Genomic DNA, 142,510 nt, shown 5'->3' on the forward strand with positions numbered 1-142,510 from the left:
GAGTTTTACGTCTTTAATATGAATTTAAATGTTAATTGATTATGTAATTAACAAACAAGTGTGAAAAGGAGAACCACCCCCAACATCACTGCAAACAACAACAAAGCAAATGTACACTATTAGCAGCAACACCAATCGCAACAATCGCCTGTCCGTCCTCCAGTAATGTCTTCATCTTTTATGATATTAGCATTATCATTGTCGATAGTCTTGCCTTTGACACCACCAGCTCTTGCTAATTATGAACAAGATATTTTTTAATCAAAAATAGTAAAAGTAATTATTTAGGAGGTCCATTAGATTAAGAGAACTAAAAATTTTGATGAAATTGAAAAGTCAAAATGTATTCAATAATAACTTTTGTAAGTCATGGGGTATTTAATTCTGATTTCTAAAGTTCTTAAAAAAGTCTATAAAAATCAGAGAGTATTCAATTGTAAAAACTAAATCAATATTCAAAAGTGATGGACTTTTATAGACATAAAACTTTTATATATTTTATATGACTTTTTATGTGGCGGTATAACTATAAAATCTCAAGAATTTTATTTCACTTCCCCTCAAGGTTTCAATAGATTTTATTTTTTAAAAAACTCATTTTTCTTCTTTTCGAATTTTCCTGCATTATCGTCGCCATTCTTCTTCATTATATTCTCCACCTTAAAAAAATAGAAATTGGTTGAAACTCAAAAGCTAGAATTATTCATTAATAATATTTTCTCAAACTCATAAATAAATAAAAATAATTAACCAAAATTTTTAATTTAATTTTAAGAGGGGCCTTAAAAAAATAAAATTCAATTGAAGAGTCTAGTGATTTTTGAAGGATTGTTTGAGCAAACAACCCCACTATAAGACTTCTATGTTTTATTAGAAAGATCATTTGAATAATTATTTTTATTGTTAAGAAATGATTGTTGTTGGTTTAAGTATCTATCGAACAGATAATGCACAAAAAAAAACAAGTATGATATGAATTTGATGGTCTAATTAGAAGTAAATCATACTATAACTATTTCTTTTTGAAAAAAAATTATTATTCTTGATAAAAGAAATAGTATTCGTATTGTGAGGTACAAATTTAAATAGATCTAAATTTGATACAACAATAAAATAAAATTTGTTACTTATGTATGGAATTGCAAATAACATTATGTGGAACAATATTTGAAGTAACCATAGAAAAGAAAAAAAAAATAGTAAGAACATAATAATTAACAGAGAAATAATAATCTATGAAAATAAATAAAAATTAATAAAACTCTATTAATATCTATGAAAATCATTTATAAATTCATGGACTCTATTAAGTCATTAAAGATTTATAAACAATTTAATCACTTAGAAAAAATATATAAATATCTTTAAATTTCTTAATTGAATACACTCTTCTTCTTTTTTTTTTTTTTTTTTGAATAAGTTTATTTGTTACAAAAAGGAATTACTTAACTAAGATAATTATCTTGATTTCTATTTTTACAGTCAATTCATACATTAGCTATTAAAATTGTTATAGGAGTGGGAGTGGGTTCACTTGAACCAAATTGACAAATTGTGTGCTAAATTGATCGACAAAGTGAAAGAAGTGGTCAAAGTGAGCCTCAGTGATCAAGTATAGGAGCCAAAATTGGGCATTCTTCTTCATATATATAAATACTCCCCTATTATTTTATATCTTTTGGATTACAGGGAAGATTCATTTAATTTTGTAAGAATTATAGTTGGATTAGGGAAAGAATATTATGATTCTGCCCCCATTGACAAATGATGTTCCATGTTTCACAATCATCTCCCCACTCTCTTTCGTTGTGCAAACCCCACATTTCTGAATTCTCCACTAAAATATATTCTTTGGTTTATTTTGTTACATTCTTTTTTATAAGGCTGACATTTGGCACCCACCCAAGTTTCTATTCTATTATTCCAGAATTAGTTGGGAAATAAGAAGAATAAAAGGACAGGAGAGGTATTTTCTTCAATTATTCGAACCGATCTAGAACATGAGTAAATCTTTATGTAACTATAATTGCATAAAAATTATTTAAAAAATAAATAAAAATTATTAACCAATTGCTGGTCCAGGTGCAATAATGTTTCTCCCAGAAAAATAATCAAACTGATCGGATTATATATTATTACTAATTGATACACATCGATTTATTTAGAGATTCTTAAAACTAGAAATAGCTAGTTCTTTACGAATCAAGAAATGACGCGAATTGAAAGCTTGGACTCAAGATTTCTATAAATTATTCTAAAATAAAAAATCATCAATATTACTCACTTGTACAATTAAATCCACACAAGAAAATAGGTCAACATGTTTCATTCCATCCAAATTGAAAAATACTCTCTATAACTGGCTTCATCTTCAAGCCAGTCCTACAAATACCTAATCAAATTTCATTTGCCAAGTAATGCGAATTTAACTATTTATACGCTTTATCTAAAGCCTCACTCAAAATACTAGCTTAAGTATCGAAGTGGTTCTTTAGATACTACATCTGGACATTCTAACTTATCAATCCATACAATTCCGATCCAATAATTATCCTTATATAGCCAAATATATAATTTCCATCAAACTAATGGATAAAAAAGAAATTCAGAAATCGTCATTTTTCAGAGTTTTAAAAAGGATTTGATACCACCAATAAAAGGATCTAATCGATAGTAAAAGAAAGTATTTAAGGGCGAGTAAAGTACTATAAAGAAAAAATAATATTCTTTGAAGACATTTTTGTGGTGGAGGAGCCACTCATAATGCATGAGTATAATTTACAAGTAAATATTTTATTTGTTCTTTTTGCATTACAAGTACATAATCTTAGAAATAACATTAATTGTACCCCCAAAAGAATATCCTTTTTAAAGGAAAATGCCAGTTCTAATAATTAGGTATGATGATGTCCTTGTATATTTAAGAAAGATTGGACTTATTCGAATTAAATTATAGTCATTCATTTTCTTGTTTAATCACTGTGACATTACTTGTGTCGGGGAGTACTGCTATGAAAATTTGCAGGCTGTCTTATTAATTGAATTTATTGCTTCATCATTGGACATTGAGTTATTACTCCCACAATATTGTAAGTACATAATCTCTTATTATTATTATTTATTTATTTGGTTACAGGGGTACATAATCTTTATGAGCAGTAACTATACCTCATTGTCATGTAACAACCAAACAAAATAAGTTTTTCTTTTTTATTTTATAAAATAGAAATTTGGCTACTTTTGATATAGTATAATCAGTCTGGATATGTAATACATTTTAAATAATTAAAAAATGGTAATATATGTATTATTTAGTTAATAACTAATTATAAATCATTCAAAATAATTAACAAAAAATAAACTGTTCAAAGGTGTTATTACAAAATAGTGCCATCACAAATACTCCGCGATGAGAAAGATAGGAGAAAAGTTTTTTTACATTGTACTTTATAATAATAAAATTATTTTTTAATTTATATTTCATAAATTTGATATAAATAAAGTTTATTTGGAATCTTGTTTTATTAAATTAGCTTTAACTAAATTAAATTCATTAAATTTGAAAAGTTTTTAAATGAATTCTGAATTTTATGAAATAATTTTAATCATTATGATGAACTATCTTTGAATCGAATACATTCTCTCCATTTCTTCACTTATTTCTTAGCTCTAAATTGATTTTTGAATGAATTGTATGTTTTTTTACATATCACACCAAATAACAGAATCTATTTGCAATCAATTCTATTAGTTATTTATAAATGGCCTAATTATTAACTAAATCCTGAATTTTATATTTTTTAATAATTTTATCTAATTATTTTAAAATTTAAAAATAAATACTCACATTTTTAATTTTATTTTCAAAATCACTTTTAGAAGATAGTTTTTACAATTGCATAATAAAAGAAATATTGTGGCAAGTCGAATATGCTTACTAGAAAAGAAAAATTTAGAAGTTAGCAACAAATTTATTCTAAATATAACAATGTAATCATTAAATATGTTAAATATGTGCATCCTTTCACATTCTTTTACATCTAATATATCAAACTTTTTGCTAATTCTTAATTTTTTCTTTTAATAAGAATAGTGAATTTACAATGTCATCTTCCTCATTGTAAAATTATAAAAATTATTATTAAAAAATATTTTTAAAAATAAAATGAAAGCATGAGTATTTATTTTTAAATTCTAAAAAATTGGATAAAGTTATTAAAAACTGTAAAGTTCAAGATTTAATTGATAATTAGATCAAAGTCTAAAAATAGAGAGATAAAGTTATAAAAAAAAAAAAGGGTTTAGTTTGGGGAGTATGCTGGCTTTTAGCCGACAAACAACCTCCTTTTCTTTTCCTTTGCCTTATTTTATTTAGGTCGAGGGATTTTAGAGTACGTGGATTTAATCAAAATTTATGGATTCAAAATCTATAGACTTTCAAGATTTTATTATTTAGATTAAACATAAAAATAATAAATTTTTGTTTAAAATTAATAATAACTTATCAAGATAATAATTTTATGTGCCAAAAATTAAGCATGTATATAAAAAAATTTAGGTTTCATAAATTTATATATATATATTACCTTGGCAATGAGAATTACCTATTCTTTCTCTCTATTAAAGAATAAAAAACTTATTCTTATATAAATCAAGTCAAATTAATTTTAAATAATTAAATAAATAAATAATAACTTATCATAAATATTATTTTTATATATTTGTTACATATAATAATTATAAATACACATTATTATTTTCTTAACTATATTACATATTATTATTAGTGTGAACGATAAATGAATTCAATCCCTTTTTCTTACTAAACTAAACAACATATAAAATATAATCATTCTCATTTTTATTTGTCTTCGTTCTCATTTCTATTCACATTATGATTTCAGACGTTAAACCAAAAATCTTCCTTGTTAAATATATATGGCCATACATAATAACCATCTAGATTTATTTAAGGAGCAAATTACTATTTGCCCCTTGTACTTTGCCATATTAAGCTGGCAATGTATCACATCATGACCGTATCTTATGTCGGGCGTGTGCGTCCGTATTAAGCTATTGATTCCTCCTCTTAAAGAAGAAGGAACAGGCTTAGCTGTAGGCTGTAGGCTGGTTGTACTTGAAGTTGAACCTTTGGTGTCTAAAACTAGTACAAGGTTAAGTTGTCTGGTCTCCACTACGTAATGTCTCAGCTGGCTGGTGATGACTTAGTAGTAATGTTAGAAAGAAAACAAGAGTGATTTTTAGGTACATGATGAGAGATTGTTGCTCACTCACTCCTCTTCGTTGTCTGAAATATTAGTCAGAAAACCATCGTGGCTGGTGGGTCATTCTTAAAGTTTCAGAATTCTGAATCAGGTGGGTGGGCTTCCTAAAGCTGCTTCTTCAGTTGACCCCTTTTCATGTGACTAGACGAGCATTTTCTGTTCCTCAAATACTTCATTCTATTAGGGTTAAATATTAATTACTTCCGCTGATTTTACCTAATATATAACTCAATTTTTATATTTTTTTATTATATTAAAATCATTTTAAATTTTAATAAAACTAACTACTACTCTTTTAGCGTTAGTTGAATGATCAAATTAATAATTTTAAATTACTAATTTGATCCTTAAATTTATTATTAAGTATCAAATCCGTTCAAAATTAATTTTATTATCAAATTAGAATAAAATTTTATTTTTAACACAAGTTAATTTTGGTGTTTAACTAAAATAATAAATTTTACTTATTTATATCTTTTATTCTTTTTAGTATAATTTAATTCTAAGGAAATTTAAACGTATTAAAAATATTTATTTTTTATTTAATATAATTAAATACTATGTAGTTTTAAAATAAAATAAATAGTTAAACTTATTATTTTTATTAGATACTAAAATTAAACTATATTAAAAATAAAATCTTACTCGCATTAATTTCATTTGAATGGTTGATAAAAATTTTACTTATAGTAATTTAATAATATTATTATAAATATAAGTAGTTTTAAAATATTTAAAATTTACTTGAATTAAATTGTACTAAAAATAAAAAAAATAGAGCAAAAAATTAAATTTATTATTTTAATTAGACGCTAAAACTAAATTATGTTAAAAATAAGATTTTATTCTAATTTGATAATGAAATTAATATTGAACGAGTTTGATATTTGATAATAAATTCAAGGATCATATTGTAATCTTAAGTTACCAGTTTATTCCTTCGACTAATATGGAAAGGGGTAGTAATTAGTTTTTATTAAGACTCAATGAGGTATTAATGTAATAGAAAAAATGCAAGGACTAACTCATGTATTAGGCCAAGCCATAGGATTCTTTATAATTTCAAAACACTAAGATTATTAAATAACTTAAATTAATTTTTATTTTTTATTAATTAGAAAATATTTATTTTTAAACAGATTCAGTTTACCACGTCATCCGTCATTCTTAGATAAAATCAATTGCATAATGAGAATTATCGTTAACTATTAATTGTTATATTTATATTGGTTGATTTTTTATCATGGTCGTTAATGGTAAAAAATAAAATATATAAATGTAAATACAAAATTCAATAAATAATATCGCATATTACTAAGCAATAGATTTTGTTTATGGATTACGTAGTAGACTGACTCTATTTAAAAAATTTCCTAAAAATAATTATTAGCACTTAACAATCCAATGTAATTTGTTTATACCACAATAAGTTTTTAGCCCATACCATCGGTTTGAAAAGCCCCCATTTACAAACTAAGCCAGAACTCATTAGGTAAATAATTTTATTTAATTAATTAATTTAATTAAAATTAATTATCCTTATTTAATTACTGGAGATTAAGAATAATTGGGATTTGAGTAAAAAAAAAAAAAGAAGTTATTAATATTGAGTTGAAAGGAAAAATTATAAAGAAAGATAGTGAGGAACAATTTCATGGAAGTGGAAGTTAAGCAACGGTTATTTGGAGAACTATATAATATATATGAAGGAAGGAAAGTCAGGCAAAGGAAATTGACACACATACAACCAGCAAAACTACAAATTATTACAAATTGCAAAATTGTCTTCAAGCATTTGATTTTAATTCATATGTTTATCTTTCAAACTCATAGCAATGTTTATTTTTTTTAACATTTTGACTTCCGATTTAATTTTAATAGATATTTGAAATTTAATTTTTTATAATATCTAAACACATTTGATTTTCAATTTAATCTAATATACATTTGGTTTTTTTTATAATATTTAAACACTTTTATACAATACATGTAAACATATTTGAATAAAGACACATTTTCGAAAAGTGTTAAAATATTATGAAAAAATAAATTTATATTATCTATTATATTAAATCAAAAGTTAGAATACTAAACTAACCAAAGTTCAGAGAAATAAAATATATAATTTACATTTAGCCGGTTGTACTACATTAACATCTAAAGCATGTGAAAAGTAATAAAATAATAAAATGATACTTCAATTTATTTTCTTATTTTAATTCTTTTCTCTTGTTTTCTCTCTCTCTTCAAATAATAGTAACAGATGATGGAACATAGGAGGACTCTGCAATTTATTATTGGATAAAATGTCAAATATCTCTCTGGAATTCTAGCTCAGAGCCAAATAAATTTAGTTTTAACTATTTTAATAAATAGATTCACATTTTATATTTAAGAGCTAAATAAATTCAAATCTTGAAAAGATTATGAACATGTCTATCATATTCATTATTTAGATTTTAATTAAATAAAATAAAAATTAAATTTTTAAATTTTATATATTAGACTTTTTTATGTTTTATCAAAAAAATCAAACTTAACAATTATTGGCTTTATTTTATTAATAACCGTTGATTTTATTAATCATCATTAATATTATTGCCATTAATTTCATTAGTTTTAATCAAAATTTAGATATGTTTGATTTTTAAATAGAAATTATGAGTCTATTTATTAAAATAATTAAAATTAGAATTATTTGATCTTTAACTACAAATTCACGAAGGTATTTGATCCTTTATTTATTTCGCAAACAAACATTAACCAATTTGAAAAGCGAAGCCAAAGTAGGATGAACGACTACAATAAAATAATTATCTCTAACGTGCAAATCAAAAGTATCATCACATTTCGAAAACCTAGAATCCGACCCGTAAGAGGTTCTCTTGTAACCAAATTCGAGACAAATGGGTCATTAGAGAAAGTACATCGGTAGTACTTTTAAAAATCCATTTACTGATTATCAACCCACCAAATTGTCAAACTCAACCTAAAATTTTAGGCAAAACCTATATTTGACCCGTATATTTTTATTATTTTTAGATTTTAGACCTTGCACGTTTATCTCGTAACATTGGATTTTTATATTTTTATTATTATAAAATTTAAATCTTTTTATAACGGTTGTTAAGAGCGTGTTTTACATGTGTTATTTGGGCGTGGAGAAATTTTTTTAAAACTATTGTATTTTTATTTTTTAAGATTGAGTCTCTTTACTTTTATTTTTATAACATTAAATCCCTATACTTTTATCTTTTTAAATTAAAATTCTAATTTGTTGCATTATAATAACATATGGTAGGAAAAGTGACATAAGTTATTATAAGAGATAATTACAAAAAAGAAGATTCTAATGTTAACAAATAATAAAAATTAAGAAACACGATATATATATATATATATATTAATAAAAACTTATTAATTATAGAGATATTCAATTAGGACATTGGTCAAATCACATATATATATATATATATATATATATATATAAAATTTATTTATATCTCACGAAATTTGAATATTTCTTATAAAATAAATTTTTAATATTTTTTTTTATTATATAACTCAAAAAAGAGCTTTATATTTTTATTTTTAGATAAAGTACATAATTTAGTCAAAACTCCTAAATTATTAAACTAATCTTTAAATAATTTAAAACAATTCTAGTGTGTTAAGTAAAATTTCTTAAAAAATAATTAAGGACTTAATTTGTTAAAATTAAAATCTAAGGACTTGATAATTAAGATTAAGAATACAAGGATCAAATAACATATTTTGCATACAAAATAACATTGTTTATACCTTCCATCAGAAAAGGACTTAGATTTAATAAAAATAAAAGTACGAGGACCTAATATCAAGAAATAAAAGTGCAAAGACTCAAATCTAAAAGTATAAAAGTACATATATAGGGCCAAATATGAGTTATTTCACGATTATATATATATATATATATATATATATATATTAGATTTTATGTATACAAAAAAGCTAGATCTTACTATTATACACCATAAATTTTAATAATTCTAAAAAACATAAGCTAAATTATAATAATTATAAATCTCAATATTATACATACATATCTCATATATACTAATCCATCTCCTTCACTGACCATGATCATCATTCATCTCCTCACACCACCATCACCATTCAACTTCACCAAACTCTCATATATTCAATCCCAAGCTAACAAAATAGATAATAATTTTAATCCATACGCTGTTTATGTTGATAGCGATGGTTGTTGATATTTGTAAACCCTTTGTAAATCATTAAATGGCATTGTAATTCGCCAGCATTTCACCTTGTAATGTGTTCTAAACTCACCACGAACCTCATTCTATCTCAAGTAGTTTGTTGATAGTGATGGTTGTGCAATAGCTATGGTTGTTGATAGTGATGGAGATGGATGTTGGCAACGGTAGCGTTGGCGAAAATGACAAAAATGATGGTTACTAGTAATGGTTGGGAGTTTACAGAAAATATTTTTGTTGGTGATTTTACAAAATTGGTGACTTTTGGTAATTTAAAGAAGGTTGAAATAGAAGAAATATTAGTTGAAAGTTAATGAAAGAAAGAAAAATCAGCTATGACTTCTTTTTATTTTTTTTATATTGCAATTTCTTTTATAATTTTTGTATTTCACTTGATTTTTTTATTTTTTCATGAGAGAGTGCCTTGTATTCCTGAGTTTAAGAGCTAATTAAGGGGTAAATTGGCCATTTTGCAAATGTATTAGATGAAATGACCAAGCAAATTAATTTAGAGTAATTTGGATCTCCCTTACAAGTTGAAGGGGCAAAGTGACACATATAGATCCAATAGGAAATCAAGCCATTGAACCAAAGGCACGATCAACAGTAGGTAATAAGGGGTTTAAGTAAATGGGATTAATATCTCATAAACCAAAAGGGATGGGCCTATAGCACTAAACAAACTCAGCTTAAAGGCCTATATATATAAGAGATATAAAATTACAATCATGCCTTTAAAATATCTCTTTGCTTCTGTATTTCTCTTCATTTGCCAGGGCCACCCGCACCGCCCTTTCCACCGCATGAGGTATGGTTATTGTCACCCCAGGAGATAGGGAATGAACATTATAACTCACTTGATACCAATTCTATTGTTGATCCAAGATCCATTTCAACTAAATTAAAACATAAATAGTAGCCTAAACAATAGCAGCTTAAGACTTCCTGCCAACACCTATAAACAGCAATCTGCCACCCATAAGTCATTAATCCTCCTTTTATGGTGTTAAGGATTAAAGTGGGTAAGTCAATAATATTTAAGCTACTTAGCCATCTTAATTCTATCACCCTTGCTTTGCTAGTAATCTTTCCTCCTCCTTACTGACGTCCGTTGATTGGCAGTGCCCTCCAAGGCGAAACCTTATAATAGAGTCGGGTTTTATTGTTCAAAAACATTACTTGATGTCAACAATCCCAGAAAAGTCACAATACAAACCTCAAATACCCTAACTTGAAACTCAATACTTTTACGTGTGGAATCAACTTCTTAGAAAGCTAAATGAGATTTAACCAACTCTGCTATCTAGATTCAACTTGTGAAAGAAAATTTTGGAATAAAATACTCTCAACGTAATTTACTTTGATTATATGAACCTTGATTCAAGCAAGAACCAAAAACAAGAGAAAGCACTCTTAATCTTCTTTTCAATTGGTGATCTGTCCCCCAAAAAAGACTATATATAGTCAAATATATAAAGGTTTATAAGGAATTATTAACCTAACTATAGTTTGGCCACAAAATTAAACTTATTTTAACTCAAGAAATTTTAATTTTGTTCTAATAAATGATATAATTCGGTCCAAACACATAACTAACTAAATAAAATGTATTCTTGCTAAAACTAAAATAGATAATGGGCTTAAGTGATAAAGTTAGCACGACGACAATGAAATTCGATTTTGCACCATAAAAATCCTTTAAAAGCTTCAAACTTTAAGTTTTGCCTTCTTATACTTGTAACAATATTAGTTAGCTTAAATTATAATCTTGAAGTCCAATTTTGACATTTGATTCTTCTTTGCACTCTTGAATTGTTGTAAGATCATTCCACAAGACTTGAATTATCCCATTAAATGCATCCTTGAATTTCTTCATTCTTGCTCTTATTAGGGGACCACTAGGCAGCTGAATTACATATTTTCTCTTGTGCTTCTTGTGCGCATCCTTATTTGCATCAAATCCTATAACTGACCAAACCCAATATAATAATAACATATAGAAACTACTCAACTACAAATAAGTGAAACCCAAATAATACAGAAGTTTCTATAATAAAAAAATGTGATCACCATATCAAAGGATCTTTGGGGCTTTTCCAGTGGCTAAATCACCCGTCATATAAAACTCAAATTTAAGATACTAAGAATATAAGGAGTAGTTTGAAGAAAAAGAAAAAAGAAAAAAGAAAAATTACATTGAGATCAACCAAATAGCGATGGATTTTAGCGATAAATTGCTTTAGTTTTTATTTAGCGACCGACGTGGAAAGTAATAGAGATAGAATAACCATTATGATTTTCTTGCTCTTTAGCAACAGATTCACAATGGAATAGCGAGGAAAAATTACATCGATTAAACTCAAAAGATATAGTAATAAATTTGAGATTTTATTTATAATTTAATATTAAACATGCAGTATCGTGTGGGTGATTTAACTAATATACATATAAATATCAATGACACTTAATTTATCAATTAAAATAATTAAAATTAAAATTAAACAAAAATTAAAAAACTAATTCAAATAATTTTTAATAAAAATAAAATGTCAGTGACAGATTAGCAATGGACTTTATATTCTTTCAAGAAAAGAATAAATAATTTACTGATAACTTTTTATCGTTGCTAATATTAGTTGCTAGGTCATCGCGAAAGAGTCAATTTGTTGTTAATGGAGCGATTCTTATCCATGCTAAATTAGCGACGGATAAAAGTCTACCACTAAAATTTTGTGACGAACAATTTTGCAATGAACATTTATCTGTGGCTACTAAACTTTGGCAACAAATTCGGTTCTGCTAAAAAACAATACCCTTTATAATTTAAATTAGTATGATATACACATATTTATAAACTTAACCTATTTACTAACTCATACAAAAGAAATATATTTACATTTTAAATATATATATGTGTTGCGAACATTTTTAAATTTATTTTTATAATATTAAATTAGTTCAATGGATGGTGAACTAAACTTAAATTTTAAATTCTTATTAATTTCAGCCTAATTAGTCATAAATTACATATTATGAAGTAGCTATTTTTTACTTACATTGTATAAGTGATAAATTTCTACTAATAAAACTACCGGAAGATCTAACTCGGAATAATTATAAAAATTATGTATAAACTTGTTAAGATTGGACAATCAACCGTTTAAACTTTTAAAAGTTATAATTCAGGGTATGAAACCAAAAATTATTAACATTTTAAGTGTGCGAAATCGGTAACTTGTGTAAAAGAAGCTGAGTAATTATAAAAATAGTATGTGAACTTATTAAAATTTGACCATCGAGTATTTAAATTTTTAAAATCTACAATTTGGTATGTGAATTTAATAAATACTTACAATTAAGTGTATATAGCAGGTGAATAACAATTACAGACTTGTAATCTTAAAATACATTATCAGCTTATTAGATTAAAAAGAATAAAATATCAAAAAAATCTTTAAAAAGTATCTACTTTTAATAGATTAATACGCCGTTCTTACTATTACCATCATTATAGTGGTCTCACTATATTTTCATCAATTCTTCTAAATAAATCTCTATCCAACTTTAAGCGATACTTTGTCTTCTTTAACCTATCACTATAAACATCTAAAAAAAAATCTATAATTATTGAGGATGATAATCTTAACTGTAATGTTAATTGCTAATATATTTTCTTATGACATGTATAGTATTTATTTATATATTTTTACCTATCTTTAAAACTTTTATTGTTTACATGCAAGATTTACCTTCTTTTGTAATATATATATATATATATATATATATATATATAATGACTGATTTCACACACTTAAATATTAATAATTTTTAATTTTACACACTAAATTATAATTTTTAAAAATTTAAACACTTCATTATTAAATTTTAATAAGTTAAAACATCATTTTATGATAAGTTGATATGAATAATCTGTAATTTATTGTTGACCTGCAATATACACTCAATCATAAATATTTACTAGATTCATACACTAAATCATAACTTTCAAAAGTTTAAACACTTAATTATCAAATTTTAATACCTTTAAATACTATTCTTGTAATTATTCCATTCTAACTCAAAACTTTCCTGATCTCATCAGTAAAATACTAACAAGCCACTTCTTGATTGCTAGATCTTATTTTATTTATTCAAATATATCATCTAGATATTTATTTCCAAACGACAACGTTCAAGTCCTTTGCTCTGGCACTCATTTTGACGACTGTTGTATGTGTTTGTGTACAAATTATAATGGCCAAACTCATAAATTGGGCCCCCGACTTTGTCATTTTGTGCTATCGAGCCCCTGAATGGACTTTGTGTTCTACTGAGCTCCTCAATTAATCAACTTTCTCTTAAGCCATTTTCTAATAGCAAAACTTACTCCAAGTTTGATCTATCTAATGGCACTCTATATCTGTAACAATCATTACACATCACAAAGATCAATTATATAATGAATATATATGGAAAATAAGAAGGAAAGAAGTGCTAAAACTTCAAATTCAGCTTATTGCCAAAAGAAAAAAAAAGAATAAGAGAAAGAAGAGATTTTACGATTCAAGTAACTAAATCCTTGTGTAAACTTTCATCAAGATTTGGAATGCAATTTGAAAAAGTTGTAATTAAAGAATATGAGTTGTCAAATTTTAATATGCAGTTTGATAAAAGATTTTCTTATTGTTATCATATTTCTAGGACTGTAAATGAACCAAACGTTTCGCGAGCTATTCGGAGCTCGAGTTGATAAAAAGCTTGTTTAAGATCGTTCATTAATTTAAACAAGCCGAGCTTAAGCTCAATTTCGAGCTCGATAATTTTGTCGAGCCGAGCTCGAACTTGACACAGTTTGATTCGTTAGCTCGCGAACCTATTCATTTACTAGCTCGCGAATAAGCTCGTGAGCTCGAGCTCTGTTCGCTTATAAAGCTCGCGAACATATTCGTAATCTTACTCGTTTGTAAAGTTCGTGAACATGCTCATTTATCAGTTCGACAAGTAATCTCGTGAGCAAGCTTGTTTATAGGCTCGAGTTCGAATTCAAAATAATAAAAAAATAATAATGATAATAATAATAATAATAATAATATAACTATAATATTTAAATGTAGCTATTATTATTAGTAAGAATTACAACAAAAATAATAAAATATAAATAAATACATTCTATAACAATTTAATAAAATTAGTATTTTTCAAATAAGATAAAATAAAGTTGACTCATTAATATAATTTTTATCTTACTTATGAATTATTGTGCATTATAAAATTTAATTATATTTTTATGATAATAAAAATATTCTAAATGCATGCTCTAATTACACTAATTTAATAAAAAATTATTTATTATTAAAACCTTAATTAGTAGATAATAGGTCATGACTAACCAACCACTAACTTAGAAAAGAAAAAATTAAACATTGTGTCTAGATGAATATAGTTAGAGGTATTGTCATTATTGCGAAACCTTATATATCTTAATCTTAATAAAAAATATTTTCTTTTCAATCTCATGCTCTTTACTTTTTAGATATTTCATATTTGTCTAACTCGAATCTTGGAGTCAATAATGTGGAGTGTAGGTGTTTGATCATACGGTTTCTTTAAAAAAATCTTAATTTAATTAAAACTTTAGATTGAGTTTACGTTTATATTTATAAATGGCAATCAAATTGAAAATAGAGCTAAAATAAATCAAGACTGTAATTTATATAAGTTAAGATATTATTATAAAAAACTTGTAGCTATTTTATTATATCACATTTCGACTATTTTATAATTTAAAATTTATTTAAAATTTTATAAATATTATTTATTAAAAAGTGAATGCTACTAGAAAATGAAATAGAGGAGTTGGTTTATATGTTTTTTTTTTAAGTTAATACAGACTTATAATATGTTTAGTACAAATTAAGACTGTAATTTATATAAGTTAATATATTATTATAAAAAACTTTTAGCTACTTTATTATATCACATTTCGACTATTGTATAATTTAAAATTTATTTAAAATTTTATAAATATTATTCATTAAAAAGTAAATGCTACTAGAAAATGAAATAGTGGAGTTGGTTTATATATTTTTTTAAGTTAATACAGACTTGTAATATGTGTAATATGCTTTTCTTGCAATTTTATGCACCAATGGTCTTTACTTTCATTATCCATATTATTTTAGTAATACGTTTTTTTTTTTTTTGCATATTTTGCTATATTTTTAGAAACTGATTTTGATTATTTTTATTGTAAATTTAATTTAATTTATTTTTTTTACTAAATCTGATACTTTCATCATTTTTTGCTATAATTTTAGATGTTGCAATTGATTAACTTAAACATGAGCTCGAGTTCGAATTATGTTTAACAAGCTCGAACTCGAGTTTTTCTCATTATGCAAACCACTTAATGAATCAAATTCGAACCGAGCTCGAGCTATTGTGAACCTAATTATTTTCAAATGAGCTGAGTTCGAGTTCCATTATAAAAGCTCGAACTGAGCTCGAGCCTCTGTTAAAATTAAACAAATCAAGCCTGAACTTGTTGATATTCAGCTCAGCTCGATTCGATTACAGCCTTACATATTCCAATCAATACTTAATAATATAAGTATAAACATCATATTGGTTTTTCAACTTAGAAAACCGATTTGAAAAGTAAATAATTTGTTTAGTTATTAAAAAATAACATAATTTAGGACATCATTATATAGAAAAGAAGAGACCTTTGAGTGTTACTAAAAGTTTCATATCAGCAAATAATCTCCATACCTTCCTACTAAATCTAAATCAGAAATTTTAACAATCCTTATAAAAATAGATAGCAAAACTACTACCATTGCTTCTAATTAAATAATTGGTTGCTTGTAATTTTTATAACTTGAACCTCCATGGAGGCTTTAAGCTTACGTTTTTTTCTCACTTTCCACTTCCACCATTTTCACATATTAAGGTGTATCACAATAAAACTCAAACTATTATTTTAACCCTCAAGCTCTTGTATTGATTTCCTTTTATATTATGCCTTACACTGTTTTGGTCTCTTTAGTTGCGGTGATTTGATTCGCTCTGATATTTTAATTGCTATTGAAATGACTATCGTCCTTTCTCCTATTTCATCTTAGTTTTCTTTTTCATTTGATACACAGTTAGATGAATGAGGTTCAAATTGTTATATGATTTCACATATTTTTGTATGTGAAATGTTACTTGAGTTCTAATTTGAAGGTTGTTAAGATATCGCACTTCTGTGCTTTTAATGGCATAAGAAAAAAACAAAAACAAAGTGATAGAGAAAGAAAGTAGAAAAAGATTCAAAATCATAATCCAGATTAGTTCGAGGATTCAATAGAACATGGATTCAGATAGAGGACTCCAAAATGGATATTGACAAAGTTCAGGGACCAAAACTGCTGGTATGTGCCAATTACAAAATTGATGCTTAGCCCACGCCACTCCCAGTCCACAACTGACACTCATCAATGGCAAATCCAGCATATCGCACAATTTTAAGCCGGAGAAAGTTTGCAAAGAAAGATTATGCGATTGGTGGTATAGGATTAACCGTCATCACATTCTGCGCTTTCGCTCTTCTTTCCACTTCAAACACCCCTCCCGATCTCCAGCTCACCGCCGCCGCCGCAGCCGACGATCTCGTTGACTTAACCTTACTTCATAATGCAAAAGATAAAGACGCATGTACTTCATCCTAACTTCAATCTGTACAATCTCACACCTTTTCTCTCTCCCATCTCTAACTTCTTCTCTTCTTTTTTTCTTTTAAATTGCAGTATGTTTAGATGGTAGCTTACCTGGTTACCATTTTCAAGAAGGATTTGGATCTGGCTCCAACCGTTGGCTTCTTCACATTGAGGTTCTCCCTCTCTCTTTTGCTCTCAATTTTAAGTCGATATTGTTTTGTGGTTGTGAGCTTTTTTTTCTTTTGGCACATTTTAAAGGGTGGAGGGTGGTGCGATTCAATAGAATCATGTTCGCTTCGCAAAACGACATCCTTGGGATCTTCAAAATATATGCAAAGTCCAGTTCCTTTTGCTGGAATACTTAGCAAGAATCCTTCTCAGAATCCTGGTAACTTTATTTTTGTTTTAATACTTGTATTACTGAATATTGCCTGCTTTAATTATAGTTTCTGATTCTTGTTATTTTAATTTGCTGTAGATTTCTATAACTGGAATAAAGTTAAGATACGATATTGTGATGGCGCGTCTTTTGCTGGCCATCCTGAAAATGAGTTCAAGGTTAGCTTTTTAAGCACTTGTTAGCATTTAAGAAAATAAATAAAGATTATGTTTTACTTTTTTATTGTTTGTAGAATGGCTCAAAGCTTTATTTCAGAGGGGAATTAATTTGGGAAGCACTTATGGATCAACTTTTATCAGCAGGGTTGTCTAATGCCAAACAGGTAACTGCTTCTTCTTTAAATTTTTCCATTAGTTTAAGTTTTAAACTCGCAATTTTTGATGCATGCTGTTCGACATTCTTGCTGATGTGTCTAAGAACCTTGCAGGCTCTGCTTACAGGATGTTCTGCAGGAGGGTTGGCAACACTTATTCATTGTGATAACTTTCAAGAGCGTTTGCCTAAGGACGCTACTGTCAAATGTCTTGCTGATGCAGGTTTTTTCCTTGATGAGTATGTTTAATATGCATACTGATACTTCCTGCCCTAGTTTCTTAAGGGAACATGTTCCGTGAGTTTGTGATACACATGTAATAGCCTTTTGTATTGCATGTTGCATTCAGTCATCTTCTTTATATACATTTATACATGGACAACTATTTCTAAACTTTTTGTCTTTGACTTTGCAAGTTTCAAGTCTCCTTTCATTATTGTTTTATCATAATCTACTTAATTACTTGAGGTTTGCAGCAAAATTCTTATATAGAACTGGATCCTCTCTCTCTCTCTCTCTCTCTCTCTCTCTCTCTCTCTCTCTCATACTGCATTAGAGAGACATTTTATGCATGTGTGAGTTTAAGTGCTATTGTAATGCTAGTTAGTGAATCTTTGCATGCTCAAATATTATTGAATACATTGAAATATATTCCATTATTCTTTCGTTTCAGGAAAGATGTTCTTGGAAATTACACAATGAGATCTTTCTATCATGATGTTGTTGACCTTCAGGTTTTGCTCTGTCTTCACCTGTTCTAACCTGTGCAAACCTATATAATTTCTACCTAGATGGTGCTAATCTTGACTTGTCCTCACTAATCTATCTCCAACTCGTATAAAGCATAAATAAAATGTTCATTTATCCCATTTGATAAATGAAACTTGAGATGATGACATATGGATCATCTTGAAGCAGCATAAGACATGGTATATTGTATTTCTCTTCTTCTTTTGGTACCTTACTCAGTCTATGTTTATTCTTATTGATAGTTATAAATTCTCATGTAAATAAAGGGAAAAAAGTCAAAGTAAGTTGACCAACAATCGCTGTTTTCTTATGCTTTCTTTGTTATGCTTTCAGGGTGTAGAGAAAAGTTTGCACAAGAACTGTATTGGAAGAATGGACTCAGTCAAGGCAGGATCTTTGCCCAAAATCCAGAAATTGACTTTCCTTGTTCTCTTTTGCCCCTTTATGTGTTCAAATATTTCAGAGATTCCTGGTTTGCTCCGCAATTAAATATAATAATGAGTAACTACTGTTATTTGTTGTCAATTGCTATTACAGTGTCTTTTCCCTCAAGAAATCATTAAGGATATAAGGACCCCAGTTTTCCTAGTTAATCCAGCTTATGATTTTTGGCAGGTAATTTGTCTAGAGAAGACATTCTACAGTTTCTCATGATCAAACTTGAAGGTTCATGCTTCATGTATATGATACTAATATCATAATCTTCAGATACAACACATCTTGGTACCAGATGGATCAGATACTCGTGGCTATTGGCGAAAATGCAGAATGAATCTTCGTTATTGTAATCCTCATCAGCTTGAAATATTACAAGGTAATTCTTGTGACTTTAGAACCCAAAATCGTCCTGTTACATTTTGAAAGTAACGTTGTTATATAAAGAACTTGAAAAAAAGAATCTAAAATAATAAGGATTGTCTATGATATATATTTGCACCAGTGGGCTGTCAACTTGATAGGCCACATGCTCGGGGGTGGGAAATTTCTTAACTGAGGTGGACACAACTATTGGACACTATAATACAGCATGGGTAATGTGATGATTTGGATAGTTAATAGTCTTCTAAGATATAGGAGACATACTGCTTGATAGGGTTTATAAGGAGGTTGAAGTTTGGACTGGATAACATAAGAGAATATTGGATGATGTGCCCATTCACAATTGTGAGACTTGGATTCTTAATTTCTCTTGCTCATGTTGGTAGCTTGGGAGTGCAAGCACAGACCCAAAGAAGTTGCCATGAAATCCTCTGCTTTATGGATCCTGAGAACAATATGGTTATCAGCAATGTGGCCTTCACTGTTTATTCTTCTCGTGCAGTTCTTATTTTATGGTCTGGTCTATTTACATCTGCTTGTCAAATTACAGGTTTCCGTAGTTCCTTGCTGAACGCACTGAATGATTTCCAGCAAAACAAGGAAGGAGGGCTGTTCATAAATTCTTGCTTTATTCACTGTCAAACATGGATGGCTGAGACATGGCATTCACCAACTTCTCCAAGAATCAACAAGAAGGTGAGAAGGTTTTTATCATTTTAATTTGGTTCACATAACCCCTTAAACTTTCTGCTCCACAAAGCATCAAGAATCTCTCATAGAATTGATCTGTTCTTGCTGTTTGTGATCACTTGAGCTCAAACACCATAAAGGTCAACATTCGCTTTAATAAGATCTGCATCTCTCTTTTCCTGGATGCTGACCACTCTTGTTACAGACCCTTGCAGAGTCAGTAGGCGACTGGTATTTTAATCGTGGAGTAGTGAAGCAAATTGACTGCCCTTATCCATGCAACCCCACTTGCTACAACATGAAATTTATTTGATTTTGGTGACAAATTTGAAGCATTTTTCGGGCTACTTTTCTTCTAGATTTCAGGTATCCTGTGGGAACCTTGTTCAAACTTCTACTATCATGTCCAAGGTAAATGGAGTGCGGAGAATACTTTATACGGTTAATTGGTCGTGGGACGATATGCTCTTCCATCTCTTTGTATAATATTCTTCAAGTAGTGCAGAATGGACCATTCTGATAGATATTTCACTCTTAACTACAACAGCCTGTAATTATTGGCTTATCACATATTTTTTTCTGTTTCCCACGTATTGTTGTTTTCTAGGTATAGTTATTACTGCCTGAGAAAGATGGGAGGGGTGAGGAAAAAAGAAATTAAGAAATTATTATAGTACTGATTAAAAATTTTAATTTGATTTTTATTAATAATCAGATAAAATTCCCCAAAGGTTAAGAAAAGTGTTTTCTCTTTTTTTTTTTTTTTTTTGGTTCATGATGAGGCCTATTTCCTGACAACATTTATATGTGAAGGTCAAAGTGTACCTTTTATGTCTGGATAGGGATAAAAGGAGGACATCCAGTGATCAAATGGTAAAAGTTGTTTGGTCCAGTCTCTTCCAAAAGTTTGAATTTAGAAAGCAATTTGACCCCGCTGCAGCACTCCAAATTCTCGAGATTTTTGAGAATTGAATTGGGGATCATGTTGATTTTGATTTGCCCAATTTGACTCCATCTACATATCTACTCATGATTTCAAACCCTCCAAAAGTCATGGAAGCCAGATATTTTGTGCAGTGAGGATGGCAACCATTAGAACTCCCATCACATTTTCCACAACCACTGAAAACTGAAAATGAAATTGCATATTGCTTCTCAATTCACAAGACTATTGTTACATTGTTTTTAAAACAGGAGAGTTCAAAATTCAAGTCTAATTTCCAGTAACCTGCCAACATTTATCTACCTTCAAGTCTTTCCTAGATAAAGTTTTCCTTTTGATATTTAATAATCAGTCATGCATGAAGATATCCTGAGAAGTCTTTATATTGTATGAAAAGGCTGACACACCTCCAAATTTTGATTGTCATGTTGACTAAATATGAAAATATTAAAAATAAAATATCAGTTTTTGAAATAAGATTCTATAACTAATATCTTAACCTACTAACAAAAGTGTGCCTATTCAATAATTAACATTTGCACGGTTTGATTTTTAGGTGCCTAGTGAGATTATGATTTGAATTTGATTGTACTTAATTAATAAAAAGAAAGCGCAGATTTAAATTAGAATTACAATAAGATTTCTATGTTGTCTTCTATAAAGTAAAGTAATCTTTCATATAATACCACCACTAATATCATATGAAATGATGGTGGTAGAATAGCATCTAGTGGTGGTAGAACTGTAAATTAAATAAGAAAAAAAAAGTTAAAGCCAACCTAAAAAAAGTATGGATAATCACCCATATTTTATTATGAAGAAAAATATTTGATCAATTTTCATGGTAAGCTCTTTTTTACGGTCAAAGAAATTCTCTTTATGCTTTTGTTTTTTTAGAAATATTTATTTATATAGTTTTATTTTCAGAATCTTGTCAGAAAAAATCTATAAGATACTTGAAGGATATTTTCTTTAAAAAGTTTGTATTATTGTGACTTCAGTTTTTTTTTTTTTAAATTTCATAAAAAAAAAGAGAGATATATTAAGAAAGCATATCTAAAAAATAACAAAAAAAAAAAGATACTAAAAGTAATACGTAAAAGATACCGAAAGAAAAAAATACTAAAAATATATCTATCAAATACTAGAAAATTTTATTTTTTTTAATTTATATTATTATGAATTTAGTTTTTATTTTAGATCTTTTTATTTTTTTAGAATTTTGTTAGAAAAATACTAAAAATAAAACTAAAATATACTATTTTTTTTTTATTTTAGCTTGTACTATTATGAATTTATCTTTTAGAAATTTTATTCGAAAAAAATATTAAAGATATGTATGCCTATAAAATACTAATAGAATATGATTTTAACTTGTATTCTGCAAAATCAACCAAATGAGATAAATTTTTTATTTTTATTTTATATTTTTATATTTGGTATTTATGAATTGAATAATTTTACATATTTTTTTTATAGCAATTAATGTGTTTTAATGACATAAAGATGTAAATTCTAAAAAATATACCATAATATATTAAAGTATTTACCAAATGCAGTTTAAAATATATAAAAATAAAATTTAAAAATACAGTTAATGGTAACAAAAACATACTAAAATGATACTAATAAAATATCAAAAGAATTGTATAAATAACTTTTTTTTAAAATCATAAAAGAAATTAAAAAAAAAAATCACAAGGAAAAAGGACTGCAGAGAAAAATTTCAACGCGCTTTACCATTTTGAATTGAATTAGTATTTAATTATACAATCTTTCCTTTTTCGAAAGCCAAACTGAAGATTAAAATTTTAAAAAATAAAATAGACTCAATTTGATTTATTTATTTTTTATTTGAACTCAAGACTTGAAAAGAAATTGAATTCATGATTCACATTTTATATATAGCATGCATTGGTAGTTTGGTTCACATTTCATTGTCAAAACCTGTAAATTAGAAATTTAAAAAAAGAAAACATGTCATTAGTAAGGAAATCCTCTCAACCATTCGAAGTTGCTCAATTCAAGAACAATAGTCAGTCAAATGGTGAAATTGACTATTTCAGATTTTTGAATATAAACATAAGACCTAATGGGGCTGGGAATTTTATAATTTTTTTTTTTTTGGAAAATTAAAGTCTCAGGCTCTTAAATTTTAGCATTGAAAAGAAAAAACCCATTAAACGCAGTATGTAAATAAATGTATTAAAATATAAAATTGAAGAAATAAAATAAAATAAAATAAAAATGATGATGGTTATAGACTATCACCATCATCATAACTGCACTCTCTTTTGTATTTTAATACTAAATCCTTTTGGTCACTATTACCTAACCATTTTGGCAATGCGCATGCAGCAACTCATAATTTTATCTGTTTTTCAACTCTACTGACATAACCTATTATTCAAATTATTTGTATTAAATAATAAAATTATAAAAAAAAAAAAACCAGAGAGAAACTACCCTTTCTTTTAGCTTATTTCCTAGTTTGACATTTTGAAAACATTAATAATAGCAATAAGAGGTGATTGTATTAGCTATTATGAATAAAATTAACCAACCAAAGGTATGATGGTGACAATATATTCTAACTATTGGATTTAGTAGCTAGTAAGAATAATTATATATATTATTTAATTTTTTGAGATTTATTTTATTGGGTATTTTCGTCTTTCTCCTTCGATTAATAAAATGGGAAATTATAAAAAAAATATATGGGCTATTTCAGTTGAATGGCATACAAATATAAGATATAGAAAAGTTATTATTCTAAAATATATATATATACATATGGATGAATTGAAAACAGTAAGGAGGTATTTGTAATTTCGCTAAAATAGTGTTTTCCCATAGAAAATACCCATATTTAAAACTAACCCAGTTGGGATGATAAAAAACTGAATTTAATAAAAGAGCAAGGGAAGTGGTTGGAGAGTTTCTATTAGTATAAAACAATTAGGAACAAAGAAAAGTGGAACTGACTTTATTCAAACGCAGAAATATATGAACCGTTGGGTCAACTAGAATAATGTTTTTAATATCTATATAATACAAAAAAAAAAAGAATTAAATAAATTTAAGCCCCAGTTGAACTTGAAGCAGGGTTTTCTTTTTCTTTTTTTCTTAATAAATTTCTTAGGCTCATCTTCCTTACTTGACATAATATTGATTATGCTGAGCAACAACAGTAACAAATTCTGATTCCTTGGTCACTTTTCTTATACATGTTACACTGACTTTTAGGCTATTCCTGTCATGGATGACATTTTATTTGTTTTTTTAAAAAAAAAAAAAAGTTAGGACACAACGGGAACATGCAAGGATTTGAATCCTTGTGTATTACCAGAGAAACAACAAAATTTGATTAGTACATTGAAAGCATGTCTAACATTTTTACAGTTTTCCTGAAACCAAGATATATTTGCAACAATAGCTTCTTTTTTTGTTTTTCTTTTCCTTCCCTCTTAGTTTTATAATCCAAGAACAAGAAAAGAAAGAAAAAACCCAAAACTTGTCAACCTTTTCATATATATATATAGATATGTTCTTTCTGTTTGATTTTGTATTTACACAGATGAACGCCATATCCTTCCTTCCAAAGAAATAATTATAACAGAAACATCGTCATGGTACCTGCGCCGGTCCCCTTGTGGAATATCAAGCAACTCATGGAAATCTATACCTGCAACATATTGTATCATCATTTTTATACTTCTTCTTTGCAGGACAATCTCAGTCCTTTAATGGAAACTTTTTAAGATAGAATTAGGAATCATGAATTAGAACCCATTGCCAAGAAAGTGTTTTTGTTCTTCTTACCAGCTCTTTTGGCTGCACGAAACAGAACTTCCTCGATTAGATGCTGTGCAGGGTCCCCTTCAGGAAATGCTGCAATGAACATTTCGACTTCAGAGATAGCTTCATCATTTGTGAAGTACTGGTAGAGCCCATCGGATGACAATATCAAGAATCTGTCTCTTGAATTCAGTTTATGGTGATAGAGGGATGGAAAACAGGTTATGTATGGGGATGTTCCAACATAGTCTATCCGAAACATCTCTAACAGCAGATCATTCCACTTTGGCTGTCAAAATTGGATATAGGTTTCGCCATCAAATTTAACATAAACAATCCTAATAAATATATGCAAGGCTGTGAATCTGGGCAATACCTGTTTGAGAAAGCCAACTCCGAAAGCCCGAGTAACCTTCAAATAACCCTTAACTCTGTCATTTGTTACTGCAGAAGGATCATCGGGATGTTCTTTCTTGATTCTCTGAACTTCCTGAAAAATCCAATCATCTTTTAGTTCACCTATATCAGTACAAAAATAATAATTTTTGCTGAAAATAAATCAAGAAAGGAATTAGATTACCCACCTTATGCACATAAGTACTGTGATCCATGGTAAGTTGAAGGGAACTCAAGTTATTTAATCTGTAAAATTCATCACCATCAAAGACTTCAAGGTCGCGCAAGCTTTCCTCGCTAATTATCTCCAAGTCCTGGTTTCCTTTCCCTAATCCAAGACTTGTGTCGCCTTTCTGTGCCAAAACAGCTCGACTATCTCCAACGTTCATCAAGTAAACATCTTCCCCTTTCATCAACATCACCAAAACGCAAGAACCCATCAAGGCCAACTCAGGTTTCTCCTCCGCCATCTTATCAGCAATTTCAAAGTAGGTCTCCTCTGTCTTCCTCAAAGCTTTCGAAAGTGCTCTCAAAACATCGAAATGGTTAACCCCATTAGAGTTAGACCCTTGGCAATTCAATTCGTCTTTTAATTTCCTATCAAGTTCCACTCTTTCTCTGTCCCATTCACACCTCCACCTCCTCTGGTTCTCCTCCCATCTCTTTGCTGCACCTTTACTTCTATGCTTCAAATTCTTTCCTTGTTTTCTCTGATTTGTAACCACAACCTCATCAGATGGATGATTTTCCTTACCAATTGAATGCGAATACTCCTCTGTTTCCTCTGTTTGTGGCGATGAAGATTCAAACTTATCGTTCCATAACAATCCTTTAAGCTCCTCATTCACATTAGTATAAAGATTAGAAAGCAAGAAATCAGGTGCATCAGGACCATTAAATCCATCATAAATCCCAACAAAAACCCATCCATGTTCCTCAGATATAACTATATGCACCCTATCCTCACCAGCTTTCCCTTGTGCCCATTGCAAATTCTGACTTTCCAATGAGAAAACACTATCTTCATCAACATCATTATTCAAATTCAACTGAGCACTCAAATTACAACTATCGCCACTCAAATGTTCACCATTTTTAACTTCAACTGAATCTTTAACAACAACAGCACCCATGAATGATTTTTTCCCTCTAGAAATAGTATTAGATATTACTCTCTTTAGACTCTTTATTATACTATTTCTCTTCTTGGTTTTCACATGTACTTCATCAATACCAAAACCGCCAGGGGGTGAACTCTTCTGTAACTTACTACAACTGTCCTTCTCCATCAAACCCGAATACAAGGCTCGATCAATCGGTGCCGATACAAACCCACGTTCAATCGGCCCCGAAAGGAACCCACGTTCAATAGGACCTGATAGGAAGCCACGTTCATTCGGACTCGAAACAGAACCTGATTGCAGCTGTCCACCGCCACCACGGCGAGGGACAGGCTGAAGAGGAACAGAAGCGAAAGAATCGGAGCTCTCGAAAGCAGAAGCTTCATCTAAATTACAACTGTAAGGCAAGGAAGCATCCGTTGAAGAAGACGACGAAGTGTTCGCACTTACAGAAGCACCTGAGATAGAGAAAAACGTTGTCGTTTCCTCAGAGTGAATTTGGTTGGTGGACGTACGAGGTGGCTCTGCTTTTATATAGCAGAAAGAATGGCCTAGTCCTTTGTGGAGCTGATCGCTAACATAAACGGCGATGTCGTGGCGGCATGAGATATCACCGGCTGTACTGTTGGAAAAACAGTGACCCACTTTTGTAACTCCGTTACCCATCAAACAAAGAATAAACAAACGCACATACAATCCAATCTTCAATACAGAAAAGAAAAACAACCGATTAGCTTTGGCTCAGCAGCACTGGAGTGTCTCTGTCTCGCGTAAAGAGAAAAAGAAAAGAGATCAATTCTTTATCTATTTCGAAGAGTATAATTGATTGATCATAGAATATTGCCTTTTGTTGCAGAAGAGAAGAAGAAAGAGGAGGAGGAGGAAGAAGGAAGAGAAGAGAGGAAGTGATGATGATGAATAAAAAAAGAAAAAATAAAAGAAGTTGGGAGTTGACTTTTGGGTGGGGGATTTGTTTGTTTTCTTTAATGGATTTATTATTTATTTTATTTAAATTTAATTATTACAATAAAATTAAAAAATTTACTTGTCTATAACTATATAAGGCTTCATTTATTTATATATTTAATTTTAAAAATTAATATATTTATTGATTTTAAATAATATAATAAATATTAATTATTTAATTTTATTTATATAAATCTGTAAATACGAAGATTATCCAAATATAAAAAGAGGAGCTTAATAGATATCGGAATTTTGATGTTTTAAGAAAAAGAAAATTGAAGAAGAAGTGTTAATGGGAGAGTTGACTATAGAGATGCGCGTGTGAGAGAAAAGTTATACTAATAAAAAATTTGCAAGATTCTTAAAAAAGTCAAAACCTTTTAGATGATTTCATGGTTTTGTGAACGGACAAATGCTTTTGAATTGTGGCTGTCCCTCGTCTCTTTATTTTTTCTTCTTTTCTTAAGTGCTTACCATAAGCAAATCAGAGCGGTGCAGTTTTTTATAAAAATAATAATAATTTAATAGTACAATTATATATATATATATATATTACCATTTGAAGAGTTTTAATAGTTAGTTTTGTTAGAATTTAAGAGAGTTTTAATATAATAGAAAATATATGAATTGATTCATATATTAGATCAGAATATATGGAATAAATAATATTTAACTCTTATATTTTTGTACATAGTCTTATTTGAGAAAAAAAAAAGTAAAATGTTTAATGTTACTATGATTTTCTTTCTTGTAATAACATGGTGAATAAAAGTAATGGAATAAAAGATTTTTTGGCCCCTGAACTTGTAGCAGAAGTTCAACTCAGTTCAAAATGAGCTTCTAGCTTAACGAAATCCTAATCTTATCACTTTATATCCGAATTAAAATTTGGTCTGTAATTTGCACCACAAGCTCCAAGAAATTAAGTTGGCAAGAGTAAATTTTTAATAGTTACTCTTCATCTCCACCTCTAATACTCTAAAAATTATTAGTTGATTTCTATTTTAACCCGTTTTTTAAATAAGATATTTTCATATAATAATATATATAATAGTATATGAGTTTCTACTATACGGTAAAACATATACTAATAACATTGTAAAATATATTTAATAAAAATTATAATATAATTAAATATTTTTATATAATGACTTTTATAATAATAATTTGCGTGCGTGACGAGCAATACTATAGGACTAAGTGATCGTGAACTACACAACATCAGATAATCATTTTTTTAACCCTCGTCACACATAGAGCGAACATGAGGACTCAAACCAAGACTTCCCACTCTCAATAATAAATACTCTTATCACTTAAGCTAGCCTCAAGTACATAATCATCTCATCTGCTAAGTCCTAAATCAAAAAATTCTTAGGCAAAGGAAGAACTTTCCTTAATTACAACACTTTGCCCTAATCCATTCTCCCCAACCCGATAGCCATAATTTGCATGGACTCCCTTTGGATCTTTCAACCGGCTCATCACAAGGAGGGCATAAAGCCCCCTTGGATCAATTGAATAAAACAGCTTCAAGTCGTCCATTGAATATAATTTTTTTCTTTTGGAAAAAGCCGTCTTGGTTTAATCAGAGCCTACTAAAATCAACTAAGATCCTACGAACTGTAATTACTATTCTCATATAAGAAAGGAATAATAGGTCATTTGCTTTGTGCAAAAATAGGGTGCAAATGGAAATATATTCGGGTATTTCCAATTGTTGGTGTTTGGTTGGTCAAAAATCACTTTAGAATTGGAATGGAATTACCCTATCAGTAGGAATCATACATTTCTCCCTCCTCCATAAATAATGAAAGTTAGTTCTCATAGAAGTCAAATCAAATAAATTTTAAATAGCTAAATAAGTGAAATAATAATTTTTTATTCATATAAATATTGCTTTTATATATTTGTTGTATATATAATAATTATAAAATAAATATTATTATTTATTTAATTATAATTAAACATTATTATTAGTGTTACCAATAAATGAATTCGATTCTGGTTCCATAATAATGAACAATATATAAATTATAATCATACATATCTCCATTCCTATTTCTATTCACATTCCCATTGAAGACATTGAACCAAACGGTCATAGGTCCTAAGTTGCTACGGATTAGTTGGCTGTTAAAAATACTATTAAATATTGATCCCAAAAAAGGGTAACTGCAAATTTAAGATGATAACAAGAGTATAGCTAAATAGAACCTTTCAAGATGAAAAACAAGCTCATTTTGGGCATATTTGATATTGTGTTACAAGTTCAGGGTCCAAATTTACCCTTTATACAAATAAAATCTATTTTTTTACAAAGGGAAAAAGATATGGGTCAGCCAAATTGTACTGGAATCAAATTAAAATCGAACTAAACTAAATGATTCGTAAATAATTTGGTTAAATTAAATCATATTGAAATTTTAAAATTTGAAAGTAGATTTTATGGAATTTGATAAATTTATGAATAAAATAAAATAAAATAATCTGTTTTTTCTATATAATAAAATAATATTATTGAAAGAAATACTTTAAAATGCAATAAAAGATATTCCAATAAAATAAACAAATAAAAATGTATTTATAGTTCATTCAGTGTTAATGATTCAAATCGATTTTATACCAAACTAACGGAAATGCTGACGTATAACAAATGGTATAAAAATATGTGGGCAAGTGCTGCATTAAACATGCTTTTACAAAGTTATTGACTTAAATCTTCCTCTTTCAGATTTGTGTTATTTCTGCCTAACATAATATTTGACCACACCATTTTGATTTTTCTTCCCCCCTCAATTTCACAGGATTCGTTTAGATTGCAACCATAGTTAGTTATGTGTTTTGAACATTTATGTGTTTGAATTTGTACCCATCAGTCAATTTAATATTTTAACTTTCAATTTAATGTAATATAATTTACCTTTTATTTAAATTATATTTAAACATATTTACCTTTAATGTAATATAATAAATGTTAGTGACGGAAATGTATTGAAAATACATATTAAAAAAGTGTTAAAAATAACATTAAAAAAAATGATAAGATATTTGTTAGATTATATTAAAAGGACTCACTAAATAATTAAAATTCTAATATATAAATATGAAATTGATATGTAAAAAAATATAAAAATTCAATGCTGATAGCTTTATTCTTTTCATTGGCACCTTTGTGTCTTAGTCCTGAAAGAGAGATTTTATGTTAGCATCTAAAGGAAATCACAAGTTTAGAGTTTTTTTTATTAACTTTGGTTTAAGTAAAGATTGATCATGGAATTTTCTTTAGAAACATTTAATCATGAAATTTATTACAGCAACAATGGAACAATGGTTGAGAAATACTGGGGAGGCATTAATTGAAGAACAACTTGGTTACCGCCTTGCCTTTTTGGTATTTCCTTTTATGGGTTTAACGACCTTTCCTTTATGGGCACCGAATACATTGAATATTTGAATGGCATCAGTTCCAAACTTCAAGAGGTTTTCTTGGGAACCAAAGTTATAAAGAAAGCCTTTCATTTGGTTTTCTCCCTTTTTTTTTCTTTCCCTTTTTCCCCTGTTGCAATATGCTGATTCAGCCTTTCTTTTTTGGGCTGGCCAGATGGGCATACCTGAGCTGAGCAATGCATTCACTACAAAAGAGTTGGCTCTTTCCCATCTTCCATTGATTGTGTGATGGGGTACGTCATTTTCTACATTTATTTTTAGTAGAAGGGAAGGGACTGTTAAAACCCAGATTGCACAGCAGTGCTCCTATGCCAGGACACTCTTAATCTTGTCATCCATAACAAGCTTATTAAGCCTTGCAGAGGATCATCCCATATATGCTTTCCTCTATCAAGCTGATATGAAATATCAGCCAACTTATCCACTGGTCCATTGGTAATTCTCTGTGGATATGGTTAATTTACAGCTTTACAATAGCTTCTCAGTCCTTTAACACTGCCTGCACTTCTTTATAGAATGACTAGTAATCCCTCTATCAAAGTTATTTTTACTAGCATGTAAGATATAATTTAATAGGGAGCTACATAAAATATGAATTTGTTATCGGACGACTTACACTTATATGTTTATTTTTCGATTAATAAATAAAATTTAATTTATATAGCCATTTTTTTTATATATACTTAGAATTAATTAAGAGTACGCGGGATATGATATTTATGGGTGGTAAAATGTTCGTTCAAGAGTTTTAACGTAGCTGCATATTTAAGATTTAGATTTAATATTTTAATTAAGCTATAAGAGATTTTTACCATCTCATTTACATACTCTTGAATTACATAAACAAATTCAAATATTCCGATTACACAGTTATAATGATTTTGCAATCTAAATATTTACCCTCTTTAGGAAGCTCTTGAGCCAATTAATAATTCTCCTGAATGAGAGAAGCAAGACACTGAATATCAATAATAGTAATAATAATAAGAATGTTGGACTCAGAGAAATAAGTATCACTCTATATTAAAGCAATAACATTGGCAGCATCTGCCTCAACTTAAATACCCATCACAACTCAATCCAGAGCAAACTGGAGTCCTTTTCCTTAATAGCTATTAATTCACCAAAGCAGCAACATTAGCCCCTTTTCATCCCAGAATAATAGCCCAAATTCCAACCTTACCGGCGGCTGCATTCAACAATTGTTATAACATATACTTCGATCATATGATTCTATATGGACTGGAATCTATGAACACCTGTGGGAAGACTTTGCAAAATATACCTTTTGTTAAAGGTAAAAACAAAAAACTGTTGGCCATATGAAATAGAAAGTGAAAAAGAAAGAATCTCATACTTCCAGCCAAGAAAACAACCACATCTCACGTGTATAAGAAAACGTTGGCTTCTTTACTTTTTTTAGATTGTACTGTTTCAAAATCTTTTAAATTATAATAAAATAAATTTATAAAATTAATATTATATTAAAAATTATATATTGAATAAATTTTTATATATTTATAAAAATTAGTCATTTATTTACATATTATATGACTATTATAATTATTTTACTTTCACTATTTTAAAATTTTTTTACATATATATTTATTTTTAACGCATGAGATTTTTATTTTTTAAATTATAATAAAATAAATTTAAAATGAATATTTTGAATATCTTTTATATATTTATGAAAGCTACTCATTTATCCTGTATTATGTCCGACCGTCATAATTATTTTGATTATAAATAATAATATAAATTAAATTTATATATATAATTAAATAGATTTTTGAATATTTTATAATTATTTAAAATATTTTTAATATCTTAGTTACTTTATATTTTAAGATTTTATTAATATAAAAATAATAAATAAACTAATATAAAATTATAAAATTATACATAAACTTGAATTCTACATGTCAATAATAAGTACACGTATCAAAATTAAAAACTGTATGTGTTAGAATACAGTAATACATGTCAATAGTTTTTATTAGACTAGATACATATTAATATTTTTTTTATCTATTTAATTGTACTAAAATGTTCATTTTCTATATGTATAATATCCATTAGATGTAATATTCTATAATAATTAATTTTCTTTGTATTTAAATATTTATTATTTATGAACTTAATATTTATTACGTCTAATGTTTATGTTCATTTCGTTTAATATATTATTCATCAGTGTTAATATTAATGTTCATTATCTAGTATTGCAATGTTCATTGTTTGTATATATGTAATATTCATCAATATTCTTAAATAAAAATATTGATTACTTATAAAAGCTTTTATTATTTTGTGATGCATATTGAAATTTTTTTATGATTGATTTAAATATTCATCATTTACAAGTATAATATTCATTAATTTATCAATGAATATTCGTCGTTGATGAAAATGATGCCCAATAATTCATTCAAATATACATATATAATATAGACATAACATAAATTGTTCTTACACAGTTAGTAAACAAAAAAATATTAAGCTAAAGTTATACTACAAATATTTATATTATGGTACATTTTCTTTCTAAAACTACTTTTAAAGTGTATAATGCAGGAACTTTTGTCCCGCTTTTTTATTATTTTTTAATTTTTTTAAATTATAATAAAATAAAATTATAAAAACTAATATTATATTAAAAATTATACATATTTAAATTCACGTGTCAAAATTAAAAATTATATATGTTAGAATATAGTAACACATGTCAAAAAAATTTATTAAACAATATACATATTAATATTTTTTATTTATTTACAAGTACTAAAATATTCATTTTCTATATGTATAATGTCCATTAGATGTAATATTTTATAATAATTAATTTTCTTTGTATTGAAATATTCATTATCTGTAAACATAATATTTATGTTTATTTTCTTTGATGTATTATTCATCAATGTTAATATTAATATTTATTATTTGGCATTACAATGTTCATTGTCTGTATATATAATGTTGATCAATATTCTCAAATAAAGATATTAATTATTTATAAAAGCTTTTATTGTTTTTGTAATGCATGTTAAAAGATTTTAATAATTACAATAAATATTCATCATTTATAGACATAATATTCATTAGTTTGCTAATAAATATTTATCATTAATAAAAATCATACTACTAATTCATTCAAATGAATATATAATAATATAAACATAACATAAAATTATCTTTGATAAATTAAAAAAAAAATCAAGCTAAAATTACACTATAAATATTAATATTGCAGTACACATATCTTTTCAACAAAATTAAATTAATAAAAAATAAACATTTTATATTTAAACAATAAACATTCAATACATATTTAATAAATATAAAATGCATCAGCGTCTAACGGGTGTCAGACATTGAGATGACTTTTTTTATTAATTAAACGGTACCGGATGATCATAAAGCTATATACATAAGGTCCATCTTATAATTTGCATGTGAGATATCAGGATTAAGCTTAATCAAGGTTAGTATGCGTATGCCCTGCATGCTCATGTAACAACTTAGAATGATATTACTTATGAACCGTCCAAAATTTGTTTTTCATGTCATAAAGTTTACAGGTTTAAATACTAAACCTGTAAATTTTTCTTGTTATCTATATGAGATCGATTATTATTTAATTACCATGAAAAATAGAATCACGATTTTATATTAATTTGAATTACATAGTCAATTTTGTTCTTAGTTGAATTTTGACTAAGATGCACATATATAATATGTAATTAAAAATAGATAAATAAATAAGAGTTACCCATAATTCTTTTAGAAAAAATTAATAAATAGTTCCTTAAAAAAATAAACTTATGATAAGAAATTAGAGCAATTTTTTTAAAAAATTATATATTAATATAATTATCAGAAATGTAAAATCCCAATATTACGTAACTTCGTTGAATGCTGGGTTATAGGGCACAAGTTGTCTCCAAATGTATAATAGCATGCGATGCCCGTGCTGACCGAGCCTACAGTTAAGTTAGTTGGAAAAATGGCCGCGCTTTTCAAAACCAATCAAATAGCACCTGCATTTCACAACACAAAAGAAAAAAATAATTGGCAACCCAAATTTAGAAATTAATAATTTAAAAGGAAATTTTTTCTTTTTTTCCTTTTTAAGACCAGACATTTAGAAAACACAAAACCATCAAATTTAAATCCGAAGTTTATGGGTTGAATTTGTTATAATTTTCAGATTCAACATTTCTTTCTCATTCATTAAATTTTTTGGTTTGTGTTCTGCACCGCATGCAATGGTTAGGGACAAGTGCAAGGATTTTGTTTTCAAGTTTAATTTCTTTCACAAGGTAAAGAAAATTGTTTCCCTTCTTATTTGCATGTTGTGATAATGCTGTTTGTTTCTTGCGAATTGGTTTCTGATCAATAGAATGGAGAGCATCAGATTGAAGTGTAAGATTTTGACCAAATTTTATGGCTCTCATTTGAGTTTTTCTGTTTATAATTCAGGAGTAAAAAGATAGGGGGATTTTCTTTCATCAATTTCTAATTATATTAGTAGATCAGAATGGAAAATTCCCGATTCTTTTTACCCCAATTCCTTGCTCTGCCTTGATCGGGGGTTTGAGGAATCAAGTATGACAGGATTATGGGTTTCTTTGTTAGATTTGGCCCATCTCTTCTGTTTGTATGTTCAATGAACGCACATACAGTTTAACTGCTATTCCTTTTTTAACTGTTTTTTTCCTTTTGTCCTTATTGTGAATCTGAGTTTATTTAATCCTCGATCAACTTTCATATTCACTATATGTTAACAGGTTATAGCCTTCTGTTTTAGTTAGGGTTTTCTCGCCTTAAATTTGAACAATTTTTAGTAATGTGAAAGTGTTCATCTTTTGAAAACCTGAAATCTGGTATAAATGATTATGATGATAATGATGGGGCGTGCTTCAAATTTACTTGTGTTAACTTGGATCAGGTTTAACAAGACTAGCTGAAGTCATTTGTCACCTAAGCACGTCCAGAAGAAAGAACACTGTAATTTATGGGAAAAAATTTGCAGCATAGTAACTCTCCGATCTCTATCCAGAATAGTGGTCCGGGATGCATGTGGGGTGTGCTTCATATACTTAAGTACCATCATTGGCGTTACATTAAGAAAAGACTTCCCTACAGGAGGCCTGTAAATGGCAAAAATGCCATGGGTAAGTAAAATTGGTTTCCCCATTTAATATGAACAATTTATCATTATTTTTCTCCAGTTCTACTGGCTATTCTTTTGATTTGCAATGGATGCTGTGCGTTCTTCTTGAACTGCTTTGGCTAATTGGCTGTGAATGCCTGCGTGTCATATCTGGAGCTTTACTACTAAGGGATATGTAATAAATGTACTCTCAAGAACTGCATTATGACTTAAGTATTGTTTGTTAGACAGATGCATATAGCATTGTACCGTTATAAAGACTAATTTCTGATAATAGGTGACCACATTCTTGTAATTAGGTACATGATGCACTGACTCAACAAAATAAAAGCTTGATTCGTGGTTTTATAGATAGGAAGATATCCTATCAAACATTCCTGGTAATGGTAATAGTAGATTTCTGTCAGGTGGAGATCTTTTTTATGGTTAATCTTTAAAGTTAAAAATACATATCAGAATCTGTTACTTCAGCAATGTGGACCTTTGTTTTATTTGATAGACTAGCATGATATCAATTTATGCCCACGCCTTTTGGGTTAAGAATGCAAGTTAAAGGAATTGCATTGTTCAAATCTGTGCGGTGATAATCTTCTCATTCTTTCTAGGAGTTGGAAATCCAGGATATGATACAAAAGCATCAAAGAGTGATAGAATGTTCCATCGTGGCAGCAGTGGAGATGACAGTCTTACTGTAAGTTCATTAAAATGAGCATATGTTTAAACAGTTTTGAGCATTTAGTGAAAGTATCCCTAGGTAATCATTATTACAAAGAGAAGTGAAGCGCAAGCTTGCTCTATAGTTCTTGTGCAGTTGTGCTCTCTGTTCTGTTTGATTTGACCACTGAATCTAAGATGTGACTTTTTTAGGATTTAACATTGTCTTGTTAGCATGCACGTATACATAAATCTGTGTCTTGCGTATGTGTGTTTGTTTGTGAATATAGAAAGGTGGCTGAGTTGAAAAGTATCAGGTCAACGAGAAGATGACACAGTCGACTCCAGTAACCAATAATTCTGTTAGATCTCGGTTGAAATCACTTATAATAGAAGAGTTGTATAGAATGAAGGGTCGACATCGCCAAACCTCATCTCATCCTGTACAGTCGCCCCTGATGCGAACAGATTCCATCCATCGCTTGGAACCTGCAGATAAGGATCCCCATGCTGGTATAACATTGAATAACGAAAGTCCCCTTACTGCTAAGAACCTAAATAATGGAAGTCCCGCAATTTCTGACAATCAGAACTTTTCAGCTCCCAGCTTACTGGATCCATTAGTACCAAATTCTTCGGAGGATCAAAGTTCAGACGATTATAGTACCATCCTAACAAGGAATAACTCGGACATTGATGCAAATCACTTTTTCTCTGAGGGAAATTCAGGAAATCAAGATTTAGTCCATGCCCAGGAACTCAATGCGGATGCTTCAACATGGCAGTCAAATGAGTTTATGGATGCTCTAGATATCATTAATTTGAATAAAGAATTCTTTATGAAAGTTTTACAGGAACCAGGTTCTCCCTTTGCTCATCATTTCCACAGTCGCCGGGCATTAAGCAGTAAACTGGCATATTCTAAGTCTCTGTCATTCTCTTCATCTAGCTCATCTTCTATGAGAGGATCTGGGCCAAGAAAAGTTAAGGCAAATGAGCTAATTGAATCTCATGCAGTTGAGTCCAAGTCTAAAGAATATATCCGCTCAAATTCGATGCCATCAATACCTGCTGAGTACCAGACATCTCACCATAGGAAGAATCAAGCTGTAATCAAGCGTTTCAAGAATCTTAAAAATAAGATAAAACATGTAATTAGACGGAGCAAAAATGAGAAGCATCGGATTGCCATGGACGGAATCCTTCACAAGATTCCTCATGGTCAAGAGCTCCCCAAGGATGTGAAAAGTGAGAACCATTCCGCAAACAGAGATGATAATGAGAGCCCCAGAAGTAGTTGTGAGAGTCATAATTCTCTTCTTTCTACCAGTAAAACGGGATCCCATTGCTTTAGTAGAACATCATCACTATGTGAATCGCTAGATAGATATTGTCAATTATATGAGTTTAGTTGCAAGGGAGACGCTAAACACCATTGTTTTGAACCCTTAAAATTAACTGAAGATTCACCTCAAGAAAGTGCTTCGAAATCCATGGGAAGATTGTTTTCCTCACCTGACCTCAAATCTCACTTCTGTTATGATGAGGATTCTTCTGATGCCTTTCCGTTAAGTCAGGTTAGAAATGCTGCGGATGCAACTGTGAGCACAAGAAGTGATTTCAGTGAACAATCGGATGCAGAAAGTCATATAAAAAGTGATATTCAACAGAACCTGGATAGTAACACAGTTCCAGTTGGAGATCGACAAGAGACGGTAACAGTTTCTAATGTCAAAGGAGATGCTAAGTTGGATGTAATTAGTGACGATCTCGAGGAATCTTGCAATAAACAGGATACTGAACCATCAGGATCAGAATCCAACAGTGTCCCTGTGTCTGGTATCAAATTTCAAGAGGATCATACTACTCCTGTGAGCCTTTCCAGTGCAGAAGGTATCACCTCTTGCTAATTCTTACTTTTAATTCAATATTTTGTCACAAACCGAACTGCATGTGATGCCTTGCTTAATGGTAAGACATATTTTTTGGACTTAGACGTGGTCATTGATATTAGTTCATTATAGATGATATAATTTATTTTCGTGGAGATTTTACTAGGCAGTAAGGTAATATTTTGGGGTTTAACATTGTGGTTTTCAGCTCTTAGAGCATCAAATTTAAGATGCTCAGTATCTAACTATTTGACTTTCCACTGCAATGAATGCCTTTATGGATATATATTTTAAACAGAAGCAGATTTAAAACTGACGATAAGCCTTCCTCTTCCCGAAGAAATTAATTGTTGGGAGGACCAGGTGGCAGCAACAATTATCAAGGATGTACCGGCAGTAGCTGAGAGTGGAATTGAGAAAATAGAAGTTCCAAGCAAGCAAATCCAGTTTCAAGTGGGTGCCAAAGACAAAGCTGAATTTGATTATGTGAAGGACATACTAGAGTTATCTGGTTTCACCAAGAATGAACTGCTCGGAACATGGCATTCAGATGACCAACCAGTGGATCCTTCTCTGTTTGAGGAAGTGGCAGGCTGTATGTTTCTTGATCCTGAGTGCTCAGGAACTGAAGAAGGCTACCTCTGTTATCACCTGCTGCTGTTTGATCTGATCAATGAAGTGTTGATGGAGACTTACGCAAGATCATACACCTATTATCCCATGCCCTTATCTACACTTTCCCACATTCGTCCAATGCCAGTGGGATACCATGTTCTTGAGGAGGTGTGGACAAACATAAGCTGGTACTTAAGCTCAATTCCAGAGCCTGACCAGTTACTGGATCATATTGTGAGTAGAGATTTAGCAAAAAGTGATGGGTGGATGAACCTGCAATTTGATAGTGAATGTGTGGGGCTTGAGGTTGAGGACATCATTTTTTATGATCTTTTAGAGGAAGTCATTTTCAGTTGAGCATCTGGAAAACTCAGTTTCCATCTGAAAGTTTATTTGTTGATCTACCTCATACATAAAATTTTGTTTCTGATTAACTTCATAATCAATGTTAGATACGTATCTGGTTCTTCTCATAACATGTTGTATAGTTAGAAGCAATGTGAATTACTTTGTACAGGTCAACCTATATTATAAATGGAGATACGTAAGAACATGAGCCCGTCTAGCTCAGTTGGTAGAGCGCAAGGCTCTTAACCTTGTGGTCGTGGGTTCGAGCCCCACGGTGGGCGGCTTTTTTTATATTATTATTTAGTTCTGGCCATTTCTCTTATGCCACGCTATTATAAACTCATTATTTGATTTGGCAAAAATTCAAATAGTCATATGAAAAGGAGAAATATATATTTTAATGAATGGTATGGGACCTTGTGACGAATGCCTAAAACAAATAATTCCTTGCAGAGGTCTTGTAATTTTCTTCCACTTTCGGCATTATATCAGACAATTTCTTCTCCTGTTCTTCCTGTCAAGATGTGACGAGACCAGGCTTCCATATATATCCACAACAAGAATGGGCCATTTTGTTTTGATCCCACCACAAAATCTGTTTGTTCTACAAGTTGATGGGCCCCCATAGGACACAATTCTTTTTAAAAAAATTACTTTTTAAGATTCTTTTTCAAAATTTTCTTATAATTTTTTTAAAAAAATTTATTATTATATTTTCTTTTAAAATTTTATAAAAATAATACTAAAATTATTACTTAAAAAATACCAAAATGATATCATTTAACTTGTATTACTGTGAAACCAACAAAATGAAGTAAATATATCATTTTATTTTATATATTTATATTTGGTATTCATGAATTAAATAGTATTATATTTTTTTATAATAACTAATGTATTTCGATGATATAAAAGTATATGGTTTTAAAAAATATATTGTAATATATTAAAATGCAGTTGAAAGTATATTAAAATATAATTAAAATAAAATTAAAAAAAGATTAATTAAAAGTGACAATAAATAATAGTTTTGTGTTTATAGCAGCTATTTTAATTTTTATGATGATGAATGAATAGAGATGAAGGGTTGAAATGATGCGGTTATAATTTGATTAAGGAAAATGATACTTAAAAAATACCAAAAGAAGGACACCATCCATGTCCTTTCGTGATGCTACCATGCTAGAAGAGCTTGGAAGGGATTGCTTTCTGCTCTATGACCAGGCGTCTTGGCACGCCCAAGACTGGATTTGGAAGAATATTTCAAGTTTGCTTTATGACTCTTTCATTGGAGATTGGCGTGTTCTTTTCACTATCAACATTTGGTGGTTATGGAAATGGCGTAATGGCAGGATTTTTAGGCAGCATAGTTCTAATTGATGCTCAAGTCCGATGGATTCAAAATTGTGTCTCAATTATTATCATAGCTTTTAATATTGATCAGTTTCAAATTACCCAATGACAATATTTGATAAATTAAAATAAAAAAATAAAAAAAAAATTAGTAAATTAAAATATTAATATCAATTTATAAATATGGTTCTGACTGACAGGGCATTTACCCTAGAGAGATATATGCAATTTTAAGTGGTATGATACAGTGATATGAGGGCATAAGTTGTCTTGTTCTTTTTTGCTTTTTCCTTGCCATATGAAGTGCTGGAGAGAATATCATTATGAATTTTGCATTCCTTTTCATACACTTTTTCTATATCATGTCATTTCATTTTGACTTAAATTAGTTTATTTTTGAACGGGGCACCGAGAATAAGCTGTTTGGAGTACGCATTAAAACCAGGAAAAAAAATAAAAGAAAAAGCCGTTCTGATACTTGAGCTATTGAATGGATGGAAGCACATTAAGTTAAGTGACGCCTTATTTCTTCAATAATAAATCAAAAAAATATTCTAATATGATTATATGCTTAATTAGCTGGTGATGGAACTTGACTTTTTTTTTTAGCTTCATATGTCCCAAAGCCATTCAAATATAATTTTACAATAATATATTTATTAGGGATCAGTACAAAAATATAAATTTTATTACTTTTCATTCCGATCAGTTATTATTATTAAATTGTTCATATTTAATAATATAAGTTTGAAACTTAACAACTTTTAATTTTATTATTTAATCATTCAATCACGGTTTGAGAAGTCATTCATCTAATAAATTCAATGTAACGGTCAAACAATGACATTTTGAATTATTAAGTTATAAACTCATATTATCAAACACAAAAAATATGATAATAATGATTGATAAGAGTAAAAATAACTAAATCTTTAAAATTTAAGATTTTTAATAGTAAAATATTTTTTTATCACGATACATATTTTAAATTATCAAATAATAAAATCATAATATAGTCTTTTATGCTTATCCTATTTATTATTGTATATACTTGGTGTCCCACTACAACAATTAAGAGCAGTAATGGAGATTTATATGATAATTTTGTTTTTCATGAAATCATATTTATTTTATTAGTAACAGGTGGGATTCTATTATCTAGTGATAAAAATAAAGTGGAAAAGAATATGAAAAAAGTAATATAAACATGTAGACGCCGAACAATAATTTCCATGTAGGATCTAGCATAAATATATGATTGGTGTGAGCATAATTTCTTAATAGAATATAGTTTAATTTGACCACTAATTTTATTGTTAGAATTTAATTTAAATTTTTTAAAATTTATAGATATTTTAGCTTAAATTTTTATATATAATATTTAAATTAATTTTATTTTTTATAAAAATGAAAGAATAAGTTACACACCTTCTACAAAAAAAATAGATATAATAATAAATAAAAAAATTAAATTCTCACATTAAAAAATATATTAATATTCAAATAAAATACAATAAAAGAATTAACAATGACGGTGAACGAGACAGTTATAGTAGTGGTGGTACTAAAAACGGTAAAAGTGATAATGATTTTGGCAAAAATAATGATGGTAATAACTACTTATTGTTTAATTATATTATACTATAATTATAAAATATTTTTTAAATAATATTATAAAAATTTTAATTATTTTTTATTTTCAAGAGAGAGTGACTCTCACTCTCTTTTTTTTAAATAAAATTAATTTAAATTAAATATATAAAAATTTAGACTAAAAAGTCTATAAATTTAAAAAAAAAAACTAAATCGAGCACTTATAACAAGATCAGTGGCAAAATTGAACTTTATTCTTTTTTTTTATCTATCAAGATAAGGAATAAAAAGACTAATAAATATAGAATGAATTCGCAAATGATTATTATATAAGAATTCATATTTTTAGAACATTCTAAATATGACAAGAAAAATATTTTTATATTTATAATAAAATAGGAAATTTACACTTTTAGTTAAAATCCATTAAGGTACCATTTTATTAAAAAATGATACAAGAAAAAAAAAGTAAAATAGAAATAATAAAATTGAAAGATATATTTTAGTGTGATAGAATATATTGTCAAATTAATATGAAATTTATTTGAAAATGCTACTTATTTTATTAGAATTTAATTTAATTATACAAATTTAATTATATAAAATTCTAAAGTAACTTTCGCTTCATTTAAAGCACATAAAATTAAAATTTGTAAATAAATTTTATGGATTTCAACTAAATACAATTGTGTTTGGTTGAAATCCATAAAATCTATGAATTTATTTACAAATCTAAAATTTATATACTTTAATTAAATTAAAAATTAATCTAAAATTTTTATTTAATAAATTTATAAAATTGATTATAATTAAACGAAATTTTAACAAATATATACATTTTTCTATTTTATTTTATACTATTGAAATATCTCTTTTAATTTCTATTTTACTTTATATTTTCTATCGTATTTTATTTTTCATGTATTTTCTTTTAAATAAATTGATTGATTCTAATCAAACACAACCTCAGATTTCTAAAGTTATTTTATATGCTTTCAAATATCAATTTAACCATCAAATTAAGTGTGAGACAAACTGTGTAGTGATCTTCTCACAATCAGAGACCAGTATTAATATAGAAATTGATAAAATTGAATGAAAGCATTTTTGGATAACATTTTGATTATATAATTTGTGAAAGTACAAGAAACCCCAAAATAATATTATAAATTGTTAATAGAATGCTGCCGCCACCTTTTATATCCTACTTCCAAACCCTTTTGCTTTGTTTGTGCCATTTTCTTAAGCATATTTCCGTTTGTATAATTATTGTTATTTTGCTGAGTTTGACATTTAAGGGAAAGCTGACTAGCAATCTTGATTTCGGGAGAATCAAGTGAGCTAGGCCGCACGTGGATAAAGTTTAGGGATAAAACAAAACTCACGTGACATACGTTGCAGCAGTATTTCATATTATCTTGTAATACTAAAAGAGTTCAGTTTTGATTTTAATGCATCTAATAATATTTTTGAATTACCCGGTACTTGTAAAAAAAATTATTTAATTTTTAATATTAATTACAGAATTTTAAAATATCTAAAATCTATCTCTCTCTCTATATATATATATATAGTTTTAGATTTTAACTTTTTAACACATGTAATTATATTTTAACTCATGTAGTCTTCATTTTAATATGTATATTTATTTTTAATATATGAGATTCATACTCATGAATAATTTATTATTTTTTAAGATTTATTAATTAATAAATTATCTTATAATTAAAAAATAATTTTAATCTTAAAAAATACTCAACCGTGTTCAAATATTAAACCAAATAAAATATTTAATTTATTAACTAAATTAAATGTCATATAATCCATTTAATAATTAAACTATAAAATATATTTTTAATAGAAAATTAATCATTATAATTCCAAATAATATATTTATTTAATTAGAAAATAACTCAAAATTTAATTATTACTTTAAAATATAATTATATTCTTACAAATAATAGAATTATTTATATAATTATATGAAAAAATAAATATACTTAAACGTATTTATACGTATTATATATATCTGTTAATATATGAATCTGTTTAAATAAACATGTTTATTTATTTCATTTGCGAATTAGGGAAGTCAATACGTTTAAACCTAATTCTTTTTGCGTCATAAACGTATTGATATGATTATGATTCAAATATGCTTATAATAATTCTAAATCCATTTAACAATGTGCGGTGTCGTATGGTGTTGTTTAATCTGATCATTTTAAAAATTGTCAATCCCAGTGAAGTCAACCGATAGAATTAGATTTAAATAATCATTACTAGAATGATTAAAACTAGCTACATAATTTTTTACTTTTATAAATTATTAATATTTTTTATTCTTCAATAATATAAAATCTTTAGTAATATGCCATCAAATAAATAGATGAAATTAAAAATTTATTCTTATAAAAGAATATAGTCACAAAATATATTCTGAAATTACTTTAGAATATAAATTTTCTTTGTGAATTACTTATTACATCAAAAATTAAGTATTTAACTTATATTTCTATAATAATTTTAATTTCTATGTTATTCACATAATTTACTTTGAAAATACTAGTCTTATTCTATTTTAGAATTTTTATACTTCATAAATTTTTTATATAAATATTTTTAATATTTAATAATTTCTTACTAATTAAGTATCTTAATTATAAAAAGATAAAAATAATAAAATTACATATTTATACTTAGTGACATTTTTAAAATTTAAAAGATAATATAAGCATTAAACAAATCATTTCTATTTTTTTTAATTCATATATTTTACATATAAAAAACAGATTTTTCTATTATTAACTAGTCATGCAATGCACGATTATAATTACTTTATTATAAATAATATAGCAAATTAAATTTATATTTACAATTAAATAGATTTTAATATTTTATAATTATTTTTAATAGTACTAGAAATAATAATAAATTAAAATATTTTAAATATACTTCTTATACTTTTTATTGTTTTAAGATTTTATTAGTACAAATTATTTTAAATGTATTTGTTAATTAATTTTTAGTATTATATAAATTTATGATATTTATTGATATTACTTTGTTGGTGGGTTAGAAATAATTTTATAATCACAAAATTAGATTTTTATTTAATATAATGTTAACAGTATTATTTTTTAAAATCAGAATTATTATATAATTAAAAATTAACTAATATAATATTAAAATATTATTAAAATATTATTTTTAAGGAATAGAGTTACTAAATAATTAGAAAAATAATTTATTAATTAATAAAATAATAATAAAAATTATAAAATTATATGCAAATTTAACTTTTAAATATCAAAATTAAATATACATATTTAAATAAAAATATTATATATCAAAATAAAACAGCATAGAATTATATATATATATCATCTAGCAATAAAAACTCTAAAATAATAATATTTTTCATTTTGGTTAAAAATAAACACCGTCGTTATTAATTAAAAATAAAAAAAGATAAAATTGAATCTATAAATATAATTACTTTATTTTCTTGATTTAAAAAAATGATTAAATCACTTTAAGATGTATTGTATTTTATAAATTAATTCTTAATTTTACATTGTTTAGTAATTTAATTAAATTATTCAAAAAATTAGAATAATATTATTTTAATTTATATTTAAAAATATTTCTTAATAATAATTTTTAAAATTTTATGGTAAGCAAAATAATATGAAAAATCGGTTTTACTTATTAAAAAAAATAATAAAAATATTACTAAACTTAAAAATTTAAGTTTTATGATTTTCATATATTGTATGTTTAAACCTAAATATCTTTTTGACTCACTAATTTTTATATTAATCACAATTGATTTGTCATATGCTAAAATTTTGAAAATAAATATATTTTTAAAAATAAATGAAAAGTATATATATTTATTTGAAAATTTTAAAATAATTAAATAAAATTATTAAAAAATAATATATAAAACTTAATTAATAATTAAAACTATTTTAAAATACATTTTAGCCGGAAATTTAATTGTAGCTTTTGCCTTAAAGAAAAAGGAAGAAACACTAATCATAAATATCAATAAAGCATGCCCCACACACTCTACAAACTGTAGTATAGGGAATCTCCTTTGAGCGAAAGGAAATCACATGTTGATCGACACGATACACTCCTTCCATTGCCAAATGGCCCCACACCGGGCCCATCACCTCTTTTAATCCATGGTGATGACGGGTCCACCTTGATGGATCAAGACGTCCATTTTATCTTTCAAAAGGAATTTTAAAATAATAATAATTCTTAAATCAAACGGTAAATATTGTAAAGGTCAACTTACTCTAGAAAATACCGGAACTGCCCCTCTGTTGGCTCTGAAAGCGACGTATACGTGGAAGAAAGCAGGTAAAAAGCTTTGGACCGGTCGATTCGGAAGGATAAGTATGACGTAATATCATGACACGTGGACGGTCGATGCCCACCACTCTCTCTCCGCAACTGCCTATATATTGAGTGGCCAATCCTTTCTTTTCTACTACATAGAGAGAAAGATCCTTTAATCAAGAAACATAAATTAAAACATCAAACAAACACATCAATTCTTGAAAAGAAAATGTCTTGCTGTGGAGGAAACTGTGGCTGCGGCTCCGGCTGCAAGTGCGGCAACGGTTGTGGCGGGTATGAAATTAATTCTCATGATCTCTTCTTTTCAAATTTTGTTCATTTCATTTCTCGAATCTTTTCTTGTTGTTGATGATCGATGGAAATGAATTTTTGTTTTGTACGTGCAGATGCAAGATGTATCCTGACATGAGCTTCTCAGAGAAAACCACCACCGAGACTTTGGTTCTTGGGGTGGGAGCAGAGAAGGCACACTTTGAAGGAGGTGAGATGGGCGTCGTTGGAGCTGAGGAGGGTGGCTGCAAGTGTGGCGACAACTGCACCTGCAACCCTTGCACTTGTAAATGAAAGAGATCCTGCCTTGATGTTTACGAGTGATAGCGTCTAATGTAGTGTCTGTCTGTTGCGGTTTTTTAAGATTTAATAAAGTAGTAACGGCTTGTGGTTCCTATCGAGATCCTATTTCTTGGATAGGGTTTGGGCTAAGCCATGGCTGAGACTTTATATAATGTAAAAGTAAAACTAGTTTATATGAGAATTTACATGCATGATAATGATTTCCTTTTTCATGCAGTAAATCGAATCGTATGTATGTATGTATGTATCTATGTAAGGAGTGAGCTCTTTGATGGCTTAATGAAGAACTCCCCTTTCTTGTTACTAATTCACATCAAATTGCTTTTGATTTTAGAAATCATGACAGTTATATGTGACGTCTGGGTACTTGATAAGAACAAGCAAACAAAAACTAACCAGTTTGTGATGATTGGTTGCTGGATTGGCATGTGAAATTGTGATAAGAATCAGAATAATGGCCAGTCAGATGTACTAATAAATGATGATGGCCCGCTTAACCTAATTCCGTTTCACACACTGCATGGCAAAATGAGCATTTGTTGAAGAGATGACGAAGTATCACTTTGGGCCACGAATTAATATTATAGTCTACTTTTTGTTTGGTGCGTGTTAATTAGCCTAAGCTTGACCACTGTTAGTGAACGGCCAGTGGGCGTTTCGGTTCAGGTTACTGCCCATTTCGGTTCAGAATCATCAAATCGGAACTGAAGTCGGTTCCGGTTTTATTCATATTAATAAATTGTGTATTATATATAGCAAATTTTTACTCTGAAATCGTCTGAGACCGGTTCTGAGTGAGGAGGAACCAGTTCTAAACTGGTATTTTCCGATTTTAATTCCAACTTAAGTAGTTTTGACTGATTTAGTTTTAATTTGAATCTAATCTCGAACTGGCTCGGGCTCAGACCTGAACTAGCCTGTCAATTTTGAGGACTCGTATCCGCAAAGAAGAAAAAAACTATGAAAGTTTCTGAAATTAGTAGCTTTAAGGGCAGTGAAAAATCTAAAATTAGTTGCTTTGTGCTAAAAGATTTTCAGACGCAAAATATATTAGCTGAATATCAGTGACACTGTCATACTAGATGGTTTCAACAAAACAGTTAAGTTTTGACTCTTAGGCCACCATGTTGATAAATTATAAGAAAAAGAGATTGAATGATTGATTTTTGGATCATGCCCTAATGTCCAAACGTTCTCGGGATTAACAAATATAGGAAGTTAAAATGAATTGAAATGTTATATGCATCTGACTTGTTTTAGATAGACACCTATTAATAACCTTTGTAATATATTCGTTGTATGAAACAATGGCCCATTCTATATTCTAAATGCAGGCCCATGACAAGCTTTAAAATGATAATTTGATAGTGCGCCAGATACGAGCAACAGTGCAAATTGCAAAGTTTTAAAGAACTTAAAACTAATGGAACTCCCTGGTAAACTGCAGTTTCATGTGAAATTAGATTCAGGAGGCATAGGAAAATTTGTAGAATATCAACACATGCATACTTTTGAGGGAAAAACACATGTTACAAAGACTACATCTTATACAAGCCAAGTGAGGAGTGGAGAATTGCGATTCTGTCACTTGTACTGTTATCGACATGCCAAGTAGACTGCCTGCTCGTAACATATCCTAGTTTATGTTAAACTGCTAATATCACACAAAATAAGGCCGTTCTGGGTGGTAGATACAAACTTATTCTACGATTTCATTCTGCAATTAAAGCTTGATTTGTAGTCTGATTGATGGATGAAGTATCCATGGACAAATTATTCGACCTACTGGGTGTAGTAGAAACTTCTTGCCTTTCAAATATCCCTCTTGCAGCTCTGCTGAACATGTTGTGAACCTGTGTTTTTTTGCCAGAACTATATTAGTTCATCCATTCAATTATTATCAATGGCTCAAATTCAGGTTAGTCCAACATGTGTTTACTAAAGTCATTACTGAACTTTATTATTTTAAATGTCTCCTAAATAGAAGTCAAATCTAGAGAAAGAGTCTTTGATGTTTGAACATATTTAATATTTTTGATACGTTATTAGTTCAGAGACTACAAATCCCAAGGAAATGCTACCTGCTTGGATGAAAGTCCTAGCTTTTCCAAATCACTCAACTGCAATAAGTCAAAAGCTCCTTTAGTGTTAGTTATACATAACAATTTCAAGGATTATCAATGAAAGATACCTACTCACCGATTTTAAGGGGCTAGTTTCTCTAAGTTCAACGATGTACTCTGCCATTTTCAATCCAATCCCATTGATTTCCAATAGTTCCTCTCTGCAGAAGCCAATAGACAATCTCAGTCTCTAGGCAAAGGATGGTATGCAAGATTCTATAAATAGCTTTTCATGACATTTTTTACCTGCTTGCTGAATTCAGGAAGCCAACATACACTTGCACAAGAGAGCTCTACACGTCAAAATTTTCAAATCAGTGGAAGAGTTTAAGCGCTTTGCTCATTGTGGGTTTGGATCATTCTACGTACCTTCAAAGTAGCGCTCATGGCATTGAATTTGTTTAGCGGGGTTACTGCTGCCGCAAACTGGTCATTTGTGCGGGTTGCAGTGGATGGTGTAATTGGAGTCTTTGGCTCAAAGAAAGCTGAACTCTTCTGTTCTGCAGGCACTACTTCACAGGCAAAGCAGTTTATATTTGAGTTGATGGGGGAGATAACTTTTCTCAAAGGACTTTCCAGTGTAGTTTTCCTCTCACTAACTTGTGATGCTTGTTCTGTGCTTTTCTGCCCCTTGTCCAATAACTCAACTGCACAATGGAACAGTTTAAAATTCTTAATTTACAAGAGTCAATAAATCGACAGAAATGAAATGAGCATTGAGATATATTTGATTTAATTCACTGGCTGCATAAAACAAGAAACTAGCAAGTCACATTTAGTGGTTGTGTACCTGGAAGTTCTGTGGTTAATTGCATGACAGTTTCATCAGAATCAGCACTAGTTTCTTTTCTGTTGTCCTTGGCAACAGACTGCAAATTCTGCAATTAAACTTTAATTTTTGTAAATTTCATAAATTAACATCCACATGAATATCAAGTTCTTGTCTTGTAGTGAATGATAAGAACATGCATTAGCTCATCAGATGAGGAAGAGAGACTTGTTATTGTCAAAATTAATCATCCTAAATCACCGAACAGTAATCCTTAATAATACAACAAAGTTCTCCAAAACTTGATTAAAACAGCAATCAGCATTCTACTTCCAGATGTTGACAACACTACTCATACTAGCCAAACACAACTTTTACTTCCATAATGTTGACAACGCTACTTATACTCTAATTAGAATAGCCAAACACTAGTGGTGCTGGACCTGAAGGTACTATTAGCTAATAAGAACTTACCTCCAGAGAAGCATCATTGAACAGAGTTCTGAAAGGTACAGGCTTCGTCCTGCATATGTTTCAAGCATAAAGATAAGCTAAAGAAACAGAATAATCATCATGTAGCTTGAGATGAATGGTAGCCTCTACCTCTCTTTAGCATCAGAAATGTCCCGGTTGCTATTTCCTTTTGCTTTTACGGAGCTTTGATAATTGGATTTCTTGATAGAACTCGCAGGAAATGGAGAACCATATGCACCTATTCGTTGTGCACTCTTTATCTTGCCTTTTGATTCTAACCAAGCACGCAGTTTTGCCTCCATATCGACTTTAACCTTGGGAGTCTCTAGTTTTTGAGCTGGAGAAACAAAATTTGAGATGTGGCGTGACCTAGCTGCCAAGCTGACAGTATGAACAGATTCTTGGTACTCTCCCGGATTCTACCATTGAAGTAAAAGAAAAATTCCAAATAAGTTAACAAGAATTTCGAAATAAGTTATGGATGCAACTAGGCAATGCTAAATAAATAGCCGTTGTCCTTACCAAACAAGCAACCATCAGAGCACGACTAGTTCCTCCAAGAGAGTCCTGCAGTATCCGGGTCAATTTGCTTTCTCGATATGGTACTCGGGGCATGTTGTTGTTCAGTGCATAAATCACATTTGATAATGAAAACAACGATTGATTAATTTTGGCACTCTCTTGCAGGCGTATCCCTTCATTGCAAGTCTTTCTGTTATCTTCGTTACCTAATAAAATGAAAAAAAGAAATTAAGAAATCAAAGATAGAGATCAACTCGAATCATGTGCATGAACCTACCCATGCCCAATTTGAGGTAGGTGAAAATGTGACCTGCTAAGTCTATGAGGTTAAGCTTCCCATTAATAACAGCTCCAGAACCATCACAGCAAGGAGTTGAGACACGAATAACAAGTACTCCATGGCTTCTACTGGAAACATCATTAAGACCCGTATGAGCAATTTTTCGCCTCTGAGTTCCTCTAGCAAAAACCTCTTGAAATTCAGCCATTGAATTAGCTGAGACTTTAGATAATCCCTTGAGGTGAGTTTGCTTATCTTTATCATCAAGAATTTCAATTTCTTTTGCTTTGAGTTCTAAAAGATCGTAACACCTGTCCATATATACTTCATAATAAGAAATATCTACTTTACTTCCTCTACTCTGGCACATGGACAGAATAGTTGACATGGCTAGTGTCATTAACCCTGGCAATTTATCAGTGCCCTGCAACATCAATCCCATTTCATATACGTTAATTAAGCTCACTTTCACAATGGTTAAAGTCGAAATGACTTCAATGTGCAATTGCAAATTTGAAACACAGTGATAAGAATATGATTATTAACTATTAGATTCAGCTCTAGGTCTCAATTCAGGTTAAAAGAACTATATTTCTCCTACGATTAAACAAGCAAAAAAAAAAAATCAATTTTAGACTTCTTATAAAATGCACATGATTTTGCAAGAATTGGATATGATTTAATTCCAAACGAGACTCTAGCTGTACCTGCATGGTGTAGGTCTTTCCACTACCGGTAGCTCCATAAGCAAACACAGTAGCGTTAAAACCCTCAAAAATACCGGGAATCAAAGGTCTAACTTCTCTCTCAAAAATCTTGCAAATACTGTTGTCCTCTTGACCAAAGAAGGAATCCAACTGATAGCATTCCTTTCGGCTACACATTGTAATACAAAATCAAAACCAAAACCCTAATGATTGCCAAGAAATTAAAACCTAGAGAACTAACTACAAATTGCTAACCTGGTGTCAGGATCTTGAAGTCGAACAGTGACTTCCTCTTCAGACTCGCAATCTTCTCGATCAATAACAGAAATACAACAACTTGTTAGAGTGCCATTTTTTGATGCGATTTCTTGAGGGAGAAAAGGGCGTACTCTTACAATTACTCTAACTTTGGAGATGAAACTGGTGTCCATGCAAGTTTTGATAGATCTAGGTGTGTTCAAGGAACTGGTTTCGACTTCCATTAGAGAAGTATTTTGAGAGTAAACAACAAGATCTTGATTTTGCAGAAGAAATTTGAGGAAGAAGAAGATACAAAATAGAAAAAGCAGTTTAAATGGAATTTGACCGTTATAGTGCTTGGAATTTTAAACAAAGTTTTCAGAAGCAACAACGCAGATTTCCCTATTTGGGCTTTCTATTTGAATTTCGGCTTTTACTGCAGCGTTAGCCGTTGGGCTTTGTAGGGTCCCACCTTAGTTTTTTTTTTTTCTTATTTCCTTTTTTTTTTGAAATATCTCACACTTTGATGATTGACTTTGCATAATTATCAATTAGATTTTAAATTTTGTACCTTATAATAATTTTATTTAATTATTTTAAAATAGTAAAATAAATTTTTATATTTTAATTTATTTAAAAAAATACTTCTCAATAATAATTCTTAAAATTTTATGATGAATAAATGAGGGGATAAGTCAATTTTAATTACCAAAATAAAAATTAGTAAAATTAATAAAAAATTTATTGTATGTAGATATAAAATGTGTGAAAAAAATGCTATTATGTAAGATCTTTAATAGCTATTTTTAAAAAGATAACTTTTAATAGCTATTATATGTCTAGGATAAACAATTTTTTGTCGATTTACAATTATTATTCTTTTAAAAAGTAAAATTGATTTTCCCTGTCATTTTTCTTATCATAAATTTTAAGAATTGTTAAAAATTTAGATATTTATTTTAAAATTTTAAAATAATTGAATAAAATTATTAAAAAGTCAAAATTTAATTGGTAATTAAATTTTGATTTTTTGAACATTATGTTCCATGATAATTAACTTTTTTTTAAAAATTAAATTATTTTTAAGTATTTGAAATTCTTTGCTTGTAAGACAGGCTCCGATCTAAGAGGAGGAATATATATATATATATATATATATATATATATATATATATATATATATAATGTGATGGATAAGTTTAATTTATTAGTTTTTCTTTCCTTTTCTTACCTCTCACCAATTAATATGATATGCAGATTTAATTACGATATACAGTAACATTTATCCACAAACTTAAGATTATTAATATCATAGAATCCACATGATTTAGAAATAAGGCGTTGATAATAATAAGAACTTGATTAGTGGAGGTGCTTGTTATTAGGGAAACAATAAACCTTATTAGGCGGATAGTTAGTTATAACTAAGAGAAGTTGCACGCGTGTATATCGAGACATCCATATAAAACTATTCCTAACACTTAGCAGCCGCAATTGCAAGTGAAGTGAGACAGGCTACTCAAGCAAAATTCTTTTCATAATGCAATACTAAATCTTATACTTTTTTTTTATTGTAAAACTAGTTGTTTATTTGCACACAAATTTGTTTCAGCGACTGTTATTATTATATAATTATAAAATTAAATTTATAAATAAAATTTAATTAAATATTAAATATTTATTCATTATAAGCAAATTAGATATTTTTAATTTTTCTTTTTAACTTTTTAATATTTTAAGATTTTATTAGTATATTAATATAAAAAATATTTATTAATTAATTTTAGCATTATATAAATCAATACTATCAAAATATTCATATTACTATTTTTAGAAGTAGAAGTTATTATATAATTAAAAAACTCATTTATTAGTAAATATACTATTTAAAATATTATTTTCTAGAATTAGAATCATTATCTAATTAGAAAACTGATCTAATAGTTAGTATAGTATTAAAATATAATTAATATACTATTTCTTAGAATAATCATTATTTAATTAGAAAACTAATTATTATCTAATTAGAAAACTAATTTATTATTAATATGCTATTTTTTAGGATTAAAATAAGTATATAATTAGGAATATAATTTATTAATCAATAAATTAATAAATGAAATTACAAGATTACACATAAGTCAGAATTTCACGTGTCAATAATAAGTACATGTATCAAAATAAAAATTCTATGTATCAAAAAAAGGGACACATGTCAAAAAAAAATTAAATTTCAAAGTATATAGATAAGTCAACTAAATACTAAAAGCATCTCTAATGCACTTTTTATATATATCAAACTCTTTATTTTAAACAGTTATATCATAAAATAATACTCCAATACACTCTTTATTCTTTAAATATAAGAGTCAATTTGGCTATCTATATATAGAAAGTCAAACTCTACTGTCTACTATATATATATATATTAATTTCTAAAACCTAAAAGTTTTTTGATATATGTGCTTAATTTTTTGATACATATACTTTTTTTATATGTGTATTTATTTTTGACACATGAAATTCAAGCTTATGTAAAATTTTATATTTTTTCTATTAATTTATTGATTAGAAAGTTATATTTCTAATTAAATATTGGCTCTAATCCTAATACACACACACATATATATAATATATTAATTTCTAAAACCTAAAATTTTTTTGACATATGTGCTTATTTTTTTATACATATAACTTTTATTTTGATGTGTGTATTTATTTTTAACACATAAGATTCAAGCTTATTTAAAATTTTAAATTTTTTCTATTAATTTATTAATTAAAAAGTTATATCTATAATTAAATATTGACTCTAATCCTAAGAAATAACATATTAATTATATTTTAATATTATATTAACTAATAAATAGTTTCTCAATCGGATAATGATACAAATTCTATCCTAAAAAATATCATATTAATTATATCTTAATATTATATTAACCGATAAATTATTTTTATAATTAGATAATAATTCTAATTCTAGAAAATTATATCTTAAATTATATTTTTAATATTATATTAATAATAAATTTTTTTCATTATATAATAAATTTATAATCCTAATAAATAGTAATACCAATTATATTGATAGTATTAATTTATATAATATTAAATTAATAAATATTTCTAAAATAATCTTTATATTATTACAATAATAAAATTTTATAATTTAAAAAAATTAAGAAAGGCATAAAAAAAATATATAGTTTGCTATTATTTTTTAAAATATTATAAATTAATTACTAATAGTAACTCATTATTAAAATTCTATTAATAAAAATGCTACAATTAATAAATAAGATTATCTGTCACTATGTAATTGATTTAGCCTACGAATGACATGATAGGCTGAGTCTATCTAAAAATTAATATAAGATAATAATGTTGGAGGCATCCATGGTGTAATAATAAAGAAAACCAAAGAAGACTGAATTTGAAATTAGCATGTTGAAGCAAAATTTGACAATTTTAACTGCGAAAGCAAATTCGGGAGGCTTAAAAACATAAGAAGTCAATTCGACCAAATTGAAAACTAGTTTGAATGTGAGTGAATCACCTTATTTAAATTGTTCAACCAATTTGATCAACTAGTAAGAAAGCTGATGTGGCGAAATGTTGTCAAGCTATTATGGGCGACGGTTTCGAGCGCGCACCTAAATATCTTTAGTGATTATGATACTGCAAGATTTTTCAACATACTCGAGAATATGCTAACTAATCATATAGACTAGCGCATATATTGGAGTCGCCACTCGGGTAATTCTGGAGGACACTTTTTCTAATTGAGTGGCATTTCTCGATTGCATAAGGAAGTTCCGCCACATCCAAAGATATATCCAGAAGCCAATTTCCTTATTTGTATATTTTTATTTTTAGTTTTGTTGTTTAACAGACTATTCTCTATAAATGCGATAATTATATTTATATAAATATTCATTACAACATGTGAGGTCCTCCTGAGTCTAGCACATTTTGTTTAAGCCAAAATCCCAATTGTATTGTTAGTGTAAGTTTATCATTCAATTATGTACAAGGAGATCCACCTAGTATAGCTCAATTACAACTTATGCTTTACTAACCTTTAAGCCTAAATGGACTACCTTTTATGCTATGCTCAAATTGGATGATCCGTAATCTAGTGTGGCCCAATTAATTAGTTAAAATATGATAAAATCTACTAATCTATTTAGATTTTAATTTAAGCTTATTTTTGCCATCCTTTAACCTAATGGACTAATTTTTCATGTTAAGGTCCAAATTTAAACCTAAAGAATATGTCTAATTTTAATTAAGTATTCACACAGTAAATATTTGGCATCCATTAATATAATACAAAAACTAAAGTGTAAAAAATTAAATCTAACTATTACAAGAATTGAAAGAGAAATGCGTAAAACTAAGTTACAGAGTACAAAATAAACTAAAACCACATAAAAATCCAAAACTAGGCAGATTTGGGTGTAGAACCAATTGGCTGAGGTCACAGAGCTTATCGGCTATAGAGCTTAATCAGGCTGGTTTTGCAATTTTTCTTCAAATTCTCATACCCAGGAGCCGATTTTACATGCACAAAAGGTCAAAAAAAATTAAAATGAAATAATAAAATAACAGCATAAAACAAATTAAAACACCAAAACACACAAAAGTAGTATGAACACAAAGAAAACAATAAAATGGAAAACAAAGAAAAGTCACATGGCGGATTCTAAATTCAAACATGCAACCCTAAAACTTTTATATAATCACATAATCATTATAAAAAATACAACAAATCATATAACCCTAATCCTTCTAATTATCATATTCAAAATCCAACACATTCATATTATCATATTTAAAATTCAATAAAATCAGAAACATATTAATTATGGGAAACCCTAATCTAATCATACAGATAAAAAAATAAATCATTCAAAGACCCATCCTAATCATGTTTCTAGAGTCTGAAAAAAAGAACCAATAAGATAAAGAAAGGTTGATGATGCTGAAGTGGAGAAATCCTAAGGTTGTCACAGTAGATTGTTAATCTATGAGTCTTTAGAGACAATAAGGTAGTTGAATTAAAGATTGAATGAGAATCCAAAATTGTTTAGGGTTTGAGAAAGTTTTAATCGTTTAATGAATTTACTTTTCTAATCTGAGGTTTTTCCTTAGTGACTTGTATTTGTAGTTGTCAAATTTTTTTTTTGTCTTTGAATGAACTTATGGTTTTTTATTTTTAGTAGTCTATGATTGATATCACTCCAGCTAAGAATAGCTAATAAATTGTTAAACCTAATCCTAGGTCATAATTTTCTTTTATAAAAGTGGGTCTTATAAAACCCTAGAGCAACAAATAGACTCATATTGATTTTTTATTCGAGAAAAAGATTCCCTTTTAAGTTATCAATATCCAATAAAAATTTAAATTCAAATAAACATCAATAAAAGCTATCAATTATCGTTAAATAATTTTAGAATCTTATTTTTTTATTAATTTTTGGCATTTTAAAGTCAAAATATGCATAAAATGGCATCAGATTTCGAAAATTAACCAATTGGGACTGTGTAGAGTCGGTCGGCTTTGCATAGAGACGATTCAGTTCTATGCTAAACTTATCAACTCTGTGTAGAGCCGATTAGCTCTAAAGAGTAAAAAGTTTTAAAAATTTTGCACTTTAGTCCCTAAACTTGTAAAAATTATCGTTTCACCCTTCAAATTTAATTTTTTCTGTCATTTGAACCCAAATTGATTCTAGAAAAATAATTTTGGTTCAATTATTCTCACTCTTAATTGGGATTTGCCCATCCTCAACCTCTTGAGACTCGAGAAATGTAGTAACTTTCATCATCGAATTTTCCATAATTTCTTCCATATATAAATTTGAAAAATAGATGCTGACAATTATATTGGGCCCAATCATGCATTGCCAAGTGGCAGAAGGTGAAGATGACTAGGATTATTACAAGTGCATGACGAGCGTAAGGGAAGCATATTTTACCAACCTTTTAAAATTTTGCTTTGATACCACAATATAAAAAAAAAGAAAAAATAGAGAATTAAATTATAGTTCTTGTATATGCTGATACAGAGCAAAATCTATTTATATACTAACATGGTAGGGTTGTGAAAAACAAAAAGGGTGGTTGGTTAAGCATAATACAATTCTAAAATAAAGGCTAAAATAAAACTAGCGGTTCTTAGATATGATATACATCAGCAATAAGAAAATTACAAAATATAAAATTTAACTATAAATGAAAACAATAGATTTTAAAGATTTTTGAACCGTTGAGTATGATTGTAGTTTAATATGTTTTATGATAATAATATGTTTGCCATTTTAAATTTAGAACAATGTACATATAATGTTCAACCATCTAATAAATAATTGCCATGGTGATGGAAATTGATCCTATAATGTCAAAATTCAAAGTCACGCCTCTAAAGTCTTTTTTATTCAATTAAAAAAAGTCTTTTGAGAAAAGCTACATTTGAAAACTTAATATTACATAAGAGATTTGATTCAACTATCTTCAATTGCCAAAATTCTCTACACATGTAGATTGATTGCTTAGAACCTTCCAAAATTATATTATCAGAGAATTTTCTACACATGGAAAAAGAAATGTATAGTTTTGTGATTTAAGGCTGAATTATGTACTGAGGAATATGTGTAGCCATTTTTAATTTATGTATATCTTTTCACTAATTCATGAATAATAGAAAAATAATTCAATGGTAAATAATTAAGTAATTTTGTAGAAATTATTTTATTAATGTTAATTGTTTGTTATAAGAAAATATCATAAGAAATTTTCATGAACCTTTAAAAGGAACCACTTACTTGATATCCAAATAAAAAATTAGTCAAAACAATCACTAACTAATGATTAAGTTTATCTAAATTCTAAGTTCTACGCAAAGAATTTTATCTATATAGTTTATGATTATTTATTAATTGTTTAACCCTCCTAATTAACATAAAAGATAATATTAAATAGAGAAAGTATATTTTATTTTATTTTTATAAGAAAAGAAAATTTCCCATCACACCAATTTCTTTACAAAATAGGAACTAAAATATAAGAATGTAATAAAATCACAATTGAATTTAAAGTGAAGTTTAACTTGAGGAGTTGGAAGTCATTAATTCATTATCGAATTTAGAAAAATGGTTCTCAAACTTGATTATCATTGCAATATTTAATAAAACTCACATGAACTTTATCCTTAATTTTAATTTATATATTTATTATTTTTATTAAATCGATTATCTAAACTGAATCCAAATAGCTTTAGTTTTGGATTTATTTTAGTATCACTTGATTTGATTAAGAGTTACTTATACTGGTTTTGTTAAATATTTTTACTTTAAACCGAACAAATGGATCCATAAACATTTATAAAAATAAATATCCGAAAGACCCCTGAAATATTTGGAGAGCAACCCCAAGAGAGTAAGCAGATCCATCCACACCGCTAACCCCCAACATTCTATGCCCTAAAATCAGATGAAACGTATCTTTCCATAAAAACGCTACACTAAACCTCGACTACTTATTTTTCAATCCAACGGTTCAGAAACGCCCGCGAAGCTTATCACCCCGTTAACACGATCGCGAAACTAGTTCGACAATTAATACGTAGTGCTTCGTAAAGCTTTTGTGTGCCGTTTGAGGTTCAAACTTTGGTCCTTAGAAACGCTAACGTCCGTTAACCAAAGCCGGTTTTAGAACCTCAAGAAAAACTCAATAAAACGCAAGGAAGTCCCTATAACGGTACTTAACGGAGACGTCGGTGCTAATATATTCGTTACATATAAATCTACTCTCTGTGTATTGTATTATTCTCTCTCTCTCTCTCTGTTTCAACGGGCGAGTTTTTTTCGAAACAAAAGTGAAAGCTTTTTTGGTGTTTTTGACACACAGACGTTTCGTTTCTATCTCTATCTCTTTGTGTTTTTGGGTCAAAAGGGTTTCAGTTTTTATTTCTCTTTCTTTATCGATGAGCTCCACTGCGATTCCCGCCACTTCTTTACAAGAAGAGGTCAGCTTCTTTTATTTTGTTTTGATTTATTGTTGCTGAATTTTAAGTTTTTCTTTCTTATTGTATTGGTTTTGATTATCTCTATTATGTATTTCTTGACCTTTAAGTAGTGTTCTGATTTAGAGAAGTATTTGTTTCTTTTTTCTTCTTTTTAAACCCTAGAATTGGATGTGATTTTATGCTTTTCTTTATTGGTTTTGATCTAAATACTGATTTTTAAGATCTGGTTTTGATTTGTATTTGTATTTGGTGATGTGGGTTTGATTGTATTGGTGTTGAGTTGAGTTTTTTTTAGGGTTTATGTTTCGTGGATCAGGATCAGTTAATTCTTGAGGGTTTTATGTTTCTTTATTATGTTTACTTTTGTATAAATAAGTTTTTCTTTTTTTGATGTTGTCAATTGGGTTTTAGAGATGTTAACAGGAGGAGGAAATGGACGAGGCGAAAATAGAGGAGTGCTGCCTTGAAAATAAGCAATTAACAGCAGCTTCGAGCTCATCTCTATCTGAAGGCAGTGGCAGTGCTACTCTTAAGTCTCCTGGAGTATCCAGTCCAGCCACAGCTTCACCAACGCATAGGTTACTGTTCTTTAAGTCTCACGCACTTCTATTTAGCAAGCTGTGGTTGATGCATCTTTATTCGTATTTTGTTTAATTTAGTGGTTGGTATGAATCTTGTATTGGGTTTTGGTGCTTTATGTTTGAATTTTTACTAAATATGTATTGCATGTGAGCTGAGAATCTGAGTTTGCAGGAGGACTACTGGGCCAATAAGGCGAGCAAAAGGTGGCTGGACTCTAGAGGAGGTTTGTAGTCTCTTGGACTTATATTATTCTCATATTCATCATAGATAAAGAGGAGGGTGATGAGAAGGTTAGACGATGTGTATCTTAGGATAGTAGGGAAGTTGGTACTCGAGTTCATTGGCTTCTTGAAGGACAAGGTTGTTCTAGTTGGCTATTGTATCTTATTTGGATTAGCTTGGTACCTTTTTGTATTCTTGTTTGTTGGTTGGCCTTGTAATTAGAAATAGACAAGTAATGTACATGTGGATAGGTTCAAATCAATTATGCTTTCATATTAGCTAATCTAAGATTTGTTAGTTTTTCTCAGATGCCTATTTCTCTACTGGCTATTTTGCAATAGTACTGTTTCTAAAATAATCAATCTAACAACTTGTTTAACATTCTACAGGATGAGACATTACGCAATGCTGTTGCTGCTTTTAAGGGGAAAAGTTGGAAGAAAATAGGTTTCTCTCTGCTTCCTACTGTTTTCATTGTTAAACCACTTGCAGCTTCTAGGATTTGAGATTCGTTTGGAATATATTTTGGTTTATATATTTTAAATGCTGGTGTAATAATGAGCTTGCTCAGACAGTGCATTAATGAACTAGCTGATCATGAAATGTGGAGATTAGAACGATATTTGTAAAATAGATCAACACCTGCTTTAGGGGACCTGTATCACAAAATTTACATCCATTGCCTGTTTCTGGCATAGTAGGGAGGGCACACTGCTAAAATACAGAAAATATTGTCCAGATAATGCTGATGTTTCTCTCCCTAAATTGATGGATAAAGTTAACTTGCCTCATTCAACTACAATTACAGCACTGATATAAAGTTTAACAGAGTTGTTGTATGAAATAAGACCTGCTTAGACTTTGATTCCTTTTAATTTCGAATGGTAAGAATATTTTGTAGCATAAGATAATACATAGATGACTAGATATGTAGCTTTGATTTGAAAAATTTAAGTTTTCTTTAGTTAGCTGAATTATGAAATGTTGAGATAAAATAGATATTCTTAAAGTAGATCTAAGAAATCAAGAAGCTTGCTTTGGTTGCCTGAATCCAAAATTTTTGCAGCCATTGCATTGTTGACAAGAGGATCTTAATCCTGATCAGATGCGTGGCATTGATTTTGGAATATTTACTCTTTATTATAATGATTTTCTTTTTACATTCAAGATATTAAAATTTGAATGTGTATGCACACAGCTGAGTTTTTCCCTGATAGATCAGAAGTGCAATGTCTGCATCGATGGCAGAAGGTTCTTAATCCAGATCTTGTTAAAGGACCATGGACCCAAGAGGTGGGCACCTCACCCAATTTCTCTGTTATTCTATCTCTTTACTGTAGGCCTTAATGCTTGCATTCTAGTATTCTATCTCTTTGCAGGCCATAGTTCAATCAGATTTTTCCTTTTGTTCTTTAGGAGGATGATAAGATTACGGAACTGGTAGCAAAATACGGACCCACAAAATGGTCTGTCATAGCAAAGTCGTTGCCTGGTCGTATAGGGAAACAATGTCGAGAAAGGTAACATCCATGACTCTAGATGAATCTAGAATGATTTTATCAAATGATACACTGTATTGCATTATCTTTTTCACCCTTTGTTTAGAGAAATATGGTACCAGAATTCTTGAAAATGCTGTAGCTGATCGAATTTCAGATAAATCATTTCTTGCGCTCTATGATAATGTTACTAGAACAATTCACAAACCTTCATCAGTACTTTTGCATGCTAAAAATTATTACGTGACACTAAAGCATCGTGAACGGCAATGAATGCCAAATTGGTGATTGATTATAAGTTTGCAAATTGTTTCAAATGTTTATAGGTGGCACAATCATTTGAATCCTGATATTAAAAAAGATGCTTGGACATTGGAGGAGGAAATGGCGCTCATGAATGCCCATAGGATACATGGAAATAAATGGGCTGAAATAGCTAAAGTTTTGCCTGGAAGGTAAGCATTCTTGCCTAATATGTCATATATGTGACAGAAACTTAATTACTACATACAATTAATATTGTGAAGGTTTTATCTGGAAGTTATGTTGCTGCATTTAGGAACTTCATGACATATCCGGAGACTAGATGATTAAGGTTGAAAAAATAGAAAATAATTAGCATAAAGAAACTTCTGAGTTAAAACTTAAATTGAAATCATACAATAAAAAATTGTCTAATAGCTTCTCTATTTATACTAGTGAGGATAACACTAATTCTAGACTGAAAACTAGTCCTACCTAATCAAATGAAGACTAATCAAACGAGTACCTAGATAAAGATAGAAAAGAAACCTAAACAAACTAAATAATGTTCTAAACCAAATAACATAAAGGAAACTAAATACAGTTCAGTTTTGAATTGGATGCTCCTGCATCATACTCCCCGGGCTAGGGGAAAAAAGAACACGGCTTCAACGAGTTAACTTTTGTTCAAAATTCAGTGCATGCATCTATGCGGAACAACTTCTTATTCTATTGAGAATGCCTTCAATAATCTTCTTATGCCTTGTTTAACCTTATGTCTACAAGTTGACTCATTGTATGCCTCGATTGATAACATAAGCAATGTCTCCCCCAGGTCTTTGTTTTTCTTGTAGTAGGTAAATTTAGCACAATATAGGAATCTTCTTATATGACTTAACATCTTTAGGATCCTCCTATGTCACTGAGTTGTAAAAGATCACTACCCTTAATAGCAGCATTTGTAGATTCCTCTTTTAAAGGTTGCAATCTAGGACTTTAGAGTCCTCATCCTTGTACCATCATCTATGCTGAATTGATTAATTAAAATACTTTGTAGTTACATTCTCTTTTATGATACATGATAGCTCGTAAGGATGGGGCTGTTTTTCAGTAGTCTTATTTAGCTCCTCCATTGGTTGTTTTGATACTACGCTCTCCAAACTTTTTTTCCTTGCACTATAATAGTGAAACATGTTGAACAAGAAATGTTTCTCCTTGGGTGGGGGAAAAGTCAATTTCTTCCTCATCATCAAAATACTCATCATAAATTGGTTCTTTGAGGCTAGCTGCATCAACTTCAACCTCAGCTCCTCCACCATAGAAATCAAAAGCATTCACCACTCTTCCAGCTCACTTCGTGCCGCTCAGTTGCATGCCCAACTTCATAAAAAGGGTTGACATCCTTAATTTCATCTTCATCCTTAAGATCTTTTGGAATCTTGGGTTGTTCATGGTCACTTTCTAGGTTCTCCATTTGGGTCTCTGCAGGTTGTTGACGCTGCAAGGCTTGCAGCAGAGGTCAACTCCTCCATCATTCTTCACAATTCAGCCAACTCTGTTTGTAGGGGTTGATTTGTCATTGGTTAGTATCAGAAAACCTAGGATAATTAGCTTTTGGTACCACTTGACGTAGCAGAAGACTAGAACAGGATGATAAAGTTTGGAACAATAGAAAATAATTAGGGTTTAACAAATCTCTGAATTAAATCTAAAGTGAAATCAGAAAAGACAATAATAAAATTGTTTACTAGCTAGGATGAAATTCTAAACCTAGAATGAAAACTAATCCTACCCAATTGAATAAAAGACAGATGAAACAGTTATTCTGAATAAAGATAGGAAGAAACCTAAACAAACCAATGGGAAAATTAAATAAAGCCCTAAACCAAATAAAATAATAAATAAAATTCAGTTTTGAATTGGATCCTGCATCGCATCAGATGTTATATGTAACCTTTTTTTCACATTAGCTGTAGTTGGCAGAAGTCAGGAAGATGTATTTACAGGGTAGTATACATATGAATAGAAATTTTGAGCTTATTTGGAAAAGAAAAATTTATATACTCATGTCTTGTGTGTATGCCCATTCAATTTGATTTATCCTGATTTAACAACATATTTTTTGAATTTTGATTATTTTGAACGGATGGATTTTGAATGAAATGAAATGTTTTTATTAATTTTCTAATAATTTGGCTATAGCAGTTCGTCATTTGGAAATGATTCCATTGTGATTAAACTGAAGCTGTGACCATGAAAGCTTTCTTTTGGAGCACAATAATGATCATTGCTTAATTTATCATATCTGTGGTCTAATTAGATATGCCAAACAGAATTAAGTTGTATTAATATCAAATACCTCGAGGTAGCATGTCTACTTGGCATTGATCTGAAATTCAGACAGTGAGGGAGAATAGATATTGCATTCTCCTCCTTGTGCAGGGAGGAAGGCACGGTGCGAATTCTGATTGGGGGTGAGAACTGAGTGGGCTTATAGATAGTATATTAACCAGTAGTAGTGTAGCAATTGCATTTTACCTCAAATTGAATTTTGAGCTTGACTGAACTTTCTTTACACAGGACTGATAACTCCATTAAGAACCACTGGAATAGTTCCTTGAAGAAAAAATTAGATTTCTACTTGGCTACAGGGAAACTTCCTCCAGTTGCAAAGAGCGATATTGTTTTTTCTTCACGGAAACTTCCTTCAGTTGCAAAGAATGGTAGCCAAGATGGAATCAAAGATATAAATAATAAACATTCTGTTTTCAAAATGTATAAAGAATCAGATTCAACAGCACAAACTTCATCAGGAACTACTGATGTATGTAAGCTAGAAGAAGATAGTAAGAATCAGTTAGAGTCATCACTTCTGGTGCGAGATTTGGCAACGTCGTCAAGTTTTCTTCCAAATGAGTCTGCTGATTCTGAAGGTGTAGAATGTAAACCTAATTCTTTTACCGCAGATCTTAGCTGCTGTAATTCAGAGCCACTACGGAAATGCGAGAGTTGTGGGATAAATAATGAAATTGGTGAAGGCAAATTTATTGGGTCTCAATTGCATTTTGGAACATCAAGTTATGGTTCTTTGTATTATGAACCACCACAATTAGGAATTTGTACTCCAATACACGTGGATCCTTTAATTGTGCATCATGTTCAGCACGAGTACTGCTCTAGCCCAATTGCTTCTCCTATTAGTTTCTTCACTCCACCTTGTGTGAAGAATAGTGATTTGAGTTCCCAAAGCCCTGAATCTATATTGAGAATAGCTGCCAAAAGCTTTCCCAATACTCCATCTATATTTCGAAAGAGAAAGGTAGGAAGTCAAGTACATATGCTTCAAAGTAAAAGTAGTAAAGTTAGTCAGGAACCTGTTGAAGGAAGGTTACAGGTGTCTAATGGTCAGGGAAGAACTGAGTATACTTCAGAGAAGACCGAGTCTCAAGATGGAAGTCTGTCTCACAGTCCTTGTCGAGATAATAGCACCATTAGGCCTAATGATAAAGCTTTTAATGCCTCTCCTCCTTATAGGTTGAAGTCCAAAAGAACTGCTGTTTTTAAGTCCGTAGAGAGACAACTTGAGTTTACTTTTGACAGGGACAGGTGTGATAGTGCCAAGTCTGTGGGATTATCTGCAAATGGGAGTTCTATTGTTACTGAAGATTGTTCTCATGCAGCAAAGATGGGAATTACCTAGAGCACAACCTGTAAGTCTGAGTTTTATTGCCCTTACTGCTGCATTCTGTTTTAGAATCCTTTTACACCTTTATTATGGATTTATTTATTTATTTTAGTTGTCCCTCAAAAAGAATGACTATGGGGATGCATTTAAGTTAGTTCGAGTGGTGGATAAGTGGTCCTGCTAATATTTTAAAAAAGTTTTGTGGTTATTTTGTACTTTAAGTGTATCTTTTAGGTTCGGTGCCTCCCTGAAATGTTATTTACCCCTAGGGCCACTTTTCTAATAATGACCTCCATCATATCATGTTGTTAATTGAAAGTAAAGGTCCTCCTAAAGAATTTTATTTCTTTTTGCTTTTGATATTTTGTCTAGTTAAGGAACTACTCTTGGTTAAATTTTTTATATATATAGCTGAGCAATGATTTATTACTCTTCATGTTAATCCTTTTTTTTTTTAATATTGCATTATCAGTTTACTTTAGATATCAATTATTCATTGACAATAGTTGCATATATTAAATAATGACCTTAATAGTAGAACTTGTCAAAAGCACTTGTAAGAGTTAGTTGTATATATACTACAGTGTATGCATGCAAATTATAGAGATCTCTGTTTCTAAAATAATTTTGGACCAAGTTTGCAATTCTATAAGGAAAATATCTATTATTGAATAATAATAATTGCAGAAATATTTCTAAAAGATAATTGGTAGAACTCAAAAAGAAAACTTGTAACAGTTGCCTTTAACATTTTCAAGTATGAGTATAAAAATTCTGTTTCATGGTAAGTTGTAAGATGCATGTATGATTATAACATACTGAAAGGCTGTGCAGTATATATATTCTGTTCATAGAAAGTCTTAAGATGCCTTCATGATTATACCATACTGAAATGCTGTATCTACATTTTCAAGTATTTATAGTGTTCTAAAAAAAGTACAATGGGTACTTCTGCCCCTTTGATTGGATCTGCCTCTGAATGGATGTGCATCTTCATGTTCCCCAATTTGGGTTGAAAGAAAACTGCACCTTATAGTGATCCATCAAATATTGGGAAGATGATTGAAAAGAAAAAGGAAAAGGCAAATTGAATAGTTTTGCCATACATGGTTATGTACCCGGACCCGTCTGTGTTGCATGCAATTGATGATTAAGATTAATGGTTTTGCCTTTTGGCAATAGAATTTAATTTGCTTCTTGCCATTTGTTGCTGCTTGGCTATAGAAGTACTTCACATTCACTTTAGCAAAGTTGTCATGACTGATGAGAAAATTTTAGGCCTAATGACATCTATTCTATACCTTTTATTTTGTAATTGGGTCGTGTATTCCATTTAATGTAAAATAATAGCCTCCATCACTATTCTATCAACATACTAGCAAATGTTAGTTCTCTTTATATTAAATGGGAATCCAAGTTAATGGGACCCATTTAGTATGTCAGATCACTCAGCTGTACATTTTGTTGTCATTAGAAGGATTAGTTAAACTGTAAAATACTTTGCAAGCTTTTTTTTCTTTTTGGTGATTGAGCCTCTTCATTTAACTGCAACTAAGGGAAGCATAGTGCCCAGAAGCTAGCCTGTCAGGGAAGCAGGCTGAGAAGAGAACGGGTGACTAATCTGTGTGGATAACTGGGTATCCTCCCTTCACTCTTCTTCCTTAGGACTCTGAAGTCTAAGCAGGGCCACCATCATAAAAGTTACGCAAAAAGTACTCCAATCAGAACTAGGAACTGTGGCTGATAATGATTTATTACTTAAAAATGGTACTTGTTGGACTTCTTAAAACCAAATTTAGACCAAGAGGGCTCTGATAAAAGTGAAATTTTATAAAACCTCTGGTATATTTTCCTCTACAGAAAAAGAAAAGAGGGAAAAAGAAAATCAGCATGTAGATATTACTGTCTCCTTGTGTTTTCTTGGATTATACTTGTGGATTTCACAGGTGAGAAAGTTGAATCCAAGAAAAAGTGCATTGCACCATGCATCTATGTTCATTTCTGTGCGTCTTGTCTGAACTTGTGGTACTGCTAGAAATGGAATCAGGATTTTGTCTCTTGTTTGAAGAGAAAGTGCATGTATCATCTGCTTATGATAAGGAGAATTATATTCCCGAACTCTTAAATGTAGAAACCTTGGCTCAAATTGTGCTTGCTATGGTATAGTTCTCAGGAATACAATTCTATTCGAAACTAAAGAAATAGAATTTTCTATCCTTGACATGGTATTGCCTAGAGTAGAAATTACGTGAAGCATCAAAAAGTTTATAGTGTACATTTCTTACCACCCATTCTAATTACCTGCATTTTTAATTGTTCTTCAGAGTAGCAGGATGGGGCATACAGTTGCAGTCAGCTGACAGTTCCCTCTTGGTGGATGGAAACTTGACTTTCGGATATTAGTAAGCAGCTTCTCAGCAACCTGTTTCCATCATGTGCTCTATCAATGGATGTCTTCAATGTCAGTCTGATCAATCATCTTGCAGAAGCTTGCACAGTTGCATCCCTTGTTTTCTTGTATATGGGGGACTTATCTTAATTTTTTTTTTAATCCAAATTATATTCAGCTTTAGGCCTCTGGTATCAGTAGAATAAGATATGATAGTTCCCAATTAGTTTGTGGATAAATATCAACTGTCATCAGCTTTGTATAGACTCCACTTTCAAGAAAAAAAAGAAAGAAAAAAGAATGATGCTCAAAAGAATTTCATATCAGGAGTGGCTTCTCTTCTATGCACACGGCACTTTTATGATTTCTTTTTAATGTTTTTTTAACACCCGAGTCGATAACAATAAGCATGAAGTATTGTTAAGAATGGCACATCTTCTGCAGATTATTCTCTGCGTAATTGAAATTTTATTATTTGAGTTTCGACTATGCTTTCATTCCAGACCATCAGAGAAAGCCAACAGAAGAACTAAAGCTTTGGCCTCTGCACCAGGAAAATGGCGAAAAAAAAATGATCAAGATATTAATTAATTAATTAAAAACACTTGGCTTACTATGTGTGCCCTTATAATATGTTATTTTTGAAACATTGGCATTTTTTCCAAAGCATGATATTTCCACAATAGTGATCTAAAAGTAATTGAAAATAATGATTAGATTAGATAGATCACCCCTGTGACTATGTTTATTTATTTAATTTTTTATGATCCAGTAATACTGGAATATAAATGTTTAATAAATATTTTAAAATATAATTATCAATAAATAAGAAAAATACTATAACTAGTAATTTATATCGTAGAAATAATATTTATAATAAATAATATAATATATAAAAATTAGTAATGATACTGAAATTGTTCTAGTTAGAGAATAGATAACAGTATTTTTCCAAATCTAACGTTTTGCAGAAAAGAATTGCTCAATTATGAATTTATTTTTAAATACCGCCCATTACATACTATTATTATTATCTTATTTATAAATAATACTGTAAAATAAATTTATAGAAATATTTTTATAAGTTTTTTAATGTTTCATATTTACTTGTCGCACTTTAATAAATAATAATAATTTAAAATTTTTAAATACTTTCTCCGTAATTTTTTTATTATAAAGATTTTACTAATACAATAAATTCAACTATATTTTATTTAAGAAATTATTTAATAATTATAAAATTAAATTATAAGTTTAAATAATACTAAAAATATAATAATATGTTATTGTTAAAATTAAAAATTATTCTATAATTAGAAAATTAGTTTATTACTTAATACAATACTAAAAATAATTAAAATGATATTTTCTACAATTAAAATTATTATTTAATTAAAAAAATTTTAGATAATAAAAAATTATACAATTGACCATAAATTCTATCCAAACGACATGATACGCTACTATATAAGAGTATCTCTAATGCACTCTTTATATATGTCAAACTCTTTATTTTACAGAATTATATCATAAAATGACACTCTAATACACTCTTTATTCCTTAAATATAAATTAGAGAGCCAATGTGGCCCCATGTATATAAAGAGTTAAATTTTATTCTCTATTCTATATTTAATAAATGTACTACAAGTTTCTATGCATTTAATTTAGTTAATATTTGTAATTTTTATTTTTCTAATAGGAACAGTTAAAAAGAAAAAAAATAAAAGCATTAATGCTTATATAAATAAAAGAAAAACAAAGAATAAAATATAAAAAGTATTGAATTTAAATAAAATATTTCTCTTTATATTTAAATATTCTTTAAGATGCTTGCTTTTTATTATATAAATTATACATTTAAAATAAAAACCACCATTGAATATGCACTCAAACCGGATAGCTCTGTATTTAGGAGTGTCCGTGGGTAGGGTTGATCAGTTTAGAAGCTATAAATGCATTACCATAGTAGTCAGGTTGTACTTATCTAAAATTGAATCCAATATTTAAAATTAAAAATCAATAAATTTGGATTCATCGGATTCAGTTTTAAAAATCTAATCCAAAAATTAAATTCAAATTTATATAAAAATTAAAAGTCCTTACCAAGAAAAGTAACAAATAAAATCACATGTAATTATATAATTAGATTAGATGAATAGATATAGTTAAATAAAAAAAGCTTAAATTTTAATATTATTTTTTGGAGTCATTCTAATGTACCATAGATGTACGGTACTATATAAGTCTGTAAATATTGATATTTTTTTAATTCTCATAATTTATAAACATGATTAAATACTAGATTAGTTGATTATATATAGTACTTAATTATTATCAATTAAATAAATTATTTTTATTTATTATTAAAATTTAATTAGTGGTACTTGACAACTATAAGATTCAATTACAAAATTTGAACTCGTTTAAATAGTTAAAAATTATATCTGAATTCATTGGCAAGCTATATTAATTGAAGAGCATATAAAATAATAAATTATTTTAAATAATTTTAATTAATAGTTTATAATTAAAAAATAAATTTATAATAGTAGAATGCCACAGTAGCACTCTAGTAAAACTCTACTTTTTGATGAGAAAGTAAAATTAAATAACAATTTTAAGAATTTAAAGAGAAGATAATAATATAAAAATAAAATAATTATTGTTAAGAACTTTAAAATTATAAAGAAAAATATATATAATATTAAAATAACATAATTTTATATAAATCATGTATTATATATGAATTTTAATTTTTAATATTATATCAAATTAAATCAGATTCTACTATAATTTTTAAATTTAAAACTAAATTCAACTTACCTTTATTTAGTTTTAGATATTTACAAACCATCTCCAGACTAAATTAATTTTAATTTCTATCGGATTTATAGGTTATATTATTAATGGCCGTCATGGGATTTTATGGATTTGGTTGAACACCGCTATCTGTATTCTTAATGCCCATTGTGGGGTTTTCGCTGCTGCTGAGAAGTGAACATTCACGTGACTTCTTTTGGAAGTGGAAAAGACGAAAAAGATTTCTTCAGAAAATGGACAGCGCAAAGTGAACATTGACGACGTCGTTTACCTAAAGGTTCAGGGTGTCAGCTATTGATCGAACCATTTAGTAACTCTGTTGGAAAATTCTGATTCAAGTTCTGAGCTGCATGTTATCATTTCAAAAAGCTGCCAAGGAAAGAAAAAAGAAGCACAAACAACTATACACAGGCATTTACATAAATGTTATTGGATGTTGATCAGCAGCAATCCCCAATCCAACCTTTGCCATCACCGGGCGGATTACAAGATAATGAAAGAAGAGGATTAAGGGAAAAAAAAACTATTGAAAGGGGAGACGCCCTGTGTGATTACATTTTTCTACTGCTTGTTGATTTAGAAGAGAAGACTTTAGCTGTACAGTTCAGGCAGCAGGGGCACCATGAGTAGGCAGACTGGCAACTGAGGAAGAATACTGCTACCTAATGAACATGGCTGGATTACAAAAGGTCTTTCACTGCACTAATTGTACAAGCATGCAACACCAGAAGAGTCAGGGACATGGTTCTCTTTAACACATGGACAGGATAATCCAAAGCACCTGCAAATTTCCACCATCTACATATAATAGCGCAAATAAGAGACACTACAAAGGAAGGATAGTCCTGCCTCTCATCCACATGAAAAAAAGTAAATAAATAAGCAAGAGAATCAGAAAATAAAATCTTGTTTTCTAGTAAGAAATCACTCTTGCTGTACTAGAGCATTAAATAGAACTTCCTGCTTTGGAGCTAACATTTTTACTGATACCATAAAGCATTAAATAAAACGATTAGAAGCATTTAAGGACTAATGTATCCACTCTAATTTACTTGGATATCTTTTATGTGTTAAAATTCCCCCTTTCACTCGTCAAGTTTGCACTTCACAGATAATATCAGTTCTGAGCAGTTAGTGAATTACTTACCTTTTCTTATATAAAGATCATATCAGTTTCGAGCAGTTAATGCATTACTTACCTTTTCTTATATAAAGATCATGCAACATAAAAAGGATTCTTCACTCACATGCCAACTGTTACAGCATGCATATAGGATAAGGTTGCAACCCTAAATAGGAGTCCTCATATAATATTCTTATCATGTTTAGGAGTCTTCTTACTTGTGTATATATATTGTATATATATATATATATATATGTGTGTGTTATTAGTGTAAATAAAGTATTCGATTTTATTCCCTCAAATCTGTGATTACACCAACAAACTTGCAACCATTTAATTTACCTGCAAAACTTCAGAATGACCTGCTCATCCAACCTTAACATGTAACCCCTCAGTCAAAGACTCCCGACTAATTTGGCCCTGTTAAGCATGGACAATTTCACAATCTTGGAATTTGTGCAAATTTCTTCAATACTGATCTGAATAGAAATTATTCACTGCACAACACATCCAGACAAAATACTTAGCACAAAAAAAAATAAACCAAGAAAATTTGATGACAAAATTGTCAAATCATAAATAAGATGCATATAGAAGCTCAGAGATGACCTGCACAGCAACCTTGAAGAACACCTTCCAAGCTAGACCAAGAATAAAGATCCAATAGTAGTTTGTCCAAGAACTTTGGAGCTTCGATCAAGGCCGTGAGAAGCAACCTGACAAGCATAATCACTAAATCAATAAAATAGTATATGATTACTAAAAATAAAACATATCAACCACATTCCAAAGCACATGATTCCCCATGCATAGTTGTAAAGAATGTCTTAATCCTGTATTAGATACCCTCTCTTTTCACTTCTGAATAGTCCAATGGACAGATATAGCATGGCTACTCAGTCAGGTCATTCAAAGTCTATTATGCTTTCCAGCAGGTCTATCTCTAGCATGGCGGCCCTATAGGAGATGTTAGCAGGGAGAAACAATAGGGACGTCAGACATTTTCTCACCATGTATGTTAAAGCAGCGTACCGCTCTTCATTCAGGTATAGTGGCTTTCCTCTATGCATTTCAATATCCTGCAAAGTTTATTGCAAATCAAGCATTAAAGTTTCAGAAATATAACCAAATCAGAAACCTTAAAAGCACATGCATGTGTGTCTGTAGAATATGCCTCCAAACCGCTGCTCAACATTAAAAAGTAAGATTTGGTCCTATATATGTGAAAGGTCAAGTATAAGTAATAAAAAGCAAGAATCGCATGAACATAAGTAGGGAAGTCTTTTGAATCTTTTCTGATTGCAATTATCCATAAAATATTAAACAGCCAAAGAATTGAATGCACCTCTAATTTGACTCCACAGACATCTTACCACACAGAGCCTGCGTAGCATGGAAACAGAAATGCTATGGAAATGTGGATATGGATACAGGATAACCGTAGTTCTCAAAAATATGGGAGATAAGCGTGGGAAAAACAGGTAAACCTTGAAAATATAGGGCTATATTTTTGTAAATATTAATTTTATATACCAATTAGAAAACACTATAATTCAAGTAAATATGACCATGAATTAATATTGAACTATCAAATCATAGAGAGATATAGATTTAAGGATAATAAATAATGAAACGTTTAACTTCAATAGCATATAAAATAATAGCATTGATAATTTTTTTTTAATGACAAACGTTTTTCCAAACTAGAAACAATTTTAGAAAAATTACAAAATTGGCCCAAAGAGTTTTGGAAACTTCCATTAGAGTTTCCCAAACACTATTTCATAGGAGTCTCCATGCTTCATAGCACAGAGCTAATTCAAAGAGATCAAGACGTGCTAATACCAATGAACTTTCAGAACCTCAAAACAGAGAAAAGATTCGCGCATGAGAGCATTCACATTGAGAAAAAGAAAATGCTTCCAAATCTTTGCAGCTATCAAAATGGGGAGCATTGAAAGTTTAGTATCTCATGAGTAACAAAGTAAAAATGATGTTTCAGTAGCTGTCATTAGAAGGAGGGGTACAAAAGAAACCACCATATAACAATAGGAAGCAAAAGAAAGACTCCATAATTACACTGTTTAGCAAAGAGCAGAAAAACCAAACTACCTCTTCACCAAATGCATCCAAGTACGGAGATGGCCAGGGAGCCTGACGAGCACATCTTTGTAGCAGAATCGTTGTCCTCTGTAATGATAATGACTATCATCAGTCAAGGGGAAAAAAACAAAAAGGGGCAAACCACCAAACGTAAGATACAAGTATGGAACCGTACCTTGATCAACAGGAAAACACCGGTACCAGCACCACATGCCATTGCATGAGTTTGGCATCCACTTTCCCTTTGACAAGAAGCAACAAAATTATCGTAAAACTAAAAGGTAGGAGAATGTTGCTTAAGATATAAAGACGTCCAGAACACCTGCATGCTTTTTATGCACAAAATCTTAACAAATAAATTAGAATAAGCAAGAAAAAAACCTGCAGCATGGTTTCCAATGTGGGGAGCATAATCTACCACACAAGAGGCACAGAGCAGGCTCTTCAAAAACACACTTGCAGTCAGCACAACGCTGTTTTATATACCTGATCAAAACCTCATTCTTAAATGAACTACAATCTATATGAAGAAAAAAGACCTAAAATGTAGCCGAAAGAATATTTATTACAAACCTCTCAAGTAGATCCTGATATACATGAGGAAGCTGCATCAAACTGAATGGAACTGCAGTTGTGGAATGCAAAACATGCTGAAATCTGAAAACCTCATATTCATTGTGGAAGTGATGTAACCATTTCAAAACTGTAGATCGCACTTCTTGATCCTTGAGAACAACATTCAGTTGTGGGATCTTGAAAAACTTTTCAAGCTTTTGAACTTCATTGAGCTCAATGACATCAGCATCCATGAAATCCATTGAATCATCAATGGCAAGAGATGACCTATCCATTACATCATCCCTATTGCAGAATGGTTCTGAGGCAGAAGTGCTTAATAGTTTCCAGAGCAAGGCACACCTCCTCAAGTAAGGGAAGCTCAATTTACGAATTACTTCCATAGTATCTGAACTAAGATCAATATGATTTGAGACAAAATACTGCTGGATCCATTCAGATTCTTCCAAGACGTGGGAAATGTCAGTAATTAGGCAATCATGAAAACCTGGTTTCCTATTATTGTATTGATCTGGCCCATAAATAGCAAGTATGGCCTGCACACCAATGTATTCAATTCAGAATATAGATTGCAGTGGAATGTAAGATAATCAAGGTCAAGGTATAGATCAATCACAGCTATCATACCTGAGCAATAGAGACTAAATAGAAAATATGCACAAGAGATAACAAAGATTCCTCGCATGACAAAAATGGGTGCGGAAGACAAAAGAGAACCCACATCAATGATGAAAAAGCATCATGAATAAGAATGGGATCAGCTGCTTGGTTCCAAAATTGAATGTCAGGATATGGTAATTCTTTCTCAACCTGTTTCAAGATGGAAGACGCATCACCTGTACAGCAAAGCATTAAAGCCAACAGTAAGTATCATCTATACCTCACTTGCTAGGATAGTGTTTCATCAGCTCCATTACGTGAAGCGAAAAGAAAATTACAGAAAGGAAGAGAAGCAAATTATATTTTCTACGCCTATTCCAGAGTCTAACTCCGACCAGCCATAAGTGTTTCAGTACGTATAGTTCAAAAGAAAATTAGAGACAAAAGGAAGAGAAGCAAATGATATTTTCTACACCTATTCCATGAGTCTAACTCCAACCAGCTATAAGTGTTTCATCTCTGATACTAGTCTGTATAAAATAATTATGCAGGTAATCATGATTCTTTCTGCTCAGATAATTGATATTTGCATCTCATCCCCCCGATGCACAACAGAATGATTAACATTGTGTTTAAATAAAAAGTTCACAAACTAATGTCAATCAAAATACTAAAACTATAAACCAAACAATACTGTCAATTAGAAAAAAAATTTAAAAAAAGGAAAATCTTCAGCACTAATTGTACATTGAATGTGCAAAATTCACAACTAACCTTTGCGACCACAAGTTCTACTAGCATGATCCGCGGACACTCCTGAACAAATAGACTTTGCAAATAGCTGAATACCCCTAAATCTTTGAAGCACATGAAGAGAATTCTTACTTCTCAAACTATGCACGATCTTTAGCAACAACGCTAGAACAAATCCACTGGAAGATTGAAGTTCCTTGTATAATGCATCAAGACTATAGGTTGGAGTCATATGAATCCTGCCACTACGTGCGGCAATCTCCATTGAGACAAGGGAATATTTAAGTGTGTCCCACATAATCATGAATTGATTTGCCCTGGTGGATCTTGAGAACTTATCCTGTCTGCTTGGAAAATACATCTTAAAGAGCACTCTAGATATTGAATCAAGATCTTGCTTCATTCTTTCATTTCTTTGCAGGGGAAAGGTTTTCCATATATCTCCTTTCTGAATCATGTTTGCAGCAGATTGCAATAGAGACAAGGCTCGTGGCAGCCAAAGAGAATCACTTCCCTCACATGATGCGAATAAATGTCCTACAGCATCTGTTGAACTAACAGTTGAAATCATAGGCTCCTTCCAAACTCTCTGGAAATCCCCAGGCAATGAAGGCAAGATAGAATTGGACAGTCGACGACATACAGGGCAGAGAAATTCACCCTGGGAAGAAAGATTCTATGTGACAAAGCATAACATGAATGATTCAAAAAGTTGACATCCAAAAGAAACGATGATATGGGTACCTGATCTGGATCAACAATATGCCCTCCTTCAAAAACAAGTCTTCTGACAAATCTGTGTAAACAGCATTCAGAACATTAATTGAACTCAATTGAACTAATGACATTTTGTCAAAAACAGAAACAAGAGTAACAAAAAACAGCCATACGAAAACATAAGAATCCACTCCTTCACACTTCCAATGTCATAAGAGATCCAGGACCTCCTCTACCTTACCCAAAGTTAAGACAATTACAATATGCTTCCATGCAATGCCCTTGATATGGTTATACTAGGCTACCCAAAAGGGTTGTTCTGGGTTCGAGTTCAACGTAGAATCTGGAAAATGGAAAAACGGCAAAGCGAGAGTCGAACCTGACTCCAAGTTCAGGTGCCAGAAGTGGGCGCTTCAAAGCCACTTGGTCAATTGTGATAAACATAGTATATTTGGAAGTACAAGATGAATTTTTAAAATTCTATTTAAATTCAGCTTTTATCTCTATTAAATCTTTAACAATTGGACCATTGCATTATCTGATTCAATGATTAAATCGGGTAATACAAATCAACGCCAATAAGCAATTAAGAAGATGTGATACTGATACACTCTAAATTCTTCTTGCCAATTGCACTCACCTTTCCTTCAATGAAGACAAGTATCGATCAAGGCATCCCTGATGCACAGCATGTCCACAAGAAGATAGGTAAACTCCATCACAATCAGCTGGCCCAAATTTTTCATATGCCTGTAGAGTTGATTCTCTTTTTGCTATGTCATCAAGTGAATTTTCTGAAGATGAAGGGTGCTCTGTTATCTCTCTTGAAAAGGCAGCTATATATTTTCCGAGCAATACAGAACTAACACCCCTGTTGCTTTTTAGACCCCCTTCACCTGCTGAAATATCTACATCCTTAAGTCCACTACTGGAAAATATAGTATGATTATTTATTTCTTTCCTGATGGAAATGTAATAATCTCGTTCCAATGTCTCAAGGCTACATGCATTTCTATCATTCCCATCCTTCAATGGGCTAGGCACTTGAATGTTCCTCAATGATGGAGACTGAGCTCTGACAAATTCAAGAAAATTGATAATTTCCCCAGGTTGGGCATATTCAGCAAACTCATTAACTGCATTCTGAACCAACTGTGATAGCTGATCAGATGAATCCACTTCCAAACCACTTGAAGACAAGCTTATTCCAGCCTGCTCAATCACCTTAATTGTCATTAGAGAGACTTGTTCCTTTTCCCACCGTCGAGCTTGATTCCAAGATGGGGGACCTCTGTCAGTTAAGCTCAAAAGCCTTGATTTCTTGATCCAAAACAAATGAGAAATGTCAGTATGGATGTTGGAAATCACAAGACCCATAAACAATACAACAAAAAGAATTCACCAATGGAGCCAGAGTCCATGGACAAAAGACACTCAAGCACTTGCTTACCTGAAGAAGAATTAAGAAGGATACAGGGTTTTTGGAATTAGGATCGTGACAAAGGGAACAAACATCTTGCGCAGACTCTTCTAAATGCTGCTCATCATCAGTGTTGCTTTCTTCTAGTCCTGCTCTTAAATCATCCTCGTTGGTGGAATTAATACTTGACAAAAATTTGGATTGCTCGGCTTTCATTTTTGCCTGCATCAAGGACCAAGTAAGCTCAATAGACTACACATACAAGATTATCTTCACCTTGATTCGATATTTTACTCAAATCTTGAGAAAAAAAAAAGAGTTAGCCTTATCTATGCAAGAAATCATCCACGTTAAAAAATTTCTAAGAAGAAATGAACAGAAGAAAGAAATATGAGGAATATGTATACTTCTACACTGGAATACAAACTTATTATTTCCATTATTTGAGAGAAAAATTAAAATAAATAGATAAGAAAAGTCTTAAGAAGGAATTTTATGCAGAGAACGCAAGATAATCTCACTAATATAGCAGCTTGTCTCTCTCTCGCTTTAGCCTTGCGTTTCTCACTATCAGAAGCTGATCCCACAGAATGTGCATCGCTATGAGGACTTGGTTGTGATAGATGAATTACGACTTCAGGTGCAAGTTGTTGCAATTTGGTCCTGCATCCAGAATCTAACTCTGCAAACTTTTTCAATAAGCTTTCAATCAAAGAGGAAATATTACAACCATCTGATTCTGAAAAGTTGTCCAAGTTATCCCTCTTGTGCATTCTCATCAATGAGACAAGAAGTGAAAGCAAGCTCTGTTCACCAGCACCATAACTTATTCCCTCATGAATTTCTTCAACAGCAAAAGCAAGCATGGGAATGGAATCGCCACAGAAAAGAGACAAGTCCCCAGGTTCTCTCTGCTGCAAACAAATGTCTAAACCCAACGAGAGCAGGTGCAATGCCATTATGAGAATACCATCAGGCGCACGTGGTTCAGTCAATTTATCAGAGAAAACAGCATAAAATAACACAGCACGGATAATTTTTAAAACCATTTTACAATTGGCTATACTAGCTACACCCTTGAGAGGAGGATGAATCTTCATCCACCTCGGGAGCTGAGTGGTCAATGCTGAGACACTACAGTAGCGAATGTATCTTTCTTCTGCAACTTGCAAATCCCTAGAGTTCCAACGAGGGTGGTATAGATCCAGCTCTTTCCAGTACATCCAACGTAAAGAATACATTCCCTAGGATGCATATACAAGGACAATTAATCAAAAAAAACATCAACTCACCCACCATGAAAAAAATTCTAGGCCACAAATAAAACCTGATTGAAGCCAGATGGATTAGAATATACAGCAACTGTATCCAAAATTTCCTGAAGGCGGTCATACTTTGAGAGATCACGAGGCAAAGATTTCACTAACTGACTACGAGTAGCATCTCCAATGGATAACTTATGAATCAACTCTCTTTTCAAATTTTCATCAGGGGTTAGCCCTGAAAACCTCCTTTCTTGGATAATTTGTATAATAAGTGTGAGCATTTCCTGTACCAAAACTGGTTCATACCTGAAGAAAGCATTTCCCATGCCATAAATTCAATACAATTCAGAAGATATCAAAAAATTCAAAATTCCCTCAATCACACATGGCAATCTAAAACAAGGCATCCATGAAATAAATGTGAAGCAGGTAATAAAGCAACTGAAGGCAATTAAAGAGCACAGCACATGTTATCACATGTAGAACCCAGGTCGAAAACAACCACATGTATCAAATCAAGTTTAATGAGGAAATTTATATACTCGCTAGATTTCTCAAGGTGCAAAAAGGGGTAGTCTGATAGCCCAAAGCGTTCTAGAATTCTGTTGACATAAAGGTCAGCAGGAGCCAATGCAGCACAACATTGCAGAAGAAAAAGATCCAGTTCTAAACCCTGTTCAGACCTGCAAAGACAAGCCCAGCACAAAACATTAAACACCATACTTTCGTCTCGCCTCACATCTAAGACTTAACCTCCCAATCCTCCCTAAAGAAAAGAGAGAAGCATAAATCAAGAGAATTTTTCCTGACACTTAATCAAGTGAAGCATACACCCACCATCTTACTGAACGGTACCACTCAGAAGATAAAATGGCAGCATCACCATTCTTCCTCCACATTCCAGCATGAACCTCAGCACAAAACACTCTATTACGTAAAGGATGCTCCATGACAAATGCAGAAAACCCACGAGGGTGACAGCCACCAAGGACACGTCCAAAGAAATCATCATACATTGAAGATGATGAAGTATATGTGCCAGCACTAGTTGTACTACGCACCTCAGGATCACCATAACACCTTCTTAATGCTTTTTGTAAAAGCAAGGAGAGTAATCGGTGTAAAGGAATGTGAACAGATACATCCTGTGAACTAACATCATAAACTATATTTGGCCAATCAGATGAACTCAAAATACGGAACACCTCTGATTCTGTGGAACTGTTTCCTTCCATCAAACACTCATCAGATTTGGCAGTCTCTGGCTCACCAGAACCCATTATTTTGCAGTCCTGCCCTACACTTTTAGTATTCTCTACATCCATACTCATGCATAAACCACTATTTGCAGGTGGAAAGAAATTCCTACTCTGGTCTTCATTTGAACTGGTAAATCCACTAAAAATAGATTTGCCTTTTCTGAACTTGAGAAAAGTTTTCTTCAATGCTAAAATGTTGCTGTTGGAAGTGCTAGTATTTGCAGATGATAGAGCCCCAGATGCATGATCAACTCCTAGCCAATTATCAATGGCTCTCAAGCACTCGTACATTAACAAGGAAACAGATGAAGGAACTAAAGGATGATATATGGAATCTGATGCAACTTCAGCATCCTGATTGCTCCTCCCTAAAACACCACACACTGAGCTTTCCTGAGATAGCCTTCCTACTTTTGCATATCTCATGCCATCTTCCTCACTCATATTTTGTTTACTCATGCCAGAAAAAACATCATCATCAGTATCTTCACTAGTAGAAAATGCTCCATCCACCAAAAGAGAATGAATATTGGCAACAGAATGATCTAAAACAAAAAGCAAATTTATGTTTTCATTCTCCTCCTCGATGTGTAAGCCAATTTCTCTCCTTAGGGGACTCATTCCTTGCAAATAAGACAGAAGTCTCATCCATGTTCTCAAAATATCTCTCTGTTCGCGTGTTACATGTTTGGGCACAATAGCATGGCTCATAACAAATCGAATATCTTCAACAACGCGAATGGTGGTCTCATACAAATTACCCCACTTGGTAACCTGCAAAGAGACAATAGTCACCAAAATTTGCTACACGAAACAGGAAGAACAAGAAAAAGAGGGGAGATAACCAAATCTAAAAATATTCTAAAAGCTGATTGTCTTAATGACAATGTTATTGATAAACAATCTTATGAAGAAAGACTACTTTAATGTGTTTTATCAGTAAACTTCAATGGAAACACTTTCTTCATGGCAGACTTTTTCTTTCTGTTTTTTGCCAGTTCAAACAGAAACTGTTTACAAACTGATGCAACTTTCAAGAAGTTCCTCCATAAATAGCATAATCAAACAACACAAATAGGAAAGACCAAAACCAAAAATATCAATGTTATCCATTATTACTGATCAGCATGACTAGTTCTATCTAATGGGAACAGTCACATAATATGAAAAACGAAAAAAAATAATCTCCACAAATGTGACCGTGGGTGAAAAAGGGAGGCTGATGTAGGTAAACATGATCTAAAAACATTCTAAAAGCCGACTGTCTTAATGACAATGATTATTGATAAACAATCTTATAAAGAAAAACTACTTTAATGTGTTTTACCAATGAACTTCAATGGAAAACACTTTCTTCAATGGCAGCCTTTTCTTTCTGTTTATTGCCAGTTCAAATAGAAATCTTTTACAAACTTATGCAAATTTTCAAAAAAGTTCCTCCATAAATAGCATAGTCACAAATAGGAAAGATCAAAACCAAAAAAATGAAAAAGAAAAACAACAACATCCATTATTACTGATCAGCAGGACCAGTTCTATCTCATGTGAAGGGTGCACATAATAATGCAAAAGAATTGATTGTATCTCCACAAATATGAGCATGGGTGACAAAGGGAGGCTGATGTAGGTAAACATGTGGAGATGACAAAACAAAACCCAAACTTAATAGAGAAAGGCTTCTGGTAGAATTATAATAAAAGCAACACATGGATAATGAACAAATTCACTTGCTTGAGTTTGTTGTCATATATCTAAAGAAAAAAAAAAAGAAAGAAAGTGAAGAAAAAAGCTTCTCTGCATACATAATCCACCAATAAAATCCTTGTTAGTGATCCCTTGTTGTATAAAACTAATAGAACTCTAAAACACATTGGTTAGAACAGCTAAAGTTCTCGAGAAACCCAATTAAGCTGTAACAAAATTAAATCAATATACAAAAATGTCAGTTCAATATTCAATGTAATAAATAAAGAAAAAAAGAAAGCACCTTTCATCTTTGGAAAAAAATTGCCAATTTTAATGAGGGTAACCATGAGATAAAAAAAGGGCTGATATGTCAACTAAAAACCAGTTTGCAGCTTTTATTTGATGCAAAAAATGTCTTCTACATGGTACTATATTCCCTTAAGTATAGCCAAAGTCTAAGCCTAGGAAGCTTAAGGAAGTACCACAAGCAACATAAGAGAGATGCGCAAATTCTAGATAATGCATTTCTAACCCTACAGAATCTGTAGTTTAAACAAATCTATCCATGTCGTAAACAGCGCCAACTTAAAAAGTCCATAATGAAGACATGAGTAAAGCATATAGCCATATACAAAGAACTACCAGTGCACTCATAAAGTAAACAAAAAATGTACATGTTACCTGTAAACGATCATCTTCACCAGCACAATGAATGAATATATCTCCCAAGCATCCTAAAAGCATGGCTAATAGGTTCATCTCCTTCACAAGTCGTGGGGTTAAAGTGGGAACAGAGAGAATCTGCACGGAGAATGTAGATAGCAGTGGATACTTCTTGAGAGAACTGTCACCACCTTCTTTTAAAGCTTCATGTACAACCAATGGATAATAGCTTACAAATACTTTACCAAACTCATATTTGAAGATTGGTTCTCCCAGTAACTTGAGAAGCATCTCATTAAGTTTCCTTGCAACACCTTCACTTAAGAACCTCTCTGCCCTTACCAGAATCTCCAACAAACCAACCAATGAGATCACCTTCCTAGAAACAAAACTAAGCAAACTCTCACTGTGCTTGCAGAACTCGAGCAGCATCTCAACCACCACATATGTTAGCTCATTTGCGACCTTCTTGCACAGTACAACACGATCACTTGATCTTGGGTTTTCATGGCAGATGGTTTCTGCAGACACAAGCTTTTTTTTCCAACAAGAAAATAAAGCATCAAGGACAGGCCCTACAGAGTTTGCATACTCCTCTGGAAGGGGCTGTATCTGTTCAGCACCTTTGTGACTTGAACAGAAGCCCTCCCGTTTCCATGCTGTAACATCCCCACAATCACAACATCCTCCACCTGTATAAATAATAGAATAATCATGGTCCTTGTGGTTTCCATTCTGAAAACAAGGAACGCAAATAGCACATGTTGGATCATGTTCACATGTCCGACATCTATATGCTATATCATTATTTCCCCAAACAGCTCCACAAACACCACGGCCAGTGCTCATCTTGGACAGACTTTTCAAAGCAGTGGCTGGCTCACCCAAAAACATCAGCCACTGTAACCAAACCATGCATTCCCTGAAATAACGTTTCATTGTTGGGCTCTGCACTTTTTTCGATTCTGACTTGTTTTGCTGGAGAGCCTCCGCAACTTCCTCATCAAGAGGTAAAATAGAAGAAACTAACTCCGGTATCCATGATGGATTATCCATGAGAAAAGCAACTATACCAGGATAATAACGCCTTTGAAGATACTCCTCACCGATACCAAGCTGAACAAGCCTCTATTACAAAATTAAAGGATAAAAGGTGAAAATACCATTCAAGTAACAAATAAACCATCAATAATAATTCAGAAGCAGAATTTAAATCGTAACGAAATACAATCAGAAAACAACAGAAATAAAATGCAAACTGATCTAGCTTTGCCACATGATGTAATTACTTGCTTCAAAAACGTCAAACAACACACACACCAATTGATTCCTTCAAACCTTATCTGGAAAGTCTTAAAAAGCAAGAATTCAATTTGATTATGTTCCACTCAAGTCCTTCCAACTTAATAATAAAAAATATTAAAAAGAACAATTTGAAAGGACTCAAATCATGCCCAAAAATGACAAGAAGTTGCAAGAGTTCAACTTCGTCGAACTCGAGCACAGGATTTTGTTCCAAAGAAATTCTTACTGATTAAAACACACACACCGAGAACAAGTATTTGAATACTGAAATAAAAACACTAAAACAAAATAAAAAAGCGAAGCAGTTGAACCAAGCAAAAGCAAATACTTAAAAACAAAGAAAACAAAAAGGGTTACCCGCATGACTCGATCACGAGGCTTGATAGGGTTAATAGTTTCAGGGGGTGAATCAATATCCATATTATCCATATCAAGACGCCAAAAATGGGACACCCAATCTGAACAAAAGAACCTCAAACACTGTTTAAATCTACCCAGTTTCTCTCTCTTTCTAATTTTAACAAAAAAATAAAAAATAAAACCAGAGTCACATAATCATCACAGAGTCTTTCTTAAGCTTGAGGATTATCCAGCCTTGAGATTTGAATGTCAGTAGCGGGTTATGGTAGAATTAAACCTGACAAATTGAAATTAGGTATCTCATTTTCTCTCTTGGAGAAATTGTTTGATTGTCTTAGAAACGGTTGAGGTGCTATTATATATAACATAATATAATATAATCCGGAAGAATTTCGTGGATAAATAAAATAAATAGAAGCAAGTGCAATTAATTTGCATCTAAAGCATTTTTCTTTTTCCCTTTCTTTCGTATCAGTTTTTGTTTCTGTATTTTTATTTTTTTTTGGATTTTCTTTTTCTTTTTAAATTGCGGTCTGATTCTTTTTATTTTTATATATTTTTAATATTTTTATTTTTATCTTAAATTATATATTTTTTATTTTTTGTGTATATACAATAAATTTATTTTTAATTTATTATCTTTTTAAAATAATAATTTAAAAAATAATAAAATAACTCTTAAATAACTCTTAAATATATATATATTTTTTATTTAAAACAATGTATCACATCCAAAAGAAGAGGGAAAGAAAAAATAATTTATAGAAGAAAAAAGGGAATTGAAGAAAAAGGGAAAAAAATATTGAACCTATATATATATATATATATTTGTTTAAAATTTAAAATTTTTTGACATGTATATTTAATTTTGACACGTAAAATTTTTATTTTGACATGTATATTATTTCTTACACTTAAGATTTTAGGTTATATATAATTTTATAATTTTTTTCTATTAATTTATTGATTAATAAGTTTCATTCTTAATTAAACACTAATTCTAATAAAAAAATATCATATTTATTATATATTAATATTATATTAATTAATAATGTGACAATCTCGCCTGGAGAAGCAGTCCGACAAAGGCAGGAAATGGACGCCGGGGTAAATATAGGATGCTTGGACAAGGAGCGGCTTATAGGATGACAGCACTCTGAGATACTGGGGTACATGAATGAATCGAATTGCATATCAAAACAGGGCGAAAATGGTTTATAACATATATGTAAAGAGTTGGAACTAATCACATGATATGCTTTTTGATTGTTTGGCTGTAGAGTTGTAAGAACTCCAAAGTTAAACGTGTTTGATTCAAAAAAACTCCAGGATGGGGGACCTCTTGGAAAGTTCTTGAAATTGTCATTTGTCTATTGAATAAGTTTCAAATTTTAGAGATTTATTTTTTTTTATTGAAAAATTATGTTTATGTGATGAAAAATATCAAATATTGAGTCAATTTCGCATTAATAATCTTATCCTCTTTAAAAAAATAATTTTCATCTTGAAGTTGAAAGAAAAAAAAATTATATTAATATAAATGAAGTAAAAGTAATTATATAAAGTGAAAAATATTCTATTAACATAAAATTTTAATAGTTGATCTTTAGTTGATTTGTAGTATATTTGACTTGAGCATATGTCTGTAAATATATTTTCTATAAAAGAGTATTTTTGCAAACTTTTTTTTTGAGGTAAAAATGCAATTATTATTATAAAAAGAGGTATTTATGTAAAGAACTTTTCAAATTTAGCATTAGCTCAAGCCCAGTAAATTTAGTCAGACCCATAGAGAATGTTCATTTAATTTTTATCTAAATTCTGAAGCTTTTGAATTTTTGCATAATCCAAACTTCTAACCCATGAGTAAATCATGGGTCAACTTGCCAAAAGTTGATTTAATAATCCTAAAAAATTATTGACATGTAAAAAATGAGAAAGAATGAAGGTGAAAAGTCAATTACAAAGTCTTCTAGAAGCTTAAAGCGCCTTTTTGTGAAGTGGAAAGAAAGGAATATAAATATGAGTTAAGGAAAAAATTGTGTGAAAGTGATGCATATCTAAAGAAGAAAAAATAAGTTTTATGCAATGTGAACAAGGCATTTGAGAAAAAGAAAGAAATTGCGTGAAAAATGGACATGAAGTTAAGAAGAGTAAGGAACTAAGTAAAGAAATTATGTTCTTATCAATATATGCAGAATATGAAAAGCAATAATATGTGCTCTCTAAGTGGGGAGTTAATTGAGGACTAAGACAAGAATGAAGAATACTCCAAAAAAATTCTACAAGCCATAGAAGTCTATAAATAATTTAGAACTCCTAGTGAGTATACCTAACCAATCAAATATCAAATTAAAATATACTCACAATCTGTAAATTTTATCTTTACATTTATCCTCAAATTAGTCAAGTTATCCTTAGATTAGAAGCGATCTTTAGTCAAGCAATCCTTAGAGTAGAAAGACGAACTTTAATTGTTAATTTATAATATGATCGAGCTTTCAAGTGTTCCGTGACAATCATTTACACCATGTAACTTTACTTTATGCAATCAAATTTATAAAAGTTTCGAGTTTTTATTTCAGTGTTCATTTATTGCGATTAAATTTCTTAGCTTACATATTTATATTATTCCTCTTAGCTTATAATTGTAATACTCGGAAATTTTCTTTAATAATGATTATATTAACAATAATTAATAAATGAGTTTTTATTTAAATTAGTTTTATTTTATTTTTATTTGGTTTAATTTGAAATGATTTAATGGAAATTTTAATATTAGACAATTAAATGAGTTATTTTCCTATACCCAATTAGTTGGATATTTAAGAAATTAATCAAATAAATTATTTGAGGAATAAATTATATTTTTAATTATTCAAATTTTTCCCTAATGTATATATATATATATATAATTATATATTGGAGAATTATGAAAGAATTTGTAAAGGGTGTTTTTATAAAAGAATTTTGGAAAAATTGGTATTTTAATTAGCTAGTGGTATTTAATTTTAAGTTGGAAAATATTTAGCAAATTGATTTTTTAAATTAATTGTGTTAATACTAAATTGAAGATTTATTTTTAGATGAGGATTAAAAGTGTAATTTTATTAATATATTTTATAATTTTTTTCTATTAATTTATTAATTAATAAGTTTCATTCTTAATTAAAGACTAATTCTAATCCAAAAAATAATATATTTATTATATCTTAATATTATGTTAATTAATAATGTGAGAGTCTGGCCTGGAGAAGCGGTCCGAGGAAAGCTGGAAATGGACGCCGGGGCAAATATAGGATGCCTAGACAAGGAGCAGCTTCTAGGATGACAGCACTCTAAGATACCATGATACATGAATGAATCGAATTGTATATCGAAACAGGGCGAAAATGGTTTATACCATATATGTAAATAGTTAGAACTAATCATATAATATGCTTTTTGGTTATTTGACCGTAGAATTGTAGGAACTTCAAAGTTAAACGTGTTTGGTTCAAAGAAACTCCAGGATGGGGGACCTCTTGGAAAGTTCTCGAAATTGTCATTTATGTGTTGAATAAGTTTCAAATTTTAGAAATTTATTTTTTTATTAAAAAATTATGTTTATGTGATGAAAAATATCAAATATTGAGTTTCAATTTCACATTAATAATCTTATCCTATTTAAAAAATAATTTTCATCTTGAAGTTGAAAGAAAAAAATTGTATTAATATAAATGAAGTAAAAGTAATTATATAAAGTGAAAAATATTTTATTAACATAAAAATTTTACTAGTTGATCTTTAGTTGATTTGTAGTATATTTGACTTGAGCGTATGTCTGTAAATATATTTTCTATAAAAGAGTATTTTTGCAAACTTTTCTTTTGAGGTAAAAATGCAATTATTATTATAAAAAGAGGTATTTCTATAAAGAACTCTTCAAATTTAGCATTAGCTCAAGCCTAGTAAATCTAGTCAAACCCATAGAGAATGTTCATTTAATTTTTATCTAAATTTTGAAGCTTATGAATTTTTGCATGATCTGAATTTTTAATCCATGAGTAAATCATTGATCAACTGGCCAAGAGTTGATTTAATAATCCTCAAAAGTTATTGACATGTGAAAAATGAGAAAGAATGAAGGTGAGAAGTCAATTACAAAGTCTTCTAGAAGCTTAAAGCGTCTTTTTGTGAAGTGGAAAGAAAGGAATATAAGTGTCAGTTAAGGAGAAAATTGTGTGAAAGTGATGCATATCTAAAGAAGAAAAAATAAGTTTTATGCAATGTGAAGAAGGCACTTGAGAAAAAAAAGAAAGTTGAGTAAAATATGGACATGAAGTTAAGAAGAGTAAGGAACTAAGTAAAGAAATTATGTCATTATCAATATATGCAGAATATGGAAAGCAATAATATGTGCTCTCTAAGTGGGGAGTTAATTGAGGACTAAGACAAGGATGAAGAATACTCCAAAAAAATTCTACAAGCCATAGAAATCTACAAATAATTTAGAACTCCTAGTGAGTATACCTAACCAATCAAATATCAAATTAAAATATATTCGTAATCTGTAAATTTATCCTGAGATTAGTCAAGTTATCCTTAGATTAGAAGCGATCTTTAGTCAAGCAATCCTTATCTTTAACTCATTAATTAGCTTTGCATGTTTATTTATAAAAAATATATTAGATTAGCTAAGAACCCAAGGTAGTTTAGATCTCTTTATTTCTTGCAAAAGATTGCGCATTTTACATTTATTACACAAATTGAAGTTATTTGATATAATCAGCCTCTAATACATTCAACAATCAATCACACATAAAAATACCAAATAGTGACCAACACATTATCAACAATTATTAACCCTAAACCATAAGTCTCACTACAACTTCAAATACCTTTTGATAAATTATAAGTTTCTAAATAAAATATTAATATTTAATAGTGAAAAATTTTAGAATATTAATTGTATTTGAGAGTTTATATATTTTTAAAAGAAAATAGATCTGTAAATAACATACTTTCTTATAAATAAAATACTTTTACTTTATTCTTTAATAACTTTATGTTTTCTAATGGAAATTATAGCTATAGTTAGTAAACCAATCTTTAAAATTTTGAATTCCATATCCATTATGAAAATGGTATTACATATATAGTGAGTATTAAGAAATAGTTGTTTACTAAATTTTTATACAATGTTCGGTTGAAATTCATTAAAAAAATTCATTTTATTTGAGAAGAAAAACGTGAGAAATAAAATAAAATGGAAATTATTAAGTTGAAAGAGATAAAAATAAAACCAGAGCCACATAATCATCACGGAGTCTTTCTTAGGCTTGAGGATTATCCAGCCTTGAGATTTGAATGTCAGGGTTATAGTAGAATTAAACCTGATAAATTGAAATTAGGTATCTCATTTTTTCTTTTAGAGAAATTGTTTGATTGTCTTAGAAACGGTTGAGGTGCTATTATATATAACATAATATAATATATTCCGGAAGAATTTCGTGGATAAATAAAATAAATAGAAGCAAGTGCAATTAATTTGCATCTAAAGCATTTTTCTTTTTCTTTCAGTATCAATTTTTGTTTATGTATTCTCATTTCTTTCCTGGATTTTCTTTCTCTTTTTAAATCATCGTCAGTTAAATCATGTTTATAATATCACTAATTTAAATCCTTTTCTTTTTTAAAACGTTTTTAAAAATGTCAACTAAAAAAGGTTTCTAATCTATGCAATTATTTTTTATTGAATTTTTTGAATAAAATCATTAAAAGCCCTAACTTGAATTATAAATTTTAAAAATGTTAAAAAGATATAAAATAATATTCTCCTATATATCAGATAAACTGTTAATAAATATAGTAGATATCAAATTTTAATAATATAATAAAAGTTTTATTCGAAAAACAATTTGTTGTTTTTATTGTAGTATTTTCTTTTACATTGAAATTTAGATTAATTATAAAAATAATTTCTTTTTTAAAAATAATTATAAAAATACTTCATCTTTCACTTTCTTACACTTTTACACTTATCTTTTATATTTTTACCTTTTTTATTCCACTTTATAAAAGTTGATGCAGGTCTCTCTAATTTTCTATTGTCCAGTAAACTTTCATTTTTTTTATACTTTCAACATTTATAGAGGTAATCATTTCATGTACTCCATCTCATATCTCTCTCCATTTCCATTTTCACATCTATTTTCATCAATTTTATAATTCGTTTTTATTTTTATTTTTTACAATCATAATAATTAATATTTTTTATAAAAAAATAAATTTTAAAATATTTTTATTTAATTTTTAATTTAAAACTAGAGATACTACTTCATATATTAATTTAGTTTGAGGAAAATTTTTTGTCATGACCCAATCTGTGGGCCCGTGACCGGCACTAGAGAATTGGTAAGCGTAAGCCACCGAATCTCGTAGTGAGCTTGACACTCACTAACTTAATTAAATCACATTTGATATTACTGATGTCACAATTTATCTTAACTATTAAATTCTACATATTTAAATTCGGTCTGCCAGAGAATTAGGCAAGACCCGAAACTACAAAAAATTATAACTGATAAGTCTATTATTTTTACTGCGGAGAATCTAAGATTTTACAAGTCAAACATACCAAATTAATTACATCACCCGATGATGAAGGAGTCGGGTTGCTAGATAAGAGCCGCGGGAAGACTAACAATCACAGATCTGAAAAACAGTAAAATTGAGACTGTCAGTCTCGAGAGTGAGTTAAAATCATATATCCAAAAATAATTACAAACACTTCAATAACACATTTATTTAATTTGAAATAAATATTAAGTCTTGCAGAAATAAACGTGTCATGCCATGCTTAAATAAAAATAACTTTCATGTACTACGGGACGGAGTACCTCAACAGAACTCTAATCGCAACATTAAACATCTCGACTCTCTCTCATTCTAACAGAACTGGCGCCCAGAGAGCGAAGCTCGACCAGGGTCCTTAAATCCAGTTCAATCACTTAATTATCACTAACACTCTTAGCCTTTCGGCTCTCTTATTCCAATAAGACTGGCGCCTAGAGAGCGAAGCTCGACCAGGGTTTCCAAATAAGTCGGTGCCGAGAGAGCGATGCTCAACCAGGAACCTTTACTCCGGCACACTCACTCTACTCAGCCTAGAGAGTAATGATCAGCCAGGGCAATTCCTAATTTACCTTTTTAAAATTTACAAACCTTTATCCATTTATTTTCTTCCTCTGATTCATACCGGTGCATCTCATCGGTAGCATGTTCTACAACCGTTCCATTCCGAGTCAACACGAAATAATAAAATCGTAATGCAGAAAATAAAACTTATAATAATAGCGATTAAAATAACTGATTAAAGTATTAAATCAAGTAATCAGAATTATTTCGTAAAATCTCAGCATAACACGTGTAAATAGACATATGACTTTAACTCACGGCTAGTCGAACTGACGGATTATCTAATCACGAAAAGCAATTTATCAATAACGCTGAACAGTTGACAATTAACCTTAGGTCTAGATTCCTAGGACTGATTGTCTAAAATTCTCGACTCGGGTAAATTCTACCAAAAATTTGGCAGAATCTCCCCTAAAATACAGACATTTATCCCCTGTAAAACAAGTCCATGACCTGCCAGAAAACACTTCAATTTTCAACAATTTATTTTAACGGGAGTCAGGTTCCCAAGACTTCACTATTTTTTTCGACTCCGCCCCACATCACAAACACGACCTAAGGCAGGTAGTCTGACAAACAATTATTTTAACACACAATATCTCTAATGCTTAACACAATTCAATAAACATAATTTACCAAAGAATTCTAAAAATCAACGGGCCAGAAAAAATTACCGAAACACTTGATCGCTCGGTCCACTCGCCATACCACGGGAGTTCGATCGACGATCCGAATCGGCAAAGAACGGACTTGAAGCGCCCGTCGTGGCGATCCCCGCCCGATCTTCCCGATCCGACCCCCGATCATCATGAGAGATTTATGAACGATCTCGACCGTCAATTTTCAAATGGAGTCCAATAGCTATGAAACCAGTGCCATTAGAAGCTTGAGCTTACGAGAGTCCAAATATGCCCTCTGATCATCCAAAGCTTGCCGGAACTCACCGGAAAAGCCAAGAAATGCGGCTGCCAACTCCACGTCGGATCTTGCAATTCCGGCAACCTCAAGGAACGGTAATGATCGGAAAGGAAAACCTCGGAGCTGTTGATCATTTTGAGCTCAGAATCGCCGGCAACGGCTGTCGGAAACACCATGAATGGCGGCAAGGCGGCTGCCTCTCCCATTTCAAGCCTGCCGACGCCGTTCACTCCCGCCGTCGCCGCTAGCTTTCTCGTTGGCCTTGAAGACGCGACACCGCAACTCTCCTTCCCTTCTCCTTCTTCTTCCCCGATCCCCCTCTTTTCTTCTTTTCTTTTCTTTCTTCTCTATATCGACAATGGGTCCCTGAACTTTTTTTCATTACCATTTAGTCCCTTAACTTCTTTAATTACTAACAATTTCGCCCTGTAAAATTTCTAATTAACCCTTAAACTTTTATTTAGCTTTTCAATTAAACCCGTAACTATTTAATTTGGGCCAAATTAGAATTATTGAAAATATAAAATTATATATTCACCCTTACTTTTAAATGTAAAATTACTAAAAAGCCTTTGCCGACATATTTAATTATAAAAATATCACCCATATTAATAAAATTTTACTTTTAATCCTTTTTCCAAATTAAATTTCCAATTTTAATCCTAACGCATAATTAATTTAATTATCAATTTGCTAAATATTTTTCAACTAAAATTTAATACCATTAGCTAATTAAGATGCCCTTTTCCCTAATGATTCTTTTATAAAATATCCTCTACAAATTCTTCCATAACTGTCAAATATAGAATTTAATTTATATATATATTCATTTGGGGAAAAAATTTGAATAACCAAAAATATAATTTATTTCTCAAATAATTTACTTAATTAATTTCTTAAGAAAATAACTTCTTTGTTTGTCTAGCATTAAAATTTCTATTTAAATCATTCCAATTTAAACCAAATTAGAATAAAGTAAAACTATTTTAAATAAAAACTCATTTATTAATTATTATCAATATTATCATTATTAAAAGAAAAAAAATCCCAGGTATTACATTTTTCATGAGTGTTATTAGACAAGATATAGCATTAGTATTAATCAATGGAGGACTTAAGTGAATGAGTACAAATTAAAGCATTGTTAATAGGTTTCAATTTTGATACAATTAATATCAAAATAATTAAAATTAGTCATGTGGTAGATTTATAAATTTATTTTATTTCTTACTTTTTAATAAAATTGAAATTTTACTCTACGCATCGAATGCATATTTAATTTTGCTACTCAGTTGTCAGTAAAAATTGTCAATCTCCCTCTAAGACATGAAATTAATTTGAACCGTAGATATACTATTGTATCAAGCTACTAAAAATTGAATATCCATTCAAAAAATAAGCCAATAAATTAATAAACTAAATATCCATCGTAATAGAAAGCTGAAAAATTAATAAATCTAGTCAATGCAAAGTTCACTAAAGAAATTTGACTTAAATTCAATCAATATTAAAATAACTAAAAATAACCATTTTATCAATTAAACCCTTAACATTTGATAAATTATTTAAATTTTTTCTTAATGACATGAAATCTCAAACACATAAGGATTTAAAGAGTCATACTAACTAATTCACTTGGTTTATGACTATGAAGGCACTCAGCTTTTGCCATAGAATTAAGTTTATACAATTGTTGTTCATTTATATTTTAAATATTAATCTAATATAGTTATTGCTTTAATTTGATTAAATAAATTAATTACATAAATTGTTATCATAATTTAATACTCATCATACTTAAAATAATTCTTTACTAACATAAAATTATATATTCTATTTTCATTATTATTACTAAACTCTATATTAATTGTTTAATCTAATCATAAGATAAAATTTAAAAAATTACTATGTGATTTAGCACTTTTAGATTTGAGGGATAACTATATTTTTTTGTACCAAAAAAGTAATATATCTTTTATTTTTTTAGCATATTTTAGTTACTTTCAATATTTTTCTTATTTTTTAAATTGTAAATATTAATAGAAATTTTTTGATAAAATAAGTATTTTAAAGTAATTTAGCATTTGACTAGATATTTTGTGGTCATATCAAATTGTTAAAATATAAATTTTTTAATTTTAATTAAATTTAAAAATATTATTTAGAATAAAATTTTAATATAGATATTAGACGCCACAATACTTATAAAATCATACTTTAGTAATTGTTGAAATTAAATACATGCAAAACTATGTAAAAAATAATAAACATAAATATGTATCTAAAAAATGCTAAAAATAAAAAATATGATACTCATTTGATACAAAAATTATCTCCATCCCCTCAAGTGAAAGAGTATCAAACCACATGGTGATTTTTTTGAACTTTGCCCTTAATTATACATAAACAAAATTACACAATTGAAAATAATATCATTGCTAAATTATTCCACTTTGAATTTATTATTTATTTATTTTAAAAATCAAGTTCTGTAAATATATTAAGTCGAGAAATTTTAGGATATAATATAGTTATTTTGAATAGTCTTTTTGATTTTTGGTTGATGTTTAATAGATGTATAATTGATTTTATATTGGTATGGTTAATGTTTAGTTGATGTTTGGTTAATTTTCATATATATGAAGAATTATTTTTAATTTTTTTCTTGAACTGTTATTTATTTATTTTTTGAATATCAATTTCTTTTTTTTTTTTTTCTCTCTAATCTCTATCATTTCAGCTTTTTATGTAAAAGAAAAATATTATCATTTTGAAACTTTTTTTAAATTATTGGATCTTTCTCTATGTAAAAGTTCAATTCTTAAAAAAAATTATGTAAAATAAATTATCTTGATTTGAAGTATTTTAATTTTTAAGATAAATTATTTAAGTTGATGTTTTATTAATTTTTAGATATATGAATCTATCTTCAAGTTCTTTACTTAAATTATCATTTACCTGTTGAATAAGTTCCAAATATTAGAAATTTATTTTTTTACTGAAAAATTATGTTTATGTGATGAAAAATATCAAATATTGAGTTTCAATTTCATATTAATAATCTTATCCTCTTTAGAAAAAATAATAATTATCATCTTGAAGTTGAAGGAAAAAAATTATATTAATAGAAATAAAGTAAAAGTAATTACATAAAGTGAAAAATATTCTATTAACATAAAATTTTAATAGTTGATTTGTAGTATATTTAATTTGAGCGAATTTTTATAAATATATTTTCCATAAAATGGTATTTTGCAAACTTTTTTTCTTGAGGTAAAAATACAATTATTATTATAAAAAGAGGTATTTTTCTAAAGAACTCTTCAAGTTTAACATTAGCTCAAGCCTAGTAAATTTAGTGAGACCCATAGAGAAAGTTTATTTAATTTTTATCCAAATTCTAAAGCTTATGAATTTTTGCCTTATCCGAATTCCTAATCCATGAGTAAAGCATTGGCCAACTGGCCAAGAGTTGATTTAATAATCCTAAAAAATTTATTGATATATGAAAAATGAGAAAGGATGAAGGTGAGAAGTTAATTACAAAGTCTTCTAGAAGCTTAAAGTGCCTTTTTATGAAGTGAAGAGAAAGGAATATAAGTGTCAGTTAAGAAAAAAATTGCGTAAAAGTGATGCATATCTAAGAAAAAAAAATAAGTTTTATGCAATGTGAAGAAGGGAGTTGAGAAAAAGAAAGAAGTGGAGGGAAATGTAGACAAAAAGTTAAGAAGAGTAAGGAACTAAGTAAGAAAGTTATGTCCTTATCAATATATGGAGAATATGGAAAGCAATAATATGTGATCTGTAAGTGAGAAGTTAATTAAGGACTAAGACAAGGATGAAGAGTGCTCCAAAAGAATTCTACAAGCCATAGAAGTCTATAAATAGTTTAAAACTCCTAATGAGTATACCTAACCAATCAAATTTCAAATTAAAATAATCTGTAAACTTTATCTTTACTTTTATCCTCAAATTATTTAAGTTATCTTTAAATTAGAACGTAATCTTTAATCAAGCAATCCTTAGACTAGAAAGACAAATCTTAATTGTTAATTTACAATATGATCGAGCTTTCAAGTGTTCCTCGGTAATTATTTACATCATGTAAATCTTTACTTTAATTACAACGTTTTTGAGTTATTATTTCAGTGTTCATTTATTGCAATTAAGTTTCTTAGCTTACATATTTATATTATTCCTCTTAGCTTACAATAATTTATCTATTAGCATTCTCAACTCATTAAATACATGCTCATAGCCCAATTTCACATCATTAGCTCATATTTATATGCTCACGGCTTATTTTATATCATCGGCTCATTATTAGCTTATATTTTAGCTTATTAATTAGCTTTGCGTGTTGATTTATTAAAACTGTATTAGATTAGCAAAGAATCCAAGATAGTTTAGGTCTCTTTATTACTTGTAAAAAATCGCTCATTTTACATTTATTATACAATTGAAGTTATTTGATATAATCAGCCTCTAATACGTTCAATAATCAATCACACATAAAAATACCAAATAGTGACCAACAAATTACCAGCCATTATCAACCCTAAACCATAAAACTCACTACAACTTCAAATACCTTTTGATAAATTATAAGTTTCTAAATAAAATAGTAATATTTAATAGTGAAAAATTTTAAAATATTAATTGTATTTGAGAGTTTATATATTTTTAAAAGGAAATAGATCTGTAAATAAAATATTTTCTTATAAATAAAATATTTTTATTTTATTATTTAATAACTTTATGTTTTCTAATAGAAATTATGGCTATAGTTAATAAACCAATCTTTAAAATTTTGAATTCCTTATCCATTATGAAAACGGTATTACATATATAGTGAGTATTAAGAACTAAATTTTTATATAATATTTGGTTGAAATTCATAAAAGAATTTATTTCTTTTGAAAGAAAAAATATGAGAGATAAAATAAAATAGAAATTATTAAGTTGAAAGAGATATTTAATGTTATGGAATGTATTCACAAACTAATGTAGAATTCATTTAGAAATTCTACCTATTTTATTAGAATTTAGTTTAGCTATAACAAATTTCATATAAATTTGATTGTGTAGAATACTAAATTCACTTTAATTCCATTTAAAGTATATAAATTTTAGATTCACAAATGAATTCCATAAATTTTAATGGATTTCAACCAAACACCATGTTAATGAAAAAAAAAAAAGAAATTAAAAAGGAGTTATTAGTACAAGATTAAATAACTTTATTAATTGAAAGTGAGGATATGGATTTGGAGATTTCTACAATTCACTCTAATAAATCAACTAATGTTTCATATTGTACTAGCACTTTATTAGCATAATTATCAATAAAATTATGATATAAATTTTTAATTTGAAATATCTTATTTTAATAAAAATTATTACATTATAAAAAATTGTCTTATTTAATTATTATTTTATTTTAGTAGAAACTTAATAATATTATTTTTACTATATGACTTTAAAATTTAATAGTTATAAAAAACAATTAGAAAATTTATAATACTATATAAGAAATCAATGTTAATATGTAATTAATAGGTCCAAATTATGTATATATATTTAGGATGTTCTAGTACTTTAATATATATATGATATGGTAAAAAATAAATATTTATACCTCACTTAAGCTTCATTGTTTATTTTCAGATATTATTAGCTGAAAGAAAAAAAATAGAGAAAAATACTCAAAATGGGCTTAAATAGAATTGTTATTGTCAAAGACTGAAGATTAAGACATATGGATCTCTTATTTGCTATGCTAGCTAAATTATACAAGGCCCAAGGGGGGGCATTTTACTCATTTTGTATTATTATTAGGATTTATATTAAGAGTTATTTATGGGATAATATTTGATGGAGATAATGACACCTATAGTATTATCTATTATTTAGACTTATTTTGAGTGTACTTATTTTTTGAGAGACTTATTTACAGGAGAACTCTTATATATATATATATATATCCATAAATCTAGTTTTAGAAGGAGGATGAGAGTTTTCTTCTATAGCTCTATATTACATCTCCTACCTATTCGTCCACCGTTCTTATCTTTGCAATTCTCTGCAGATTTTCAAAAACATTTAAGTTTTAATTTCATTGTTCTTTTAGGATCTAAAAAGTTTTTCAAGAAGTGGAGAATGATGATCGACATATCTTGAAATTTTAGATCTAGATGGAGCTTTTATTTTCAGTCTTATTTTATGTCTTTCTATTTAATATCATATGATCATTGGATTAAATATGTTAGGCTAGTTTTCTTAAATGTTTAGTTTAGTAATTTTGCTTATTTATAAATCTTGTTATTTATTTATTTAATGAGTGAATTCTTTACTTTCATTTCTTTATTAGTTTCAGTTATTATTATTAGTTAACTATCATATTAATTTAGCAATAATAATTATAAAAATATTTAGGTTGAATGTATTAGAGACCCTATTTTTGCTTCAATCTATGTTGGTAGAAGAAACTTTAGTTGCATCATTAGCTTGAGTGGCTAAAGGAAAAGGCACATCACTATCTCATTCATTAGATTTAAGCTTAAAGTAAAACAAGGAGATTACTAAGTAAATAGCTAGGCTAAATACTGTTTTTAACATATAATTTCATACATCATATCATTGCATATTTACTTTATAGTTTATTTTACTTTCCTTTATAAATATTTTATTCTCTCAAAATACTAGTTTAGAGTGTTTAGATTTACATTTAGCTTTTTGTGTTGATATTAGTCTTTATAATAAGTGGCCTCATAGTTTTTTGAGAGATCGACTTCGAGGTGAATTGCCGTATTACTATAAGAACGGTTCATGCACTTGCAAGTACTCACTTAGACACATCAGTAATCACTAATTTTTTATTATATTTAGTTACCATTTTATTTTAATAAGGATTTAGTAATATTATTTATTTAGTTTTGCTAATGTGTAGCTATGATAATTTTATAATTTAAATTTTTAGTTTAAAGTATCTTATTTTAATTATTAATATGTTATATTATAAAAAAATTATATTTAACTATTATTTTATGTTAATAAGTACTTAATATTTTCATTTTACTTAGCTTAATGGGAAAAAAAATCTAAATTTTGCACTTTTTATCAAATCTAGTACGTAGTTTTTAAATTTTCAATTCTAATGCTATACTTTAATATTAATTTTAATTTTAGTATTTAATAAAAATATCTGTCAAATCTGCTAACTTAGCGTAAACTTCGACAATAACAAAAAAGAATCGAGTCAATATTGGAGTTGTTGATACGTTCCATTACTAAAATACTATTATTAAAATGCATAAATTAGTTTTTTTCTTTTCTTAATTTTTGAATTTTATTAATCTTATGTGCTTAAATAATAATATTTTAATAGTGAGGGTGTTGACTGAATTTCTCATTTGTATTGTTGTTGTCGAAGTTCGCGCCACGTCAACAAATTTTGTTGATAATTTCATCAAAGGTTAAAATCGAAATCAATGTTAAAATTTGATGCTAAAATTGAAAATTTGAATAGTACATACCGGATTTGATAATAAGTACAAAGTATAGGAATTTTTTTGGCAATTAAGCCATTTTACTTAATAACTTTAAAATCTAATAGTCATAAAAGAATAATTAAAAATAAATATATAATAAATTAGTGGCATTATATAATTACTATTTTTTTATTATATTTGACTATCATTTTATTTTAATAAACACTTAATTATATCATCTTATTTTATTAGTATTTAATATTAGAATGCTTTTAATATTATCATTTTATTTTATTAACACTGAATGTCAATAATAAAGTATTATATAACCGCATTAAAACTACATGTATTTATTTATCAAAACTCTATATCATGTGGCTCTATAAAATATTGCAAAATAGAGTAAGCTCGAGGCTGGATAAGGATCGCAAACTACGACCAAGACAGCACACCTAGCCTGGGGGTCCTTTGTTCTTTAAATCCCGATGAGCCGAGCTAGCCCTTTTGTATTTAAGAATAAACAGATCGTAGCTTAGCTAAGGAACTATTGCCAAAGGATCAAATAAGAGAGAGAGAGCTCAGAAAGCTATAAGTATTAGAACACAGAAATTTTATTTATCAGAAGAAGGAAGGAAGCTTGCCCCCTCATTACAACCAGGGCCTCTTTAAATAGGGACTTGAGGCTCACTAAGTGACAGGGCTTGTACATTACACATTTCAAGGAAACCTAACTGTTCACACCACGTGATTGGCTTCCAGGACATACTTCCTGAGACGTCACTATCATGACAAAAATACCTTTTTTTTTAGAACACAAGACTATGACAATACATAAAGACTATGACAATACATAATTTTACCCCAATTTTTGCAACTGTAACTGAGACACGACAACACTTATTGTATTAGTGAGAGGGAGAGAGGTCCAGATTCTGCCAGTCTTATTATTAACATCACCATAAAGATGTTTGTACCATGGACCAGTGTTGATGTTGTCTAGCTCTTTATTATCTTCCAGTGGCTGGAAATCTTGCATTAGTGCATCCTATTCCTCTTGAGAGAGTGTGGGGTCATCCTGGGGTGTTGGCAATGTGGGAGATCGTGGCACTACATCCATCCATTGCTGTGTGCAGATGAGTGGAGTGGAAATGACCATGTCTTCCTGCTGGTTCTTAACTCTGAGTGCAAGATCCAGTTCCGCCATAACCTGAGGTGCCTGATGCAGAGGCCGATCAATGGTTTTCCAATGGTAACATATATTTTGAGTGGCATATGATCCTTCAATAACCTGGAAATAGGGTCTGTGGATAATAAAAATTACTCGATATTCTGATGCTCGAGCATTGTTATCAGTGAAAAGTTTATTTTTATGGATTAATTTTAACAGGTCAACCTTCCATTGATATTTAGTCCGAAACCAAGTAAGATACTGCCAAGGCAATGTTCCGTTATTGGTGTCAATATTAAGAAAGTACAGGAGGTCCATAAGAGGAACTTTAATTGCATGATAACAGAAGGTAGAGATGCACCATAAGAACCAAAGTTCTTCTTGTATCTGAGGATGTGAGGGGGTGAGGTGATAAACCAATCTCCATGGGTGATCAGGGTAAAAGAAATATGGACTCATTGGAATTTTAAAAGTTTGTTGAATGACGGAGAGGTAATGGAACATCATATTTCTGGCAAAATTACTGACTTGTTTTGAAGTCAGTCTTGGAGGTAGGGTTGGAGGAGATGGTGGCTGAGTTGGAATGGATGAAGATGATCCTTTGTTTTTGAGTGAGGCCATGAAGTTGATTGGAAGATCAAAAGTGGACATCAGGTGAATCACTGGTTGGGGACTAGGCTTAAAGAGTCTAGATAAGAAATCCGGAATCACATTCTTGGTCCCTTTTATATGCTGGACTTCAAAGTCATATTTGCTGAACCAGGACTTCAATTTTAGCAATTATGCTTTAGGAATAGTTTTCTAATTGAATTCAAGAATCTTTGAAAAAGAGGAGTTGTCCATCCTTACAGTGAAATATTGGCTGATGAGAAAGAATTCAAACTTTTTTATGCCGTATTTGACTGTAAAAATCTCCTTGTACGTTGAATAGTAATGTATTTCTACTTTAGAAAAGGTTCCTAATACATATCCACACAACCTTTCCTTTCCATCAAGATTCTCGAGCAATATTGCTCCCCATGCATAGTCAGATGCATCTGTTTGGAGTATTAATTTTCCTGTTGAGGGTATCGTCAGTGCAGGCGGATCCCGGGCCAGTTCTTTTAATTTTTTGACAGCTATAGTTTACTCTACAGACCATGGAGGAGGAGGATTCTTTAGCATTTTTGAGAGATGAAATGTATATTTGGACAAATGGGGTAGGACATCTCTGACATAGTTAAGAATCTCGAGAAATTGTTGGATCTGCTTTACTGAAAGATTCTCATCAGGAAAATTTTTCAATTCTTCAGTGAGTTAGGGACCATAAGTGTATTGTCCATCTTTAAAATGCATGCCAAGAAACTCAATTTTCTTTTATCTAATAATGCTCTTCTTTTCAGAAAGCATGATTCCATATTTTTGGACAATTGCCAGAAAATGCTGTAGAAGTTCATGATGAGCATCCTCTGTTTCTGAGAATAGTAGTATGTCATCAATATAAATAAGGGCCGAATGCAAAATGGGCTGAAACACTTGCACCATGGTCTTTTAGAACAGTGATGGGGCTGTTTTGAGCCCAAATGGCATGACCGTCCACTGATATTGGGCATTCGGAATGCAGAATGTTATTTTATGCCTGTCAGCTGGGTTTATGCCCAATTGCTAGAAGCCTGCCTTTAAATCAAACTTTGAATAGTATCGGGCTTTCTGGATGTGGACTTTGAGGTTTGAGATCCTTGGAAGAGGAAATTTGTTATCCTACAGAAAATAGTTTAGAGGCTTGTAATCAATAACAAACCGCTTTTTTCCTCTAAGTTTCTCCGATCTTTTTTCAACATAAAATGTCTGGCAAGCCCACTAAGATGTTGTGGGTTCAATGAGACCTTGCTGAAGGAGTTCTAAGCATTCTGACCTGCTAAATCTGATAGAGACATTCCAGGGTGGTTCGCCCTGGTAGGATTCACATCTTCATTAAGTTCGAAGTTCACATCTTCATTAAGTTCAAAAGGTAGCTTAATCAAAAATTGTGGATTCTTCCAGAGTGGCTGAGGATGCTGAAAATGAGCATGTGATTCTGGACAAAATTATAAGAACTTTTCCTTGTATTCTAAGAAAGGTCCTTCTACATCTGAGATAGCAAACAGATTACTGGTATCTGTATATGGATGGAATTACCTCTTGAATTTAATACCTGTAGGGAGGATTCGTAACTTTGCAGTCTGATGATAAATGTCAAATCCGATCAAGAGGTCCTTGTTTGGCAATTCTGATCCAATAACATGCGTCCAGATAACACAATTTGGAAAAAACTGTATACCTATCCGTTGTCTTATAATCAGGGTTGTCCTAAAAATCTCTCCATTAGCTGCCTTAAATCTATTCTCTTAGTATTGCTAACATTCTTGTGGAAGAATATACGGGTTCATTATGCTTTTTTGGCCCCAGTGTCAAAGAAAGCAATTATTGTCACTGGCTTAGCATATTTCGAAGGCAAGACCTCAACAGGCACATAAGGAATGGGAGGCTCTGGTTGAGCTGCAAATTGGGTAGACTCAGGAGCCAAGCTAGGAGATAATGGATACTGCATTACATCCGCTAGGATGTTATCAATATTTTTCACCTGTAAATCCATCATTAGAACTGGAATTTCTTCTGATTCTGAAGATGAATCATCTTCCGATGAATTAGAATCTTGATGTATTTCTACTCCAAAAAGACTATCACTAGTCGGGACGTCTTGTTCGGAGAGGAGAGACTCAATATCTTCTTCGAAATTTTCTGGCAATGACAATGTCATGCTTACATGCTGGACCATTTTAGCTGTCTTATCTGGGTTTTTAGGACAATTTTTTGCAAAATGTTCTTCCTTTTTGCAAATGTAGCATCTTGAGGACTTGGTGCTTTTATCTTTTTTTTTTTTAAAGTAACAGAATTTCTTAGAATGAGTCTTGTTCCTCTTCTTGCTTTCTTTGTAATGTTTGAAAGAGGATTTGTAATTTTTTGTACTGGAACACCTTGAACATGTGCAATTTGAAGATTTGCACTTGATTTTTAGATGATCTCTATTACATGCCTGCTTTGTAAGAGTACCTTGAGACTGTAATGACTTGAAGAATTCTTGTAACTCACACAGTCTTTTGAGTGTTGCCAGCGTAAATTGCCATATTTCTCCAAAAGTTATAGCATTTACTACTCTTTTAGTTGCATTGATGGATGAATGAATTTCAGGCTGAAGTTCTTCTGGAAGGGACGAAATGAAAGAATACTTTAAAGTATCATCACTTTCATTTCCACTAATTGCATAATACAGCTTTGACATTGCCATATAATGCTTTTCTAGATCCTTTTTCTTCAAAGAACAACACCTTCAATTAAAGTACTCCTGCTTCTGCTGCTTGATAATCATATCAACATCTCCAAAAAATTGGTTGTGAAGTAATGTCATTGTTGTCGCTGCAAAAGGCATAGTAGTGAATTGCATCTGCACATACTCAGATTGGTTCTGGAACCAATCTCTGAGACTTCTAGTAAACCTAGTGGTAAACTCAGTAAGGATCTTTTTGAGACTAGCATTTTCATAGGACATTTGTAAGTCAAACCATGCTAGAAATTCTGACATCATGTCCTTCCATTTGGAAGGTGGAATATCATCCAATATGAACCATGGTCCTGAGGAGGGCACTAGGTTTAGGAGTCGATATAGGCATAAAAGGAGAATAATCATCAGAAGGATCTTCAACAATAGGTTCATGTTGTAATTGCTGAGTATTCATTAAGATTTCTGAAATATCAGCCATTTCAGAATCTTTTGAAGTGTCAGAGTCATAAGCTCCAATCATCAACTGTTGTGGTGTTTTGCTCTTATATGAAGCCTGGGTTTTCTGGGCAGAAGTTTGTGCTCTTGCATTTAGATGGTGGAAAGTTCCAAAAGGTAACTTGGTCACTGGTTCTAATGGTGAAGGTGAGAACAGAGAGAAACCTTGTCGGAAGGGAGGAGTCACAGTTAAGGATGATGAGGCTGCGGATGAAAATATAGGAATTTCAGGAGACCTTTTCTTTAGATCATACTCAATATGCTCTATCTGACGTTTAAGGTTCATGATCTCTTTTTCCTTTTGTCGGAAGGCTGATGATATCGGCTAAGGAGTTTTCAATTCCTTATCTAAAGCCTGGTATCTATTTTGCAGAGAAAAATACAATTGGAAGACTTCCGTTGAATAATTATCAAGCTTTTGATCTATCTTGTGAGCCAAATGGAGAGCTTGATCTAATTTTCTTTAAATAAGAGTTCTGGACTATTGAATTAGAAGTCTGCCAATTCAGTACTTCTTCTGGCGGAGTAAGAGGCTCTAAAGTCCCTGATGAAGTAACCTTTGAGGGGGTGATCTTAGATCTTTTATTTTCTGAATTCCCTAGAGGAGGGAAATCTTCAGGCTGGAACATGAAACAGTTTTGAATTATTTGGGGTGCCTGGACTGCTGGCAAATCAGAGTAATTCTCCTGTCTGCAAGTAGTAGAAGGCTTATGTCCAAAGAAAATTCCTTTTTGAGCCAAAAATACCTTCATCTCATGATAAGTAATGTCAAGGATGGTCTTTCCTTCTTTTGCAAGAAGTTCCAAAGCTTCCTTATACACAGGAAAAGGAGATTTATTCTGCTTTTCTTTTTGCTGTTTTTTGTGGATGCCAATCCAAGGACCGTCTGAATTTCGGTCATCTTACCTGGGTTTCTTAACTAAACACGGAGTTTCTGGATACATGGCTCTTGAGGTTTTCCTAGGGTGTTGAGAACACGGTTCAGCAAAATCAAGGTCATCTTTGCAGGTGCAGCCTGGTTCACATATTTCTGGGTCAATATCCCAGATGAAATGTCCCTTAATCCTTGCTGTATAGATATGATGTCCAGAGGATTGGAAAGAATGAATGGGGATCTTCTCTCTAGGTCTGGACACAGGTTGAATCATCGAAGCTTGGAAAATAGAGAGAGCAGAAGAAGATTCTTCTATTTTTGTAAAAATTATTTTCACAGTACCATCCTTTTGTGTGACAAAAAGAGGATCAGTAGCCTGAACAAGCTTAGCTTGAGATGCATGGAGTTTCTCGTAATTTGTCACCCATTCAGTTGGAATTAGCTTTTGTAGGTCTTCTCTTTCCAACTGCCTTGGGGTTTGAACTATTGTAGGGACTTGACCAGAATCTGCCATGATAAATAAGGCATCAAAAGTGGCTTGAAAGCCTGGGATTTGTAAATTAAAGGCACGATCTTGGAGTCTGTAGATAATTTGGTGGTGCATGGTTGCGGAGAGAACATCAATCACTTGGTTAGCTCTAGTGATTTGAACTTGGACTTTGAGTAAGGATCATTAAGAGATAAATTAAAATTTGGGAAGAAAGTCAGGACAACACTTTCGGTGTTAAGTGTTTTGACAATAGTCCCGATCACTGCATGTTCGTATCTGAGGTACCTGGTGTCCAAGAGAGACATTAGAGCCGTAACAGGTAAACCCATTCTGCCATGATAAGAGAGTACGAGCCTGACAGCTCCAAGATGGAGATGAGTGTACTCCTATTTCTTCCACTGCTCTATAAAGGAAGTGGGGATCTCTAGAGTAACATGTTGTTCCTGAGTGGTGGAAGTAAGGGAACATTGTGAAAGTGAGGAAGATTGGACATACTCTTTAACAGACAAGAGTTGCTTGTAAATGATTTGGTTAAAAGTCTTTCGAACAAAGTTTTGCTTCTTGAAAATGTTATATGGATTGATAATGGGCACAGGGGTGTTTTCTATTTGGACATTTTCAGGAATATGGGAAATCTCCACAAGGTGATCTATCTTATTTGATACAGTCTTTTTACAAGAAGGGGAGAGTTGTAGATTAGAAGTATGGGTAGTGATTTCTAAAGTCATGATGACCAGGTTCTCTTCTCAACCACCTAAGGCTCTGATACCAAAACAGGTCGAGAGCTGCTTATTCCCAAATACTCATGCTGTAAGCTCGAGGCTGGATAAGAATTGCAAACTACCACCAAGACGGCACATCTAGATAAGAAGGAAAACATTTTAGATTTGATTCCATTTAACAACTAATTAAGTTGTTAGGAAACATATGAAACTGGGATATTTCACTAGGCAAAACAGAAAAGAAGTATTCTTGGTGCATGCTTTTCTATAAAAAGAATAAATAAAAATAAATAAAAAATGGAAGAGTGATGTGCAAAAGGATATCATGATGTCCAAGTGGTGAATTTTTTATTAACATGGTCAAAGAGACCGGCTTTCCAGAAAGACCTGTCATCTCTACGTGCTTGCTAAACAAAAAGGCCTATTGTTTTTCGGCTAAAGTGTCAATTTAGCCTGAATTTACGATTAATAAGTAATTAGATTATATTTTAATAGCCAATTTTTTTTAAGTAATTTACTAAAAATGGTCAGTTAACTCCAATTAAACATTTAATCTATAATAAAAATTCAACATAATTCCAAATTCAAAGAAATTGATCCTTGAGCTGTCATTGCGCTATATAATTGTGTCCTAAATTGGCATAAACGACAAATTTTTGGGAAACTTGAACAATGTTAAATCATTTAAATTCTTTTTTACAAGTAAACGGATTAAAGGAAGCATTTCAAGTTCTAGTAAATGCTCCATACTATCTAATAAGAAACAACTTGATTCAGTCTATCCCTATTGCATCTCTTTTTCTTACTCATTTTCTTAAGAGGCTTGATATAGAAAAAATAAGGGTCTTAAATTCCATTTATATTTACATGATTTAAAGCCCTTGCTTCCCACATGACTTTCTTTTATTTTTTTAATTTCCCATTAAATAGTTTCAAAAATAACATTCAGAAATATCTGATTTAAAACAAAAACAGATTTTGAGAAATTTTTTATAAAATAAAGAATGATTGAAAAAAAATTAAAAATGAATAAACCAAACTGGACAACAATGGCTAAAATTACATATTTTGCTATGTTGCTAATCATTCACAGAACTATATCTAAAAGCTAGAAATTTCTAAATTTGTTATTTTATCTATATAAACCCAAGAGTTCGTGAAAGCAAAAACAATATCAAAATTCGATGTGGAACATATCAAGAAAAGAATTTGTTTGCCTTATGATATAAAATTTCAAGGCCGATAGTCCGTCCGCTTCAGAATTACCCAAAATCATTTCCACTAGTCCTTTCAGGTGTATCAAAGATGATTGCCCCACAGAGTTCAGGAAAAATATAAAATGCTACAACAAAACAGGCCCCCAGGGTTCATAAATGAACACAAGCAGCTATTTTGCTGCATCCATAATTTGGGCCTCAGTTTTATATGATGTCTCAACTTATGGCTACCACTAACTGGAGATTGCTCAACCACATTTAATTACAAAATTTCTCAAACTTGAGACCCGACAAATAAGAACCATACTGATGCTTAGATAATGGAAACTAAAGGAGACAAGAAAACTGCAAATCGTATTCAAAATGCTGTCATTATGACATTTAGGTAAAACACTATCAAGACTGGATAATTAAATAATTAAAAAATATGATACAGGCAAACAATGACAAAGCAATGCTCATTCAGCAGCTGCACTGTCGTATTGCCAAGGGTTGAATTCTATTGAGCCAAAATGAATTTCCTCAATGCTATCTGAGCTATCTACAGCAGAGCGATGCTCAGTATACTTGCCATTGTACTGATACACTTCCAAGTCACCCCATGGAGTAGGGTGAATTTCGCTGGTTTGATCAAACCATTTTGGAACAAACTGTTGACCCTTGGCCTCTCGGTTTCTCTTCTCAGCTCTCTGTCTCTCCTCCAGACTATAACAAAAGGCAACCATAGCAAGGTCTTAATTTCAATTTTTCAGATAGTCAAACAAAATGTTTGTCTTTAGCCAATAAAAATAGATCAGCACGTAATTAACTGTATAAGAAAGATAATACGCGGATGCAGACAGGCGTGCGCACAAACACATTATGTGTGTGTGTGTGTGTGGAGAGAGAGAGAGAGAGAGAGAGAGAGAGACCTGCTCTTCTCATGACCAGCTTTAGATAGATCACCCTTCTCAAGAGCATATCTATCAGGACGTAAACGAGAATCCGATGCTAGTAACTTCTTTGGAGCAGTGTCAAAGCTGTTGATCTTGTGCGCAAAATGTGTGAACTGATATTTGTCATTTTTTGGAGCTTCTGCAACCCTCCAGACCTGCAAAACAGAAATAACAGGATTATGCCTATTGAGTGGGTTCATAATAAGTTATTTTACCAACCCAAACCACAGATAATTAATCACTATGACTACTAACAACCAAAAAAACCAGCTTGAAGGTACAGGCTAAAGCCATAGTAGAATACAATGAAAATTTAAAAATAGTTTCACCAAATAAGCGAAACTGATAATTCAGATGTAAATCCAAACCTCGAATTCCTAAAAGATCTATGTATTCATAAGATTATGTAATTTCCATAAACAATATTTCAAATATTTATCAGAATGTGCATACCCCAAAAGTATAGACCAGCATATCTATACAAAACAATATGATACTCTACAAAATTGAGTTGAAGACTAGTCATACTTGCACCCTTACACATGGTATCCCAGTATAACGACTCTAGTACTAGAAAAACTATAGGGACGCTAATATCAGCAAATTAAAAGGTACTAGCAACCAAAGTAAATTAACTGCTAAAAAGAAAGGGAGAAAACAATTATAATTAACTGCCCAAAAGAAAAGAAGAAAACAGTGATAAAGCTAACCTCCTTTAGTTCAGTGCCTGGGCGTGGTTCTCCTTCCAGGTCACAAGGCTGATAGCTCATTGACTCGTTCCATTTTCCTGTCATCAATACCTTGGGCTCCTCAGCCGAATTATATACGTATCCATCCACTTCATAGCGACCAGCACTATAAAAGTTTATAGCAACAACAAAAGGAAAGTTTTTAAGAGAAAAGAGACAATTTTATGAATAAGCACAGCTAACACTCTCATCAAATGCAAGTGCCCATGCATGAGAAGCCTCAATGTGAGTCCTCTCACCTAGAATAGATAACCAGCTTAATCCAGGACTGAGACATGCCAATAACAATGTATAAATACTACAGATGGTAGTACACAAAAGAAATCAAGACAAATAGAAGAATGTGATAATAGTTGGACTTCAAAACAAACAAAGACATGATGTCTATGACAGTACAAAATGGTCTTCTGTTAGATCCACATCCTAGGATATTAGGAAGGACTTACAAAAAAGAAAAGAAGAAAAAAAAAACTAACGCAGATAGGATATATTAGCACAGCAAAACAATTACCGAAAGTTTAAGGCGCCCAGGAAAAGGGCCGAGGAATATGAGGCTCGTTTATCAAAATATGTAAATTGCTAATAAGAGTAGTTATAAAGGTTGCACCCACAGCATGGGAAACAAGGTGCAAAAAAGAAAGCATGCCTGATAAATATGAAAAATCACTTAGAAGAGCCCCAGATATAGTGTCAGGCTGCCTAGGGCAAATAGCCCAGGGCTTAATTGATCCTAGAGCCTGGTTAAATATTAACAACTATATACATGAGAACAGAAGAAACAAACACTATCTGAAGGGAAGCAGTCATACCCAAACCAACCACAAGGTTGAAAGTACAGTACAACTTTGTCCCCAGTTGTCATGTTTGTCAAGACCATCTCCCCAGGTGAGTCGATCCAAGTTCGTCCGAATATTAAGTTGCTGACTTTTGTGAGAGGAGGCACCAAATCTAGAACTACACCATCCCTTTTTAGGGTTACACGTGTCCTGCATATATTTGTATTTAGAAATTCAGACATGTAAATCTGCATTATATAGAAGAAGTAATCAGACAAGCTATATATAAGGAATAATCATGCTTTTCCATGACTATTGACTGCAGACACTAAACCTTCAAAGGAATCTCAGATGACAAATCATAATTGTTAATAGTGTGGACTCATCAATTTTTCCTGCTAATCAGACTTACTTATATAACATTTCGATCCAAATCCCTAAACTAGCAGACCTGCAATTCTAGCTGAGAATTATGACTGCAGGTTTACTGACTCGAGGAATCAATGAGCAGAAAGCTTCTATTTTCATTCATCTCTTTTTTAATCACTGCCTTATTCTAACATATGCCAGAAAAGGATAAAGGGGGGAAAATAGTCAGCCTAAAAACATCAGACCTTGAAGAATCTCCACAGAATTTTGTTTCATTAACCAAAAAATCTTGTAAATTTTATCTTTCTAAATAACAAGTGCATCAGTGTTCACGCTTTAACAACATTCTTACAACTAGGTAGATAAACCAAGCATTTCATAAAATCAACACAATGATCACTCAAATAGCATAGCAAAAGAGACTAAGAAGACGTAGTTGTTTTACCTTCCAAGAGGATAGATCTCAATCGAGTTCCCTAGGAATTTAGTTTTGACCTTTGAAGTTATATCATATGTGAAATGCTCACTTTCAGCATGTCCAGCACTGATTGGAGGGTGATGACTAACCTGTGACATAGAAGACATAACAAAGTTATAATTAGTGCCATTATAAACAGGAACCAATCCAAGAGGAGCAAAGAGATATCCAAAGCTCAAGCTTTAGCAAAAAGAACTTTTTCCTTGAAAAATTCACCTGCTCCGATATGAATGTAAGACCACCATGATTGACCAATTCATAAGTCTCACCAAGAATTGGATTAAATGGCTTCCATGTGCGTTGGTAGGCATAGTAGACCGATATGAAAAATGATGCTGCAATCAGTCACACTATCAGCTCCGAGCCACAGAAAGCATTATGCACAGCCATAGAAACAAACATACAGATGTAAAACAGCTCATACCAGCATACACCAAACGCATGTAAGGATCCTCACATTCATCAGCAAGATCTAATAAGTGTGAGTATTCCATCAACTGCGACAAGCAGAATAGTCTGATGTAAATATTACATGAGACAACAGTATGGGAGACCCAAAAAGAATTAAAATGTAAAAAAAAATTCAAAACAAGGAACTCAAACCTCAGCCATTTTCTGCAGCATCGACATTGGCTCAAAAATAAGGACGGGAAGTGTCACCATGGATGTGACATCTGAACCTATATACTTCTGCATCATCTTCCAATAGCTGTCTCTATCCTGGAGAAAACAAGAAACTTAAGAAATGAATAAACGTGCAACTGTGAATAAACAATAACCCGTGGACCACTTGGGCCCTTATTATTCTTCTTGTTCCCTATAGGAAATTGTTTCAGGATCAGTCCATACAAGCCCTTCTGTTACTTTCAACCTAAACAGACATTTCCTTTTCTTTTTTCTCTTTCCTTCCTTATCTCTTTCTACCCTTTTCCTTCCTTCTTCGTCTTTAGTAATTTTTTTTATCCATTAATGGCTTCCAATACAGTTGCTTGAACAAAAGATTGAGAAACTTTGATTGTTATTTCACAACCTATATGCCAAAATGAAATCTATAATTGTCTGGCATTATTATGAAAGAAGCATTATTCATCAATTTTCTGCACTTGGAGGAAATAAATAGCACTTTTGCAAGGTACAAGCTTCCTTTATTCAAACTAAAAAAAGGTTGAATACAATGTTAATCTCAGTTGGATTTGGTGAGATACAACTCTCTCTTTAAAAAATTTCTGATTACTAAGAAATTCTTAATAAAAACTACACTATTACATACCTTTCTTTCTCATTTTTATCCTTTTGTTAGACAATTGAAAAAAAAACAAAAACTAATCATACTTTATCTGATGGACTGGAAGCTGTTATGGAAAAGAAAAGAAAACAAACACAAAAGAAGGAGAAGGAGAGAGAAAGAAGTAAAGAAGGAAAGAAGGAAGAAAAAGGAAAAGAAAACGTCCGCTTGGATAGAAAGTAATAGACGGCTTGCATGCATTGATTTTGAAACGACAAGCTCCTATTGGGAAAAACAAAACAGTAAGAGCTCAAGTAAATCTCAGTGGATATTTGAGGGGTTTGCCTGGACCATTTCCCTTTTATTTTTTATACTGTGCAACAGGCTAAGCAGCACTGACAATAACATTGAAATTCAAAAGAGTCCCTGGCCGACACCTTGCACAAGAATTGGGATAGAAGGAAACATGTAGAATTTCTCTTAAAGTCCATAGAAACTTAGGATCAAATTGACAGTTGAGGAAGGCACAGTACTAGTCTTGCCTTTTCCTATCCTACTGTTCCCTGCTTTTCCATTTAACCACTCTTTCTTGGGAAAAACAGTATATCCCAAAAACCTATGAAGTTGGAAAAAGCACCATAATATACTTGCTTGTTCTACCAATCAATCAATTGCACTAGCATCTGACACAAGGCCACCAGAGAAAAATATGAAGCCTTCATGCTATGCCTTGTATCCTTACCCCTTTCTTAATTAATTTCAATACCCACAGAATAAGGCAGAAAGATCATGTAATGTGTACCTCCTGTCTCCATCTTCCTCTCTTTGCTTCTTCTTCAGCATCTTCATTGCCTCCTTCAGGATTGATAACTTCTAACCCTTCATATCCCAGTAAACTGAAAAGTAAATTTTAGAAAATCAATTAGATTAACCTACTTAGAAAAGGCAAGTAACCATTTCTTCCTCACTTAACACCGACAGCAAGACCATACTACTTCCTATTACCGTATGGAAATAAGTGCTTAAACTAAAAGAAGTAAAAAATCAAACAGAAAATACAGAACTCTGGAATCTAAACTATTAATTTCCAGTCTGCTAGAACAGCATGATAATGTTTAACCAATTAAGCACTCTACAATCAAAATTATGGGTTTCCAAGTATCAAATTTGACGGATCAATTATATAACGTAACGTAGAATCAAAATTCCTTTGCTGATTCAAGGCATATATAACTGAATCGCAAATTAAAATCTATAAGACATGTTAAAACTAATGAGGGATTTATACATCGAAGAATATAGTAATTTCTATTTTAAGAAAAAACAAAGAGAGTTAAATCCAAGGTTCTCTAACAGCCATTTCCAACAAAGCTAAGTAAAATTCTAATTAATTAGATCAATTAGTTCTCAGTTAGCATCTCGAGAGGCAAATAGAAACAGAAAAAAAATTCTAAAAAAAAAATTCAAAATATGATAATCCAATCAAGAGACCAAATTTGAAAAAACTAGAAAGAAATTAGCAAAAGAAATATTGAAAAAGAAATAGATCTTGAGTACCCGTTGACTGATCTGGACATGGCGGTACCAAAATTAGAGAGACTGGAAGCGATCGATGAGAAGAATCCACCACTTTGTTTAGGATCATTAGGAGCCATCTTTTACAAACCCTAACAAAAAAATTTCCTCTTTCTGTCAGCAGCTATATATGATAAATAAAGCAGACCTCTGAGGAGAAGGAGCGAGAGCGAGAGAGATATTGAGAGGAAACGGAGAGAGACGTTTAAATTTAATCGACGAAGTTAAGATCTGTTTGTTTTATATTATAAAATTAAAAAGGAGAAAAGGAAAAGGACGAGAAGAGCACGATGCTTTTGGCTGGGATTGGCGCTTATTTGGTTTTGAAGTCAAAAAATAAATAAATGAGAGATAAAAGATACGACAATGATGATGATGGGATAGGTCCACGCGTTTCCAGAAGAGCGTGGGTGTTAAGCTTTTGATTATTACTATTAATAATCAAAATAGGCGGCTTGGTAACACGTTATACGAGCCACCTGGCCAAACCACAAGTTGCATGGTTTATTCTGGGGAGGCCTGCCTGGCTAATGGCTGCTTAGCCGGCAGTACAATAAGGTCCACTGCTTGTATCATTTTCTTCGCCGCTTACAGGGAAGACGAGAATACCTCTTAGTGCCGCAATCAGAGATCGATGAATAAAACGGTACTATTTAATAACGGAAAATTTTTATCCTAACAATAGTTTATAATTAACCATCTCACAGGATTTTAATATTTGAATCTCATATGAGTTCTATGATGAAAAAAATATTGGGAATATTCATATCTCTTGTTTTTTATCAGATTTATAGAAAAATCTTTTTTTTTCTATTTTTACTGTTTTAGAATATCAAAATATATTTTTTCAAATTTCTCAAATTATGGTTTTTAGTTAAATTTTGATCTTTTTCTGAATTTTTTAGGTAAAATAATTAAAAAATAAATAAATAACCACATTCTAAATAAAAAGTAGTATATTTAAAAATATAAAAATTATATACTAAAGATAATATTTCTTATTAGTTTTAAGATATTTATAAAAAAATTTCTTTTATAATTTATATGAAATTGTATAGAGTGAGTTACGTTTAAGACAAAAAAAATAATTTAATTACTTTATGAAAAATAGCAGAATATATTTACTAGCACCTATTGTTTCAAAGAGGTTACTCACACTTTTTAAACACTATTTCTTAGACCAACATTTGATATATCAATCGGATTTGGATTTGAGTGCAAAAACTCTGTGCAATGGCTAAAAACACCAACTATTTTCTCTTTTATACATTTTTTTTTTCTTAACAATTTATCAAGAAAAATTTTCTTCCAATCCTTTTCTTTTTCTTTAAGCTTCTAAGTCTTTTTCCCATTGAAGATCAACAAATTCTATAGACTTTTTTCTTTTTTAATATAGGTAAAATATAATAATTTAAATAATATTACTAATAATATATGTGATAGTTTGGCCTAGAGAAGCAGTCCGACGAGATCGGAAAGTGGACGTCGGGGTAAGGATAAGATGTCTGGACAATGAGCGGTTTCTGGTAGGGTTCTAGAATGGCAGCACTCTAAGATACGAGAATACATGAATGAATCGAATTGCATATCAAAATATGATGAAAATGGTTGATAACATATATATAAAGAGTTGAAACTAATCACATGAAGCACGTTTTTATTGTTTAGTTGTGGAGTTATAGGAATTCTAAAGGAACTCTAAAGTTAAACGTGTTTAGTTCGGAAAAATTTCAGGATGGATGACCTCCTGGAAAGTTCTCGAACCCGCTAAAGGACAAAACCATGAGGTAAATGAGGGGGCCAAAGAGGATAATATTTCATGTGATATAGTTCCAGGTCATTAGAAATAGTATCAAAGCAAGACCCCTCTAGTAGATGTGTGGTTCAATGACGAACCAGGTGGAAACTGGTGGGCATGTGACAACTTGGCTTAGAGAAGTGGTCCGATGAGGGCGGAAAGTGGACGTCGGGGCAAGGATTGAATGCCTAAACAAGGAACGGCTTCTGGCATGCTTCTAGGATGACAGTATTCTAAAGTATGGGGGTACATGAATGAATCGAATTGCACATTGTAATAGGGGGGAATGGTTGATAACATATATATAGAGTTGGACTAATTACATGAGGCGCGTTTTAGTTGTTTAGCTATAGAGTTATAGAAACTCCAAAGTTAAATGTGCTTAGTCCAGAGAAACCCATGATGGGTGACCTCCTGGAAAGTTCTCGAACCATGAGACCAGTAAGGGCCCAAAGCGGACAATATCTCATATGTGATATGGTTTCTAGTCGTTACAAATGGTATCAGAGCAGGACCTCTTTAATAGATGTGTGGTTTGAGGATGAATCAGGCGGAAGCTGGTGGGCATGTGACAGCCTGGTTTAGAGAAGCGGTCCGACGAGGGTGGAAATGGACATCGGGGCAAGGATAGAATGCCTGAACAAGGAGCGGCTTCTGGAGGGCTTCTAGGATGGCAGTACGAAAGTACATGAATGAATCGAATTGCACATCGAAATTGGTCAGGAAAGGTTAATAACATATATGTAAAGAGTTTGAACTAATCATATAAAATATGTTTTGGTTGTTTGACTGTGGAGTTATAGGAACTCAAAAGTTAAACGTACTTAGTTCAGAAAAATTCCATGATAGGTGAACTCCTAGAGAGTTCTCAAACCTACTAAAGGTACAAAATCGTGAGCCCAGTGAAAAGCTACAGCGGACAATATATCATGTGATTTGGTTTCAGATCGTTATAATATAATAAACTATAGCATCAATTAAAACTTTTGTGGCCACGCTAACTCTGCATTAATAGTTTTTGTATTTATGTTAGTGAGTTATATGTAATTATTAGTAACTTAACTCGTTATTTCATGAAATAAAAAATATGTATTATACAAATTTAACATCATATTAGCATTAAAATAAGGTATAATGTACACATTAGTAATGAATCTATATAGAAATCAATACTAACTATATTTAATAATATAAAACTAAACCATGAATTAATGTAAGGAATATAAAGAAATCTACATTTTATTTGTTTTACAAAATTCTACTTGTTGAATATAATAAAAATTATACTCTATTTGTTCTATAAAATTCTATTTGTTGAAATATTAATAGATTGAGATTTCTAAAATTAAAATTAATTAAATTTGATAACTAAAAATTTTAATAGAGTTAGACTTCTAATATTAAATTTATACTAATTGAATTGTTAATAAATATAAATTGACAAGTAATCATAATTAACAAAAAAATCTAGAAAGACTCTGAATATATTATTTCACACTTTTATATATACTAGTATTTTACTCATATGCGTCACACGTAAATATTAATTATTTGACTTACATCATTTAAAAAGTAAAAATATATATTTTTAAATTTAACATCAGAAATGTTTTTAGTACTAATGGTAATTAGTTCTTTTTAATATTATAGTAAATTCATAAATGAATTTGTTCATGACTTATAAAGTTTAAACGGTTTATTTTTATAGCTATCGATAAATAGATTTAATTATTATTAAATGAAATCAAGATTCACATATATCATAAAATATATTAGTTTCATTTAAATAATTTTATATTAATTATTTTATTTTATTTTAATAAGATATACTGTAGCGAGTACTTTTTAGTATGAACTATTTTTTTATTTTTCTATGTTAAAGATTATAAAAATAAATTATTTTATTAGAAGTATATTGAAATTTTAATTTTAAATATAACATAGTTATAAAAATAAAAATAAAAAGATATTTATATTTTTTTTATAAAAATTCTACTCATTGCAAGTGTCTTTAAAGTTGGATTTTATAGAATTATACTTAATTATATTTAATAATTGAAAATCTTAATAGAATTGAATTGAGAATTACACTCATATTAAATGAATTAATAATTATTAAATTAAAGATAAAAAGTAAAAATAGCTCCTAAATAATTTGATTAAACCTTCATATTTTATTTTAGCACAATTAAACCCTTTATGTTTTAAAATTAAAAAATTAAATCCAAATTATAAATGATATTTAACTTTTTTGTTAGGATCGAAATTCACTTAAAATATGAACCAATAATATTACAACATATGGCTTTCCTTTTCATCTTGTAGAAAAAAATAATAATAAAAACACTAATTTCAATTAATTAAAACAAATACAAAAATAGAAATATTAATTAAACTAAAAACGAAAGCTTTCGTTTAGAAAAGAAAACTTTGTAACCATTAGCCGACCACCACTTTCAAACTTTGCATTATTAGTTTTCCACGGCTGTGCCAATTCTTTTTTTTTTTACTTGAATTTTTTTTTTTTAAACGCATATAAAAATAATATTTTTTTTTTCTTTCATTATAAAGTATCATCTTTCCCTACTTATATATGGAATTATTTTCAGTATATTATAGCTCTATGAACCCTTTTAAATAAAAAAAAAATTAAATATGGATTTAAATTGTTTTACTGTTAATCTAATATCGAGCAACATTTCTTATGGAACAGGCCATTGGTGGCTTTGAAGTTTTAGTAGAGTTGAATTTCTAAATTTAGATTTCCACTAAATACATTAGTCATCTAAAACTCTTTATCTACAGTACATCTATTAAAACTTAATTATTTTGAAGAATATGGATAATTACAATAAGTAATAATAGTAGTAATATAATTTAGTATTTTTTGTAATATTATTTAAAAAAATTATTTTACAATCAATAATGAAATCTCAATTGAATTTAACTTCTAGAATTAGATTTATATTTAACAAATTATTAATGTTTTTATTAATAATTAAATTAATTAATAGACTTAATTATTAAAAAATCAATAAAATATTATATGATATGATATGAATGATATTATTATTATTATTATTATTATTATATATAAAAACATGTTATATACTGTATTTTAAATTATTAATACTAAAATAATAAATTGAATCAGTTATATGATGGATGTCTCAGATTGATTAATAAACACATCACTATACTTTATAATCTAAAAAACATATTTTTAAACTGTTTTATAAGTACAAAATGATTATTTATATTATATAATATCAAAAGAAATTGAAAGATAAGAAATATATCTTATAGAAATTATAATATATTAAAAGATTATGAGATCAATGATACATTAAAAGGAAATTTAATTTCTCTAAGGTTGTTAATATCCAGATTATTATCAAAGTGTTAAATGTTGTTTTTAGAAAAAAAATTATTTTAATAAATATATTTGAGAGAGAAATAAAATAGAAATAATAAAGTTGAACGAGATATTTTAGTGTTATAGAATATATCAATAAACTCATGTATAATTTATTTGTAAATTGTACCTATTTTGATAGAATTTAGTTTAGTTATAATTAATTCTATATAAATTTAAATATTTATAATTCTAAATTAACTTTCACTTTATTTAAAGTACATAGATTTTAAATTTATAAATAAATTTCATAAATCTTATAAATTTTAGTTACAAATAAATTCTATAAATTTTATAGATTTAAATCTAAAAATATTTTCATGAAGTTTGAAAGGGACGCTCTCATAAAAACTCATATGAATATGAGGATTAAGCAAAAAAAATTAAAAAAGAAAGAAATAAATATACAGTATCTTTTCGATATTCATTATTACAGAAAGGTTAAATTAAGAAAAGAAAAAGTGAAATAATAAGTAAATAATAATATTGCGGGTAAAGTTTCAAAATTATTTTAAATTTTGTTATTTTTACATTTGAGACATATATATATATATATATATATATATATATATATATATATATATATATATATATATTTGTATCAAATGAGTAATTTGTATTTTATTATTTTAATATTTTTAAATATATTAATATTTTTTTCATTTTTAGATCATAAATATTAATAGAAACATAACCTTTTAATAAATTAAGTATTTTTAAATAATTTAAAATTTGATTAGATATTCTGTAATCATAATAAATTATTAAAAGATATACTTTTATTTTAATTTAATAAATTATTTTTTAAATAAAATTTTAATATATTTATGAATTTTATGATGCATTGTTAAATGTCACATTGCTTATAAAATCATAATTTAGTAACAATTCATATTAAATACATATAAAACTATATAAAATTAATAATAATATAAATATATATTTAAAAACTGCTAAAAAATAATATACATATCACTTATTTGACATAGAAAATATCTCCATTCGTCGAGTAAAAAAGCTCAAACCACATAATAATTTTTGAAACTTTAATATTAAATAGGTAAAAAGTACATGTATGTCACGACCCACTTTGTGGGCCCGTGACCGGCACTAGGGAATGGGTAGGCTTAAGGCCACCAAAACCCGTAGTAAGCCTTACCAACCCACAAATTCAGATAGTCAAATAATAAAATATAAAGTAGTCATAATTGTCTTGCATAAATAAATCATCATACTACCAACATGAGTCAGAATAGCTATATAAATTTTAAAATTTCCTACTGCGGATACTCTAGAGTAATAATGATAAGTATAGAAGTACAAGATAATTACAAAAGTCCGAAGAAGAAGAAGTCGGACTGTCAAATGTGCGATGGCGAAGGTCTTTAACTGCCACCTGAAAAATTTACAATTGAGACTGTCAGTCTCGGGAGTGAGTTAAAATTAAATAATCTAAGGACTATTGCAACCTTCATATGACATATTAATTATTCAAAACAATATACCAATTTCTGAATATAATTGCAATCATAATATATAATCATACACCATAATAATAAAATGATAAAAGGAGAGAGAGTAAATAAATAAAGACATTTTTACTTTCACGGGACGTGTGGCTAAGTAGAACCCTAACCCCAAATTTTAACAGCCATTTTGGCTCTCTTAATCCAATAAGATCAAGGCCCGAGAGCAATGCTCGACCAAGGACCTCACTTCCGGTCACTTAAGTATCCAAATAAGCCGGCCGAGAGCAATGCTCGACCAGGGACCTTACCTCCGGCAATTTACACAAATCAGCCCAGAGAGCCATGCTCGACCAGGGCAAACCCCATAAAAATCTTATTACATGTCCATGATCATTACCGGTGCGCACGCGGTCCTGATGTAACCCATCAGGTGGTATGTTCTACGAAAGCCACATCCCCAAATCGAAGTCATCACATATAATAAATATCATTATATAATGAAATCATTCAACCATATCAAAATAACAATTAACAATTAAGAGTAAGACATCAGGCAACTCATGTGAAAAACTGATTATATTTGGTATTATTATAACATTACTATAATAATACTTATATTATCTTCAATAATTAATAATCCAGTAAAATTATTTATTTTACGATACTAATAGTCATATTAAGCACAAATTCTAAAATAGCATATTAAAATCATACTTAGCAATAGTGCAATGATTAAATGACTTTAACTCACAGAATTGGGCGACCTCCTAGCTCTGCTCCGGTGCCTCAGTTGGAGCGAGCCGAACAGACAAATCATCTAATCACGGAAAACAATTTATCAAAACGCTGAAACAATCGATCATTAATCCTAGGTCTAGACTCCTAGAACTGACTGTCTAAGAATCTCGACTCAGGAGAATTCTACCGAAAATCCGGCAGAACCTTCCTCATAACACGAACATTACCCCCCGTAAAAACGGGTCCAGGACCTGCCAGAAAAACACTCCAAATATCCAACAATTTAAACAACGGGAGTCGGGTCCCCAAATTTTACTATTTCCCGACTCCGCCACACAGCACAAAATACGAGGCAAGCAAACTGACAGACAATTATTTTTTACTCACAAATATCATCAAATACTCAATATAAACCAATAGACACAAATTTTAAATCAAAGGATTTCCAAGATCAACGGCCAGAGAAAATTACCGAGACGCTCGGTCGACTCGCCTCCGGCCGCCGGAGTCCGATCGACGATCTGGACACACCATCGGACTCACAACGACACGCTGATGACGATCCCCACTTCCGATTTTTCGATCTGACACCCGATCGTCCGGAGAAATTTGCGGACGATCACGGCCGTCGATTTGCAAACGGAGCCCGATCGCCACCAAACCGGTGCCATTGCGAAGCTTGAGCTGAGGAGAGTCGGGATATGTCCTCCGATCGTCCATCCTCCACCGGAGCTCACCGGAAAAGCTGAAAAACCTCAGCTGCCTCCATTTTCTCTCTCCACCGGATCTTCCGTTCGGCCACCATCCGACACTGGCCAAAACAAAGCCAAAAGCGAGAGGAGTCGATCGGCACCAAGATCAGCGATCGCAGGAGCGCGCAGGAAGCTTCGGCCATCTTCCTCCTCGCTGCCGCCATCGCCACTGGCATGGCCTCCTCCCTCTCCCGACCTCTCTTCTTCCCCGGTTTTCTTTCCTTTCAATATCGACATTAGGCCCCCGAACTTTTTCTTATTACAATTTGGTCCCTCAACTTCCTTAATTACTTACAATCTCATCCTGCCGAATTCCAATTTAACCCCTAAACTTTCCTTTAACCTTTCAATTAAGACATTAACTAATAAATTTGGACTAAAACCGAATTATTGAAAATACACAATTACAAAAATACCCCTGACCGACATATTTATTTACGAAAATACCAAACTCACAAATTTCCAATAAACCCTCACAAAAATAAAATTATACTTTCAATCCTTATTCCAAAATAAATTTCCAATATATAATTTTACTTATATAAATATGCATTTGGAAAAATTTGAATAACCAAAATATAATCATTTCTCAAATAGTTTACTTAATTAACTCCTTAAAAATCAAACTAATTGGATATGGAAAATAACTCATTTATTTATCTAACATGAACATTCAAAATTTGTATTTAAATCATTCCAATTAAACCGAATAAAAATAAAGCTAAATTACAATGTAGGTCTTCAATTTCTAGCTAAGATATAATTAAACTTTAAATTTTAAATTAATTTAACTATATTTGTGAAGTTTAAAAATTATAAAATTATATTTTTAGTGCCAACTTTTTTTAACTAATTATGGTATAGATTTTTTTATTATCAAAATAAAAAAAAAACTATTTTTTATGATTTTACTTAATAATAGATGGAACTAATACTTTTTCACATATAAAACACATAAATTGAAAGAGTTAAACTATTTTCCATTGGTGTTTGAAATTAATTAGATATCATATCATCACACAGACAATAGATGGAGTTACTTTTCAAGAACTTAATTGTTTTGTTTCTCAAACGTTAAGGTTGTATTTGAGCTATTTTAAATTTTAATAATTTAAATACACTTTGGTTTGAAAGTCTAAAAACTTATATACACCGTTCGTCTATTAAAATATTTCAAGATTAGTCACAAAATAATGTCTAAATTTATTAAAATTTGACATTTAAATATTTAAATTTTAAAATTATAATTTAATCCCTAAATTTAGTAAATATTTATAATTGAGTATATACAAGTTATCCATATTAATTTTTACTAGAGATAATTATAAAAACAGTGTATGAATTTTTATAATTTTGATAATTAAATGTTTAAATTTTCAAAGATTACAATTAATATGTAAAATCAAAATTATTAATATTTGAGTTTTTGAAATTAGTCACATAAAATAAGTTTTTTACAGTTTTAGAATGGAAGATAATCTCGGCAGTTAGAAGGTAAATTTTTATTTAAAAATTAATAAAAATTTAAAAGAAATAGTATAATATCATATATACAAAAAGTATTTATAATCAATAATTATAATTAAGATTATCATTTTCTACAATAATTGATTTTTTATCTTAGATGTTTGTGATGATAGATCATAGTAGATAATATATTGCTCAATATTAAATAGATTCTTTAAAACAATTAACAAAAGATATAATGTTGATGCAATAATAATAGTAATAGTGAGGACGGTTTAACGACTCTACTATAAAAATTTATTCTTTACGAATTTTTTTGTGATTTTACTTTTCTAAATATACTTGATATAAAATAAATATTTCAAATGCTCAATTGTTATTGACTTATTATATGCATATAATTATAAACACGATAAATTATATTTTAAAAAAATTAATATACTTAATTACTAGATCTTGTCAAACGTCTTTTATATAAATGATTGATTTTATATATTTAAATATTATTAATTCTCTTACTTTTATAATAAAAATATTAATAATTTTTAATTTTATATACTAAATTACAATTTATAAAAATTTAACACTATCTTTTTAATAATTCTAATATTTAAAGATCATATCAGATATTTAAGGGCATAAAATTATAAAAAGAAAATTCTATATTGCTTTCTAATAATAATTATGACACAGGGACTTAGAATAAGTACTTGAATATAGAATACGTGGGGGCTCATCATGCTGGATTCTAATGATGATATTGGGCAAACGGCCGTTCTCTTTAATTAATTAATTAATTAAGTTTAAATTGGTTTCATGATGTGGAGAGCACATGGAAAGCACGTGGACAGACAGTTTTAGATAATGGCATTAATGATGCGAATTGGGTGTCGTATCAGCAAAGGTCTGTTAACGAAGATGCGCTGTTTTACAACACCAAATACAATTCTACCCGATTAAAGGACCTGGGCGTCTCATGGACCATTGGCACTCGCAGGCGCGTCACCGTTCGTTCCAATCGCAAGAGCGTCATAGTTTCATACGATAATTACTATTTACCTCTTATATTTTTTTATATTATATCATTTACCATCTGACGTTTAAAAAATATATTTTTTCTTCTCTTATTTTACTATTTTATACAAAAGAACCAATTCCATTAGAACTCCTATTAGGACATCGTTAATTATGTTTAATTTTATACTATTTACTTTTTAAATTTTTATGTAATGTATAAATTACCCTTTATATTTTATTTATTGCACTAAAATTCCTTCGCGTTCTGAAAGTTAATATAAATAAGAATCTAAATTGATAAAAAAAATATAATTTGATCATCAAACTTCTTATTGAAGTTATGATTCTACTATAATAAAATTATTAATAATAATACTATCCATTTTATTTTAACAATTTAAAGTTAAATTTTATGAATCTTTAACATTTTTTATTAATATAAGTAGTTTTTAGATATTTAAATTTTACTAGAATTTAATTAAGCTAAAAAATAGAGTAATTAAAGAATAATAATTATTTTGTACAAATACTAAAATTAATTTTTATATTAAAATTAGACAAGGAAGTTTTAGTATGAAAAATAAACTATAAGGGAAAATTTGTACATTATATCAAAAAAAAAAAAAAGAGTATAAATTCAAACTTAGTTAACAGTTGTTTAACAAAAATTATAATGAAAGGGGTTTTTAAAATTACAAAATGTAAGGATGAAAAATATATATTTTTAAATGTCAGGGGATAACTAGTACAATATGGACAAATATAGAGGGTAAATAGTAATTATCCATTTCTATAACAATAAATATTTAAATATAAAAATAAAATAATTTATTTAAATTTAATAAATTTTTTTGTATTTTATTATTATTATTATAAGTATTAATAATTTATTTTTTAATTTTACTAATAAAAAATAAAAATAATATTAATAAAGTATATCAAGATTTATAGTATATTTATTAAATATAAAATTAAAATTAAAATTTAGTTTTTATATATAAAAAGTTAAATTAACTCTCTACTTTATATTTAAAAAATAAATAGTGCATTAGAATATTATTTTGAAAAATTTGAAATTTTATTTAAATTCAATGACTCTTTATATGTTATTTATTTTTTATTTTCATAAGAATTAATAGTTTTATCTTTTTAATTTATACAATAAAAATAAAAATCACAATATCAATTTATTAAATGTATACAAATTATTATGTATTTATTAAATATAAAATAAATAATAAAATTTGACTATTATTAAATATAAAATAAATAATAACGTTTAACTATTATATATAAAGAGTCAAATCAATTCTTTACTTTATATTTAAAAAATAAATAATACTTTAAATTATTATTTTATAATATAACTCTTTTATATAAAAATATATTAGTAATACTTTAAGAATTCAACAATAGATAAGAAAGTATAAACCTACTCCTAGGTAGTAATTAAATTGAAATTTTTTTATTTTAACTTTCAATTAATTATTATCACCTTCCAACAGTTTATCTAAATTTATAAGTTGAATACTACATTTTTAAGATCAACTAATATTCTTCTCGTGTTTGGTTCTATTAATTATTACTCATTTCAGATTTTTACCTTCTATTCAATATTATGGTTGATTAAAATACTTTCTTTATTAGTGATGTTTTACTTATAAGTGATTGATAGATCCAAATTATATATAGTTATTTTAGATATTTTATATTTTTAATAATATATTTTCTATATATAATATAATGAAAATAAGTGTTTATACCTAACTTAAGCTTAATTTTCTATTTTCAGATAATATTAGCTAATAAAAGAAAATGTGGAGAAAAATTCTCAAAAAGGAGCTTAAATAAAATTGTTGTAGTCGAAAACCCAAGATAAGATGCATGAACTACTATTTAATGGGCTAGCCAAAATTTACATGACTCAGGAGCAGATTAATTATTTTGCATTTTTATTATGAATTATATTAAAAGCTATTATGAGATAATATTTGGTTGAGATAAGATTATCTATAGTTTTATCTATTAGATATACTTATATTAATATATTTATCTTTATAGAGAATTATCTTAGTGGATGACTCTTCTCTATATATATCTTCATCTATCTAGCTCTAGAAGTGGAGGAGATGTCTCTCCTATCTGCTTTCTACTACATTTTCCATTTGCATTTGTCCACCGTTATTATTTTTATAATTTTCTAAAGTTTGTATTCCACAAACACTTTAGTTTAGTTTTTATTATTTTTTTAAGATATAAGAAAGTTTTTCAAAAAGTGGATAGTAAGGATTAATAATCTTTTTATTTGAAAGATTTTGGATTTGGAGGGAGTTTTTATTTTCAGTCTTATTTTTATGTATTTCTATTTAATACCATGATCATTGGGTTAAATATATTGGACTAGTTTTTTTAAGTGTTTAGTTTAACCTTTTTACTTATATATGAATATTATTATTTATTTATTTAATGAATGGTTTATTTACTTTTATATCTTAATTATTTTAATTATTATTATTGGTTGACCATCATATCAATTTAATGATAATATTTGTTATGAAAATATTCAGATTGAATTTATTAGAGTATCATATTTACTTCAATCTATCTTGGTAGAAGAGACTTTATTTGCATTATTAATTTGAGTGGCTAAAGGAAAAGATACATCACCATCCCATTCATTAGATCTATACTTAAAGTAAAATAAAAAAATTATTAAGTAAATAAGTAGGCTAAATACTTTTCATCATATAGTTTTAAATCATAAAATATTTGTATTGCATATTTTTAATTATTGTTTGTTCCTTTACTTTACGAATATTATTCTCTTAAATATTAGTTTAGAATGTTTAGATTTATTTTTAATATTTTTATGTTAATAATTTATTTATATAATAAGTGGTTTAATAGTTTCTCGAAAAATTGACTTCTGAGCGTTTTACCGCTTTTACTATAAGAATAGTCTGTGCATTGCAAGTACTAATTTACAAACATCAAGAATGAAAGAAATAGGCAAGTATACAAAATTAACCTGATCCTTTTTATTTATTTAGCTACATATGCATTATAATAAAAACAAAATTTACTATAATTTAAACAATCTACTATACTAAGTTAATATTTATTTGATATTTATCTTTAATAACAAGCCAACCTTTAATATTTATTTGACATTACAAAAGAAAGTTTTTTTAACTAATTATTACTCCTTTGGTCTTTTTTTTTTTCTTAAGTCTTGTTCAAGATTCTGATTGATAAAAATACTTTCCAAAAGGCAAGATTTTTAAGATTTGTTTTTGGAGGAAATTGAACTTTGGCCCAAACCAATTAAATTCTATAGCCCATTATGATTGGAGAAATGGTGAATTTGGCCTTTCCTAACAAATTTATATTAAAAGGTCAAATATATATAATTTAAATTTTTTCATAAATAATTTTATAAATTTATGTCTAAAAATTTAAATATATTTAATTTAAACTTTTTCAACAAATAGCGCCTTAAATTTGTGCCAGATGATTAAATACATTTAATCTAAATATTTTTAAGAAGTGAAAAAATATTAATTTTTAGGTTTTAATTGAATATAAAAATTAAGATTAATATTTATTTCATTAATTTATTGATACAATATCTGGTGATGCGCTATACAAAAATGTACTTGGTAAAATTTAAAATTTGGATTTAATTGATTAAAAAATGACAAGTTATGGACCTATTTGTTAAAAAAGCAGAAATTTGACTTGTTTAATCATTAGAAATTAAGTTTATGGTATTTATCAAATTTACAATATTTTTTTTATCTTTTTCATTTTTACTATGTTAAAATATAAAAACACAGTTTTTAAATTACAGTTTTGTTTTTTTTTTTAATATTTCTTTTGTTGTTTTTGAGTAAAAGAACCGAAAAATAATTAAAGAACAACTAAAAAATAATCACAACATAAATTTAAAAAAAATTCACAATAAAGATAATATTTTAATTAATTTTATGACGTTTATGAAAAGTTTTCTTTTTTATGTCAAAATGTTTTTTGAGAAAAAGAAAAAAAACTAATATATGTCTAGCTGGATTGAGAAAAACTCTTACTTTTTAGAGGTAAAAGTTACGAGTCTAAGACCTCTCTCTATCTTTATAAAGTACAAATTAGAGAAAAATATGAAATTTTATAAAAAGTTTTATATCCCTCTAACACTAATAATTAATATATACTAATCATATTTCTCGATGAGAAAGAAAAAAAGAAAAACAATAATAAAAGAAAAGGAAAAAGGGGTTACAACTGCCCCAACAAACAGAAGAATGTTTATGGATCTTTGGCTACTCCTAATACAATTTAAGGTATTAAATTAATTTGCTGAGCCGAACATTGTAAGCAGTATCACATCTAATTAGTTGGTCTAACTTTAACCTGTGACGATGATAGCAATGACACTGACCAAATTAATTTATAAATAAAGATATTTTTATATAACTACACAAAACTTGACTGCTATTCTTCGGTTTTTAAAATGAATTATATTAATAAAATTCTATTTCATTATTTTATTTTTAAAACAGAAAAAAATAAAATTTTGCAATTTAGAAAATATTATAAAAAGTGATTTTTCTATTTTTTTTTCAAATTGTTTCTTTTAAAAGCAGATTTAAAAGTAAAAAGTAAAGTTACAAACATACCATAGGAGTTTTCTTTTGTTCATCCACTGATATGGTTGAAAATGTATGTTATGTGAATATTAATATAAAATAATATTTGAAAATCAAACCCATTAGTTAATTATATGAATTAAATTGAAAACCGGAACATCAATTAATTTGGTTCCACTTGAGTGTCTTTCATCTTAATTTGTTCTTATTAAACCATTTAATTCTTTTAATTTCCCTTGGAAGTCAAACCGGCTGATAGAATTAGAATGCTAAATTGGTCAAATAACAGATTCACTTATTATTTACAAAATTTAAAGGGTTACTATCATTGTATAGATATCAAATTTAAAATGTTGAGTGAAAAAAAAAGTATTTATTCATTTCTTTTCAATAGTTTTTATATAATTACCATCCGTCGTCATAATAATTAATGATTAAAATCAAATATCTTAAAGTTTAATTAGATAAATTTTTAAGTTTAATTAAATTATATCTTAATATATCTACAGTCAATGCAAACTCAAACTTATTTAGATTTTTTAGCTTGTTGTAATTTTGTTAATACAAGTAATTAAATTAAATCTATTATTTTAAATAATTCATTAAAATTAAGTTATGACCTCTAAAATTGAATTTTAAATATCAAATTTTAGAATTCAAGCAATTAAATGTTTAAACTTAACTCGATTATATTCATAAATCTAAAGTTTAAACTCCAACAATGCATACATGAGATGGTAAGAATGATTGATTTAAATTATATATAGATATTTAAGGGTATTTTAAAGTTTTAATATTTCTATATATGAAATGGTGAAAATATATACTTTTACCTCATTTAAGCTTAATTGTCTATTTTCAGGTAATATTAGCCAAAAGAGAAAAATATGGAGCTAAATAATAAAAAGGAAGCTTAATTAGACGGCTAATTACAAGGCCCAAGAGACATTTTAGTTATTTTGTATAATTATTAGGATTTATATTAAGAGTTATTTATGAGATATTATTTGATGGAAATAAATATACTTATAGTTTTATCTATTAAATAAACTTATATTAGGTATACATATCTAGGGAGACTTATTTAGAGAAGGACTATTCTCTATATATATATTTGCAAAACCTAATTTTGGAGGAGGGAGAGTTTTCTCCTATCTGCTCTTTGCATATGTCCACTACTATTTTTTTCACAGTTTTTCTATAAATACTTTAGTTTAGTCTTCATTACTCTTTTTAAGATTTAAAGAGCTTTTTAAGAAGTGGAGAGTGAGGACCAATCATCTTCCTACTTGAAGAAATTCTTGATCTAGAGAGAGCTTTTACTTTTTTATTTTATATCTTTCTATTTAATACCATGATCATTGGGTTAAATATATTATGCTAGTTTTCATAAGCGTTTAGTTTAATCTTTTTACATTTTTTTATGAATCTTGTGATTTATTTATTTAATGAATGATTTTTTTACCTTAATAAAGGTACTAGTTTCATCTATTATTATTGGTTGACCATCATATCAATTTAGTAGTAATATTTGTTATGAAAATTTTTAGATTAAAAGTATTAGAAACATCATCTTTACGTTAATCTATATTGGTAGAAGAAACTTAGGTTGTATCATTAGCTTGAGTGAAAATCACCATCTTATTCATTAGATCTATGCTTAAAGTAAAATAAAAATATTACTAAGTAAATGGCTAGACTAAATACTATCTTTAGTATAGAGTTTTAGATCACAAATATTTGTATTTGCATCGCATATTTCTTTATTGTTCAATTACTTTACTTTATGACTCTCTCAAACATACTGATTTAGAGTATTTATATTTATTTTTATTATTTTGTATTGTAATTAGTCTTTATAATAAGTGGTCTCATAATTTCTTGAGAGATCGACCTCGTTGTGAACTTACTCTTACTATAGAAACGGTTCATGCACTTGCAAATACTAAAAAAGACATATCAAATAGTTTTTTATAATTTAATTAAAGTTTCGAATTTGAACTTTATAGTATGCGACTCCATTAATTTTTTTTTAAAAAATCTAAAATTCACTAATAAAGTAGCGGGGTAAATCTATTCATGAATGGAGTTAATGTTTAAGATTTTCTTCCTCACTCTTAATTTCTTTTTTAGAAAAAAAGTATTTACAGATATATTAGTAAATATGGAAATGATTAATATTTACAGCAGAGTTTAATACATAAATCTGATACTAAATACTAACTGAGCAAACTGATACAAATCCTCGGTCAGAAACAAAGAACTACTGATACAAATGGACCATACCGCACTATAAATATGTAATTGATAAAATAAGTGGAGTAGGTAGAAAAGACTTTCAGACAATCTTTATATAATAATGAAATTTTCTTCTTATTTCTTTTGAAAAAGAAAAGGAACGATATCCTATAATCCTCTTTCCTGACGTATTTGCCGTCTGAACTTGCGGTGACTCTGTCGTTCAAGCAATCCAGTTGGTGAAAAAACAGTTGACAAACCGCCCACGTTTCATGACTAACAAGCATTCTTTCCGTTCACATTCTTGAGTTTTTCGCCTTTGTACCCATCTTCTTTATCTAATTTTTTTTATATCACTTCAACTAAAAGAACAGAGGTTCAGCAATGGAGGAGAAGGATCATCGTCCTCCTTCTTCTCAGACATCGCAGGTCCAAATCAGGATGAATGGGTACAACGCAGTGCACCCAGTTGAGATAGACACACCACCTCAATTACCATCATCTACTCAAAGTCCACTCGTCTACACCCAAGTTAAGCATCATTCCAAGAAATGGAAGCCTTGGATTATACCTTCTTTTGTTATTGCCAACATAGTTATGTTCGTTATTACCATGTATGTTAATAACTGCCCCAAGAACTCTGTTTCTTGTGTTGCTAGTTTCCTTGGGAGGTTCTCCTTTCAGCCCTTTAAGGAGAACCCACTTCTTGGCCCTTCTTCTAACACGTAAGTTGTTTGTTTCCTTTTTTTTTTTTCTTCTAATAATGTTTTATCTCTTCAGTTCCTTTTATTTTGTTTGATTTGTGAATTGATGGGTCGTTAATTGGTTTAGGCTGCAGAAATTAGGAGCTTTAGATGTGAATAAAGTGGTTGATGAACACCAAGGATGGCGTCTTATCTCTTGCAATTGGTTGCATGCAGGGGTTTTTCATTTGTTGGCTAATATGTTAAGTCTTTTAGTTATTGGCATTCGGCTTGAGCAGGAATTTGGATTTGGTATGTTTTTCCTAATTTCTTTTGCCTCCATATTCTCATATCCTCTATTTGGAACCACCAAACATTCTTACATCTTTAAGCTTCATCATCTGGTAAATCATGTCATAATACATCTTCAATGGATTCTCATGTGTACAAGTTGTATGGTTTTACTTGTTTTCTTTAACCAAGTTTTTTTATTATTTCAAGTTGCAGGATATGATCATTTCTTAAGAAATAAATAATCTGTCATAATAAGTTAGTTTACTAGATATTATCATAATAGAAACACTTCAAAGGGAATAATGAGAGGGAAGGAGCCTATTAAGAAGTCATCTGATGGGAGGTTGATTTCATAGGGTAATTATAAATTTAGAAAGTTAAGTACGACTAGAAAATATCAAATGGTGGATTTTTGGTTTTTTTTTTTTTTTTGATGGACTAGAAAATATCAAATAACCTGAGGCTTGCAGTGTACTTTGATGGGCAATTCTGTCCGAACCTACAGCAATCCATATGCCTGTTATGGCAGTTTGCTTTTTGTATCATGATGTTTGCTTTGCCACTGATAAAATTTTGCTATATCATATTTTCTTAATGATCAATTTTCCAGTTAAAATTGGATTGCTATATGTCATCTCTGGATTTGGTGGGAGTCTGATGTCATCTCTTTTCATTCAAACAAATATATCTGTTGGTGCTTCTGGTGCACTGTTTGGGTTGCTCGGGGCCATGCTTTCTGAACTCATCACTAATTGGACAATATATACTAATAAGGTACTTGCTACTTCACTTGTAATTGAGTTGTTCCTTTCCAGAATATTGGTGCCTTCCTTCCTTGCAATATCGGTCTCAATTTCCTTACAATTATGTGTAAGTTCAGGTAGCAGCTTTCGTTACTCTCTTGATCATCATCGCAATAAATCTAGCAGTGGGAATTCTACCACATGTCGACAACTTTGCCCACATTGGAGGATTTCTTTCTGGTTTTCTCCTCGGGTTTGTGTTTCTGATCCGTCCACAGTTTGGATGGGTTAGCCAAAGATATGTTCCTCCTGGATACTCTCCAGCATCAGTTAAACCCAAATTCAAGGCGTACCAGCGCATCTTGTGGATCATTTCTCTTATTGTCGTGGTTGCTGGGTAAGCACGTTCATCTTTCGTAGCAAATTCTGTTTCTTGTTAATTAGGCATGTGCCTGCTGGACATGGTGACATCTGGATTCCACTTGTGACCTTAAGAAGCTGAAGCTGAAGCTGACTTTGTGCTAGGTTAACTCTCGGGCTGGTTTTGCTTCTCCGAGGAGTCGATGCAAATGATCACTGTTCGTGGTGTCACTACTTGTCTTGTGTACCCACTTCACGATGGAGCTGCAATACTGAGCCTGCTTCCTGCTTGGTAAGTTACTGTTAAGATTGCTAAACTTCATATGCTGAATCAAACTATAGTTCTTGATACCCATAAGTTGCCATAATATTTATGCTGTACATGTGTGTCTGTCTTTGGGGGCAGTCTTCCCAGATGGGCAGCCAGCTAAACGTGACATGCACAACCAACGGAAAATCCAGCGTATACAGATTGCCAGACGCAACAAATTCCCAAATCGAGGGATTGTGCACTCAGCTTTGCCGTTGATATATATATATATACGGACGGAATTTTCATGTGGCGCACCGGTTATGTGTACAACTCTTTTTGGTTCATTGGCTATTCCCTTGATTTCTTTCTTGTGTAATTATTACATTTTGTTCTACAGTATCCAAGTTTATATAAAAAATAAAAATTAAAAACAGTTGATTTTGATTTTTAAAGGTAAGACTGATATAGAAAAAAAAAAAAATGAAATGACGTAATTTCAGCGAATGAGTCTTTTTTACACCGGTGAATTCGGTTGATGGGAAGTCCAAAAACTGCTACTTTTTAAGGAAATTCAAAGACAGAATTATTGTTTCTAATATTTTAGATGATTATTAATTATTGTTGTTAAGACTTTTAGATGATTTTTTTAAAAAATAACTTAATTATATTCTAACATTTGAGGTCAACACACAAAATTCATCTCTGGATTAATGAAGTATATTATGTGAATATATTTGAACGTTAACTAGGTTCTTTTTTTTTTTTTTTCCTCAATCAAACCGGGAAAAGTTGGTATTAATAAAGTCAATAGACCAAAAATAATACATTTTCACGGGAAAACAAATTCAGAATAATTTAAAAATATAAATAACAGACGGGCCTAAAGAGCCCAAAAGATTATTGCCTGGGCTGATAAGATTAAATGTTATCTTTTTTGCAAACAGGTTTGCCAATTGTTATAATAACCGGAGTCCATGAACACGTGTAGCGAAGGTTTTGCAAAATACGCATTTTATTAAAGATAAAAAGAAAAAATATTGGCCATTTGAAAGAGAGTGACAGAAAATTCCATAATTCCAGCAAAGAAAACACCTAACCTACATCGCAAGTGTCCAAGAAAACGATGGCCTCTTCACTTTTCTTTTAAATTATACCGTTTTTAATTTTTTTTAAATTAATAATAAAATAAATTTATAAAATTTTATATTAAAAATTTTATATTTATAGAAATTAGTTAGTCATTTATTTATGTGTTATACAACTGTTATAATTATTTTACTATCACTATTTAATTTTTTTTTTATTTTAGCATGTGAAATTATTCATGAGATTTTTATTTTTTAGATTATAATAAAATGAATTCACAATTAATATTTTTAAAAATAATATTTTAAATATATTTATGAAAGCTACTCGTTTAACCCCTTATTGTACGACTGCCATAATTATTTTAAATATAAATAATAATATAAATTAAATTTATATATCAAATTAAATAGATATTTTAATATTTCATAATTAACCAAAGTATTTAAAAATAATAATAAATTAAATATTTTTAATGTTTTTATTAGTTTTTTCATATTTACATAAAAATTATTAATAAATTAATATAAGAACAATAAAATTATATATAAACTTGAATTCTATGTGTCAGTAATAAGTATATGTATCAAAATTAAAAATTATATGTGTTAAAATATAATAATACATGTCAAATTTTTTTTATTAGACTGCATATATATTAATTTTATTTATTTATTTACATGTACTAAAATGTTCATTTTCTGTACGTATAATATCCATTAGATATAATATTTTATAATAATTAATTTCTTATAATTAAATATTCATTATGGTTAATGTTCATGTTCATTATCTAGTACTGCAATATTCATTGTTTGTATATATATAATGTTCATCAATATTCTCAAATAAAAATATTGACTATTTATAAAAGTTTTTATTGTTTTTGTGATGCATATTGAAATTTTTTTATAACATTTATCATTTATAGACATAATATTTATTAGTTTGTCAACAGACATTCGTCATTGATGAAAATTATACTACTAATTTATTCAAATAAACTTATATAATATAGACATAATATAAATCGTCATTACATAGTTGGTAAACAAAAAAATATCAAACTAAATTTATACTACAAGCATTTATATTGTGGTATACATATCTTTTTAATAAAATTAAATTAAAATAATAAACATTCAATATATTATTTAATGAAAATAAATTATTTTTTAACAAAAAGTTGCATCAACGTCTAATGCACGTCAATATTTAATGCATGTGTAAAATTTACAATATAAAATTTTATATAAGTAAAGCGATGGCGGATGGACCCCTAAATCCATAAAGCTACATGCATAAGGGTCCATTTTATAATTTGCATATAAATCCTAATTGTTATAATATGGATCCGAGTCTATAACACACGTGTGGTATAATTTATTTCTAAAATGTGTGATGCATTTTATTTTTAAAGTGTATAGCGCGGGAACTTTTGTCCTCCTTCTTCATTATTTCTTAATTTTTTAAATTATAATAAAATAATTTATAAAAATTAATATTATATTAAAAATTATACATAAATTTAAATTCTATGTGTCAATAACAAGTACAAGTGTAAAAATTAAAATCATATGTATTAGAATATAGTAACACATGTCAAAAAGCTTTTATTAGACTATATACATATTAATATATTTTATTCATTTACGTGTATTCAAATGTTCATTTTTCAGATGTATAATGTCCATTAGATGTAATATTCTATAATAATTAATTTTTTTATATTGAAATATTCATTATCTGAACTTAATATTCATTATTATTAATGTTTATGTTCATTTTATTTGATGTATTATTCATCAATGTTAATATTAATATTTATTATCTGGTACTGCAATGTTCATTGTCTGTATCTATAATATTTATCAATATTCTCAAATAAAAATATTAATTATTTATGAAAGCTCTATTGTTTTTGTGATGCATGTTGAAATTTTTTTATGATTGATATAAACTTTTATTATTTGTAGACATAATATTTATTAGTTTGTCAATAGATATACGACGTTAATGAAAATCATATCACTAATATATATATAACATAAATTGTTCTCATACAATTGGTAAATAAAAAAAATTAAACTAAAATTACATTATAAATATTTATATTATAGTACATATATCTTTTTAACAATATTAAATTAATAAATAAGAGACATTTTATGTTTAAACAATGAACATTCAACACATGTTTAATGAATATAAGTTAATAAATATTTAATATAAAATTAATCAACATAAATTATTTTTTCAAGAAAAAAATATACATCAACGTCTAACCCCATTAACATAAAATTTTTTATAAACAAAACGGTGGCGAATGAACTCTTGGATTCACAAAACTATATAAACAGGAGTCCATTTTATGATTTTCATAGGTTTACGGCTCGATTTAGTCTCACTCTTGTTATTGCAGCAAATTATAAGATGGAGGTTAGCCTATATAGTTATTTTGAATTGTAAGCATGTGTGGGGATAAAATTCACTCTTTTAATTTTTCTTTTTAAAATTATATGTGTGGGGTTTTATTTTCGCTTCTTTAATATTTATGTTTTGAATTGTAACATATATTTATTTTATTATTTTTTTAAATTATATATAAGGAGACTTTTGACCTTGCTTTTTTAATATTTTTTTTAAATTATAATAAAATAAATTTATAAAAATTAATACTATATTAAAAAATTATATATTTATAAAAACTATTCATTTATATGATTGTCGTAATTATTTTGATTATAAATTATAATCAAACTAATTATTTCTCATTATCATCTTCAATTCTAATTCAATTCAATTTGACTCATTCTAATTCTATAATTTTTATACATATTAAATTTTGAGCTAAATTTTTTATATGTGTCACTATTTTGAAGATTTTTATTTTCACATGTGTACTTATTTTTAAAATATTGAATCTTTATTTTTTAAATTATGATAACATAAATTTAAAAATTTAATATTATAGTAAAATAATATATTAAATAATTTTTTATATATTTATGAAAACTAGTCGTTTATCCGCATGTGATTACAGTCGCAATTATTTTGATTATAAATAATAATATAAATTAAATTATATATAAAAAATTAAATATATTTTATAATATTTTTAATAATAATAATAATAATAATAAATTAAATATTTTTAATATCTTTCTTATCTTTTATATTTTAAGATTTTATTAGTACAATAATATAAAAATTATCAATAAATTAAAAGAAAAAACTATAAAATTATACATAAACTTAAATTCTATATGTCGATGATAAGTACACATGTTAAAATAAAAATTTATGTGTCAAAGTATAGTAACACATATGAAAATGTCTTAATTTGACGAGGGATATATTGATTATTTTGTTTATTTACATGTTCTAAATGTTCATTATCTATATATATAATGCTTATTGGATGTAATATCTTATAATTATTAATTTTTTTATATTTAAATATTCATATTATCCGTGAACTTAATATTTATTGCGGTTAATATTTATGTATTATTAAGTAGTGTTAATATTAATATACATTGCATGTATATATAATGTTCATCAATATTTTCAAATAAAATATTAATTATTTATGAAAGTCTTTATTATTTTTATGATGCATATTGAAATATTTTTGTAATTGACATAAACATTCATTATTAATAGGTATAATATTTATTAATTTATTAATATATATGTATTATTAGTTTATTCAAACAGACATATATGTAGTATAGATATAATTTAAATCATCACTGCAGTTAGTAAACAAAAAAAAACATCCAGTTTAAGTTATACTAGAAATATTTAAATTTTATTACACGTATCTTTCTAATAAAATAAAATTAATAAATAATGAATATTTAATATTTAAATAATAAACATATAATACATATTTAATAAAAATAAATTAATTAACATTTAATGCAAATTTAATAAACATAAATTATTTCAAAAAAATGCATCAATAGGCTCGTCGGCATCTCTTACCAACGCGTACCTAAATTGTACTCCATAATTAGTGTGATATTACTAGTGCTAAAACGGCATGAAGAGGTGTCTGTACAACCTCCACCAGGCTAAACAAAAGCAAAATCAAACAAAATTTATTTATTAAAATGATCTCTCTATGGTTTCGAGGAGGCTTCTTGCTAATAGAATGTTGAAATTTGTAATCAGCTTCAGGATTATGGTTTTCTACAGTGTTCATTGCCTTTTTATAAAAGAGTACATATGGTTCATTCTTAGCTTTGTCAGTTCTGCGTAGATAATGCTTTAGTTACAGGTACTTATAAAAAGTAAAATAAAAAAGGTGAAACAATTTACATTTTTATCAAAAACATTTAGCATGCTCCATATTTTGCAAGAGGGAACTTAAGTAAATCAATGGAGGTAAGCGTTAGATATTTTTGCAGGATGCTAGCCTTCTTGGAGCCAAACCTACTGTTACACAATTGCCTAAAAGGGTTGCACTTTACATCTACTAGATTTTTATAGATTGGAAGGTTGCTCTATTTAAATTTGACTCGTCCTGATATCACTCACACTGTTCAGCAACTTAGCCAATTTGTTCAGTCTTCTACCGCAGCTCATTGGGAAGTAGCTCTTCATGTCCTCAGATACCTGACCGGAACGGAATTCCTTCTCGAGATTTATTTTTCTCTGCTCATAATAATTTTATCCTTTGATGCTGATTGGGCAACTTGCAAAAGACACACTCCCAAGTCACTCGCAGGTTATTATATTTTTCTTGGTCCTCCATTAATTTCATGGAAAAGCAAGAAACTTTCCACTATTGGCAGTTCATCAGCAGAGGCACAATAGCAATTTAGCTACCACCGTTAGTGAGCTGCAATGGATGCATTATATAGTGTAGGAGTTTTCCTTTGCCAGTTCCTTTTTGGTGCAACAATCTAGCTGCTTTACATATTAATCTGATTCTTATGAGCGCCCGAAGCACTTAGAAGTCAATTGTCACCTCGTGCACGACAAGTATAAAGCTGGTTTTGTTCCACCAAAACATGTTTTTACAGAATTCTAGCTTGCAGATGTGTTTATCTAGCCTTGTTGGTCCTCAATTTCATTCAATCGTTTCCAAGTTGGGCTTCGTAATGATAGATTTTCATCACTCCCAAGCTCCAACTGGCATCGGTATATCGGTCTGAGACTTGTATAAATAAGTCATCGTGTACATGGTGCTCTTCACATGGAATACACAGAAAATTTCCAATTTCTATTTCAATTTTCTCTGGTATTTTGCGTATGTTATGATATGATCAAATTATAACATGTGTATATAACTTGATCTAGTGAATAAGTTACATATTTCTTAGTGAAGTTATAAGTTTAAATCCTACTTTTTCATGCAGTAGTCATATTTTCTTAGTTGCTAATGTAATTGCTGCTGAATTTTTATAGTAATGAAGTTATTTAGAGTTAAGAAAAAGTATGATTATACCTGAACCAACTCAAATATGTAAAATTAAAACTCAACTCATTTATTTACTTAAAAAGTAGCTTAGGCTCAACTAATTTAATTTTATGTGCTTTTTGAATCGAAAATTATTATTTATAATTTAGATTATATTTAGTTCAGATGTTTGATGCAGCTGATAGTTGTTTCTCACTAAACAATTATATTAAAACATTTGGTAAAGACTTAAAAACAACATTTGATAGTTGATTTAATTCCAATTAATTATTAA

At 29.4% G+C, this 142,510-nt stretch overlaps 10 protein-coding genes, 1 long non-coding RNA gene and 1 other non-coding gene across 21 annotated transcripts; 6 read left to right on the forward strand and 6 right to left on the reverse strand.

The window, feature by feature from the left end:
* The first annotated feature begins 16,712 nt into the window (after window positions 1-16,712).
* LOC8268286 (pectin acetylesterase 5) lies at window positions 16,713-20,805 on the forward strand. Of its 3 annotated transcripts, XM_002532286.4 has the most exons (12): window positions 16,714-17,242; window positions 17,335-17,417; window positions 17,503-17,632; window positions 17,723-17,802; window positions 17,877-17,966; window positions 18,072-18,196; window positions 18,631-18,691; window positions 19,041-19,094; window positions 19,245-19,322; window positions 19,416-19,521; window positions 20,077-20,222; window positions 20,422-20,805. In XM_002532286.4, the coding sequence occupies exons 1-12, from the start codon at window positions 17,026-17,028 to the stop codon at window positions 20,527-20,529; spliced, it is 1,278 nt and encodes a 425-aa protein (XP_002532332.1). In that variant the 5' UTR covers window positions 16,714-17,025; the 3' UTR covers window positions 20,530-20,805. The 3 variants fall into 3 exon arrangements, with proteins under 3 accessions (XP_025015428.1, XP_002532332.1, XP_025015429.1); XM_025159660.2 differs by lacking the exon at window positions 19,245-19,322 and having other exon boundaries at window positions 16,713-17,242; XM_025159661.2 differs by having other exon boundaries at window positions 17,105-17,238; window positions 17,335-17,632.
* A 3,653-nt stretch (window positions 20,806-24,458) lies between these two features.
* LOC8268285 (probable protein phosphatase 2C 4) lies at window positions 24,459-27,421 on the reverse strand. The gene is made up of 4 exons (XM_002532285.4): window positions 25,542-27,421; window positions 25,334-25,447; window positions 24,982-25,246; window positions 24,459-24,844 (listed from the first exon to the last, which is right to left on the reverse strand). Exons 1-4 carry the CDS (start codon window positions 27,138-27,140, stop codon window positions 24,729-24,731), a joined length of 2,094 nt encoding a protein of 697 aa, XP_002532331.1. The 5' UTR covers window positions 27,141-27,421; the 3' UTR covers window positions 24,459-24,728.
* A 7,495-nt stretch (window positions 27,422-34,916) lies between these two features.
* LOC8268287 lies at window positions 34,917-40,133 on the forward strand. 5 transcript variants are annotated; one of them, XM_015727302.2, is made up of 6 exons: window positions 34,919-35,212; window positions 35,842-36,067; window positions 36,672-36,757; window positions 37,038-37,233; window positions 37,321-38,613; window positions 38,911-40,130. In XM_015727302.2, exons 2-6 carry the CDS (start codon window positions 35,908-35,910, stop codon window positions 39,582-39,584), a joined length of 2,409 nt encoding a protein of 802 aa, XP_015582788.1. In that variant the 5' UTR covers window positions 34,919-35,212; window positions 35,842-35,907; the 3' UTR covers window positions 39,585-40,130. The 5 variants fall into 5 exon arrangements, with proteins under 5 accessions (XP_015582787.1, XP_015582786.1, XP_015582788.1 ...); XM_015727301.2 differs by having other exon boundaries at window positions 34,917-35,212; window positions 37,038-38,613; window positions 38,953-40,133; XM_015727300.2 differs by having other exon boundaries at window positions 34,918-35,212; window positions 37,038-38,613; window positions 38,911-40,131.
* On the forward strand, window positions 39,784-39,856 carry TRNAK-CUU. Its single transcript has one exon. It is a non-coding gene; the product is annotated as a tRNA-Lys (tRNA).
* Window positions 40,134-46,518: 6,385 nt separating the features above from the next.
* On the reverse strand, window positions 46,519-46,971 carry LOC125368625. The gene is made up of 2 exons (XR_007214292.1): window positions 46,831-46,971; window positions 46,519-46,733 (listed from the first exon to the last, which is right to left on the reverse strand). It is a non-coding gene; the product is annotated as an uncharacterized LOC125368625 (long non-coding RNA).
* Window positions 46,972-47,004: 33 nt separating this feature from the next.
* LOC8268283 (metallothionein-like protein type 2) lies at window positions 47,005-47,775 on the forward strand. Its single transcript, XM_002532283.3, has 2 exons — window positions 47,005-47,168; window positions 47,282-47,775. The coding sequence occupies exons 1-2, from the start codon at window positions 47,104-47,106 to the stop codon at window positions 47,457-47,459; spliced, it is 243 nt and encodes an 80-aa protein (XP_002532329.1). The 5' UTR covers window positions 47,005-47,103; the 3' UTR covers window positions 47,460-47,775.
* A 1,168-nt stretch (window positions 47,776-48,943) lies between these two features.
* On the reverse strand, window positions 48,944-53,186 carry LOC8268282 (kinesin-like protein KIN-10B). Of its 2 annotated transcripts, none has more exons than XM_015727298.3 (12): window positions 52,599-53,186; window positions 52,344-52,512; window positions 51,634-52,060; window positions 51,357-51,562; window positions 50,964-51,253; window positions 50,835-50,883; window positions 50,382-50,469; window positions 49,961-50,238; window positions 49,838-49,884; window positions 49,668-49,752; window positions 49,550-49,588; window positions 48,944-49,321 (listed from the first exon to the last, which is right to left on the reverse strand). In XM_015727298.3, the coding sequence occupies exons 1-12, from the start codon at window positions 52,823-52,825 to the stop codon at window positions 49,181-49,183; spliced, it is 2,046 nt and encodes a 681-aa protein (XP_015582784.1). In that variant the 5' UTR covers window positions 52,826-53,186; the 3' UTR covers window positions 48,944-49,180. The 2 variants fall into 2 exon arrangements, with proteins under 2 accessions (XP_015582784.1, XP_015582785.1); XM_015727299.3 differs by having other exon boundaries at window positions 51,667-52,060; window positions 52,599-53,181.
* Window positions 53,187-60,395: 7,209 nt separating this feature from the next.
* Window positions 60,396-69,561, forward strand: LOC8268281 (transcription factor MYB3R-3). 2 transcript variants are annotated; one of them, XM_002532281.4, is made up of 9 exons: window positions 60,396-60,615; window positions 61,039-61,193; window positions 61,369-61,420; window positions 61,809-61,866; window positions 62,618-62,712; window positions 62,836-62,939; window positions 63,245-63,373; window positions 65,742-66,871; window positions 69,171-69,561. In XM_002532281.4, the coding sequence occupies exons 1-8, from the start codon at window positions 60,574-60,576 to the stop codon at window positions 66,859-66,861; spliced, it is 1,755 nt and encodes a 584-aa protein (XP_002532327.1). In that variant the 5' UTR covers window positions 60,396-60,573; the 3' UTR covers window positions 66,862-66,871; window positions 69,171-69,561. The 2 variants fall into 2 exon arrangements, with proteins under 2 accessions (XP_002532327.1, XP_015582792.1); XM_015727306.3 differs by having other exon boundaries at window positions 60,398-60,615; window positions 61,027-61,193.
* Window positions 69,562-72,435: 2,874 nt separating this feature from the next.
* LOC8268279 (E3 ubiquitin-protein ligase PRT6) lies at window positions 72,436-86,328 on the reverse strand. 2 transcript variants are annotated; one of them, XM_015727304.3, is made up of 19 exons: window positions 85,886-86,328; window positions 84,242-85,351; window positions 81,453-82,648; window positions 81,158-81,298; window positions 80,678-80,921; window positions 79,872-80,594; window positions 79,381-79,572; window positions 78,571-79,250; window positions 77,958-78,009; window positions 77,235-77,874; window positions 76,488-76,696; window positions 75,858-76,396; window positions 75,666-75,770; window positions 75,460-75,526; window positions 75,294-75,371; window positions 74,192-74,260; window positions 73,791-73,897; window positions 73,524-73,678; window positions 72,436-72,839 (listed from the first exon to the last, which is right to left on the reverse strand). In XM_015727304.3, exons 1-17 carry the CDS (start codon window positions 85,955-85,957, stop codon window positions 73,823-73,825), a joined length of 6,192 nt encoding a protein of 2,063 aa, XP_015582790.1. In that variant the 5' UTR covers window positions 85,958-86,328; the 3' UTR covers window positions 72,436-72,839; window positions 73,524-73,678; window positions 73,791-73,822. The 2 variants fall into 2 exon arrangements, with proteins under 2 accessions (XP_015582790.1, XP_015582791.1); XM_015727305.3 differs by having other exon boundaries at window positions 72,436-72,856.
* Window positions 86,329-106,849: 20,521 nt separating this feature from the next.
* LOC107262296 lies at window positions 106,850-107,917 on the reverse strand. The gene is made up of 2 exons (XM_015727303.1): window positions 107,346-107,917; window positions 106,850-107,129 (listed from the first exon to the last, which is right to left on the reverse strand). The coding sequence occupies exons 1-2, from the start codon at window positions 107,915-107,917 to the stop codon at window positions 106,850-106,852; spliced, it is 852 nt and encodes a 283-aa protein (XP_015582789.1).
* A 2,158-nt stretch (window positions 107,918-110,075) lies between these two features.
* LOC8268288 (oxysterol-binding protein-related protein 3A) lies at window positions 110,076-116,148 on the reverse strand. Its single transcript, XM_002532278.4, has 10 exons — window positions 115,832-116,148; window positions 115,077-115,170; window positions 113,653-113,769; window positions 113,474-113,546; window positions 113,266-113,384; window positions 113,017-113,138; window positions 112,236-112,412; window positions 111,388-111,532; window positions 110,654-110,832; window positions 110,076-110,447 (listed from the first exon to the last, which is right to left on the reverse strand). The coding sequence occupies exons 1-10, from the start codon at window positions 115,927-115,929 to the stop codon at window positions 110,201-110,203; spliced, it is 1,371 nt and encodes a 456-aa protein (XP_002532324.1). The 5' UTR covers window positions 115,930-116,148; the 3' UTR covers window positions 110,076-110,200.
* Window positions 116,149-133,529: 17,381 nt separating this feature from the next.
* On the forward strand, window positions 133,530-136,152 carry LOC8258889 (RHOMBOID-like protein 1). Its single transcript, XM_048370186.1, has 6 exons — window positions 133,530-134,111; window positions 134,218-134,381; window positions 134,974-135,137; window positions 135,244-135,503; window positions 135,632-135,758; window positions 135,873-136,152. The coding sequence occupies exons 1-6, from the start codon at window positions 133,771-133,773 to the stop codon at window positions 135,993-135,995; spliced, it is 1,179 nt and encodes a 392-aa protein (XP_048226143.1). The 5' UTR covers window positions 133,530-133,770; the 3' UTR covers window positions 135,996-136,152.
* Window positions 136,153-142,510: the final 6,358 nt, after the last annotated feature.

Source organism: Ricinus communis, chromosome 10, assembly GCF_019578655.1.
Source record: "Ricinus communis isolate WT05 ecotype wild-type chromosome 10, ASM1957865v1, whole genome shotgun sequence".
Taxonomy (NCBI): domain Eukaryota; kingdom Viridiplantae; phylum Streptophyta; class Magnoliopsida; order Malpighiales; family Euphorbiaceae; genus Ricinus; species Ricinus communis.

Coding starts and splice junctions, on each gene's coding strand:
- LOC8268285 (XM_002532285.4), bottom strand. CDS start 27,140: ATGGGTAACGGAGTTACAAAAGTGGGTCACTGTTTTTCCAACAGTACA. Junction 25,247..25,333: donor GAGTTGGCTTTCTCAAACAG/GTATTGCCCAGA, acceptor CAATTTTGACAG/CCAAAGTGGAATGATCTGCT. Junction 24,845..24,981: donor TCGTGCAGCCAAAAGAGCTG/GTAAGAAGAACA, acceptor AATATGTTGCAG/GTATAGATTTCCATGAGTTG.
- LOC8268286 (XM_002532286.4), top strand. CDS start 17,026: ATGGCAAATCCAGCATATCGCACAATTTTAAGCCGGAGAAAGTTTGCA. Junction 18,197..18,630: donor GCAGGTTTTTTCCTTGATGA/GTATGTTTAATA, acceptor CTTTCGTTTCAG/GAAAGATGTTCTTGGAAATT. Junction 19,095..19,244: donor GAAGAATGGACTCAGTCAAG/GCAGGATCTTTG, acceptor TTGCTATTACAG/TGTCTTTTCCCTCAAGAAAT.
- LOC8268283 (XM_002532283.3), top strand. CDS start 47,104: ATGTCTTGCTGTGGAGGAAACTGTGGCTGCGGCTCCGGCTGCAAGTGC. Junction 47,169..47,281: donor TGCGGCAACGGTTGTGGCGG/GTATGAAATTAA, acceptor TTGTACGTGCAG/ATGCAAGATGTATCCTGACA.
- LOC8268282 (XM_015727298.3), bottom strand. CDS start 52,825: ATGGAAGTCGAAACCAGTTCCTTGAACACACCTAGATCTATCAAAACT. Junction 50,884..50,963: donor ATTTCTGATGCTAAAGAGAG/GTAGAGGCTACC, acceptor AAACATATGCAG/GACGAAGCCTGTACCTTTCA. Junction 49,322..49,549: donor TAGGACTTTCATCCAAGCAG/GTAGCATTTCCT, acceptor AAAAAAACACAG/GTTCACAACATGTTCAGCAG.
- LOC8268279 (XM_015727304.3), bottom strand. CDS start 85,957: ATGGATAATATGGATATTGATTCACCCCCTGAAACTATTAACCCTATC. Junction 76,697..77,234: donor TAGAACTTGTGGTCGCAAAG/GTTAGTTGTGAA, acceptor TTTGCTGTACAG/GTGATGCGTCTTCCATCTTG. Junction 76,397..76,487: donor ATTTAGTCTCTATTGCTCAG/GTATGATAGCTG, acceptor ATTGGTGTGCAG/GCCATACTTGCTATTTATGG.
- LOC8268288 (XM_002532278.4), bottom strand. CDS start 115,929: ATGGCTCCTAATGATCCTAAACAAAGTGGTGGATTCTTCTCATCGATC. Junction 115,171..115,831: donor ATGTCCAGATCAGTCAACGG/GTACTCAAGATC, acceptor TTTACTTTTCAG/TTTACTGGGATATGAAGGGT. Junction 110,833..111,387: donor CAGGCACTGAACTAAAGGAG/GTTAGCTTTATC, acceptor TCTGTTTTGCAG/GTCTGGAGGGTTGCAGAAGC.
- LOC8258889 (XM_048370186.1), top strand. CDS start 133,771: ATGGAGGAGAAGGATCATCGTCCTCCTTCTTCTCAGACATCGCAGGTC. Junction 134,112..134,217: donor CTTGGCCCTTCTTCTAACAC/GTAAGTTGTTTG, acceptor TAATTGGTTTAG/GCTGCAGAAATTAGGAGCTT. Junction 135,504..135,631: donor CTTATTGTCGTGGTTGCTGG/GTAAGCACGTTC, acceptor ACTTTGTGCTAG/GTTAACTCTCGGGCTGGTTT.
- LOC8268287 (XM_015727300.2), top strand. CDS start 35,908: ATGGGAAAAAATTTGCAGCATAGTAACTCTCCGATCTCTATCCAGAAT. Junction 36,068..36,671: donor AAATGGCAAAAATGCCATGG/GTAAGTAAAATT, acceptor CATTCTTTCTAG/GAGTTGGAAATCCAGGATAT. Junction 36,758..37,037: donor GTGGAGATGACAGTCTTACT/GTAAGTTCATTA, acceptor GAAAAGTATCAG/GTCAACGAGAAGATGACACA.
- LOC107262296 (XM_015727303.1), bottom strand. CDS start 107,917: ATGCACCACCAAATTATCTACAGACTCCAAGATCGTGCCTTTAATTTA. Junction 107,130..107,345: donor TGTTTAGTTAAGAAACCCAG/GTAAGATGACCG, acceptor TACTACTTGCAG/ACAGGAGAATTACTCTGATT.
- LOC8268281 (XM_002532281.4), top strand. CDS start 60,574: ATGAGCTCCACTGCGATTCCCGCCACTTCTTTACAAGAAGAG. Junction 61,194..61,368: donor ACAGCTTCACCAACGCATAG/GTTACTGTTCTT, acceptor CTGAGTTTGCAG/GAGGACTACTGGGCCAATAA. Junction 62,940..63,244: donor GGGAAACAATGTCGAGAAAG/GTAACATCCATG, acceptor AAATGTTTATAG/GTGGCACAATCATTTGAATC.